This window comes from Dermacentor silvarum, chromosome 1 (assembly GCF_013339745.2).
Source record: "Dermacentor silvarum isolate Dsil-2018 chromosome 1, BIME_Dsil_1.4, whole genome shotgun sequence".
In the NCBI taxonomy this organism is placed as follows: Eukaryota; Metazoa; Arthropoda; class Arachnida; order Ixodida; family Ixodidae; genus Dermacentor; species Dermacentor silvarum.
Genome location: NC_051154.1, coordinates 180016440 through 180145135, shown reverse-complemented (window position 1 = coordinate 180145135; position 128696 = coordinate 180016440). Strand labels below are relative to the sequence as shown.

The following is a 128696-nucleotide window of genomic DNA, read 5'->3' as shown; positions in this document are numbered from 1 at the left end:
TATATATATATGAACGAGAAGAAAAGGAACACTGGGGCCCGATGCTTATTAGTCTATTAGTCGACTGGGGGTCCGAAGATTTGTGGTATCCATACCGCAGGAGGAGTAAGGGAACGTGGGGCTGGGCCCGACACCCAGACCGAGGACGTTTAAGCTCACAAGTTTATATTACATTATTTACAAGAGTTTTTCACGAAATACTGAACACATGAGGTTAAAGTTGGGGGGGGGGGGGGTCTTCCCCAACCCGTAGCCCGTATAATCGCAGCTACGTAGGGTTCGGGCGAATAAGACAACAAGCGAGTCAACTCAACAACGTTTATTGCTGTGGGCAATAAAACACACTTGCAGAGGGAAGTCCGCTCTGTATAATAAGTAATAAAATAGGCTTGCCTCGTCGCGTGTGGTAGTCACGCAAACGAGGTCACTCACGGGTTGCAGCGGGTAAATCCGAATGGGCAGGTAGGTGTAGCGAGGTCAGAGAGCCCCGGGGGTCTCTCGGTCGCGCTCTTTTATACCTTTTTACATTTTTACTCCCGGTTCTCGCTCGCAGAGGCGAGCGAGAACCGGGAGAGGGCAAAGTGCATCTCTCCCGTGTCCGCCCGGCTCCCGCTGCGCGCGCTGTGCGCGCACGAGATACAAAATATGTTAATACAAAGTACAAAATACGTCAATAGCCATGACTAGGTGGCGTATGCCACCGCCCTATTTAAAGGGTTCAGCCTCATCCATCCATCCATCCATCATTCATCCATCCATCCATCCATCCATCCATCCATCCATCCATCCATCCATCCATCCATCCATGTCCGCCCGGCTCCCGCCGAGTGCGCTCCGTGCGCAAGCGACGGCGAGCGCCCGCGGGAGAAGGTGGCAGCGTGTGCTCCCCACAAAGTTCAAGCTGTCGGTCTCTCTCTTCCAGCGTTGTCATTGTCCAGTTGTCTTCCTCCAATCGGGCATCAGAAGACGGATGTCCTCAGGCCCACCAATCCAGAGGTTGGTAGCCCTCCTCCCCGAGGGAAGCTTTATCCAAAACACACGCACATCGCTGTGCGCAAACAGGGGATGAGGAAATCACAGTGACCCCGCCTCCAGCGCGCACGTGGCAGTTTGGGGCGGATGACAGGTGACGAAGGAATGTCCCCTCCTGGCAGAGCCACTCCTGGTTGAACCCTTCCCGGCAGAGCCCAACTGCTGTCCATGAGTCATCATGGTCGGGGATGGCTCGGACGGGGTCGTCGGCTCGTTCACCATTATCGCGTTCTCCGTGGACGACTGTTTTCGCTGGGTAAACGGCCGATCACAATAGCCCACCGCCAAGAAGAGAGCTCGGAAGGAGGCAGCTCGTCGGTGCCCCTTGAAGAGGCCTTGGCAGCTCAGCAGGCTCAGCTCCGGCTCGAAGTCTCGCGCTCGCTGGGAGGATCACGTCCAGGAACAATGGCCATCTCGGACGGTGGGTTCGCCGCAGGTCGTAGGCTAGGAACTGGCATTAGCGATCAAATCCGCACAGCGCCCTAGCAGCGACAAGGCAAGCACAGAAACTCTCCCCGAGATATGCCAGGTAATCGTACCATCTCCCATCACCAATCCCAAGAGCGAGCGCCAGAACGGCAGCCATAGAGGAGCGCTGCCCAAACGGCCTTAAACAAAGTTTAAATGGTAGCGTGCCTAACGTTTTGATAAATTTTGTTTCTATCATGTCTCAAAGAAGGCGCAACTCACGCCGCTCTGAGGCAAACGACGAACAACTGGAGATCGTTAGAACATAAACAACAATAAATGAAAAACACTTTATGTTCCTTATCGAGGAATAAGGATCTTATGAAACTACACAGCGCATGAAAATGACAGAAGAACAAAAAATAAACCAAGGGTCTGAATTAGAGTCAGCCCTGCAAATAAACTGCCCTGCCCCGTTGTGCAGTGAAACTCAAAATTATGCTCGACTGAGCTACACTCGCATCTAGGAGTCATATTTTGCAGCTGTCACCACGGGCAGTTATTTGAAACGCGTGCCAGCCAAGCAGTGGTAAAGCTTATGAGTATAGCCTACTTTCAGCATTGCATACTTTGTCCCTCATATGCCCTTTTTGTTACTCCGAAGGACCCTTTACAGAAAGGAGTTGCTCCAATTACACACACCACCGCATGAACTTCTTGAGGTTGTTAATTAAAAGAAAGCGTTGCTGGTTAAAGCAGCAACAGAGAATACATTTACAAAAAGCTGTGCATGTAGATTACATTTAGTGATTGTAGAACCTAATAAAAACATTTGTTTCCCATTTTTGATGGCCTATAATGCGCATATTTGGAATTTCTCGGATAGTCACACGACGGTCCCGCATCACCACAGCGTTCACTTCGGCGATGACCTGGTCATTTCGGCATGTTGATGGCCGACCGGAGCGTGGCTCACTCTCCACCGATCTGCGGCCGTCTTTAAACCGGTTGTACAACAACTTAATCTGTGTGCTGCTCATAGCATTGCCACCGAAAGCCGTCTGAATCTTCCGAATGGTTTCCACTTGGCTGTCGCCCAGTTTCTGGCAAAATTTGATGCAGTAGCGCTGCTCCAGTCACTTCGTCATTTTCCTTGCGATAAAAATCCGACGAGAGCACTGCGCACAACCTCACTCAAACGCTGCGTCCCAGCGACTGACGCTACGGCAGGCGGGAAAAAAAATTCGCGCATGCTCACGAATTAAAGTTCAAGGTCGGCTGAAGAAAGCGCGCTTGTCTCGTACCCGTCAGGTGTTCGCAAAAAAAGAAAGAAAAAAAAAAAGGGTCGGATACTTTTCTAACAGACCTCGTACACTGCCTACGGCCTCTCGACGAAACGCACGTGCGTTCCATGGATGGATGGATGGATGGATGGATGAGGCTGAACCCTTTAAATCGGGCGGTGGCATACGCCACCTAGCCATGACTATTAACATATTTTGTACTTTGTGGTGGGTGAAATTTCACCCTTGCCTTGATTTTATCCACCAATCAGATAACCTCCGTTTGGTTATTTCTACCCGCTTAAAGTCTGTTTTGCCTTAACTGTCCCTAAACCCCAATGCTTTGAAAAAATCAGCCCCGTTGCTTTGCACTGTAGGGTTAAGCCCTTTACAGAAAAGTATGAGGTGTTCAGCCGTTTCCTCTTCTTCTCCACACGCACAGCACAACGTGTCTATACCTTGGTACTTGACTCGGTACATCTTAGTCCGCAATACTCCCGTCCTGGCTTCAAACAACAAAGAGCTTTCCCTAGAATTATCATAGATATTTTCTTTCGCAATTTCTTGCTTGAAAGTTCTGTATGTTCCCAGTGCTGATTTCGTCTGCATCCCTGTTTTCCACAGACCCCTCTCTGTTTCTTTAACATTTTTCTTAACCGTTGTTTCCTGGTTTGCACCCCTCCTGCAGTCCAAATATTTGATTGACAATTTTCTGGTCAGCTTCCTCCATTTTGTGTCAACATTCCTCATGTACAAATAACTGAAAACTCGCCTTGCCCACCGCTTTTCTGCCATTTCTCTCAATCGAGCGGCCGTGCACTGCCCTCTGCTGTCACATGCCCCTTCGTGTGCCCGCTGCTTGCTTTCTTGTCCCTGAAGGGGAGGCCGTAAACGTGGGAAGAATATCCATTCTCCCTTGTCCTCGCTCTCGCGGCGCATTCCACCTCAGTGACTGTTCGATTGACCCGGTGCCGACGCGCATGTCTCAACCAGGTCGAACATTTCGGCCGCACCCTTGCTAGCAGCGATGCGCCCTGTTTTGTTGCCATCCACCTTTGGTGACGCCTTCGTTTTCTGAAGCGCCACAGTGAACCCTTTTCCCTTCTGCGTGATGGCCTGTTCCTTTCTTTGTTTGTCTTACGGGCCGCGTTGAGGCGTCTTTCTGGAGTTTTGGATGCGCCGAATACTTCGCTCTTTTGGCCCTGCGCCGTCTGAAAAAATTTTGCCTTGCCAGATGGTCACTGAATGAATGAATGAATGAATGAATGAATGAACTTTTATTTCTCTTTTTAAGAAAGGGGAGGGGCCGGGGGGGAGAGAGGGAGGCCTGTATGCTCCAGTGTTAGCACCTTCTGCTGCCAGACGTCCGCCTACCAGTCGTGGTAGGCCTCCGCTACCTCCTCAGCCCACCTCAGGACTTGGTCTTGCAGGGTGGGATCGGAGCTGCGCAGGGCAGTCTCCCACAGCTCCTCGCTACTAATTAATGGTTTGAGGTTGCGGGGGGGGGGGATATTTGATGGGGCATTTCCACATTATATGGAAGTGCCGCTGAAAACCCCGAGCGTCGGGTTCCTGTTCTGCTAGGCCGCCATGGAATTCTCCTCACCTTTTCACGATTCCGGAAGATCGCTCAAGTGCTGAGGTACGAGAAAGGTTTTCAGCGCCTCCTTCACCTTGTTAGGGCTGCTGAAACAAGCCTCGTCCCCGCAAGGAACGTCCTCCGGAATGGCCACTGTTTCTACTTCCGCGACGTCATCGCTCTCTATTCTAGGCAATGCCAGAGAGTCACCCATTGCAAGTGCTGGGGCACGAGAAAGGTATCCAGACCTACACTGACCCTAATAGGGTTGCTGGAACAAGCCTCGTCCCCGCAAGGAGGGCTCCCCAGGATGGCCGCTGACTCGGTTTCGGTGTACGCATGCATGGCGCAGTGACCGAAGTTGAGTCGTGAGCGATCTCCGCTCCGTTTTGCTGCTTCGGGTCCTTCCTTGGCTCGGCCGCCACCGTAGGCTGGTCTATCCTAGATGATTCCAGAAAGTCACCCGTGTGCTCAGATACGAGGAAGGCCTCCTGCGCCTCCTTTACGTTCTCGTGGCTACTGGGACAAGACTCGTTCTCGCAAGGGACGCCTTCCGGGATGGCCCTCTTTGTAGACTGGCAACGGCCTCGCTCTCGACGCGCTCTGTCTCCGATGGTTTCGCTGCCTCTCACTTTTCATGCGCTTCCCTCACGCGCTCGACAGGAATACCGAACTTCCGGAGTAACGCACTGTTAGCTTCATCGTAATTCCTGAAATCGGAAAGGCGAGCTAAGCAACAGGACACGTTGCAGGGAAATACCCCCAACAAACTAAGAGGCCAAAAGTCACGGTCTATAGCTTTATCTCTGTACACACACCCTCGAAAATAGACAGAAAACATTCAATGTTTTCACGCTCCCTTAACCGTGCCCGTTGAACCCTGAGCTGCTGGGTTTCCTTTCGAATTTGTTCTATTTCCCTTTCTTACTTTATAGACAAATTTGAGGTAAAAATGGACAGTTGGCCAAGTCGATTTACATTCATGGTTGTGGGCAGTGAAAGAGCCTGAGGGAGATCTATAGGGTGAATGATAAGTACATACAAGTTCATTGTGAAATTTATTGCGTACGGAGAAGGGCCAATGGTATCGTTCAGGGAAAACGCGCTGAGTCGTGTAATTTTTGAAGAATTCGTTGATAAGTTACCGCGGACTGTGCATAGAACTTAGATTTAACCACTTAATGCAGCCTTATTTAGGTCTCCTGCCGACTCAAAGCGTTCGTACAAAACCGCTAAATGTTAAGATCCCTGTGTAAATGCCATTGTACCGTCTGCCGTTTATTTTGTGACGTTAAATCTTTAGATCAAATGTTTTCCTCTAGAATTGCCAGCTTACAAGTAAGTCCCGAGTTGGCGTTGGACACTGTCATATGAAAACCTGTGACGCAAGGCTGAGCCACCGCGCCACGTCAGAGGACAGGCGCAGGGTCGGCGCTAGTAAAAGTAATGTAAACAGCAATACGTACCACTTGCAGAGGTAACTTGCTAAAAATTGTTATAATCATACTTGCTATAATCATACAATTCCCAGCGATCACTGCCACAAACAACGGGTTGCTGAAAATTAACATGTTTATTTTCTTCTGCGCAATTAGGTAGTTTTCAGTTAGCATTGTATAATGATGTTCCACTGTACTATTTGTAACCTTTGTCTTTTACCTTTTTTTATTTCATGCTAACTTTTTTTTTCTGATCTGTAGAAACCCGCCTTTCAATGAGCCTGTAAGGTATTGTAAATAAATCAATAACTAAACTGTTCCATCAAACGCAACTATGCAGCAGCATGCAGCCGAGGACGCAATTATTGAATTTAAATCAATCGTTATCCTATATGCAAGATATGTTTTGATGTACTAGTGGCGCGCGTATCTATGTTCAATACGCATCGCACGTACTATCGACCAAAAAAGTTTACGGACCAAGGGATCTGACAAAAAGCTGAATATCTCCACAGCCTCAAAACGCAGCCTAGTATTCCGGAACATTTCCAGCCTCTACTGGTATATGCGAACAAAATCAATTGTGAATTACGGTTTTACTTTTTACTGGCTACTTTTAAAGGCTGCTTGGATATTTAGCGTTTTCTGATATCCCGTGGTTCGTAAACTTTTTTTGGTCGATATATAGTACGTGTTACCTCACGTTATTTAGGCGCAGAAGATGATCCCGTTACGAGCGTCGAAAAATCTTTCGCAAGCGGGGCAAAATTCGGTTTTTTTTTTTCACATGCTATATATGATTGCAAAAAAAAAAAATCTGCAGTTTTTTTTTTTTTTTTTTCGAGTAGGACTGCCGTAGGGCACAATAATCATACAAATAAAATTCAGAGCCCTTCCACTACTGTGAAGATGGAAGCCAGTGAATCTGCGAGTATGGTGGGTCTGCTGCAGTAGTGAATATTGCCCCCATGATTAGAATGGGCGTATCGTCGTTGGGCATCACCCTACCGAACATGCCCATCATGAACGTTTCGATGTCTTTCGTAGGCGTTGCAGGGGGAACGTACACAGTCGCGATCACCGTATAGTCAAAGCGTTTTATGAAAGACGGCTACGCCAATCGCGGGGCGCACACAAGCGCTTATGCGCTCACGTGGTCACCAAGGTACGTGACCTAAGGTCGACTAGCGCAAGAGAGAGAGCGGGGGCTCAGCCGGCCGGGAGGGAGGAGGGGCCGTGCGCTCAAAAAGACAACGACGCTCGACCCAATGCTGATGATGATAGTTTTTTCTTCTCGCGGACACCATCCTGGGGGACCCTTAACAGCTTTGCTGTAAAAAATCTAGAAAAAGAACTGATAAATATGACCCTTCGTGGTGCAGAAAGTCGCACTCGTCGCAATGCGATTTCTACCATCGGCGACGGCTCACACCTGAACAACGGCCAACAAGAGGGACGCAGTAAAAAGGAATTAGGATAGGGGAAGGTATACAGCGTGAAGAAAAGTCAAGATCGAGAGACTATTTGGTATATTTACAGTACTTGGAAATTGACTATTAGAGCAATTTACTCGGGACATTTGCATCGTATGCCATTAGTGCATGACATCTAGTGGGTAGGATAGGTCATTGTTCCATTCCATGGGTCATTATGGATAGATTGAGATTCCAGAAATTTGAAGGGTCCCCAGTTTTATTCACGGGCCAGTGTGGAGGCGTTTTTGATGTGGACGCACAACTTTCCCCGCCTCCGCCAGTCTCCCAGCTAAGCGCGTACGTAAACATATCTGGCATGTAGAGATCTGGGCACCACTCACGCGTCTGGTGTTTTGCGGGCTCTTGTGTATGGGTTTAGATTTATAGCAGAAAGATCCAAATTAACCTTTTCCACGCGTTGGCTGCGCTGCAAAGCTCCGCTGACCCTAAAAAATGTTCGTCCGCAGACCACAATCATAAGTAAAACGAAGAGCTATCATAGTGTCACGTAGTAGTGACGCTGAAGAAAACAGTCGTAAAACTGTGTACGACGAAACTGGTTGTTTATTGGGCGAACCTGTGCCCACAAAAGCAAGGTACACTCAAAGCACAACGATAGCGGCGAACACAGTCGGCGATCGTCGAAAATCTGATCAGCGGCGAAACGCGTCGGCTTTTATACCTGAGTCATCGAAGGTTCCAGATTAATCCCTGATGCCCGCGTGTCTTCCAGAAAGTTCTAGACAATTCGCGTCGCTCATACAATCAGATTACATGGGCGTCGGTGACCACAGACGACGGATAGAAGCATCGATAACGTCCTAGAAGCTTCCAATGCAGGCGCGTCCTGCGCCGAGCGATAACGTTTAACATTTGTCAGCCAATGTACCAGTGAAAGATAAACATGTGTACGTGTCAATACCCTCCCCTTAAAAAGCATCGTCCCGATGCTACAAACAAACACAAAAGCGAAAACAAAACCATGCGTAATAAACAAAATAACAAAAAACAATAACAAAATAACAAAGTACCTAAGTTTGTCAGCGGGCGTAGAAAGGCTTAAGACGCACCACGTGGATGACTTCAGGTCGTGCCCGGCGCCGCTGTGATTGCGAAATGCCGTCTGGCACGACCTCATAGTCCAGTGCGCCAATACGTCGGGTGATCTTATATGGTCCGAAATAGCGACGTAACAGCTTCTCGCTAAGTCCTCGTCGGCGTATCGGAGTCCAGACCCAAACACGGTCACCGGGCTGGTACTCGACGTAGCGTCGTCGAAGGTTGTAGTGTCGGCTGTCGGTCCTCTGCTGGTTCTTGATGCGCAGTCGGGCGAGCTGTCGACCTTCTTCGGCACGCTGCAAATAAGTGGCAACGTCGAGATTTTCTTCGTCAGCGACGTCTGGTAGCATGGCGTCAAGCGTCGTTGCCGGGTTCCTTCCGTAGACCAGGTTGAACGGCGCCATGTGCGTCGTTTCTTGCACGGCCGTGTTGTATGCGAAGGTCACGTACGGAAGGATGGCATCCCACGTCTTGTGTTCGACGTCGACGTACATTGCCAGCATGTCGGCGATGGTCTTATTTAGGCGCTCGGTGAGGCCATTCGTCTGCGGGTGGTAGGCGGTGGTGCGGCGATGGCTTGTCTGGCTGTACCGCAGGATGGCTTGAGTTAGTTCTGCCGTAAAGGCCGTGCCTCTGTCGGTGATGAGGACTTCTGGGGCACCGTGACGCAGGAGGATGTTCTCAACGAAGAATCGGGCTACCTCGGCGGCACTGCCTTTGGGCAAGGCTTTTGTTTCGGCGTAGCGGGTGAGGTAGTCCGTAGCGACGACGATCCATTTATTTCCGGACGTCGACGTCGGAAAAGGCCCCAGTAAGTCCATCCCGATCTGCTGGAACGGTCGGCGAGGTGGCTCGATTGGCTGTAGAAGTCCGGCTGGCCTTGTCGGCGGTGTTTTGCGTCGCTGACAGTCTCGGCATGTCCTTACGTAATGGGCGACGTCGGCAGAGAGGCGAGGCCAGTAGTATTTTTCTTGTATCCTCGCGAGAGTGCGTGAAAAACCGAGATGTCCAGCCGTTGGGTCGTCATGGAGAGCTTGCAGAACCTCTGGACGCAATGCTGAGGGTACCACGAGGAGGTAGTTGGCTCGGAGAGGCGAGAAGTTCTTCTTTATGAGAATGTCGTTTTGCAAGAAAAACGACGCCAATCCTCGCCTGAACACCTTCGGCACAATGACGGTCTTGCCTTCCAGGTAGTCTACAAGGCTCCTTAGTTCCGGGTCGGCTCGCTGTTGTTCGGCGAATTCGTCGGCACTGATTGGTCCCAAGAAAGTGTCGTCATCCTGGTCGTCCTGTGGCGGCGGTTCGACGGGGGCGCGAGACAAGCAGTCGGCGTCAGAGTGCTTTCGCCCGGACTTGTAAACGACGGTGATGTCGAATTCTTGAAGTCTCAGACTCCATCGTGCGAGGCGACCTGAAGGATCCTTCAAGTTAGCTAGCCAACACAAGGCGTGGTGGTCGCTCACAACTTTAAAAGGCCTGCCATAGAGGTAGGGACGAAACTTTGATGTAGCCCAGATGATGGCGAGGCACTCCTTTTCTGTTGTGGAATAATTTGCTTCCGCCTTCGATAGCGACCGGCTAGCGTAACTTACAACCCTTTCTAGTCCATCAGTCCTCTGCACAAGCACGGCGCCGAGTCCTACGCTGCTTGCGTCGGTGTGGACTTCGGTATCGGCGTTTTCGTCGAAATGCGCAAGTACTGGCGGCGATTGCAGGCGTCGCTTCAGTTCTTCAAATGCTTCGAGTTGCGGCGTCTCCCACTTGAACTCGACGTCGGCCTTCGTGAGATACGTCAGTGGCTCTGCGATCCGTGAAAAATCCTTGACGAAGCGCCTGTAATAGGCGCACAGTCCAAGAAATCTACGCACTGCCTTCTTGTCAGCGGGCAGAGGAAAGTTGGAGATGGCCGCAGTTTTCTGAGGGTCGGGGCGCACTCCAGACTTGTTGATGACGTGGCCTAAAAACAAGAGCTCCTCATACGCGAAGCGGCACTTTTCTGGCTTTAACGTGAGTCCGGAGGTTTTGATTGCTTGAAGAACTGTTTCAAGGCGCCGCAGGTGTTCTTCGAAGCTTGAGGCAAACACAACGACGTCGTCCAAATAGACGAGGCAAGTCTGCCACTTCAAGCCTGCCAGTACTGTATCCATGACGCGTTGGAAAGTCGCAGGTGCCGAGCAAAGACCAAACGGCATGACCTTGAACTCAAACAGTCCGTCTGGTGTTATAAAGGCCGTCTTCTCCCGATCCCTCTCGTCGACTTCGATTGCCAGTAGCCGGTTTTGAGGTCCATCGACGAAAAATACTTTGCATTGTACAGTCGATCCAAGGCGTCGTCAATCCGTGGGAGGGGGTATACGTCCTTCTTCGTGACCTTGTTGAGGCGACGATAATCGACGCAGAAACGTAGGGTTCCATCCTTCTTCTTCACTAACACCACGGGGGACGCCCACGGACTCTTGGACGGCTGGATGATGTCGTCGCGTAGCATTTCGTCAACTTGTCGCCTTATGGCCTCGCGTTCGCGCGCCGAAACTCGGTACGGGCTCTGACGCAATGGGCGGGCATTTTCGTCGGTTATGATGCGGTGCTTGGCGACAGGGGTTTGTCGAACTTTTGACGACGACGAGAAGCAATCCTTGTATTGCAGGAGCAGAGCTTTTAGTCGTTCTTTCTTATGCCTGGGAAGGTTCTGATTGACGTCGAAAGTTGGTTCAGGTATTATAGTCGTCGTTGCGGGTGCACTGGAATCCGTGAAGGCGAAAGCACTGCTGGCTTGTACTATTTCGTCGATGTAGGCGATCGTGGTGCCTTTGTTAATGTGCTTGTATTCGGGGCTGAAGTTCGTGAGCATCACCGTTGCTTTCCCTGCACGTAGCTCAGCTATGCCTCTAGCGACGCAAATTTCACGGTCGAGCAGTAAGTGATGATCGCCCTCAATGACGCCCTCCATGTCTGCAGGCACTTCGGTGCCGACGGAAATCATTACGCTGGAGCGAGGCGGAACGGTGACTTGTTCTTCAAGCACATTCAAGGCATGGTAACTTATGCTTGTATGCGGTGGTATCGCGTTGTGCGTTGAAAGCGTTATCGACTTGGACCTTAAGTCGATGACTGCACCGTGTTGATTTAGAAAGTCCATGCCTAGGATGACATCCCTGGAGCAGTGCTGCAGGATTACGAAGCTCGCCGGGTAAGTGCGGTTGTTTACCGTGACTCGCGCTGTGCAGATTCCAGTCGGCGTTATTAGGTGGCCTCCCGCTGTCCGGATATCGGGTCCTTGCCAGGCTGTTTTCACCTTCTTCAACTTGGCGGCGAACGGGCCACTGAAGACGGAATAGTCGGCTCCAGTGTCGACGAGAGCGGTGACGTTATGGCCATCGATGAGCACGTCTAGATCGGTAGACCGGCGTCTGGCGTTGCGGTTAATTCGTGGCGTCGGATCACGGCTGCGTCGGCTTGCTCTGCTGCTGCTACGTCGCGTCGGAAGGTCTTCTTTCGGCGGCGAAGTGTTGTCAAGGCTGTTGCTAGGCGGCGTGCTGATATCTCGTCGTGATGAATCGCGAATCGTCGTCGTCGACGGCGTCGGAGGATCTTCGGCATTGCGTCGTACAGCAACCGCACCTCCATCGGTTGCTGCCTTTAGTTTCCCGGATAGGGGCTCACGGACCGGCCCCGGGCTGGGCCAGTGTATGGTCGGCGCTGCGGCGACAGGTAACGTCCTGGTGACGGCGAGCGTGAGGGTCGTCGTGGTTGCCACTGGGCTCCGGCGAGGTAGTCGGCGATGTCACGTGGCCGCTCGCCAAGCTGTGGACGCGGCGCGTTGACGGCGAACCCTCGTAGGCCCATCTCGCGGTATGGGCATCGGCGGTAGACATGACCAGCTTCCCCGCTGTGATAGCAGAGTGGGCGGTGGTCGGGGGGCGCGCCAAATGTCCGTCTTTCTCGGGTAGCTGCGCTGGGTGACGGGCGGGCGTGCTGGCTGCGGCGGCGGCGGTGGGCGACGGAACTGCGGCGTTACTTGGCCCTGGTGCGAGCGTGAAGGAGGGCCTTGACGACGGGCAACGGCGGCGTAAGTCAGCGCTTCCGGCTGGGGTTGCGGCGATTGCGGCTGCACATCAGGAACTCCAAGTGAGCGCTGAACTTCTTCTTTGACGACGGCGGCGATAGATGCCACTTGAGGCTGCGACCTGGGTAAGAGCTTCTGCAGCTCCTCGCGAACGACTGCTCTGATGGTCTCGCGCAGGTCGTCGGCGCCTAGAGCTTGAGCATCGGCGTAGTTGGTCAGGGCACGGCGGTTGTATTGCCTGGCGCGCATTTCAAGCGTCTTCTCGATCGTTGTGGCCTCGGAAAGAAATTCGGCGACAGTCTTGGGCGGGTTGCGCATCAATCCGGTGAATAGTTGCTCTTTGACACCCCGCATCAAGAACCGAACTTTCTTTTCTTCAGACATGTCGGGGTCGGCGTGGCGGAAGAGACGAGACATCTCCTCCGTGAAGATCGCGATGTTCTCGTTCGGCAATTGCACCCTGGTTTCTAAGAGAACCTCTGCCCTCTCCTTTCGTACGACACTCGTGAAGGTCCTCACGAAGTTTTCACGAAAAAGGTCCCACGTAACCAGGGTGGTCTCTCTGTTCTCAAACCAGGTCCGAGCAGCGTCATCCAACGAAAAATAGACATGGCGTAGCTTGTCGTCGTCGCTCCATTTGTTGAACGTCGCGATCCGCTCGTATGTCTCCAGCCAGGTTTCAGGGTCTTCAGCCGATGATCCACGGAAGGTCGGGGGCTCCCGAGGTTGTTGCAGCAGGATGGGGGACGCTGGGGCTGCCATTGGGGTCGTTGACTTGGCCTTGATCGCTGTGGTCTTCTCGGGAAGAAGTCCGTACTCCGGCAGAAGTCCTTGCTGCCTACGGCTAGCTCGCTGGTCCTTGGTGACGTTGGCGTTGTCCTCCGGTTTCGGGCTTGGATCGCGGCTTTGCGGGGGCGTTCGCTGCATGAACGCACTAGCACCTCCACCAGATGTCACGTAGTAGTGACGCTGAAGAAAACAGTCGTAAAACTGTGTACGACGAAACTGGTTGTTTATTGGGCGAACCTGTGCCCACAAAAGCAAGGTACACTCAAAGCACAACGATAGCGGCGAACACAGTCGGCGATCGTCGAAAATCTGATCAGCGGCGAAACGCGTCGGCTTTTATACCTGAGTCATCGAAGGTTCCAGATTAATCCCTGATGCCCGCGTGTCTTCCAGAAAGTTCTAGACAATTCGCGTCGCTCATACAATCAGATTACATGGGCGTCGGTGACCACAGACGACGGATAGAAGCATCGATAACGTCCTAGAAGCTTCCAATGCAGGCGCGTCCTGCGCCGAGCGATAACGTTTAACATTTGTCAGCCAATGTACCAGTGAAAGATAAACATGTGTACGTGTCAATAGTAAAAACCTGCTACGGCTGTCATGCTACCATGCATTCCCAAAAATTTGGTTCTGCCGTGGCTTCGCGGAATTTTTTTACTTGGAGGTGAGCGGTTCTCCAGGACAAGGTTACAGCTGTGGCCCCCACCACAAACGGTGGGCAGCTATATAGCGATGTTTCATAGCTCACTACTGCCCTAGGTACGTGCAAGAGCGTCAAAGGTTAAATAATGACCTTACGCGTCTCGACAGCCCACCGTTGTCGGAGGACGTTATTTTAGGCCCTTGGCCAGACACTCAATCAAGTTTCAAGGCCATGCAGGCGCTACTGAACTTTTTAAAAAGTACGGGCCTGGACTGTAGGCTTTGAGCATGCCAAAGTGCTTGCCATATGTTTCATATCCTCCTTCTCTCATCATCGTCACCCATCATGCGCCTTTTCTTCCCTCTTTCTTTCCCTCTTCCCCTTCCCCCAACGCAGAGTAGCTGGCTAGAGGAATTTACCTCAGGCCGACCTCTCTGCATTTCGCATCATTAAACTTATCTCTCTCTCTCTCAAAGCGGCCGAGGCGCGATGGCATTCACTTTTTTATCATACTGGGATCCTATAGCGCTAAAAAGACGAGGGCGGGCATAAGAGCGACAGAACACGGCGGCCCTACAACTCTCTTTCACAGACAATTCGAAACGCAGAGCTCTCATGGTAAAAACCTGCTGAGGCTATCATGCTGCCTCCGGCCATTATATTTCGGTTTTCTTATCCGCGTACTGTTCCGAGGAATTTGGTACTGTCGCTGCTTCGCCACGGTTAGAGTCGTGGCGGTCACAGGAACCATGGCTGTCAGCGGCAAGCCGGAGGCGCATTTATCACTCTAAACATTTTTACACTTTTATGGGTGTATAAAGGGTGTTCGTTTGTCCCATGGCTAACACCCTCACGTTTAAGGGGTAAGATCAAATTGTTGGTGGGAACCACCGATGGCAACTTGTTTACCGACCTTTCTTTGCAAGTAAAAATGATGACAGATGTAACAGGAGAAATAAAAAGTGCATTAAATAAAGTTTCAAATCTATCGCAGTCAAATTCTCCCGTCGGATATTTCTGTGCGCCCAAGGCTGTCAGAATGATTACATAGTTTTCAACTACGTCTTTTGTCATCGCACGTCAAGTTAGAGCTCCGCTGTCGTCCTCTATAAATGTTTAAGGCCCTAACCGTAAGGGTGTTAACCATGTGACAAGAAAACACCTTTAAGGGTGTAAATGGTTTTAGAGTGTACAAGACACCAGCACCGTGTCCTCCAGCAACCTAAGGAGGTGCCTGAAGGCAGCGCTGTGGTGGCGGCCGAGGTAGGCCGGGGAACAGCAGTTGCAACACCGAGACCGCAGGAGTTAAGGCCCAGGCGTAGAAACGATGTGGAGTCAGAAGCCATCTCCTTGGAGTAAGCTGGGCTCTCCGCTGTCTCCGCAAAGGGTGTTCCGCTGTTTCAGAATAAACTTTATTTGTTGTGGAGGTAGCGTTCCCGATGGTGAAGTGGAGAGAGTGACACAGCTATTTCTTCATCCTCTTTCCTATCCTGCTTTTCGCATTTTACCGCTGGCTTCATTTAGGTTATTTCATGTGGGTGATGGTTTATAGGTATTAAGCTGCAGAGAAGCGGCAGCCCATCTTAGCAGCTAGCGGCGTGATTGCGCTCTCCAGGCGCAGCTAGCATTTTCCCCTTCTGTAGCATTGGAGGTAATACTCTCTGGTACCGGGGTTCGAAACTACTCAGGACACTGCAAATTTTTTTCTTCATTTTTTTTAATGAACTCGCAAAACACTTCGGGATTCCCGCGTAGGACGCTGGCGGACATCAAAACGACTATAGGGGGAATGAGCCAGGAACAGCTATCGTTGTAATTGGCTTGTCAGATTGTGGTTTTGGCACGTAACACACCAGAATTTAATAATTTCATGTAATTTGAAGGCCGGGCCCCGGTCGAAGCGACATGAAAAAAGCGCCAGGAAAAAAAAGTTTTCGTACGTGCGTCCTCTTCTCATTGCACTGATAATAGTGCAACGCCCGCGTAATGTGGAGGTTGTGGGCTCGGCTCCCACCGGCGACAAGTTATCTTTTCGTGCACTTTCATTTCTCTTTTCTTTATTATTTTCTACATTTCAATTTGAACTACGTACAGCTAATTTCCTCGATGATTTCCTTGGCTTCATTGTCTGTTTGGCTTTATATGGTCAGGATTAACAAAATCGAGTGCCTCGGTTTCCCTTCTTCTCTCGTTCATATGTATAATATATAGGCAACACGCGTACCTAGCGTCCCTACCACGCGACACACTTCACTTGATTCACGCGACCGCGCATATACACAGTCTCCAGGACCGGCCCACTTGACATATTGCCGTCTGCGGGATCCAGCCCAGTTTACTATAATTTCACTATCTCCAAGGCTCAATTTATGCAATAGAAGTATAATGATATAACTTAAATTGAACGTATAAAATGAATTATAGGTCCCAATAGATCCAGTAGAAGTACTCATCATGATATAAACTTAATTTATATTTGGAGTACTTATTGCTCCGGAAAAATTGCTGACCGAGTCACACCAAACACCGAGGATATTTATTAATTATGGGGTTTTACTGGCCAAAACCACGATCTGATTCCGGTCACGTGTCTTATCAGGTTTATGCTTTAGAACGCATGGTTGCTTCTTTGCCAGTTACACTCAGCAGCTACGTCAGTGGCCAAAACCGGAAGCCGTGCAGGGCCTATGTTTGTAATCAGTGAAACGGTCTATAGAACAGAGCGAAGTCACCAGCACATCTGTGGGGGTAGTACAGATGCCACTATATATAAGCTGCGATTCTTTATATGAGTGCCTTCCTGTGTGCGAATCATTTGGCAAGGCGGCAGCAACAGCAGCATGCAGCCGCTGTCAGCAAAGTCTGGGATTGTTCGTTTAGAAAGCTTCGCTTTAAAATTAGCGGTTGTAGATTTGCAGAACAAACCTGCTCGGTACACAGAAAACAGTGTGCATAACTACACCAATACATATGACACATCTCATAGAACAGGCCTGATACACTGTACTCGTATCAGGTCTGTTGTTGCATAATCCAATTAGATCAAACTAATAAAGTTTCTCTATTACCCCCCCCCCCCCCCCCCCCCCCCCACCGTTAAATATGAAAACTACCTGCCTATGGAAACAAAAACGGAAGTGCACAGTTTTGACGGAAAGAGATTCATGTAATGCCCTATATTGGCTGAAATGCAGAATTGTTTGTAACCGTCTGTGCACTCAATGATACAAAGAACTGCATCTTAAATTTCGCGCCTGTGGTGTGTTTAGTAATAACAATTGTCACATTTATTGTAAATTATAGCAAATAATGACTTTTTATTAAAAATAATGTAAATATTGTGAGCGTTAAAGGTTTTATTCAAAATATATTAAACAGATATTTCGTACCGTCATGGCTCACCCTTTGAGGTGACGTTCATGCGCTCATGGTGATCGTGATCGGTTTCTATAGCTGCTGTTTCCTTTTTTTTTTTTAAATTTCGCAGAGCATATGGCTTGAGTAAGAATTTTTAGCAAGTTACCTCTGCAAGTGGTATGTATTGCTGTTTACATTACTTTTACTAGCGCCGACCCTGCGCCTGTCCTCTGACGTGGCGCGGTGGCTCAGCCTTGCGTCACAGGTTTTCATATGACAGTGTCCAACGCCAACTCGGGACTTGTAAGCTGGTAATTCTACAGGAAAACACTTGATCTAAAGATTTAACGTCACAAAATAAACGGCAGATGGTACAATTTGGGTTTTACACAATGTGGTGTTCGATAATTGGAGCAGACAGCTGGAAACAGGCTTGATGTGCGCTGTGTCGGCTGCTTTCAGTGCTCGCTGATCTGCCAAAACCCTGTGTTCCTTAGGCTGCATGACACGTAGAAAGAAATGCTGCGGCCCGACAACTCGTGGACAGCCTACTAATTATGCTTCTGTATCGATCTATTTAATTTCAGCAGAACGAGCAGAATGTATGTTCCGGAAAACCACATCTACATCATCGCCGGGGAGGTAGCGGTTATAACAGCCGCCTTGAGACGGAGTAATACTGGACAGAGCAATCAGGTATTCCCTGAACATTGCTCACAATACGAAGCAGTTCATTGTGATGCAACAGTGGATAATGATTAATTCGCGCATTGGGCATCCGCGATATGTCCCCGTCTTCATTCATGTACACTTATTTTGCAGGCGGAAGAACATGAAGCCCTTAATCGCAGTTTTTCCAACTTGAAGGACGCTCTGGGCCGCTCCACTGATATTTCAGACATCGAGCCAAGCGTGTATTTTGGACCTTTCTTGGAAGCCATACGCTCAGATGACACTAGTGGCATTGTGACTGGCCAAGCTCTTGCGTCTGTAAACAAATTCCTCTCCTATGGTCTTTTAGGTAAGTTCTGCCATTGATTAGCATAATGTCAGCCGGCTGTTCTGCATTTATTTTCCCCTAATGACTTGCATTTATGTGCCTTTTACAATTGTTGATAAACGTTTTAATTAGTTTCACTGCAGCTTTGGCAACTTCTGCATGTCATGCACATGTGATGTTTTTTGGCACTGTTTTATAGACATTTCTTATAAATTCTGTGTCTCTTGTGTGATGTTTACTGTGGCTCTTAGGCAGGTGAGAGGTGGAGTATTTGTGCACTTCCACTTCAATTATTTTAGTATTCATGTCAGTTTAACTATTTGTGCAAGTTTTCAATTGTTGGAGCAGGTAATTGGGAAAACAAGATGCCCTCATGATTATGATGGGAGGCATCTTGTATTCTGCAGAGCATTGTTTTTTTCTGTTATATGGTTCATCTCTGGGTCTCGCCTGTTGTGCGATGGGTACATCTGCGGTGTTATGTTAAATGTTGCGACTTTCAGGTATGCTTATTTCTACTAGCCACAGTGGTCTATTGGCTAAGTTGTCATGCTGTTAAGCCCTTTGAGTGACTAGAGTGACTCTCGCTTGTTCAGAAAATTTTTTGTGAAATCTGTCAAGCATAATTTCACCTTGTTCACACATTTCGCTGATAGTTTTGAGTGCCAGCAGTGAGCCCATGCTCATCCATTCTAGTTTAACAGTGCAGCAAATGTTTGCCTTAAGCTGCTAATAGGGGCCGCAGGCCAAGACTACCAGCAAGTTATATTGTAGACTACTGGTTTCTTGCATGTGTTTAAAAATAGTATCATGTAACAGCGGATTGCTATTGTAATAGTGACTGTGTGGGCTATGTGTAATGGAATTATTGAGTATGGAGGAAAATTTGGTACTGTACAAGAGCATTGAAAGAAACGGTTTTGGTGTCTGGGTACCAAGGTATAAATGGTAAATTGTATGCAATGGATGATTATTATTATTTTTTTTTGTTATTTTCACTCATATGTCAGATATATATGGATTTCCAAAAATCTTTCATATTTCATGCAATAGAAGATAGAATTTTCTGATAATTTTTTTGTATTCCATTTTTCAAGTGGAACTTGTACAGTTTTAGAAGAGACATGCTCATACCTTCTTTTGTGGCACAATATTTGTGGACTTGAAAATGCATTTCACCTTAAAAATCAAGGCCGGAATTCAATCGAAACATTTCACTATGGGGGGGGCACTTCACCCGCATGTTTTCTTCCTAAGGGTAGATAATGTATACTGCATATAGTCCCATAAGGTGTCATGCAACCAGTCTGCAACTGTAATTTTTTCGTAACATTTTTGTCAAAAATTTATAAAGTACTGCCAAAAATTTTAGCATTTAAAAAAAAAAATGGTGCCAAGATTTGGTGCTGTGGCTTATGTCAGTGTGCTGTTGAAGTGTCTTTTTTTTAGGGCTGCACCTTGTATTTCAGTAGATGCAGTGTACATCGGGGCATCCCGTAATTATTTGCCCCCTTCTTTAAAGAGAGAAATTGTTTACATGTGCATTGAGCAAGAGGAATAAGGGTAACCTAGGGGCTGAAAGTCATCTGCCACCAAGGCTGTGAGTGGTGCTGGCTAACACTCCCAGGCCTTGATGTAGTGCACAAATACCCAAGAAAGTGTATCCCTTTCTGACGCCACTCTATCCTGTTGATTGAAAGGTTACTTTTACCGCATTTCTTGCATCTTCAGAATCATAGAAAGTTTACAGCTGCAGAAACGATTAAGAATTTTCAATTCTTTAGTGAGTTCAGTTAAGTTTACAGAATGTGGACTCCATGCGAAAACTCATCACAAGAACATCAAATATGAGAACATCAACTATTTCGTGTATTGAACAGCTTGAAAAACACTTATCCAGCCGCTTGAAAATAATGCCTGGTACATGACATTGTGAAAAACATTGAAAGAAGTGAACCCACTACATACAACAACATACTGACACCGAGCAAAAACACCGAACCGTCTACCTTCCCACTCATTTTACTAAAACATTTTGCACATGTTATCCGAAACTGCAGCACAATTCCAATCATAAGTGTTTCAAGATATATGCGACACATTTTAAATATCATTACTTTCATCAGTGCTTTTGCTGTTGATGCACTATCTTGGTGTATACAATCGTGTACAGAGCGTCTGAAAGGGGTATATGAGGACAGCCGCTGTCGTAGCTCAATGGTAGAGCCTTGCACGCGTAACGCAGAAGATGCGAGTTTGTCTCCCACCTGCAACAAGTTGTCTTTTCTTGTTATTTCTACGTTTTCCCCCTATGCCTTCATTGGCTTCGTTGTCTGTTGACTTCATGTAGCTAACAAAAAATCGAGCCCCTCAGTTTACCTTATCATTCTTTCTTGTTACTTTATGCAGGTACGTGTGTGAGTGTACTTTTTAGCTGCGCACGGTAAACTTTGGGTCCTGAACTTCTCTGTCTTTCCATGTTTTAATGCTTTAGTGAGTGACCCGCTATTGTCAACTATAAATGAACTGGTAAAGGTGTCAGCCGACTTGACAGCACAGTTTCACTCGTTAGCAGTTGTGAAAAAAGATGTGCAGTGCCTTTGCAAAGCTCACTGTTTCAGAGGACGAGAAATGTTGTGCTTGCTTTATGCCATTCTTTTTCATTCAAGAGTTGTTGTGACCTTGCATGAAATGCACGAACTGCATAGCGATAACGAGTGCATCCATCACTAGCGCATGTCATACAATCTCACCTTAATAGAACTAAAATGGTGATTAATACTGCTCTTTTATTTTGTGGATGATTGGCACTCTTGAAGGCATTAGGGCACCTGCTTGCTGGTTTAGGTTTTGTTAGTATGGCCAGTGCGTGATGGAAGACGAAAACACAGTTTAGTGGTGGTTGCAATAGTGCAGAAACAACTTGCCCAGAGCTACATCTTCCTAAGTTGTGCTGGTGATAACTTGCTTCTTGGCTATGCTTTTCTTTTGCATAGCTAAGTTATACCCTCTTATGTCTTTACAGAGAAGGCTATTGTTCTAAAATTTTTTTTTCTGTTTGCTGAAGAATAATTATTCCAGGTATTTGTCCTGTACAATAACGCCAGGACTAATTTTTATGAGATGTTCTGTAGTGTTTTGTTTACACATGCACATTTACTTAACTTTCCCGAAAAAACAAAACAAATCCTGACCACAAGCATCTAAATGAAAAAAAAAAAAAAAAAAACCCACTGTGGGGTCTATAGTTACACATGGGCATCTTATGTGAAGAAACCTTAAAATGTGACGATTCATGATCCAGAAACAGACAACAAGCCATTACAGTTAGCTGTTCACGAGTTAGTTGACTGAATTAAAACATAGCAAAATGAGAAGCCCCGGAAATAAGTTATAATGTTCTTTAGCTTGAAATGCTTTATAAGCAGCTTTATAACCAGTTCACTCTTTTAGAAATTTTAGGTTGGTAGTAACAGTCTTATTGTGTGAATTTGCATTTCAGATCACAGACTGGAGTCATCAGCATCTGCAGCTGAAAGCATAGCAGATGCCGTTACACATGCTCGTTTCATGGGCATTGACCCTGCATCAGATGAAGTGGTGCTCATGAAAATACTGCTTGTGCTGCGATCTCTTTTTCTATCACATGTTGGTGCATTGCTTTCAAATGAATCCGTCTGTGAAATGATGCAATCTTGTATTCGCATCTGCTTCGAGACAAGGCTCAGTGGTAAGTCATTGGTGCAGATTATGATTTATAGTTTAAATTCATTTAGTAACCTTTCACATTGTGCCCAGGCTAATCAGGATCAAAGTCCTGATTGGCATGGACTACTATATACATTCTGAAACTATGCGATTCTGCAAGCAAGAAAAATATTTGCCAGAACTACTGCAATTTCCAATAAAGAACTTTGTTTAGCTTCAGGGGTTACAATATTTTCAGTTAAAGGGGCCTTGCAACATTTTTAAAATATGGTAAATAAACTTTAGTCGTTGCTAGACAATGATTATGTATTGTGAGCCAAATATTTTTCTTGTGTATTCAGCTGGGAGCCCACAATTTCGCTGGTCACTCTGCCAGAGGCCTTTCCAACCACAAGGCTGCTTAAAGCGGTACACCCATGTTATCAAATATTACTACACCCATACTGCAGCACTGCGGGGCATCTATATATTAATAGCACTGAAGCATCTGCTTAGATTCTTCATTATGTAAGTGCCTTCTGTGGTTGCTCAGTGGCTGTTGTGCATACTGATGCTGAGCACAAGGGAATGGGTTCAACTTTCAGTGGCTGCATTCCTATGGGAGTGCAGAAGTGCCTATGCAATACATACTTACTCTCCAGGATTATCTGTACAATGTATGAATTTTGTACCATTTTGTACGGTTACACGGCTGAGGAAAGCACCTCCCAAAAATTTGACTTTCAAATTTTTGTATGCAAGAACTGCCATTGGTCTAGCCACCTAAAGAAGTGTGTAGCTGGAAGAAATTGACATCGTCATCATGGAGTCATAATAAGATTGTAACTAACCTCTATTTCTGCCAGGCAGCAAGGAGAACTTTAGTATATCATGATGCTGCTGCGGAATTGGCTGTGGCCTTCAGCACTGAACTGGACGCTGTAGATAGATGGCCTAATACATTGCCTCTGAGATTGTTGAAAACACTCAATGGCCTGCTTTGGCGTATGTAGCATTGATGATCTTTGGTGCCATGCCTAATACCGAATGTCTACCGAATGGAGAGACCATAAATGGTGGTGCTGTGCTGCCATCAAGACATCTTAGTTGGAGGTGGCTTAACATGTGCGCTAGAATGCTCACTGCCACACCAAGTCTGCAGCAGCACAGTTTATTGATGACTGTCATGTTTACATTGTCCTTTCTTACCTGATAACAATTATTTATAATTTTTTCTGATGGTAGTACACAAGAGGTTCACACTATATAGTCAACGTCAAGAAAAGTAATTGTGTCGCTCAAATTATGAATGGTGTCGTATTCATTGCTGTATATATATATATATATATATTGCTTGATTTTTATGATTGCTTGCTTTTTACTTCTGTTCACCCTTTCTGTGCTACTAAAATTTGTTTTATAGCTTCTTCCTGCCTATGCTATAGTTAAACATTTAGCTCTGCTATGTACACTGTTACTGCTCCTGCAAAGGAAATGGTGGAGGTCATCAGTAAACCTGGTGGTTGCATCTCCAGTGTAGTTTGGCTAAAGCAGAGCAATGAAAATGTATCACAGTGGGGTAGTGAATCTTCTATTTTGCATTGCTTTTTGGCACAGGTTTATTTTAGCCACAGCATGCACATTATTTAATTGAAAGTTGTGTAACTTCATATTGTGTTTGTTTGACTTGCTTGCTAAGGACTTTTTGTGGTGCGAATCTGTCAAGAGGATCACAAGGGGAGGTTGAGCTCATATTTCATGTCTGGTCTGTCGGGATGTGTCACTTCTGTCGGGATGTGTCACAAAGCGTCACTTTTTAACAACATGCAATGACAAATAAGCCAGTGGCTTGTTTGTGCCATCATTTTATATAAGAGAAGGACACTCCTGAAGAAATCAAAATGCTTATGCAACCTGTGTGTCTAGTTGCATGTGTACATCTGATGCAACATATGTTGGGTAGCTTGAATAGTCATTGCTGATTCAGTTTGGCTTATGAGGTAGCTTAATGTGAGGAAAGCAGTGGCTGCTATGATGCAATCACTGTTGGTATTTCAAATGGGTTGCAGCAGGTGTATACTGGAGGAGTGTCTGGTCTGCCTGTGATATATTTTGTTTTAATTTTGCCTTACAGAGTTGCTGCGTAAGTCAGCAGAACAGGCCCTCATGGACATGGTGCAGTTACTTTTTTCTCGCCTTCCACAGTTTTCTGAAGTTGCTAAAGGAGGTTGTTCGAAGAAGGTGAGTGACCTAATACATTAACATTTCCCTGAATTAGTAACATCTACTAACAAACTACTAACAATATGTTTCGCTGAAAGGAACACAAGCTTAAGCAGTTTATTTATTATATTTAGGTGTGCTTATTTTCAAACAAGGAGTTGTGCGAAATAGTCTTCTGGAGCTGTTTTTCATTCTCACAGCAATTTGTTTTTACTTTAATGGTACATTCAAGAAAGATTTCAAAATAGGCTTGTAGCACCTTGTAATCAGAATTAAGCTTACTGTGTAAATGCAAGGTGACCAGGAGCTACACAAGACTTTTTTAGCATTGCGCTGCTGAGCACGAGGGCGTGTGTTCGATTCCGGCTACGACGGGTGCATTTTCATGGAGGCCAAATGCAAAAACTCTCGTGTAGTTAGATTAAGGTACACGTTAAAGAACCGCAGGTGGTCAAAATTAATCTAGAGTCCCTCACTATGGCGTGCCTCATAATCAAATTGTAGTTTTGGCATGTAAAACCCCAGAAATAAATTCATTTTTTAAAGGACTTTATGGTTTGTTAAAGCAGAAGTCAAAAGCAATTTTATTACCTTACTCTGTTATGGCCCCAAATGATGTCATCTGGACCAGTACATATAATTTTTGCTGATCTAGGTTGCATAATGCTAGGTAAATTGTGCTGGCTACCTTAATGCATTTTGCTAGTTAAGAGTGATTAAATAATCGATGTGCTTTTGCATCCCAATGTTGCACAGTGGGCTATGAGGGATGCTGCTTGTGGATACCCTCGGATTAATTTTGGTCATTTGGTAATCTTCAATATGCACTTAAACGTGAGTTTACGAGCATTTTTGCATATTGGTACCATCAGTATTTGGCCACGGTGGCTAGAAATTGAGCCCGAGACTTCATGCTGAGCAGCAGAAGTTATAGCCTTTGAGCTGCCATGGCAGGTGCATAAGGGTGATACTGTGACAAATTTATAAATCATCTCTCGAGAACTTTAAATTATACTTAATTTCCTCTTCTGTGCCCTTCCCATATGTGTGTCTATTGCTTGCCCTAACTTTTTTAATATGATGCACTAGCATGCTTGTTAAAATGCACATTTATTTTGGTCTTGCATGTCAACATTCTGTATGTGTCATGAAGTGCCACATCTGTGCCCTGTTTGTGAGATTTGGGGTTGATGTTGGAAAATGACTAAGTATTCGTAACTTAATTTAAAATTAAATTCTGGGGTTTTACATTCCAAAACCATGATATGATGATGAGGCCCGTCATAGTGGAGGACTCCGTAATAATTTTGACCACCTGGGGTTCTTTAATGTGCCCCCAATGCACGGTACATGGGAGTTCTTGCATTTCACCCCCATCAAAATGCAGCCGCCGTGGCCGGGATTTGATCCCACACCATTGGGCTTAGCAGCGCAACACCAAAGCCACTACACCATCACAGTGGGTCTATTTGTAACTTCTTGTTGCCAGTTCATTTTGTGCAATTAGATTGGAATGAAAAAAGTTGAATTGGATTGTAATAAGAGGAACATCACATTTATTAATTCATAAATTATGCACCTGTGGTTGAGTGAGTGAGTGAACAACTCTCACTGTGAGTCATGTTGGGCACAAAGGTATAAAGTAAGTTTCAGAACTTTTATTGAATAACTTATTATGCTGTTTCTTCTGTTTTGCATTCTTGGTTTACTGCATGTTTGACTTTTTCTCTTTTTTATGCTTATCACAGTTGAAAATGAGGGCAAGTGGCATGGATAACTCAAGAAGTACCAGGAAACGTCGATCTCCTGTGCCCAAGCATAGAAAAATTCCTAGAGAGCCTGATTCTCAAGTACAGCAACAAGCCCCTTCCTTTTCTCAGCCAGTTGGAAATGTATCGTCACAGCCACATACTCCTACATCAGAGGAACAGCAGCCTGTAGGAGAAGCTGCAGGGCCAGGGGCAGGGAAAGCCTCTTTGCCTGGGACAATGCCTGAACCAGAAGTGCCAGCCGCTCCTGACTCGAGCCTTGAATCTGGCCCTCTAACTGGGGTCATTCACCTCTCGGATTCAGTGTCATCAATTGTAGACCTAGTTGCCAATCAAGCAGACTCTTCAAGTTGTGTGCAGGTAAGGCTCATGTACAACTATTCAGGCACCATAAGAGAGGGGAAGTTATGTACTGTCTTTTGTAAGCTACATGCCAAAAGATAAACTGACTGAGCAGTCAAATCAGTTTTGTACTTGACTTAAAGAACTGCTTCCTTGATATTTACTAGCAGCAGGCCATACGCCATTTATGCCGTGGTTATACTCTAAATTTTGCTTAAATGGGCACTGAAGCACTCTTATTGAAACATGAGAAACATGCTAGAATGAGTGCGATAGCTTTCAATGAATATATTCCTGAAGAAGTTTTTGAAAAAGACCTAATATGAACGGCAATTTAATGAACGCAGTGTTTACTTTCCCCATTTCCCCTCAACTATTGGGTGGCACCAATAGCAGCACCCTGCCTACTGCATTCCTTCTTTCTTTTCCTTCTTTCTGCTGTGTACTTCTGGTAACCTTTCAAGGTTGGTGTCTGACAAAGGTGCCCAAGAAGTGAAGAAACGTGGGCAGCTTGCATTAGTGGTGCAGGGCTGGAGTAAACAGCGGAGCTGGTGATCGACCTAGCTTTTCTTCTAGGTTTTACTAGGCTTGGCTAAGTTTTGCTAGGAAATGCCAAGTGCTACTAGGCACGGTATTCCGAATCGGCTCGCTGCCGCCGCACAGATTCTCGCTTGGCCGCACGACGCGCTTCAAGATGAGCGGCTTCTTCTTCAGGTGTTCGGATCTTCTTTGGTTGTCCCATGTCAAGGGTGCATGTACTCGCCACAGAGTCAACGAGAGTTCTGCCGCTATCGTGGCGACTCCGAGCTTTATCTCCCTTGTGACGTCACGGCCAAGCTGTGCCGCCTCCACACTTGCCGGGGCGTGGCTGGTCGAAACCCGCTGAGTCGTCGCCAGAAGCGCCTGCTGCAGTCGCGGACACCGTGCACGTTCGGCGCGAAGGGGGGGAAACGGGGAAACGCGAACGGCGTCAGCAGCAGCTCTGCGTGTTGCCTCGTTGGTGCTATTACAATTTCTTTCTCTCTCTCTGGCTGTCATTTTCTCTTTCTCTCTCCCTGCATGCTCTCCTTCCCTCTCCTTAACATCCCATGTTAAGGCAACATGTGCACGACACGGAGAGGAGGCGAAGCACAGGCCGATCTGCGAGGGCGTTGCTAGGCAACCCAGGTGACTCATCGCTCAGCGATGGTTTTTGTTAACACGTTACGAACTGGACGGTCGGCCTAAACCGCTCCGCTGTTATAAGGAGCGGTGACAGGACGGGTGGAACTTGTTAGAAACCTCCGCTTCTTCATTTCCTAGATCTGGAAGGATAAGCTTGTGTGTGTGAGCGTTTACTCGCGAGTAATTCATTGTCATGAACTCAATGGGTGGTATCTATGGGCTGTTGCAGTGGCTGTAACATCATCTCATTGATGTAACATACAGTGGAAAAATAGTCGGGAACTTAAAAGCCATGGGATTGAGCAAGCATTCTACTGTGTGCGATTGTAGTCTCCTTACTGTATGCAGTGGAATGATATTTGGTTTGAATTTTCACGGCAGCATTGTCCACAGACTGAGAACATTTTCTTATCATTTTCAAAAAATGTTTCAGTGTTTTTTTTTAATAAGAATGTGACCGATTGTTGCTGATCAGTTAACCTGCTAGTGTTAGAGGGAGTGAATCTTTACCTTAAATGTATAGGAAAAGTATAGGACAGCTCCTATTAAATTACAATGCTTAAAATTCAGTTAATTAAGTACAGTTATAGGTTGACAAAAACAAAAGGTTATGGAAATACAATAGAGTAACCAACTAGCCAAACAGCTCTTGACCAGTTTTATAGGTAGTATTCATTCATAAATTATGCACCAGTTTTTGATCACCAGTAATATGGTCATCAATTTCAACTTCGCTATAAAGGAAGGACAGGGTGCAAGAAATTCAATTGTTGAACCATTTGCTAGATTTTAGTGAAATTTGGAGGGCTAATTTATACAAAAATATAGGCCTCTGTGCCAAATTTATTTCCTGTAAATTTTCAGAGAAGTGGCTTGTGGAAAACAAAGGACTATGTTTGTTTAGGAAGACTGCCATTTTGAAACTGAAAGCTTGCCACATTTATACCTTAGATCTTCTCAGGAGAACCTATTTCTGTCATTGTGGGGTTATTTTTTATATTTCACAGTTTTTTTATTAAGAAAAGTAATTGTTCAAATTACAATGCCACTTTCTTGCTTGTGCCTTTGCCTCAAAACTTTCAGTTTGTCAGCATAAAAGAAGCTAAACAACAACAACAAAAACTGATCTTTATTATTTTCTTTTAGATTAACCACAGAAAGTGCTTCCTTGTCCTTTATATATGTAGTGCGTTAATGATAGTTTTCATAAGGTTGAACTTTGATGGATAGGTGTGAGATGAGAAATGCAAGTTCAAAGTTCCAGAAATATCCCACTTCATTTTTACTGAATGCATGTTTCTTGAAACCTGTCATGAGCATACATTTGGCCTTATTGAATCCAGTACCGTCTTTTAAGGCAGCAGCTGCGAGCTTCATGAAATTGGTAGGTTAGTTTTGGCTGACAATGCTGTGGGGCCACATGGAGATTTCTGTGAACTCTATTGAAACATACATGAGTGTGGTGCTCTCGTGGCATCACTGCTGCTGCTATTATTGAAAACAGACTGAAAACTGGTTTCTGAAAACGGAAAATCAACTTCTCCAAATTTCACTGGTGGTATATAGCAATAGGAAGTGTGCCTAAATGTATGAAGGTGTAACAGAGTTCTTTTACCACTGTTACGGGAATTAAAGAATAGCCATACACTGTACTTTTGTGCGTCTCAGTAGCTTTCTGGTGTTGCTGTTTCAAATGCATTTTAATCTACTCATGAGGCACTGTATTTTTATTGAAAAAGCTTGGAGTTGTCTCATTAATGCATTGTTATGGGGGGCCCGTGAGCTTTCAGATGTCACACAAGAAGCGTCGGAGGAGACACAATACGGCATTTGGCAATGACAGTTTTGAACAAGAACAACAACAAAACTCCAGTGTGCACATGGGCACTCATGTGTCTCGTGGACCAGTTTGGCTTTCTTATAAAGGCTTTTGTTTCACTCTGATAACTTTTACTGATTCCACCACACTTGCACATTGACTTTGATGAGACTGAGTGACATGACATTGACATGAGACTTAATGCTAGGTGTTGGCAGGAAAACTAGTGCATGTTTCTTTTTACCGTGGGAATCTCGGGAAAGTAGTTCAGAGTGTTTTAATCTATTACACCCAAAATATGATAGGGGTGTTTTCTCATATTGGGTGGAGGATAATGATGGAGGATAATTGCTGCATTCATCCTCATAGCGCAAATTCAGATGAACCTTGATATAACAAACCTCAGTTTTACCAAATCCTTGATTTTACAAACTTTTCTCGTTTACTTATCGTAGTTCCATTGAAAACCATGCATTTTTCTCCACGATTTAGCAAAGTATATTTGTTTTGCAGCTTACATTTTATAAAGTTCACATAAATCGTGTGCATGTACTAGCTGGAGCTAGCAAAAGATGAATATAAAAAGAAATCGCCCAACAGAACATTTATTATTTGTATGCATCCTTTTGTGCATACACTGCTAAAAAACACTGCTAATTGAGCAGATGACAGAACACACCACCGGCACCATATGCCATGCCTGTACAGAAACTGTATTAAAAATATGCTTCTAAATGTGTCAGCAGCCAATCATAACTGAAAAGTGCCAGCAAGAAGTGAAATTATGAGCACCTTGGCAACTATGAGAACATTTTCGCTTTGTATTGGTGTTGTCACGTCATGCTGTAATCCCAATTGTTATTGTGAATGATGTTATGGTAATAGCAGCCTTGCGAAACACTGTTGTAAACAAACATGATCGCCTAGCGTTGGCAGGCTGTGATGGTGATGATGACAGGTGATAATCTTTGGCCGCGTTAAAGGAAAACCAAGAAGCACTTACGCAAAAAGTCGCAGATCTTGCAGAAAGATTGGTAACGTTAGAATCTACTGTTGAATCTATTGAAAATGCGTCGGCGTCAGCTGAAATTAACTGCCTTGTTCATGAAACTGTTAGAACTGAAGGTGCCGCACTCAACTCAAGGCTTGACGAGTTGGAAGATCGGTCTCGAAGGGATAATTTATTATTTTATGGCATATCTGACAGTGCTAACGAGACGTGGGCACAGTCAGAAGACTGTATTAAAGATCTGCTGTCGCGTCATCTAAGCTTGAACGTTACCGACAATATGATCGAAAGAGTGCACAGACTGGGTTCCTTTGAGCCACTAAAGACACGCCCAGTTATCGTCAAGTTTTCGTCTTTTAAAACCAAAGAGTTAGTTCTTTCTCAGAAAGCTAAGCTGAAAACAGCTGGCCTCTCTGTGGGCGAGGACATATGTAGATCAACACACTTGTCACGAAAAAAACTAATTGAATACGGAAAATCTAGCGGCCAACCCTTTTCACTGCGCTTTAACAAACTTAACAACAAAAAGCACTACATCTATTGCGCATCCACTGATAACGTTTGTGAAGTTGACTCCCCTCGTGAGCCACACCTACCTGGTAATCGCAACGCGGCTTTAAGCAATACTGGCAATTCGTCAGCGTAGCTATCTTCCCGCCACGCAAATGATGTGTCTCTTCTTTTTAGCAATGCACGCAGTGTGCTCAACAAGCGAGTGGCACTCTCAGCTCATATTGATTCATGTTCTGCTGACATTGTTATTCTATCCGAAACTTGGCTTTCTGCAAAAGTTCAAAGCAGTGAAATTTTTGACTGTGAAAAGAAATGCGCTATTTATCGATATGAACGCGATGTTCGTGTCTGTGGGGTGTCTTGATCGCAGTTAATGAAGAGTTTCCTTCCTCAAGTGTTCCAGTCGTATCAGCTTTAGAAGTGGTGTGCGTGCGTATTACCATTGACAATAGGGACTGTATTTTTTGCACATGTTACAGACCCCCAACTGCACCCCGTTCTTTCTGTGATGAACTTCATGACGTCTTAAATAATATAGTTATGCGATACCCCACATTGCCTTTTTTTTTTTGTTGGGATATTTCAACTTTCCAAACATCACATGGCACAATGGTTCCGCCACTATCACAAAACATTCTTCGGAATGCGCACAGTTTCTTGGTGTTTGTTCCGATTTCAACCTCGCACAACTTGTTGATAAACCCACTCGTACTACTGCAGTTTCCGCTAATATCCTTGACCTCATTTTTACTACTACTCCTGACTTGGTTTTCAAACTTACTTATATCGCTGGTTTAAGTGACCACTTGCTTATTCATTTCACTTTGCGTGCCCATGTTTCTACTAAAAGAGCTTTAAGGTTGTTCGCGATTACAAGCACGCAGATACTGCTTCTATCACGGCAGAAATGGAATCATTCACAGCTGCTTACATCCCCGGCTTTCGACGAATGCTCAGTTGGGGATAACTGGCAACTTTTCAAAGATAAACTATTATCTTTAATTGACAGCTGTGTACCTCAAAGAAAGATACCCTCAAACACTCGATTGCCACGGTTCAACAACTCTCTTAAACGCCTGCGCAACAAAATGAAACGGCTATTCCGTCGGGCCAAGCAAACAAATCTCCCCGCTCATTGGTCAATGTACCGTCAAGTGGAAACTGAGCGTACATCCAAATGACTAGCAATGCTAAAACTACCTTTTTGAATGTTACACTGCCCTCGTTTCTTCAAACGAGTCCACGCAAGTTTTGGAGTGTTGTTAATGGCACTAAAACAAACATTGTACATTTAACTTACCCTGATGGCACCAGTATACCACTAATCAATGTTGCAGCGTTTTGAATGAGGCGTTTGTCTCTTTCCTCAGTACTAATATCATCGCCTGTTTACCGAGTGCACCAAGTTCGAACTTTCCTGTAATGGATCCCATAATAATTGACTGGGTTGGTATTAGCTGGCTAATCGATAATCTGCAGATTTCGTCTTCCAGTGGGCCTGATAGTATTAATTCAAAAATATTAAAATGCACTGAAGTGTTTTCATCTGTTATTCCTTCTAAAATCTTTGCTCAGTCGTTGCAGTATTCTTCACTCCCGCGTGACTGGAAGAAAGGTAAGGTGGTTCCAGTCCCAAAGTCAGGCAATGCGCATGCTCTCGAGAACTACCGTCCCATTTCATTGACAAGCATCCCATGCAAACTTGGAACACGTCATTTACTCTCACCTTGTTGACTTTTTGGAGACCAATTCATTCTTTCGTTCCTGTCAACATGGCTTCAGAAAAATGTATTCGTGCAAAACCCAACTAGCTTGCTTTACTAATGATCTTTTTGCTGCATCTGACAATTACTTTGACGTTGACTGCATTTTCTTGGACTATGCTAAGGCCTTTGATACTGTAACGCACGATCTACTAAACCTTAAACTCGACCAGCTTAACATTGATCCTTTAGTATTAGCTTGGATTAAAGACTTTCTTTCCAATCGAACCCAGTACGTAACTGCCAATAACGCTTCCTCTGCTTTTTTTATCGGTTACATCAGGGGTCCCGCAGGGATCTGTCCTCGGGCCTCTGCTCTTTCGAATTTATGTTAACGACCTCCCTGACTGCGTCAAATCGTCTTCAATTGACCTATTTGCTGATGACTGTGTAATATATAATAAGATTAGTGACCCCGCCAATTCCACTAAGCTGCAAGACCTTAACAATTTCGGGAACCCAGGGGTCGCAGCGGAGCGCCAGAACAAAAGGACCAGCTCAGCAGGCTTTCAGAACAGACTAGCGTGTGCCATGCATGCGCTGCTGGCACGCGCCGCCCAACTTTATTTTTCTCGCCAGTCGCAACTGGCCCCAAGGCGCCGGCCAAGGGCGCTGACCTTAGCGTCCCCGCTTAGCAGTGTCGGTGGGCGCTACAGTGCAATACATGGAACATGAAACTAAACGTAAATAAATGTAAATATATGTGCATATCACGCCGCACCAGCAATACTGACACACGCATGTATTTTCTCAATAGCACTCCTCTCTGTCAAGTTGATTTTTACAAGTATCTAGGCCTTGATATCACTCGCGATCTATGATGTCACAAGCATGTTGAATATATAACTTCTAACGCTAATCGCACGCTAGGCTATCTGCGCAGAAACTTCTACGCCGTTCCTGCATCTTTAAAACTGACGCTTTACAAAACACTTGTTCAATCAAAATTAGAATATGCCTCGGCCATCTGGGATCCCCCTCAAGTATCACTAACCCTCTCCCTCGAAGCCATTCAGAGCCGCGCGTCTTGCTTTATTCTATCTAATCACTCTCGTCATGCTAGCGTTACACACATGAAGCAAACCCTTAACATACCGGATCTTTCAGTACGTCGGGCATACAGTCGCCTCTGCCTTTTCTACAAGATTTGCCACAACCCGGTATTAAAAGAGAAACTTTTAACTCCTCCTTCTTTCGTTTCATCCCGCAGTGATCACCTTCATAAAGTTTTTGTGCCATCTTGTCGTACGAATGCGTACTATTACTCTTTTTTGACTGGAACCACCTTCCCGCATCGGTCGGCACTATTACAGACGCATCGAGGTTCAAGACTGCTGTTTTCCATGCCATCGAACAATTATTTTACTCATTGTTCTGCATTCTTTTTCTCTGTATGTACCACTCTTTTCTGTAGCGCCTATGGGCCTTGAAAGTATCTAAAATAAATAAATAAATAAATAAATAAATAAATAAATAAATAAATAAATAAATAAATAAATAATGATACATGTGTATGCATGGCACCATGTGGCAGCAGGATTGCTAGCACTAGGTGCTGTCTGCACTGAAGCTTTACTCATGACACGATCTCTCCCACGCACGCCTGTGCTTTTGATCCCATAGTTGCTGCTTGAGCATGTTGTAGAATTTTGACCGTAAATGCTTTCTGTGAAGCTGCTGTTTACAAGGACTGTTCTAGGAACCTGTCAAGTAATTTATACTACTGAGAAAGAATTCCTGACTTAACAGAATTTATGATTTAATGAATTTTTTCATTGCAAGTGGGTCTTTCATCATGTTGAGGTGTGACTGTACTTAAAATTGTTAATGATGCCAGTATCCCTAAATACTTTTTGTTGCTTCTGCTGATGAATTGAGTCAAGTTCGTTTTGTTGCTTTTATGAAGCCTTTATGTGCCAGAGCTTTTGTGTGCGTAAAGGTAGTTCAAATGAAGCCCAGCAGGTTGTGAAGGTGCACCATAGTCGCAAGTGAAGCTTCTATAGCTTCCTCATATATGAGCCTTCCCACATGTAAGGTTATAGACAAACAAAACAAAAATGGCACAATCCAAGAAAAAACACTAGAGATGAAAGAATCCTATTGATGTGTGTCACATAAAGGTGTTGTTGATTTTTTCCTTCAAAAGCAGCGTTCTGCTTATAGAAGTTTGAAAGAAACCTTACTCTTATGTAACCTATCTCAAGCATAACATTACAATTTTCCTGATACCTGTTTTTGTCCTATCTCAAGCATAACATTACAATTTTCCTGATACCTGTTTTTGTCCGTGGTAAAGTCTTATAATGAGCTGGAGAACCTTTTCAGCTGCTCTTGTAGTGCTCTCAATCTATTTTTCTACTTTCCAACAAAAACTGAGCTATGACTTTCAATGTGGCTTTCGTGCCTTGGGACAACATTTCTGGCTGTAGTGACTCTTTGCAAGAAGAAGGGAAGACAGTGCTGCATAATATTATTAACAGAGTTCAAGTTGTGTGCTGTGAAAGCTAGACACGTAGCAAAACTAGCAAACAATAGTTAATAAGAATTGGCATATGACTGCAGTTTCTTGTTTGTTACGCTGCTGTGCAGCTTTGTGATGCTACAGTCTTGTGCGCAGGAGGGCTTGGAAGGTGCCCTGTCCATGAGTCAAGAACTGACTGGGAGTGAGTACAACCTTGTTGCACAGGAGCCATCAAGTTTGGAAACCAGCATTGAGAAGGAAATCACAGGAACAGTTGTCACCATGGGTGGCACTGGAGACAATGACTATGTGAATCCACATGGTGTGCGGTTCACAGCATTGCATGGTAGTCGTGAAGGTAAATATAGTAACTAATGGCAAATTTTTTTACCCTCTGATTGATTAATGAAGTTTTGGTTAATTTACTTTAAGTGCCAAAGTGACACAGAGGCTATGAGGACTAGCATAATGTGGTAGGCTCCGGATTATTTTGACCACCTGGAATTTTTGAAACGTACACTAAAGGGGAAACACTAAATCAGTTTAGATTATTCCTTTAAGACCCTAGACCAGGGGTTCTCAGGTACATTCATCCCAGGGAACCCTGCTAAGCTCCATAAAGTGCCAAGGAACCCCCCCCCCCCCCCCGATTTAACCGAATTATCGAGGGTATCAAGAAAACAAACAAATGCTGCATTACGTAAACACGCTTTTATTTACTCAATGAATCGTCAAATCTTGTTTCTATTTAGCACAAGACCAGGGCGGAAGCCGAAATTCTCTTCATCTCTGACTGATTAGCGCTAGCAGCGGCGAAGGCCTCGCGACATCCTTCGCGGCGCGCGTTTTCATCTGAGACGCGCTTTGCACCAACGGGCGCACATCCCGATTATTTTTTCGCCACTCAGCTGATCGCCAACAAATTGGCCGTCCATCGCGATGTAGCCGGTGCTTTTTATCTTCGACAGCTTTGCACTGAGTAAAAGCGAAACTACTGCTTGCAGCAACCGCTGTCGACGAAACCGCGGCCGCTATCGACGCGATCATGGACGGCGACCTTGCGGTTCAGAAGGCAGGCGGCTGACGCACGCACCAAGTCAAAACGAAACTACCGTTCCCTGCAAGAAGTGCGGACGAAACTGCGGTCGCTATCGACGCTGCCATGGGAGGCGACTACGCAGTTGTGAAGGCACGCAGCCGACGCGCGCATCGAGTGAAAATGAAACTACTATTTGCCGCAACCGCTGCGGACGAAACTGCGGTGGTTATCGACGCGATCAGAGATAGCGACTACGCACTTACGGAGGCACGCGGCTAGCCGCCAACGCGGTGTTACGCGCGGCGATAAACGCAAGAATAAATGCTTTAAAGGCACAATTAGGCACGAAGCGCTTCGGCGTTGCTATCAGTCACGTGCCGCGTACGATTGCCGCTGAGGACCACGGTGCAAGCTGAGGACCACGGCGATGCGGACTGCGCCGCTTCGTTTCGGTTGGACGCTACGCCGTTCTTGCTCTTCTGCGGCGCGCATTTGCGGTGCTCCGCGTTTTTTTTTTTTTTTTTTCTTTTTTTCTTTTTTTTTCTACCCTAAAGACGCTAAAATTATTCCTTTAAGACCCTAGTTTTGTTAAATTTGTGGAAATAGTTTGATTACTAAAAGAGAAAATGAAGGCTGAATTTCTGTTTGTCAAATTTTATGCCGAAACCCCAGTGCCGGTACATCAGTGTGATGTCACAGATTTCAAAGTATTTTCTCGTATTTTGCTCGTTGTGGTACAGTGAAAGTTTTTGAAACTTGCAATGTTCAGTCTCTGGCTCCTTTGGAATGCAATGTGGTCCATCTTTACTGATTAAAAAGTTAACTAAGCCCAAGCAAGTGCCATTGAAATTCATGACATCACGGCGAGCTGGTGTGGGAACTGCAAGGCGGTGTTGCCACCTGTCTTCCGTTCTTATGTCTTTTCTGGCTTACCAAGCCTACTGTTATGATAAAAATGACATTTTTTGACATTGTGCAAGTGTAATTTACTTATAGCACACCTCAGCCTATTTTTATCTCTATTATCCCTTTAGCCTTTCAAGTGCCAGTTAAAAGTATGAAGAAATGCTCAGAGAAAAAAAAAAAGTTCTGAATAAAACATTTTTAAAAATTTCAAATACTATATACGACATGTAGCATCCATGTTCACAACTTGTGGGTGGAATCAACAAAAAACTAGAACAATGTATACGCGCTAGACATCATTTGAAAATTGGGACTCTGTTTGTTCAGTTCGACTCATGACATGTGGTTCAAAGAGCTTGTAAATGTGACATATACAGTCAATGTCCCGATCCCTAGAGACCGCGAAAACGTAATAAAAATCGGATTGTTAGAAAAGCAGGCTATGCGAATATTCGGACTTTCGAATATTTTTCTAATAGTATTTGCCATTCGATTCGATTCACACTGGACTTATACTATTTGAAGTATTCGAAGTTCCGGAAAATAAATATAACGGTTTCATTTGCTAAAAATTAAATTGCAGCGCTTCTAAATGACGCATGCAAACACAATTCTCCTCACGAACTTTGACCTGTAGGAAAGGTTAATGACGAGCGCCTGTTCGCAGTGTCCAGTGCAGTTGTTACTAGCAGGAGAGCATGTCTACTTCCGGTACATGTTTAGCAGCTTGCTTTCCTCCATGACAACACTCAAAGATTCAACTTGTAGCCATCCATTCTATTGAATAGCTGTATTGCACTGTTATTTTTTCTAGGATCAACTGTGTGGGAGTACACTATTTGTGCAATAAATTAAATTTTTTGGTCATATCTTGCAGTTCACTTTATTGATAATTTAACTCTGAAGTACTGTATTAGAAAAATATTCCATTCGATTCGCACTCAAATTTTAATATTTAAATTCGCTTCACACCCAAAATTCTGCTATTCGCACAGCACTACCGAAACGCAAATGCATGCCTTTTACTGTTTTCGATTGCTCAAATTGCCACACCCTCGCCCAAAATAGCTTTCAAGGCCTTCCAGTGCACAGATTAGGCATCTTGGTGCTTGTACTGTACAGGAGATGGTGGGTGCATGCATGTATAATTAAGGCGTGCATATATACTATGTCCCATAAGAGTTACCCCTTTCCACTCTTGATTGGTGAGCTTCAGCTGACTGTAACTGCTCCTTTGGCCTCACTTCTCACATGATCTCAGCGTTAGTAATCTTCATCCCGGCCTAATGTTAAAATTGAGGTCTACTTAGTGTTGCTTTAATACAGTCATGGTGCAAGGCACTGATCACAGCTGCATGGCAACATACACAACATGTTCTGGCATGTGTTGACAGAGGGAAATTACTGTCTAAATGCACGTGCGGCAAAGACGGGGCTCATGTAAAGCTCATGTGGTTTAGCAATAAAGCATGGAACAGTTTTTTTTTACGACTATGTTTTAATATCCGATGTTTGTAACAATGAGCAGAAAATAGATCATATTGGGGATATCATTTGTGCTATCCCTGTAGTTGTTTCCTGTAATTGATTAGATGTTATGATGTATTACTATTCACGAGGCTTGTAGTATGGATACAACTCAAGAGCAATTCACTTTTCTTGAGGAATTAATTCATGAGCAAATAAATGTTTGTGGGAGTAAATTTTTTGTTGTGCCCTAGACTCTAAACAGCTGATGCTGCTGGTGCTAGCTAGCTGCTTGTACAGTATAGACCACTTATAACGTAACCGCTTAGAGTGCAGGACCGGATATAGTGCGGTCTTTACAGACTCCCGTTAATTTCCCCATAGCACTCCATGTATATACATATCGCTTATAGTGCAGTTGCGGGAAACGAAATACCGGTTACAGTGCGGCTGCCTGGGAGTACGGAAGTCAGCGGAGACGGCGAACTGCTCCCCTCAAACGGGCGCCCCAAGGAGTGCTCGAGGAAGAAAGAGAGACGAAGTGGAGGAGAAGGGCACGTGGTGCGAACGAACAGCCAGTGAGGCTGAAACCAGAATCTTGAGTGCGAGTCGCGAAATATCACGGCGCGCATAGCGAGCGAGGGCGACGAAACTGACAACGCTCGCTTCACGATAACGGCAGTAAACGAAACTTCGGGGAGCGGGCGGTGCCGGCACGGCACGGCGAAGGGCGCACGCGGAGACCGTGGAATGTGAGGGAGGAGGGCGGCAGGAAAGCGGATTTCGCCTCGGCATCTCTGCAGCTTCGGTGGCTCCCCTCGCCCTCCCTCGTAGCTCCCTCACTTCCGACTGTCACCGTGCGCGCCCGCTGCCGTGCAGGCGCTGCCGCTCCAGCTGGCCCGGTGCCAGCTCCCCAAAGTTTCGTTTTTTGCCGTTATCGGGAAGTGGGCGTTTGCCGGCGTGGGCAGTTTCGTTGGCCGGCCTGGGACAGCGTCGCTGCTTCCCTCTGCGCCGTAGTTGCAGCGTGCAAGGTCAACAGGTGACTGGAAAGTAGAGGAAGCATAAAGGAGAAAGAAGGGTTCACTGCCATTTTCTACGCAGTGGCTACGGTAGCGTGGCTGAGACGTCGGCACGTACACGCATGTTCTGGCGCAACGCAGAATCGGCGACCTTGCCATTTGAGAGAGGGTGAAATTTCCGCCGCATTGTTTTTTCTTTTCTTTTTTTTGTTCGCGCGCGACATTGAGTCGTGGCCGAGCGTCTCCTAAGCTTTTACTCTATGGCGGTGCCGGAGCAATGCCGGTCGGAGGCGCTGCCGCGTGATTTGGTTCGAATTTACGAGATTCGACTGTAAATTGAATGCAAACGTTTTAGCCACATTCCTCGACTGTCGCATACATGTGGCGGCTCGGTGCATATGTTTTGCGTATGTACGGGCCTTGAAAACTGCTGCTTTGGTTATAGTGCGGTACCGCTTATAGTGCGGATATTCGCAACTCCGGCGACTTACGTTATAAGCGGTCTACATTGTAGTAATTGTGTGTTATTCCAATGTTACCTTTGTGGATATTTGTTCCTAAAATATGCGGTCATTGTCTACAGACATTACTGATGGGAGTGGTTGTATTCGTTTTAATACAAAACGGAAAAATGATTCAACAGTATAGTACTCATGTTTAGGAAAATAACAGTGCAAGATAGACAAGGACACAGGCAAAAAAGAACATGCCTGTGTGCTTGTCTATCTTGTGCTGTTATTTTCCTAAATATGAATTCCCACCAACTCACCCAAGTTTCTCTTCTAGTACAGTATAGTATTGCTGAAAAATGCATGTGGTGTGTGTAAAGCATATTTCGGGCAGTATGCAAAAATAAATATTTAATATATGGTAAACAATCATACTTTCTGTGTATGTATTTCTATTTTTATTTATATTCATACAAGCAGTGATTAGTAGCATGTGTCATAGTCAGTGCTCTCTCTGCGTTTTATCTTTGGCATGTGTGAAAGTAGTTGAGATGCTGGTTCCTTTTGGTGTAGGAGCAGGTCCTATAGTGCCCTATGGACTGCCATGTGTGTGGGAGCTGCTACGTTTCCTTGCCAGCCTGCTGTATGTGCCTGAGGCTGTGGGCCACAGCCAGCAGCAGCAGCAGAGCCTTGAGATGATGATCCACTCAGGCCTCAACCTGCTTGCTGTAGCTCTGGAAAGTGGTGCCGACCACATCAGCTCCTTTCCCTCCTTGCTCAGCCTGGTCAAGGATGATGTGTGTCGAAATCTGCTCATGGTAAGTATTGACACTTCTTTTCATTAGAGTCTGGGCTTGATCTCATGGCTGTGCCCTTAGATGACTAACATATTCTTAAACTTGGAAGATTATTTTTTGTGGGGTTAAAAGCCCTCTTGGAAATGGTTGAATATTCTTAACATCCCACTTGCACTTTTGAAATTTTACATAACAATTTTAATAGTAAAGCTTAGACCACTTAAAATGTAACCGTTTATAGTGCAGAACAGGCTACAATGCGGCCTTTTCTGACTCCCATTTACCCTCCCATAGAAGTCCATGTATACGCATTCCGCTTACAGTGCAGCCACGCAAGACGAAATACGGGTTATAATGCGGATTCCACAGGAAAATCCTGCCGACAAGTACGGCAGCCAGCATGCTTCTCAGTGAGGTGCGTTCGCCGATGGGAGAGGAGAGCACAAGGTGCGATGTGGAGGAGGAGCATGAGACGTGGAGCGACCAAAAAAAAAAAAAAAAGGCGGCGGCAGCGCAATGCGGGCGCGCAGTGGTTGTCTAGGCGATGGAGAAGCCTTGTGCTCGGCTGCTTATCAGTGGTGTGCTATGGTGGCGTGCTTTGCACTGAGCGCGACTTCAGTTTCTGTGCACCCATCGCGATGCGCGTCGTGAAGTGCACATATCGTGCGTGCGACGCTGTCAGTTTAAGCAGTGCTCTGCAAATTTAGTTAGGAGCTATTAGGCTTTATGTGCACTTGTGGGCTTCCACCGTTCGTACCAGTGTGCGCGCATACAAACTTGGTAGGCATTTGTAGTAGTTGCCTCGGCTGATCACCCGAGGTACCAAACTCTGCTTCATATGCATTGCTGTCAGTTCAGCCTGAAGTTGTGGCTTTGTGCCGAGTCAATGAAATGCATTGCAGTGGCTGTAGAGCACATGGAAAGCGGAGAAATCACCTTCTTAACGAAAGTGAGGGCACGGGCAACACTCGAATGGCGGCAACTTGGTCCGCGGTCACTGTGTTTTCGACACCGTGCATATGTCGATCAGTCCGGGAAATCGGATGAAACACTGTACTAGCTTGAAATTTCAGTCGCCGTCGTTTTTTCTCTTTAATTATCATTTTTAACTATTTTTCTTTATCATTACTCCGGCGACTTACGTTATAAGTGACTACACTGTATTTCTCTTCCTGAAAGGCTGGGTTGTGATATCAATTGTTGCGAAAGCAATTATATTTGTAATAGCAATGATTTATTGCGATAGCAATTATACGAACACTCCAGGCGATAGCAATCATATGAAAACTCCAGGCACATTTCTGCCGTCGCCGTGAGGTTCTGTATAAAGTCCATGGCGATAAAAATCGGCGCCGCGCGCTGCGCGCCAGATGCTCTATGTGCGAATGAAAGCGTGCGAGGGTGAGCCGGCGAACGCGGCTCAGCCTCCCACACGCAAGCGAACGAAGCGGGAAGGAAGCACGCCGTCTCCCAGTTGTGTGCAACGCTCCAGAGGGAGGGTAGGGAGGGGGCGAAGGGGGGGGGGCATGTTTTACTCCGCGCCGCCCAAGCAACCGTGTGCGCGCGCAAGGCTTCGGGGGGAGGGTGGAGGCCATGTACTACACCGCACGCTCCTGCCTGGGTGGCTGTATCTTGAAAACCATCTGCGACAAGGGCAGAGTCCTTCCTCCCTGCACTGTGTTCTCGCGATGAAGGTCCATTCGCTCGTTGCTGCTGCCGCGCTTACTCACCACAGCATTTTAATAGCCAGTTTCCGCGGTCATCGAGTGAGATGTCTTCATGTTTGCTTGTTTGCGCATGACTCCATGCTTGTTAATTTTGTTAATTTAGTTAGTATGCCTATGTTTACAAGTTTATGCGGCTGGTAAAACTACAGTCCTTACTTCGTATAGTTGTCCACTAGTTTGCTATCAGAATCGATGCTTCGCCTTTCGGGCGAAACTGCAACTTTTTGTATTTCTTTTTGAAGATACATTTTCGAACACCTGATGTTAAGTTTCATATGTCATTTTACAGTCGGAACCTCAATATAGCGAAGTTGTGTTGAACACGAAAATACCTTTGTTATATCTGATATTTGTTATAAGCAAATATTCACTGCATGTTGACATCAGCAAGAAACATTATAGATTTACTTAGTTATATCCGATAACCATTATATCCGTGTTCATTATATTGAGGTTTGATGGTATAATGGCATCAAAACTTCATTTACAATAGTGATCTGCTAGGACCTGTAAATTTGATGGCTACAACTTTTTTTTTCAAGCTGAAGCTGTGGAATCGTGAGCTATGTACTACGTGGCAGAAATGTGTGCTACAATCTCCTTTTGAGCTCGCTAATAAAAAAAATATGGGAAATTTTAATGGTTTGACTTGTTTTGTCTGTTGCAGCTCTTGAATTCGTCTCGTCTTTCCATTTTTGTGTCCTCTTTACGTGTAAGCTTCTTGCTTTTCGAGGCACTTCGTACTCACCTCAAGTTCCAACTGGAGGTAAGTGACTGTATGTAGTCTGTTTTACTCATTCCTTACTGTTGAAGGGGCTGTGGAATGCCTTCTTTATCGAAGTTAAGCTTTACAGTTGAAATAGTAGTGCGCTCGCTGTCTCATGAAATATTGTTCTGAAACATTTTGTTGCAAACCACCAAATATGAGTGGAGGTATTACGGATTTCTTACATTATGCACACCTCTAGCAGGTTGTAAACCAATATTTAACTTTAAAAAAATTTGTTCTGTTATTAGTAATAGCGATTCCAGTACTGTAGTAGAAAGGCTGCATTTTTTACTGTGCTTCGTTTTTAGGTTGTTGATCGATTGCAACCTACTCCTTTGTATATTGCATTGTTACTGAGATGATACGTGAACAAATAAGATTAAGTTAGATGTGCCGGCAGGTAATCCATCAAGGCCAAACCACGTTACTTCAGCGCATATACTATATTAGCTTTCATTATTTCTCTCAGGTCATCATTGTGATCTCAGTCAGAATTTAAGTTTTCCTCACATGCATTGCGTACTCACAATTTTCTAGACTGTACCAGGCATGCTTGCTTGTGATGTTATGATCGAACAATAGCTTTTATATGTAATGTGATGTTGCACATAGCACTTCAAAATGTGATAAAGGTATGATGCAGGTAAAGATTTAACTTGCAGCTCCCGAGGTTTAAGCATAGTGTAGAATTGTGATACACGGCTGGTACTTTTGTGGTGATGTGCTTAATGTGTTTGTGTAGTGTGCTCAAGAAATGGTTCAAGGCCTCTTTAAGAAAGCGTGGCAGGTAGTCGTGTGTAAGAGCACTCACTCACTCACTCAGAAATTTTTGGCATACAAAAGCCATTAAAAAAGTGAACTTTACTGAGAAGTATCTTGGAATTGGGAAGCACACTGCTTACATTGCACACGTTACTTGTATTGCACACACGCAGTGCTTAAAGTCAGGGGGGGCTCAGGGGGGCCCGGCCCCCCCTCGGCAGGTCAACTGTAGCACTGCGGCATCCATTCTACAAGTTCTGGAGGTGATCGTATTACCAGTAGTGCTATCTGCGGGGCAATTCTTACTCTTCAATTTTTCAATTACTGATTTAATCGAGATTAATTGGTTGATGGGGCATGAGCAAAGACAGGAAAACAGGTATCGTCGTACTGCTGCATGCATTTCCCCGAGGCACTGCACATGACGGCCACCACCCTTGTTCGACTAAGATTCTTGGCACAGTGTACTGTTCCATGAGTCACCTGAGCGTGAAGCTACCTGCTCGTGAATTAGTGAAAGTTCACCTTGGTATCTTTAGGTTACCAGTAAATTTCTATTTGTTTAGTTGTGCGTTATGAGTGCTGTGTTATACAAGAGACGCATGCATTTTGTCTATTAGGCAAGTAGGTGTGAAACCATAAAATATATTGTTGTAGTGCCTGAGGTTGTCAGTGAAGCAAGGCAACTAATGTTCTGTGTTGCAGCTAATAGACTTATTTGCTCCGAGATCACCTATGTTTATTCCTTTACTTCCCGAGTTATCATTGAAAAAAAAAAAGTTTCCAAAATGCCAATTTTTATGTGCTTCATTGAATCAGCACATTATATAAATGCCCCAAATACACTCGGAATATTGTATTTATTTGCAGAACACCCATAACAATTTATGTAATTCTAGATAAATTTGGCTTCACTACAGGTGCTTAGCTGCCTTTCTCAGCACAAATAAGTAAAGAAAAAGTGAACGTCCCAAACACAACTTCTGTGGCCATTGAGAGTTGTGAGGTAACCGACTGTCATGTAGAATTACATTTTGTCATGTAGGAAGGCCCTAGTATGGCACACATGAAAGATAACTTTACTAACGTTTAGGATAGTGGTCCTGCCTTCGTCAGAGTAATCACTCTGACGAAAGCAGGACCACTATATATATATAGTGGTACGTGCGTGTGTGTGTGTGTGCGTGCGTGCGTGCGCAAGCGAGCGCGCGCGCATTATACTGGTCACCGCCCTATGAGGCCCCCCCCCCTCCACTGAAGGCAGATTTTAAGCCCTGCACACACGTGTGCTAAGACATCAAATAATTGCAGACATTTTGTGGCTTCCATGTCTCCAAAACTTCCATGAGCAGTAATGTGCTCACTGTCATGTATATACTAGAAGCAGAAATGTGTTCGTTGTACTGCCATTTACAGCATGACTGCCCAAAAAACTACTGTTCTATTGCTTCGTCATGCCAGCATTGTTTGCCTCCTGTCGTTTTCTTTCTTCTGTGACTGCTCATTCAGTCGCCAGCCTGCCATTAAAAATCATTGTGTCACGTTGCAAAACTGTGTGTTGATTGGGCGAGAGGCTTGAAGTTTTGTGTAAAGGCTTGGAGGATGTGTTTTCATTGTCAATAATTTAATACTTAATTGAAGCTTTAGAAACATTAATTTTCAGCTTGCATTTGTAGGCACACATGTACCTTAATTCTTCATGTATGAATTAAAAATGATGAACATGTGTAGTTGCTGCTGCCTGTTTTATTTTGTTCATAAGGTATCACTGAGTATCGCTGCCCACAAGCATTAAAGGGCCTCTAAAGAGAAACGCTAAATCAATTTTGGCAGATGAAAGTATTCTTTCAAAACTCTATATTCATAGATTTCACGGTAATAACTTGTTTATTAGAAGAAAAAATAACGGTCAAGGTGTTATTTTTGAATTTCGTGCCAAAACCCCAGGGCTTGTACGTCAGTATCACATTACGGATCCTTTACTTTGCTTCAGTCTTGTTTTTTTTACGATACAATGTAGTCAATTTTTAACGATACAATTTTAACTAGGACTGAGCAGATGCTGTCAAAATCCATGACGTCACGGTGGGCTTGTGCGGGAATTTGAAGGCGGCAGTGCCACCCAATTTTGTTCTTGTATCTTTTCTGGCTTACCATGCATCTTCTCACGATAATAGTGGCTTTTTTGGTATTGTAGAAGGTTACTTTACTAACACAGCACAAATACTTTTTTTCTTTAGTGTTTCTTTAAACTTGTGGTATTGTGCAGTTTATCATCACTCTGTGTATGTGATTAACAAAAAATCCGAAGAATATACAGTGTAGACCGCTTATAACGTAAGTTGCCGGAGTCACGAATATCCGCACTATAAGTGGTGTACCGCACTATAACCAAAGCAACAATTTTCAAGGCACGCCCATATGCAAAACATGTGCACCGAGCTGCCACGCGTATGCGACAGTCGAGGAATGTGGCTAGAACGTTTGCATTCAATTTACAGTCGAATCTCGTTCATTCGAAATAATTCACGCGGCGGCGCCTCCGACCGGCATTGCTCCGGCACCGCCAAAAATCACATTGCGATGCGTGCGATCGCACCAATTTTTTTCGCTCCAGTCGCAGCATGTGAAATGGCCTATAGAGTAAAAGCTTAGGAGAGACCCCTCAATGTCTCACGCGAACAAAAAAAAAATAAATAAAAAAAGCGGCGGAAATTTCACCCTCTCTCAAATGGCAAGGTCGCTGATTCTGCGTTGCGCCTGAACATTTGTGTACGTGCCGACGTCTCAACCACGCGTAGAAAATGGCAGTGAACCCTTCTTTCTCCTTTATGCTTTCTCTACTTTCTAGTCACGTGTTGACCTTGCACGCTGTGGCTACGGCGCAGAGGGAAGCAGCGGCGCTGTCCTAGGCCGGCCAACGAAACTGCCCACGCCGGCAAACGCCCGCTTCCCGATAACGGCAGAAAACGAAACTTTGGGGAGCTGGCGCCAGGCTGGCTGGAGCCGCGGCGCCTGCATGGCGGCGAGCGCGCACGGTGACAGTCGAAAGTGAAGGAGTTACGAGGGAGGGCGAGGGGAGCCACTGAAGTGGCAGAGTTGCCGAGGCGAAATCCGCTTCCCTGCTGCCCTCCTCCCTCACATTCCACGGTCTCCACGTGTGCCCTTCGCCGTGCCGTGCCGACGCCGCCTGCTCCCCGAAGTTTCGTTTACTGCCTTTATCGTGAAGCGAGCGTTGGCAGTTTCGTTGCCCTCGCTCGCTATGCGCGCCGTGATATTTCGCGACTCGCACTCAATATTCAGGTTTCAGCCTCACTGGCTGTTCGTTCGCACCATGTGCACTTCTCCACTTCGTCACTCTTCCTTCCTCGAGCACTTCTTGGGGCGCCCGTTTGAGGGGAGCGTTCGCCGTCTCCGCTGACTTCTGTACTCCCAGGCGGCCGCACTGTAACCAGTATTTCGTTTCCCGCAACTGCACTATAAGCGATACATGTATACATGGAGTGCTATGGGAAAATTAACGGGAGTCTGAAAAGACCGCACTATATCCGTTACTGCACTATAAGCGGTTACGTTATAAGTGTCTATACTGTAGAGAGATTTTTGTTTTTTTTGTCTCCTACTTGCAGTAAACCCTCATTACAATGAAATCGTTTTACTCGAATTATTGCTTTATTTGAAATTTCTCGCAGTCCCGACCAAAACGCATGCATTTTAAACTGGACTACTCGAGGCATACTAATAAGCCGCTCCGCTTGAGCGAATTAGCAAGGGGTGTGTTCGCACTCACGGAGGCGATCAGAGCCTTTTGCATCTAGCGAAGCTTTGCGTGCCAGATGACCAAACAACCCTCTCCGTCGTCAGCTACACCATAGTGCTGCCTGCACCTGTTTTGTTATCAGCGACTAGTGGTGCCACCATGGCGCCGTGACAACTAGCACCCCCCGCTCATGCCCCCTCTCCTTAAAGGGCCCGTCATCAGGCCACATAGCGAATTTTGGTTATATGCTGGAAGTTGTTACGTGCCCTCTAGGGAGGGTTCTACTGCAGGAATTTTTCAAATTGGTTCATTAATAGCAAAGATAAGAGTATTTCAGTGCCATGAAGCCATCATTTCAGGAGCCGAGCTTCACCGCCATCATAGACACTCTCTCCACTTGCCCTCGTTTAGCCTTCGCAAGTGAAATTTCTTCCCTGTGTTCTCTCATACCAGAGCTGGAGGATCGCATGACGCATGCACCACAAGCACCGCCTTCTTTTTTTTTTTTTTTTCTAAATTTTTTTGCAGCACGGCACATCTCCACCGACGATCTCGTGCATGAGCTGTTGCGTTTGTCTCATTTCACGCAGCGCACAATTTTGCGGGCTGTGCACGAGAACACTCGACTAGCCGTATACGTCAGTGCTACACGAGCACTGAGGCAGACGCAAGCGGATCACAGAGCATGATCGCGTGCTGGAACATGGTAGAAAATGACATAGTTTCGCTCTCTGCTAAAGGTGGTCTCTGCACAGCTAAAGGTGGTTGTAGTAATACTTGTCTTAGGAATCTATCTTTGTGCGTGTTGTTCTTCCTTTTCAGATGTATCTTACCAAGCTTATGGAACTGATTGTGAGTGAGTCAACCCCTGTGACAAGGGATCAAAAGGAGCTGACCGTGGAAGCTGTGTTGCAATTTTGGAGGATACCAGGCCTCATCACTGAGCTGTATCTCAACTATGACTGTGACCTTTTTTGCTCCAATTTGTTTGAAGATCTCACTAAAGTACTGTCAAAGGTCAGTGAATGATTTTATGCAGCCAAGTGTCTTTTTATCAGTACGCTAATTTGACATGTGGTGTTTTTGTTTATCTTTTCCGCATACTTTTTTCAGAATGCTTTTCCTGTGGCAGGCCTGCAGCCTATCCACCTCCTTTCACTAGATGCTTTGCTTGCTGTAATTGACAGCATAGAAACCCGGTGTCACTTTCGCATGTTGAGTGAAAGCCAGGCTGCTCGTGGTGGAGCGATGTCAGGTGAACGGAATTTTTCACTGTCATGCATTTTATGATGTGCATCTTCATTGTGCTGCATGCCTCTATTTATTTGCAAAATGTCATGTGAGCTCCAGAGTGTTCCAAATTGTGAATTTCGCTGCACCAACAACTGCTCCAAGTCATAACTTTGAAGTAGTATCACTGTATTATTGCTTAGTGTTGCACTGTGTGAAAATGCAATTTGGTCCTCCGACAGGGTTGCTGCTTGATGGTGATGGTGAGGGCTACCACTGTGAACAAACCGTGCCATTGGATCAGTGTCACGTAGCCCCCTTTGGGTACCAGCTGGGTCAGCAGTTGGTTCATGGTCAGGATGGGGCTTCTCAGAGTCCCACTTCTGGAATGAAGCCTAACTTTAGAAGCTCTGTCTTCATGCGACCAAATCGCAAGTCCATTTCTGAAAACATCCCATCTCATGAAGAGCTTATGGCCATCAAGCACAAGAAAAAGGTGTGCTTGCCTAACTGACCCATTGATGTGATCATATTATAAATTATACATGCTAAATGCATGCTACATAATTCAGGAGGGTTGCAAACTTTTGAGAGATGTGGTTTAAAAGAGAGTTCAACCTTTTGTTGTGCTTTAGCATTGTTGTGGGGTTTTCTCTGACAGAAAACTACTTGAAGTTGGGTATGAATCAAAAATATGAATAGCAGTTCGACATTATCTGAAGTCTTAAGTACGGACGTAAAAAAAAATGGTTGTGTACCCGGCACCTCGACTCAGAAACGAGGAAAGAACTTGGAGAAGGGCGTTTATAGAAATATGACATAGATTAGAGAACTGGCAGGCCAGCATGTATCACTTCATTATCACTTCATTGATAAAGCCAGCATGTATCACTTTATTACTGCCACTTCCAGAAACACAATGTTGTTTGTGCCACGCTGAACAGTCCTGTGACAATATACCCAGCAACAACTGCTAGCATTGAAGAATTTGATTTCACTTTCTTACTCAAATATGCTGTAATCGGCACATACATTTATCCAGAGGGTATTGAGAACTGTGAATGGTGTACCTGAATCCTCATAATTGCACCATAAATTTGATAGCTCCATTGTGTTGCAAATTCTTTTTTCACAGCTGTTATGCAGGGAAACACTTGCAGTGTGTGCATGTGGTCATCACAGTTTCGAAAGTTTTGCCGTTACACCTGCCCAACATGATTACTTAGAGACTGCCATTTAGCGATTCCTGTGCTACAAGGCCTACAGTATACTTATCACATGAACGTTGCGAACCTAACTCAATTCAGACATGAAATAAAGATCCAGGAATTCTACCTTTGTGTTTTTACAGATGTTTTCAACAAGTGTGTAGGGGAGGCTTCGTTAATTCTCTCTAAACTTTAAATGTGTTATTTTTGCACACTACAAATAGGTCAAACTGTATGTGCTGCAACATGCAGTTCGCTGCTTTGCTAACTTGAAAGTGGCGTTAGAAACTTTGTCACAGAGAACAAAAATAGACGCATGCGGCAGGTTGAAGAAATTTGTGTGCGGAATACCTTGCGATGTGACCTGTGTTGCTACAGCATATCCGCTCAGTATGCAGTGAAAATGTCAAAAGATTAAGTGTGACATTGGTAGAGGAAGTCGGTGATCTGCAGTCGAGTCTCATAAACAAAAGCAGTAAAATGCTAGTGTCCTGTAACTTGTGGCCTGATATAAAATCTGCTTATTGAATGCTTCCTGTTGTGTTCCTACAAAGGGGAAATGATGGAAGTCAGTCTGACAAAATGAAAATAGCATGGTCATCAGGAACAAACCTATTCAAGTCAAACCAACCTTGGCTTCTGGTCATATTTTCGTTGTATTTTGATGCCATATTTACCTCATCTGAGAAATACAAGGGCCGGTATTTTGTAGCGATGCGTTATGCTTTATTCTATGCTAGTCTTATCATCCACCGCTTACAGCCAGCTGATCCCGTTGATAACGTGAGCGGATCCTCGCTCTGACCACTGACCAAGCGCGAAAAGCGCGAAAAGGCATTAGCATCAGAAAGGCATCGCTACAAAATACTGGCCAAGGACAGGTGATACTGGTCAAGGGCAAAAAGAAAAGAAGGAGGAGGCGGGAGGGGGGGGGGGGGTACAGTGATGGTGGCACTTCTTGCATACCAACAAGGAAGTTACTTCTGGCTTTAGGGTCAGTGTGAAGAAGCTTTTGAATAAGTGCTTTTATGATATGTTATGGGCAGTCACACTGCACATGGTGACCATGTGCTGCTCAACCTTTCACACTTTCTTCAATATTGTTTTGCTCAGACCAACATTTGTTCCTTCAGTTATCCTAAACTTCTTGCACTGTGAAATGGAAGTACTAAACTGTCTCAGGCCTGTTCCCACGCTTCACAATGCTGCAGTTGCCTGAGCTTCAGGGACTGGTCATTGCATTGCTGTTTTAGAATGAATCAGTTGTGCCACCACTGGAACCGAGTTATGCAAATAGTATTTCATTTTTGTGTCTTTTAACATTTCAAGCACTAAATACAGAACTCATACCATATAGCACTGTTGATTACAAAATGTGCATTTAAAGGAAGCTAATAATGAAACCAAGAAAAGATAAAGGGAATTTATATTTTTTATTTAACTGTAGAATTAATTATGGATGAGGGTTAAATTAGCTATATATTTTTGATAAAGAAAAAGGGTAATGAAAGTGGAAAAGACAGTGTGTGCCACTGAGAGTAGCCAAACCCACAACCTTTGTATAATGAGCAATCTACATTCTTAGGTATTTATGTACATTTACCTTATTTGTAACGTAGCCTTGGATGTATTGGCCAGTGCCACTCACGGCCAAAGCAGTAAATGTGAACAGTCATAAACCTTAGCCATCATGTAGTATGTAAATTTACTAAGCGTGTGAAATTGAGTGCCCTTGCTTTCCTCACTCTTCTCTTTCAAGATGTACTGTTGTGATTGACAACTTATAGCAAGATGATTTGAATACAGCATATGAAAAGGAGCTGTTGTGATATAAACATGTAGCAGGTCGCTTTGAAACCACATTCTCAAATTGAGCTGATCAGGTTTGGAAATGTTTCTCAAAGGTGGTTCGTGTTATGATATCAAACAAAAATATTTTTTTGTGGCACTGGTCAGCATGTTACTGGCAATGCGTAATTGTATGGTTTTCATGTTATATTGAAGATGGAGTAAAAATGGTTTGATGGGGACTTTCGGGGGGGGGGGGGGGGGAAAGGCAGTGTGTTCCTTTACGTGATTGTTGGTCCCTATATTCGTATCAGTAGGGGGAAATAAGCAGTGTACGGCCATTACAACCTAAACTTGATATGTTAAACCAGTGGTTCTCAGCCATGGATGTGTCGGGGACCCCTTGTGGACCAGTGGAAGTGATGGGTGGGGGACCCCTTGCAGTGACGTGGGGGGGGGGTTATAAATTATCACAACATGCGGCATGAAACAGGTGTCTTTTATTGCTACCTGGCAAAGAATGGTCAAACAAAAGTGCCACGTCAATTCAATCTGGACAGCTTGTCAATACAGTACGTGGTGCGGTCACGCTTAATAAAGTTACATAGCTGCAGCCACATTCAACCTATTTCTGTATTTGCATTACATGTATGCAAGCCTGTAAAAAGCAAAAGCATGCTCGCATGCATATGTCGTAGAAAATTACCACCAAAGCTTTGCAACCTTAATGGAGAAGGGGAAACATTTATGCAGCCCCCAACCAGAATGTGTCAAGGCTTGCAGTAGCCATGCCCACCCCTTAAATTCTTCCTTCCTTCTTTCTTTTTTTTACAGAAGCTATTTATGGCTAGGCTTCCGTGCATTTTTCGTGCGCGTGTGCAAAAATGCGGGCCGATCTTGGTGATGTGCAGAAAGAGTCTAAGCGCAATGGCACATACCCCTGTGGACTCCGGCTGGTGGGCTCTAGGACCTGTAACGCGCCCTTGAACTACCCTTGTCACGAACAAGAGTAAAAACAGATACTATGATTGAATCTTAGCCCAAAAGGCCGACCCGTGTCGGTCATGTCTACGCACCGCCCTCTCTTTGTCGGCGTTCCAACTGCTTGCGTGCCTAGTTTCCTGCTGCTCTCCCGGGGCGGCGGCACAGTCGCGCGTGTATATAAGTCAAGATGCCATTCTCTATTTTGAATTTCACTTCTCTTTTCTTATCGTAATGGAGAGGCCGCGTGTATAGTGCGCACTCCCAGTGATGATTGCATTCTCGTCTCTGTTCCTGCCGTCGCTCTTTGTAGGTGTGTTGCTCCTCGGGAGTGCGGACCATACGCGGCCTCCCCATTCTGTGTCACCTCTGTTTTGTGTGCTAAACAACTTCGCTGGTCATCCACCTTCACAGAGTGGAATGGTTCATGATTTTTTTTCATTTCTTTCTTCTTTTTTTTTTTTTTTCTGCGGGCATGGGTTTCGCAGTTCCCCAGAAATGGCTTTGCGGACCCCCACTTGAGAACCACTGTGTTAAACTGTGCAGCTTTGTCCTTTCTCACTTCATGTTGAAATCGCTGTTGCCAATTACAGATTTACCTTGTGTTTATTCCGGTAAATTACATTTCTATTTCTCATACAATTTTATTGTTAGCCTACACCATAGGAAATGATTCAAGAAAACTCTCCAGAAACCGCTAAAAGAAGGTGTTGAATTCTTTAGTGTATTACATAATGTGTGCTAGTGATGTCATTGTCAAATTTGAACCACATTCTCTGCATGCTCTTTGTTAGTGTGACAATTAAGGATTCGGCAACATCCTCGCAGAATGTTTACTGTATTATTTTTGTTCTTCTGCTTTTCTTAACTAATAGCTTCTCGCATCGGGCACAGAGCACTTCAATGGCCGTCCCAGTAAGGGTATCGAGTTCCTCCAAGAGCATGGATTGCTTAGTGATCCCCTGGATCCCAATGAAGTAGCCTTATTCCTAAGGGACAACTCACAATTGGATAAGAAGAAAATTGGTGAATACATAGCCAACCGGAAAAACCTCAAGGTGCTTGATGCCTTTGTCAAGTGAGTAAACAGTGAAATTTCTATTTGTATCTCTGGTGCCCATATGTGTAGCATTCATTCATAAGAATGATGCATCGATTCCCTATGACTTTACTGCTGAGTGCCTTAGTGATGACAAAAGGAACACATATTGTCTCAATGTCGTCATGCTGTGTCATTGTTCTCATGAACAAAAATACACACGATGTTGAAATGATCTTGGCCTCATGCATCACTACACCATTGTAAGCCACCCGCCGTGGTTGCTCAGTGGCTATGGTGTTGAGCTGCTGATCACGAGGTCGCGGGATCGAATCCCGGCCATGGTGGCCGCATTTCGATGGGGGCAAAATGTGAAAAAACTCGTGTACTTAGATTTAGGTGCACGTTAAAGAACCCCAGGTGGTCGAAATTTCCGGAGTCCCCCACTACGGTGTGCCTCATAATCAGATCGTGGTTTTGGCATATAAAATCCCATAATTTAATTTTAATTTAGCCATTGTAAGCCAACAAAATGGCAGCCTTATTATGTCAGTGGGCCGTGATGATGATGATGATGACTCGTATGTGTGCATGCTGCCATCTGATAATGGCTGCGACCACTAGATGCAGTCTGTGTCGAAGCTTTGTTCTTTTTGCACTATTTTACTGCATGCACCAGTGCTCTTGATGCTGTAATTATTACTCATGTTTCCTTTGAGATATGTGCTTCCTGTCATATAGGCTTACTGAAATATTGGTGTCGTCGAGGATTGTTCTTGGAACTTGCAATGTAGTTTTTATGGCTGAAGCACAGAAATTTTGCATTAGCAAACTTCGTGATTAAGGATGTATTCTACAGAAAATATGATGTCATTATATGGAGCTTTGACCATATGACGTAGTGCGCGATAAAGTGATCAAGCTTTTGCGTGCTACGGGGTTCAAGTGAGTGTTGCACCTCCTCCTCTAACCCGGTCAGCCTGGTCGTGGCTGCACTGGCTGAGTGCATACGCAGCCCACATGCTGTACCGTGGAGGTAATCTTCGGCGGCTACTAAGGTAGGGTGAGTGGAGATGATTGGGGGTTTCCTGTGCGCTGTCTTTCCATGCGCTGCCTTCCCACGTGCCTAGTGTTACAGGTCGTGTAATCTAAAGTTTCAGAGATGCATTGAAGAGAGAGGCCGCACAAAGCTTTTGCTCCCCTCTGCCTGCGCTCTTCATTAGTCCAGCATTGTGACAGCGAGTGTTCGTGTGGTCATCGAGTGAGATCTGTTCATGTTTGCCAGTGCGCACGTGGCACCATGCTCGCTAATTTATGATGCAAGATGTTGTAGCGCGGGAATAGGGCGAGGAAGGGCAACCGCTTGTCTTTCGTTCTCCTTATTTCCGTGCTACAACACCTCACATCATGGAATACCAACTGGCCCAAACCCTTGTTTTTACTTTGTAATTTAATTAGTAGGCAAATATTTGCTGCAAGTTGTATGACTCAAAACTACAAACCTTACTTCGTGTAGTTGTGTGATACCGTATTTACTCGCATAATGGACGCACCCCCACTTTTCCAATCAAGAAGCGTGTTTTTTCTTTTCCTCGCATAATGAATGCACCCTGAACTTGCTGCCGTGAAGTAGGAGAGACACGATACGATTCGGTGTCTGATATGGCGTCCGGCGGGTACGATTGTATTGGACGCTGTATCAGACGCCAAATCGAACGCCGAATCGTACCGTGTGTCTCCTGCTTTTATTGCGATAGCAATTATATGGACACTCCAGGTGCATTTTTGGCGTCTGTGCCAATGATTGCGCCTCAATCTCCCAGATTCGAGGGAGGAAAGCGGGGAGGAAACGCGCCGTATTCTGTTGCACTCATGGCGCCGGGGAGAGGAAGGGGGGGTGGCGCAGCAACTGCGCATTGCACTGCCGCGCGCGCCTTATCTTGAAAGCAATCTGTGTCGGGGGCTGAGTCTAGTAGTGCGACGGCGGCTTATACCTTTGTGCATGCTCCGTTCTCACCGCTCAAGCATTTGCTATCGCAATCAGTGGTTCGCCTTTTGGGCGAAACTGCAACTTTTTTAGAGGTGGCCGCTGAAAAAAAATCGCTCAAGATTTTATTCTGCATATTGAACGCACCCCCAAACTTTGTGCATATTTTTCGGGGAAAAAAGTGCGTTCATTATGCCAGTAAATACAGTACTTTGCTATCGCTATCAATGCTTCGCCTTTTGGGCAAAATTACGACTTTTCTGCTTACCTGGGTGATACCCATGTTATTGTTTCTTTGCTGGGCCTGCAGGTCCTTCAACTTTGCGAATACAAGAATCGATGAAGCACTCAGAATGTATCTTGAGACATTCAGGCTGCCTGGGGAAGCACCACTCATATCCTTGCTGTTGGAGCATTTTGCAGAGCACTGGCATGTGAGTAGTATTTCAGACCAGATGCTTTTCTGCATCTGTTTGGCGCACACTGAGCTCTTGCATGGTTTAGCACAGGGAATCCAATCAGCCAAATTGTTGAATAAAATATGAAAGAGAAATTTCACCTGAACTGGAATTCTGACTTGAACTTTACCTGAACCAGTGTTTTTTGAAACTTCCCTGAACTGAAACGAAACCTGAATAAAAAATAAAAAGTGGTTACTGGGCTTGTAGGTTGACTCTAAAGTCTAAGACTATATCTACTGTTTATTTTACATTATATCAAATAAGAAAAGCTCTTACTTTCCACAATTGGCATGCCCCACTTGTAGCCTGTTATGATTATTTAGGCACGTTGTGTGAATGAGTAGAGACAGATGCTGAGCATGTGCCAAAAACTATGGGTAAGAGCTACTACAGACACCTTCAGTTTTCAACTCGACCATGCCAGCTGGATTCACTACTTGGTTTGAGCTGCACGGCTCTGCTAGTAAGTTGCTGGAACATAGGCTGCTAAGGAAAAACTGTTGTAAACACGTGAAGTATGCAACTGAAAGGTATGTGTAACAGAAGAAAGTTGTGTTCATAAAGGAAAAGCAGTAAGCCAGCCATGAGAGTGGCATGTTTTCTTGAAACCTTACTCTGATGCTGTGACTGCCTGTTCCAAGCAACCAAGGTCAGGCCAAGACACTTAATGCAGTCATTACCTTTGCAATACATCTGCTCACGTCGAAGTTGTTTCATTAGTTGCTAACGGTATACAGTGTAGACCGCTTATAACGTAAGTCGCCGGAGTCGCGAATATCCGCACTATAAGCGGTACTGCACTATAACCAAAGCAACAATTTTCAAGGCCCGCACATATGCAAAACATGTGCACCGAGCCACCACGCGTATGCGACAGTCGTGGAATGTGGCTAGAACGTTTGCATTCAATTTGCAGTCGAATCTCGTTAATTCAAACCAAATCACGCAGCGGCGACTTCGACCGGCATTGCTCCGGCACCGTCATAGAGTAAAAGCTTAGGAGAAGCCCCTCAATGTCGCGCACGAACAAAAAAAAAAAAAGAAAAGAAAAAAAAATGCGGCGGAAATTTCACCCTCTCTCAAATGGCAAGGTTGCCGATTGTGCGTTGCGCTGAAAGATGCGTGTACGTGCCGACGTCTCAGCCACACTACCGTAGCCACGCATAGAAAATGGCACTGAACCCTTCTTTCTCCTTTATGCTTCCTCTACTTTCTAGTCACGTGTTGACCTTGCGCGCTGCGGCTACGGTGCAAAGGGAAGCAGTGGCACTGTCCCAGGCCGGCCAACGAAACTGCCCACGCTGGCAAACGCCCGCTTCCCGATAACGGCAGAAAACGAAACTTCGGGGAGCTGGCGCCGGGCCGGCTGGAGCGGCGGCGCTGGGCGCGCGCGGTGACAGTCGAAAATAAGGGAGCTATGAGGGAGGGTGAGGGGAGCCACCGAAGCGGCGGGGTTGCCGAGGCGAAATCTGCTTCCCTGCCGCCCTCCTCCCTCACATTCCATGGTCTCCACGTGTGCCCTTTGCCGTGCCGTGCCAGCGCCGCCCGCTCCCCGAAGTTTCGTTTACTGCTGTTATCTTGAAGCGAGCGTTGGCGGGTGTTGGCAGTTTCGTCGCCCTCGCCCGTGATATTTCACGACTCACACTCAAGATTCTGGTTTCAGCCTCACTGGCTGTTCGTTCGCACCACGTGCCCTTCTCCTCCACTTCGTCTCTCTTCCTTCCTCGAGCACTCCTTGGGGCGCCCGTTTGAGGGGAGCGTTCGCCGTCTCCGCTGAATTCCGTACTCCCAGGCAGCCGCACTGTAACCGGTATTTCGTTTCCCAGCAACTGCACTTTAAGCGATACGTGTATACATGGAGTGCTATGGGAAAATTAACGGGAGTCTGAAAAGACCGCACTATATCCGGTCCTGCACTATAAGCGGTTACGTTATAAGTGGTCTATACTGTAGTAGTATTTTCAATGTTTTCTGGGCCACCAAATGGCGACGGGCAATTATTTCTTGAATTTTCAAGTCGTACCTTTCATTTGTGTTGAAAAACAAATATGATGTAAAGTGGCGACTTCAGTATAGACATTTGTTTCTCAACGCACAAAATAGCATTAACTTTGATGAGTTGCTCAAATGTTTTGATTTCAGCATTCTTACATCCAACATGCATTGCATTGACATCAAAGTCTTTCATCAATTTGCTTATAACAAGTATTGACCCTATGCTGATACAGACTGCGAAGGGTCAATAGTGTGCTGCAATTAAAGCAACCATATGGGAGGAGGAGGAATAAACTTTATTTAGAGAAATGAGCAGACGGTAAAATCGTCCGAGGTGGGCGGCGTCCCTAGTCCAGGATGCCGTGGGCCTGAGCCGATAGCTTTGCCCTGCTCACCAGGCGATGCTGGTCTTCAGGGCTTTAAAAATCAATCTTTTTATTGCGATAGTAACTATACAGACACTTAAGACATATTCACGCCGGCGTGCTGTCATGGCATCGACAGTGCATCCAGAGTTCCAAAATGCAGTCATTACCTTTGCCAAGTACATTTACAGTGACCAAGTACATTTAGCTAGGGCAAATTGTCATTTGGGACCCTGGATCCTGAGAGAAAAACTTGGTTGGAGTGTATTTGGCAGACACTCTGTAGTGATTAATGGTAGCTCACTGATAACCTTGGAGAAAAATATTGCCAACACTAATGTGTGGGTTTGAAACTTTAAAAAAGAAACTTGAAATGATTATGTGAGGAGGGCTATGGTAGTGCAGAGGTGAGTATACGAAGCTTCAAAGAGCAATGAAAGACAGCAGGCAGGAAGTGCCTCCAGCAGCTACTTAAGTGCAGGCCTTTGTTGCATTAAGTGTGCTGTGAAGTTTGATCCATGCTAATGAAAACACTCATGCAGATAGAAGTTTAGGTGACTAAAAGAGGAACTCCTTGTGCATAAAATAGCCGGACCAAACACCAGCACAAGCTAGCCAGTTTTTTGTGTTTGTGAAGGTATCATAAATGCTCATGTATTTGTTCTTGGCTCGTTTTTATTTTACCTGATGACTTTGAAAGCTAACTAGTACAAGTGTGATGTGATCGCGAGCTTAACACCACTAATGTAATGAGAGCAAATGATTTGTAACGTGGCTGTGTCCATCAATTTAGTACACAGCCTTTTATCATAGTGCAATAGCTGACCTTTTACCTTGATGTGTGCCCACACAGGTGTGCATCATGGTAACATTTTGCTCATTGTACTGCTGCACTGAGAGGTCAGGTGTGCATGCAGCAGGGCACTTGCATTTGTGCAACAAGGTGGTGTGGATGCATATAACTGTAGTGGATTGGCCTATTGTGCCTAAGTCTTTGGGTGGGCTATCTTACTTTAGCTGGACTCCTTTGTGTCATCTTCATCCACCTTTTAAAAGTGTTGAGTTGCACTCTCACACTTTACAGACCCATGAATCCTGCCATTGAGTTCCTGGCAGTTTCACAAATCTTATTCACCTGGTGGCCACCTTGCTGCAATTTGAGTCACTTGTGAAGTTGTGCTCGAGAGGGTGGTGTCTCATTATTTTCAGTCTATGCTTCTGAATATGATGCAAGGTGCTTTTTTAGTTTCACATTTGCAGTGGAAAATACCTTGCAATATATCGTTATGCAAGTATGCAATGTTTTTCTGGACAATATGTTTTGCTCTTCATTTTTATTATCTTTTTGAAATGTATCGGGGAGGTTCTGCTCATGTGCCAGGATGTGCCGAATGGGCCAGGACGTTAGTTCACCTTAAGAGGTCTTAAATTGTCTATGCTGTTTTGAGCTGCTTTCACATTTTCATGCACTTAGCACGCTTTAGTATTAATTGTCTGAAAACTTGAATTTTTTTTTAGTATTTTGTTTGTTCCTGACTGCATTGGAGATTTACATGGTCATTTTGCTTTTTCTTTTTTTTTGGTGGTGCTGCTGCCATCTGCAGAAGAGTATGAACGAACCGTTTGCCAACAGTGATGCTGCCTTTACATTGGCCTATGCTGTAATTATGTTGAACATGGACCAGCACAATCACAATGTCAAGAAGCAAAACATTCCCATGACTGTGGAGGTAACTAATACTCATTTACAGGTTTTCTTCTAACTTTTCATATTGATTTTTTGCCATGGCCCCAATTCGTCTTTCTTTATCACTCAGGACTTCAAGAAAAATCTAAATGGTGTCAATGGTGGCAATGACTTTGATAAAGACATGCTTGAAGAAGTATACAATGCAATCAAGTGAGTTGGCCCTCTCAATTTAGTCAAAAGTGCTGTATGATTGTGGAAAAAATAAAAATTTATACTTACTTTATTGCAGAAATGAAGAGATAGTGATGCCTGCAGAACAGACGGGACTAGTCAGAGAAAACTACCTCTGGAAAGTGAGTGATTCTCCTGCTTTCTGGCTTTTCATAGCTATACTGGTTTAGTGAGTTAATAGCATAGGTTTATATACTTTCAATAGGATTTGCAGAAACTGGCACCAATGCAGTAAAACCTTCTTATATCAAAGGCACTGAGATGGCAGCATAACATTATATTAGGAGCATACAACTTCGTATAAGCTATGTATAAGGCACCCCTCTTGCTTGCCTTAAATACGCTTTATATGCATTTCCTCCTTCATGCTCCATGCTCCCTTGTTCTTCCTTTACCTGACTGAAGAGAAATTGTGTGTAATTTTATGAGCATGTGATGTAGCATTGCAATATGCTGGCATTCTCCTCGGCCTCCTGTTACAGTTGTCTCCCAATAATTGGATGCCAATGGGGTATCCAAAATTAGTTTAAGTTATTCAAGGTATTGATTAAAGTACTTTTTAAAAAGGCATTTCGGGAGCACTTTAGGGGGGCGGGGGCTGATGAACGCTATCAAACTAAAATGTACAATGAAATTAACCAATGTTCAAATTATGAACTACCCCTACAGCTGTTATGCTAGTACATGATGTTGTCCTGTATTTTGCACTGTTTTTGTCCTATATTACTGACTGGTAAGCAAACTTAAACAGGCTGGGGTTGCTGTTGCTGTATAACATTTAGAGCCATGCTGTGATCTCATGAGTGGAGCAAGAAAACACAAGAAACTGCCCGCAAGCCACTTAGCTCTGCACGATGAACAAACTATTTCATCATTGCGCTTAAAATAAACGAGTCTATAACTTATGGACTTTGATGTGATTGAAGCCAGATTAGAGCTCTAACATGAATCATTTTTTTTCAATGGTTACCATTGCAATAAACGTTTTAGTGCACTTAATTTACCGTTCGCATTTATTTGTACACCATTCATGCCTTTATGAAGTTCATCTTTTCGTTATAGTTGTCTACTGTTCTTTGTGTCTTTTGTTGTCATTCTTTCTCCTGTATGTAATGCACCTAATTAACCTGCCATACGTGAAGATTTTTGGCCTTTTCATTCATTACAGATTGCCTTTATACAGTCAACTTTTGTTTGTTTGACCGCAAGGCTTGAAGCGTTTGAATTATCCAGAAGTGGGAAATGAATGAAGTGTTTAAAGAGGTTCTGCAACACCTTTCAGTGAAATGTGTGGAGTGTATCTGGTATTCAAGGACATTTCCTCATGCATTTATTTCCAACAAAATTTTTTACTAATTGCACCTTGCATGAGCACAGCTGTTGACAACCAAATGCTGCCCCTGCCATGACCTCATGGCCTTCCTCCTCTTCGTAATTTTAGTTGTGCTAGAAACTTTGCAGCCATGCCCACACAGAATGATGGCACTGCTTATGTGTGGCACCTAAAGAAATTGGGCCAGGCAACCATAGGTATACACAAAAAAAAGTGACAGATTTCATTTTCATGGAAAGAGCAGGCAGTCTTTGAGCAAAACTATAAGATCACTTCTGCATGTAGAGGAATAATATTTGTCTGCAATATTCATGACAGCATCAATTATTGACTAAGCAGATTTATTTACCATGTTAAAAAGTGCTGCAGTTCCCCTTTAACAAGCATGAAACCTTTAGGACCTTTTGAATGTGGTCAAATTATTCGCTGTACATGTGCATAGTATTGGTGGCATTTCATCCTCACTAAAGCTCACCTGTGCTCTACACGCAGGTGTTGTTGCGGAGGGGTGCAGGCAAAGCAGGCCACTTTATGCATGCACCTAATGGACTACTGGACCACGACCTCTTCACACTGGTTTGGGGCCCTACAGTGGCTGCGCTTGCCTCTGTGCTTGATCGAGCCCCCTGCGAATCACTTGTGCTACAGCGAGCCTTGGGTGGATACCGCAAGTGTGCCATGGTGGCTGCGCACTATGCCATGAGTGACGTGTTTGACAACCTTGTCATCTCTCTCTGCAAGTTCACTGCGCTGAGCACTGCTGAGGCAAGGGCCACTCCTTCCTTTATTCTGCCAGATAAGACATCCTTAGAGTAGGAGTCTGCCAATAGTAATTTTTTAGATTAAATTGAATATGAATCGACTAGTATTGTAAGAATACTTTTCAAATAGTTTTTGAATGATTAACAGACCTTTCCACCATTAACCCTTTCAATGCCACTGACGTACGGGTAAATTCTCCACTCTCTCCAGTCAGATGTGCGCAGTAATACAAAGTTTGCGAGCTCTGAGGTAGTTCCACCATCTGTTGTACATTTCTACAAGCATATTTTCTCATCTCTCTGGGTTTTCTCAGTCTGGGCTTTTTTTAGTGCACTGTGGAACGTGCCCCTTCGTGGGCGTGGTTGCTCCATGCCTAGCACACATCCGCCGATCGAAGGGGTGGCTGCCAGTCTTTGTGCATTGCTACCGCGGCGGTTTTCCATTCAAATATTCGCTTCGTAGTGCAAGGACCACTCTTGTGTGCTTATGCCATCGGTCATACCTTTATACAGTAGAATCTCGATGATACGAATCTCACGGGGTCACGAAAAATATTCGTAGTAGCCGAAATTCGTATCATCGAAACACAATTAAAACTAGCTCAATTAAGGGGGGATGCGGGGATCAGATCGCGAAAACGATTTTTGAAAACCACGCGTATTCGTCAGTGCATAGGGCGAGAAAACAGCTTTAAATCGCGCAAAATCACCGCAGTTCACGAAGACATCTCGTATTTCCCGCCACCGAGCGCCGCCATCTTGGTATCATTCGAAAGCACAAAGTTTCGCCGTTCCACTTCTCAATTCGTCCGTCGTCGCCATCTTGTAACAAATGCACAAAACAAAATAAGCGCGGTGTCCGCGATAGGTAGTCACAAGGGCCCTCCGATGAAAGCGGGCCTCCGATTGGCTGCCGTGCTGAAAGGCGTCTCTCCATTGGTTGCTGCTGTGGCAGGGGCAAGATGGCAACCGCAGTTGTCTGCTTCGTAAACCACGCCGGCGTCTTCACTTGACGCACAGAATTCAGATTACCGAGAGCTCCCAGGTTAGTGATGGATCATCGCTCGTTGAAGAAATTTTGGACGAAGCACGCCTTCAGAATATGGAAGCGCAAGCCTCCTACGGCAAGAAAAATACGACGATTAGAAGCGGAGGAGCACCGGATTGAACGTGCCGCGCTACCTTGCACCGTGGATTACATGCCGCGCTATCTTGCACTGTGCGACTCCAGCAGCGAAACCGACAATCGCCTTGTGCCATCGGGACCGATGACGCAGTCGACAGAAGATGCTCGAACAGAGGCTCCCGCGCCTCGGCGTACGGCCGCGTGAATCAGCCGAGATCGTATCTCGGTAGACATAGCTCGCTGCGACTAGGCAAAATGGTGCAAACACAAAGAATGCGGCCCGAAGCACAGCAGCCACTCCGTCCGATGACATGCGGAAAAGGAGAAAAAGCACAAAAGCAACAAAAGCGCCACCGCTTCTAACTCTTCGCGCCCAGTTGCGGCCTCCGCGCTGTCTGGACCCGCGTCTGCACCAAAAAAGAAAGGAAGAAAGCGCGTGACTGCGCGCTGTTCTCTTTCGCGGCCGTCAGTGGGGCGGCGTTTATTCGTATCAACCGACACGGGTCAAAAATCGATTCGTAACAACCGTTTTCTAGCACGTAGCAAAGTAATGGGACTCGGCCGGGACCACATAAAAATTCATATCATCCGGAAATTCGTATTAGCCATGATCGTGACCGTGACCCTGACATGGCGGCACTATCATGGAAACGTGCACATCAGAATGAAACTAGATCGGAGGTAGAAAATGAAAATAGGGATCTGAGGACCACACTAAGAGTGCATTTGCCATTATCCCTGCCATTTTTTCTGTTCTCAATAACCAAAAATAAACTTTTGTGTTCATTTTATAATAACCATGAAAAAACCAGGCACTGAAAGGGTTAATATAAGAAATGCTTAGATTTTGTATGCACAATGTTAGGGAATTTGTTATTACACTGCCATTATGAAGGATATTTTTTTTAAAGCATATATGGAGCATTACAAGCAAGACAAGATGGAGATGTGAAGGGATCAACAGTAAGTGAACTAGGGAAGCTTCAGCTGGGAGCCAACGTTTTGACAAGGAGACATGTCTTTGTCAGGGCAACAAGGGCTTTTCTTGGCAGCATTTACATAAATAAAGCAGAACAAATATGCTGTTTGTTCACATACTGGGGCCTCTCCATAGCATATGTAGTTATGAATTATCAGACTGAAGTTCAGAAAAATCAGTCTTGTGAGTCCATTAGCATCTCTGTATACCGTTTAGATTGGTAATGCGAGTCGCCGGCAGTAACAGCGGAGCAAGAAATGAACTTTTTCTGTGATTGGAATGATGGCAGAAAATACCGTATAGGACTTCTGTAAGTGCTGCGTGTAAGGGCTTACACGGGTTAGACCCATGCAAAGGTCGCACCCCCAACTTTTTAGCCAAAAATTTGGAAAAAAAAATTTCCAATAGAGAAGCAATCGCGTTCAGTGCCCCGATGCCTCGTGCGGGCATCAGCGAATTTTTGCGCGCTGCGTACTTCAACTTGCCGCTGCTAGACGGGGAGAGCTGCACGTTGACCTCTGATGCAATGGTACATCCGGGGATCAGGGGTGTGCACAAGTCGCTGGCTGCGCTGGCCCCATTTTGACCGAAAGGTTCGATTTCGTTTAAGGGCCGCACCTTATCAAAACTGAAAAAAAGTGCAGCTCTTCACTAGTCTATACGGTAGTGCTGCTACTATTATATATCACATAATTTTGCAGTGAAGTGTGCTCAGACTTAATCTGAAGAGAAGACAGAGATGTAGCATCCATAAAGAGTACCAAATAATACCTACTGTCAAATGTCATGACTGAGAGTCAAATTCTGGTGCAGATAATCGCGGTAAACTGCAATGGGCTGGCTCCCTGAGCGACACTGAATATTTTATGTAACTTGTTACTTCTAATGATTTATGTCCACTATGGTAGGGATGAAAGTTGTAGCATTTCTGATTCAGTTTTATGTTTAATCATGCAAAATTGATGATGTGAAGTATTCAAAAACTGTTGGAAAGGTATTCGAACTTGCGAATAATGAATATTCAGTTCAAAGAGTGAGTTAAATAAGGCAAAATTCGATTATTATTAGAAGGTTTAGAATATTCGCATACCCCTACCTTAGAGGCATTTGGCGAATGGAGTTAATAGTAGTTAGTATTTTAATCTCACTGTCTTTCTACAAGTCTTTACTTGAGAAGGAAGTTTTTTAAGGAAGCATGCCGGAATGTCTCACTCATTATAGAAGAGTTATCATTGCTGGTCAGTTTGAAACTGGATGAGGCTGGGGTTGCTGTTGCTGTATAACTTTTACTGCCATGCTATGATCTCATGAGTTTAGCATGTCCGGTATTTGGGTAAACGCAAGCGCAAGCAAACTGGGCCTTGGCGTTTATGGGATGAGCGGAGGTGTAAACGCCAATGGCCTGCAACGTGCAGCCACCTGGTGGCACAGAGTATCTACGCTAAAGCTCCTTCATCACAGCGATAGTAGTATGGAGGGGCTTTAGTTTATGCCTCCGCCCATCCGTCAAAACACCCAGCTCACCTGTGGTAGAGTGTACTAGATAGGGGGAGTGGGTCCAGCGGGGGGCTCCCCGCTGAGGCTTTTTTATTGAAAAGTTGGTGGCGCCACCGTTGCCTTCATCTGAATGTGTGACCCCACGTGCCGGATGGACACTTGTCGCGTCATAGACCCTACCGCTGCTGCATGGAGCTTTGACAGGCGTCTCACTCTGCTGCATCTAGTTTTGATACTCGGTGGCGGAAACAATGATTTTATTCCCCACTGAGCTGTAGTCAATAAAATGGAGGAAGAGCGATGGAAAGAATGCAAACAATGCAAACAACGCAACAACAATGGTGCGTCGAGCAGATGACAGCTGCTCAGCCCATGAGCTCGCCTCAGCCAATGGGCGTGCCGAAACAGCCAGAGCTCCAGGATAAGGCGACGGCAGCGCTGTCGCAATTTCAGTGTTTTTTGCATCACCCTTGGTGCTTGCCAAGGCGGACCCACTTCCCCATTCTAGTACACTCTACCTGTGGTTATTGGAATACCGGACATGCTCGGCGCTGTGACAGAATGCTCGCAATGCATGCTGCTTGGATAGCTCTCGCTTAAGATCGACGGCCAGGCGGCTTGTGGAGAGGTTGGAGAGGCTTTGCGCGCTGGCTCCAAGACAACCGGAAGTAGACGACGCGACATCTCATCATGACGCAGAGTCAGTGAAGGCGGAACATAGCCCCGATCACTCGAGGAGAAAAAGCATGGCTATGGAGGAGGGTAACTTGTAATCGTCTGTAGCTCTCTTAATATGAGACGCTTCACTTAAATGGTGGCACGAATGTTTTACTGTAGCTGTACCCTACGCGTCTACAAGATTTGTCCAAAATTGTTTTTTGCATCACCCTTGGCGCTTGCCAAGGCGGACCCACTTCCCCATTCTAGTACACTCTACCTGTGGTTATTGGAATACCGGACATGCTCGGCGCTGTGACAGAATGCTCGCAATGCACGCTGCTTGGATAGCTCTCGCTTAAGATCGACGGCCAGGCGGCTTGTGGAGAGGTTGGAGAGGCTTTGCGCTGGCTCCAAGACAACTGGAAGTAGACGACGCGACATCTCATCATGACGCAGAGCCAGTGAAGGCGGAACATAGCCCCGATCACTCGAGGAGAAAAAGCATGGCTATGGAGGAGGGTAACTTGTAATCGTCTGTAGCTCTCTTAATATGAGACGCTTCACTTAAATGGTGGCACGAATGTTTTACTGTAGCTGTACCCTACGCGTCTACAAGATTTGTCCAAACCGTTTCAGGGACCCTTTAACAAAATTCAGGCAGTTTAATTTAGAGGGAAGCCTTATAGCCTTATATAGCCTTATAGCCTTATAGTCTTTATAGCCTTATAGCCTTATTTTGTATTCAAAGTTATCCTTCATGGCACATATATAGCTTTGGAATATAATACCCAAACAATGATTTATGTTATGTGGGCCAGCTTCTTTAGTTACCAAAGTTTTGTATGGGAAGCAGCTGTTACTAATCTTCAATGTGCAAGCATTTTCAGTGATTTAGCATATGCTGTTTGTCCTAGTCAAGCCTTCAGCACCAGTGCAAAAAGCTTGCTCTAGGCACCTTTGGTGCAAGAGATAGCAATGCTTGGGGAATAGCTTGCTTTGGCTGATGAACAGTTCACTGTGGTAATGAACCAAATCCTTCAATTCAGGAAGTGCAGCCTGCATTATTTTACTGTCAAGCCATGTAAAGAGTAATCATTAAGAGTCATTGTACAAGTAGAGTGGGTAGTGAGAGAGACCTGAGGTTGTATTTGTAAGGATTGTTTTAGTCCTATTCCTTTAATTCTCTAACATCCGGCTTGCTAAGTGGCTGATCCTGCCGATAGTGGGGGTGTGGCTTTGGGCAAGCTAGCGATGAAGGTAAAGAATGTAAAATGATAAGAATCATTGCAAAATACGGGCCCTTTAGGTAAATGGGCTGGCATAGTGGATATATATATATATATAATGCTGACTTAGCAGGCATGAATGCAGTGGAGGTCAGACAGCTGTAGAGTTGAGGTATGGCAAAAAAAAAAAAAAAAAAAAACTTTGAAGCATTAATTTTGTTGCTGTCATGACTGAGCAGTACTGGCAAGACTGAGCAGTACTGCCAAGACTGAGCAGTACTGGCAAGTGTGATGTTCTGGTCTAGCTGATATAGACTGTGCTGACCCAGTTATGGATTTTTTTCCCCCCATCTTGAGCGTGTGCTTTTTGGGATGCAGAGCCCTGAGACAGTGCCTGGGGTGCTGGGAAACAGTCAGAAAGCACAGCTGGTTGCTAAGATGGTATTTGGGCTGGCCCAGAGACATGGCCACATTCTCCGTGATGGCTGGAAGAACCTTGTTGACTGTCTGCTGCAACTGTACAAAGCCAAGCTGCTGCCTCAAGCACTAGTCACTGTAAGTGTCATCTGCCAGGATTTCTACTGGTGCTGTTCCATTTACATTAGACAAACAGTTGTCATGTTGGTACATTGGGGCTGTTATATTTTCAGTCTTAATGCTTCTTTAGTTGAAATGTATGTATTTTATTGTTGTGCACACATTACTTGGAAACGGTTCAAATTATATAAAGCTTTGTATAAACACCTTGTCATGGTATTTGCATTTTATAGGTTCTTTTTTTTTTGTCTGGCTACATATGTCAAATTTTACACTCTAGACAACAGTGAAAAACTTCAAACAATGAGGAAACTTCCCAGTCAAGGGTGTACACTGCCGTGCTTACTTTTGTATTCAAAGTTATCTTTGTTTTTATTTGTAGTGGATAGGTTTTAGCAAATATATATATACACATATATATAGACAATAGTTTATGTTATAGTGCTTACTACAGCAGTAGGGCATGTTTAGGAGAGTATTGTGATACTGGTAGTGAGGATCCTGAAGTTGTCTCCTATTAGGCAGAGGACTTTGTGGACCCCTCCGGAGAAGTTTCTTTGGTTCGTGCTGAAGAAGGCCAAAATACTGGGCTAAGTCAACAGCAGCAGAACATCTTCAGCTCGTTTTACTTGTACCTGACTGAAAGGTGAGCCTATTTTCATTTGGTGACTGTATCCCAAGAGCGTGCATGCAAATGGAAGGTTACTAGCCCTATATACAGTCGAATCTCGTTCATTCGAACATGCTTAATTCGAACTTCCGGTTTATTTGAACTGACGCTGTAGTCCCGTCAAAGTTATGTGTATTCCAATGGGCGAAAACGCCCGGTATTGCGACAGTTAATTCGAACATACCGCGCACCGACCATGCTCTCTGCAGCGCGCCAAATCACGTGGCGGGGCCTCCGACCGGCATTGCTCCGACACCGCCATAGAGCAAAAGCTTAGGTGAGACCCCTCAACGTCGCGTGGAGAAAAAAAAAGGGGGGACTCGTCGTTGGCGATATTGGTACAAACTGGTGTGATGAGTACAGCTCGGGGTTGGCAGCTAAAGGGTTCAGTCGGTGTGATCTGCATGCTGTAACCTATAATGTATCTTTGGTTGATGAAAGTGACTTTTTAGCTTCATTGCTGGGGGTTTTCATAAAAAAATATTATTAGAACTGTACATGAAGTGGCCTGCAGAACTTGAGTGTTAGAATTTCAGAAAAAATTTCTCGCTACGTTTGGCGAGTTGCAAGCAATGCCTCCCCCACCCCCTTCTTTTCTTTTCTTTTTTGAGGAAAAATGAATTCTGGGAAATTTGGTTCAGATAAAAGTTGTGTGCCCTATAATTTAGCAAAGGGAAAGCAGTTTGTAGTGTGCAGTTTCCCCAGTGTGTAGTACTTAGCTAGAAATGCAGGAAAGTATCAATTTTGCTGCACTACTCACTCTACAGAATGCTGGGCCGGTATAATATAAAACTATTCCAATTTGTTTTTATTCCAAATCGGTCATTAGCCCTCTGTGATGGGTCAAAACGACTCCAGCTCTGCCCATATTGGCGGCCGTCATGCCCATATGGGCAGACCTGAAGCCGTTTTGACCTATCACGGAGGGCTAATGGCTGATTTGGAATAAAAACAGATTTGAGTAGTTTCATGTTATACTGGCCCTGCACTGTAGACCCAGCTGCATTCATTGAATAAGGATGTTGCCATGCAGGAATGCTGCACTCTGGACCGAGCTACATTCATTGTATACATACTTAAAGAATGTTGCAATGCAGTGCAGTTGACCAAATGCATTGTAGGTCCATGAGCCTGAAGCAGATTTGTGGTGCCCTTTTTTCTAACTGAAATGGCTACATTGTGGCATATATTTAGGGTTGTTCGTTTTGGAGTAAAACCTGATTTTGCCCGATTTTTACACCGCGAACATGTTTCAGGAGAATCGGGTTAAGCCTGATTTCTCCCCGAACTCCAAAACCACATATGACCCCCCCCCCCCCCCTCTTTTTTTTTAATGCTGTATGGAGTTTGCGTTGCACACGCGCTAACTCCAATAACACTAACACTAACTAAGCAAGCCCCAATAACACAGCTGTCGAACTCATTGAGTATTGGCATGACTACCGTTCGCTACCCCAGGCTGCCAAATGCTGCACTGACATTGTTGCACCTAGCTAATGGAAGCTGTGATGTCGAGAGAACTTTCTCTCAGCTGAAATACTTTCAAAGATCAGACAGGTCTCGGATGGAGACTGACATGTTGCGCATGCAGATGATAGTGTATGTTAACAAGAATGTGTAAAAAATTGATGATCAGCTTTTCGTGAATAAAATGTTTCATTTCCTAAAAGTTATCGATCTTTACTGTCATTAATACTTATTAATTTCCAAACGCCAAACTTAGGAGTATTTGCTAGAAAACCCTGATGTCCCCCCGATTCCCAAATTTACATTTGTAAATTTAACCCGCAAAACCCCGAATTTCGGAATTGTTCCTCAAAAAACCCAATTTCTTCCCGATTATCTCCTTGAAAAATAGCACCCGATCTTTACCCCTTGAATTTAAAAAAAATATAAAACCCGAAAACAAACAACCCTACATATATGTGGGCTTGCAATTACAAAACTGCTCTTACATGTGCATTGTCTGCGATTGGCGATCGTTGTGGTGCTCAGCTCACTATCACTTCAATCAATAACATGTGTGGCGGGCACCTGAACTTCAAGCCAAGGCAGAAACAAGCTTGCCTAAGAGAACTTTTGTGAATGTGGACCTTTTTTCTTTCCTTACTCATTTTATTTTAGCAGCTCAGACTCTGTTTTTCACAGGAACTCTAACAAATTTTACTTCACTTCATTCTCATTATTTGTTAGTTTAATATATTGATAACGAACAGCATCATAATAAAGGATTTGTAATTGGGATGGTAGTACACTAACCTCGATGTAGGTATGTAGGAATGACCATTTTTAGTAGGATTGAGCACATGGGACTGTGTGCTAATTGCTTTCATTGTCATTGCAGCTGAAAGGCAGCAAACTTTTAGTAAAATAATTGCCGTGGTTCATGCTTTTTGTACCAGGTTTAGTGCTCTATGCAGTTGTTAAATAGGCATCAGTATGCTGATGGTTCTTTGTTGTCACTTGTAAAGCTGTCAATGAATGGGGATACAGTCATATTGTCCCTGTTTTGCAGCAGCCAGCGTGGACCAAACCCAGAGGATGTGCGTGCACGAGAGGCTGCCCTTACATGTGTGGCCAACTGCCAGCCAGAACTCTTGGTGTCTGAATCCAAGTTTCTTCGAGAGGATGCTTTACAAGAACTGGTCAAGGTAGGCATTTTATTTAATAACTTTAGAAAGCAGTAGGATGAGAAAGGTTCTTTGAAGTGATACCCTGAGCGACTCATCAGTAATGTGAATTTTAATCAATCTCACAAAAAAAAAAAATTTTTTCCCGAACACCCATTTAAGGGCTTCATTGTCACTGCTGAGCATTAACCCTTTAAAGACAAGACATAAAAATACCCAAAGGAAATGTTTATTTTTCGTTGAAATGTGCAAAATACACCGGGAATAGGGATATTCAACAAAAAGAACAAAATGTTTTGCCGAAATTTCTTCAGCCATAGTTGGGCAACACCATGCAGAACACTGGAACCGAGCTTCTTTCTAAGCGTCCTATGGCTTCCTGTGGAACTTGCAAAGGCAGTTCTGGTCAAGTGTCAAACACAAAAGGTGTGGAAGCCAAACTAACTGTGCATTGAGGGAGGCACACATGATAAACTGCAGTGATCAAAATTTTTAATGTTATTTACGTGTGGTTCATTCCATTGTACAAAAAGACTCTCCTTGTAACATTAAATAACAGCACATAACCACCAAAGAAAAGAGCTAACAGATACAGATAAAGATTGTAAGAGGGCTCTGAAGTTTTTTAGTCGCACGAGCATCGAGTGACACTCTTGTTTCTTGCGCAGCACTTCCGGTTTCCCTCCTGAGACGACAGGGGACGAAATTCAAAATAAATTAGAAAAAATAGAAAAAAAAATGGTACAGTACAAGATTCATAGGTTTCATTGTAGATATGATATCAAAGCATAAGTTTAGTTACAAGTTGAGATTCTGAAGTGTCTGGCATAATTATAATGAATTAACTTTCGGTTCACCTCCTGAGATGACAGGGGACGAAATTCAAAATAAATTAGAAAAAATAGAAAAAAAAATACTACAGTACAAAGTTCATGGGTTTCATTATAGATATGATATCAGATCATACATTTAGTTGCAAGTTGAGATACTGAATTGTGTGGAATAATTAGAATTAACTAGAAATCACTGATTACCAGGGCCGAAATTCAAAATACTAAATCAGAAAAAATAGAAAAAAAATTGTACAGTACAAAATTCATGGGTTTCATTATAGATATGATATTAGAGCATAAGTTTAGTTACAAGTTGAGTTACTGAAGTGTCCGGAATAATTAGAATTAATTAGAAATCACTGATTACCGCACACCAAAGCAGAGAATCGTAGACTTTAGAGACCTGCCACGTGAGCATGACTTCGGCGAAATTCCTGGAAACCCGGAAGTAAAAAGCAGAAGTAATGACATCACTAATTCCGTCACACACAAGAAGGTGTCATGATATTTAACCGGCTAATTAACGGAAAACAGTTGCCTGTCATAGACCGAACATCTGCCTAGCAGAGCGGATGTGACATCATTCCCTCCTCTCTCGCCATCGGTAGTGGTAACTAACTGCTGCATAACCTAAAGAAAGTAAGAAGGGTAAGAAGGAGCGTCCCCTGTTTTTCTCGTTCTCCCACATATGTTAACCTCTTGCTACATCCTGCAGGGATCACGTGACATGCATTGTTTTTCGACATCGTAAGTGCATCTGCATAACTTGCGTAGTCGGTTGTAAGGTCGTCTTGCCTTTTTGAGAAAGGTTGACAGATTATAAGTTTTCTACTCTGGTGCAGCTGGTTGTGTGATGTGCCATGTGTACTGTAACAAAAAAATTGTTATATATAGCATTTTACTGCAGAATTTGGTTACATTTATCATTTGCAACAGGGATACTATTTCCTTAACACTTCAGTATTGTTGTAAGTGGATTTGACTACCTCCCTTCAATTTAAGCACTTACAATGGTTCCACATTTTTGCTCCCTCTTCTATTTTCACTTAGGCACTGATATATACCTGCCATGGTCCAGAGAGCCATTCGTCCATGTCCGGTGGCTATGATGAGCATTCAACAGTGTTTCTGTTGGAGCTACTAATCAAGGTTGTGCTGCAAAACAAGTGTGTACTCTCCAAAACTATTGTATATTCGTGCACTGAGTTTAGGAAGGCCTTGCATGTCTGAAAACTAGCACTTTGTTTCAGTAGTACCTTTGGTATTTACTGGTCCCCCCAAGCATATTAGTTGTGATCATTATGAAATAAAAATCGATGATCTGAAAGCTGGTTTCTTGAACATCTGATTCATTGTAAAAGAAACTTGCGTGTTACTTCAGTGATATGCTGCAAAGTTGCCTCTGTTAAGTTATTAGTTCTATACCTAATGCATACTGCTGCTTTCAAGGATATGTCAACTTCAGCCATTTTTCTTACTGAACCAGTAGTTCGCTATTGCATGTGGGTTATGGTTTTTTTAGTTTGTGTATGCACAATATTTGCTGTGTTTGTTTTTGTGGCATTGATGACAAGATATAAATGTTTTTCTTCAGTTTGCATTCTGCACATCTAACTGTGCATGTTGGCTGTCAATTAAGGACAATACAATACATATGTGCCAGATAATTTTTTTTATAGATTTTCATTCACATAAATATTTTGGGGTAAAAGTAGCATAACTTATCTTATAGTCTGACCTGCCATGGTGGCGTAGTGGCTTTGATGTTGCGCTGCTAAGCCTAAGGGCGCGGGATCGAATCCCGGCCGCGGTGGCCGCATTTCAATAGAGGTGAAATGCAAAAACGGCCTTGTACTGTGCATTGGGTGCATGTTAAAGAACCCCATGCGTTCACTATTAACCCGGAGTGCTATTAACTCTATGGCGTGCCTAATAATCATATTGGGGTTTTAACATGTAAAACCCCAGAATTTAATTTTAATGTTATAGTCTGTACATAACATGTAACACAAGACCTGAGAAAATTCACACCGTAGCTGGTAGTGCATTTGAACTGAATCGATGCTTGAGAAAGTTGGTGTACATGCCATACAACAATTGACTTTTTGCAACTAGAAGCTGAACTACAGTAAAACCTCGTTAATACGTACCTGCTTAATAAGTAATTCCAGTTTAAATATAGTCGCGATGAATCCCCCACCCTGTCGCCATTGAACGTAATGTATTGGCCGACCGCTTAAGCTGTTGTCAATTAACGCAGGCAAAACGGTTAGCGTGTAGTATTTACGTAATCTTTCGGCACGTACAAGTGTGAAATCTGCATAATGTCGTGCGCACAGACCATAGATAGCGAAATTGTGGTGCACGGACCTTTCCTGGACTGCTGGCGCCACCGATAGTGACGTCAAAACATGGTAGCCATGACGTGTTCTGGATGAGTGGAAGCTTACTGCAAACCCCAATTTCTTTTAGCTCTAGAATGAGGCACTCACTAGATATACTAGCAGGTGCTGTGGCCACATTGCCTTCTACAAATTGAGTAAGCAGTGAGGAGTTCTAGTCATTGCACTCACACCACCAGTAAGCGGTTATGCTTTTAGTCCAAGATTTTCATGTCAGTACCTTTCGAATGCTGATTTTGCCTGTGGCAAATCTCGAGAAGCTTGAGATCAAAGACACTGTCGAGATTTCGTGTCAGCGCTAATGTGGACGGAACCATGTGCAAGAAGTGAATAATGAGTTCACTACTCTGTGCGTCTCTAAAATGTCTTTGGCAGCCCGAAACTAGCCTATCCTCCTTGTGTCATTGTACAGTTTTGAGACCAACATACGAGGCTCTGCTATATTAACATAACTGATAGTTCAGGACTACCCCAAATTTGTGAAAGGACGATCTTATGTCCATTGCATATGACTGCAGATCACGGTCAATAATTTGTAAACTTTTGTATCACAGCTTTGATTTTTATGTTTAGCACATCATGACATTTGGTTTACTTGCTAGGGCATTTCTGTAACACTGGTCTGTGTTTTTTTTTTTTTTTGTGGTTGGCATTCTTTTTTTTTTTTTTCCCTTATTGGCATGCCATATCAAGATTTCCAGAATTTTTATCATTCACTCTTTTTTAATTTCAGGAGTTGAAAGTTGCTTTCATTACTTCCACCAAGGCAAATTTCTCTGATGCAGTTGTCTTTACCACACCTAAAGATTGTGTTTAGCCTTGTTGCGAGCACCATTGTGTGTGGGTGTTATGGAAAGCCACTGAATGTGCTTACTAGATTGTGCGTGAAGGTGGGAGGTATGGAGGCATTGTGTGCAGCATTCTTCTATGTGCCTATCTGCAGGGATCGTGTGGGGCCCATCTGGACTGCCGTGCGGGACCACCTGTACACGCTGGTCATGGGTGCAAGTGCCAGCGACTACCGGTTCCTGCTTGAGCGTGCAGTCGTCGGCATCTTGCGCTTGGCCATCAGGCTCATTCGTCGTGAGGAAATGACCTCTCAGGCAAGCAGGAGTCCCCCTTTCACTGTAGTGCATGGCGATTACCAGGATGCTACAGACAAGCTCCATGCTTGCAAACAAAGGGTGTCCTACAACACAGGGTATAGCTTAGTTATGTAGGTAAAAAAGTCGCAGTTTTGCCCGAAAGGCGAAGCATCGATTGCGATAGCAAATTAGTAGATAGCTATACAAATAAGGATATTAGTTTTATCGGCCGTATAAACTTAAGCATTCGCTTACTAACTAAATTAATGAGCACGGTGTCATGCATGCACAGGTAAACATGAACACATCTCGCTCGATAACCGCGGAAACTTGCTGCCAAAACGCTACGAAGTGCAACAGCAGCAGCAAGTGAATTGATCTTCGTGCTGTCTCGCACTTCAATGCAACTAAATGTCGAAAGCACAGCGCATACGAAGCTTTGCATTGCACATCCCAGATCGATTTAAAGATGAGGCCCGTGTGGGCGCGCACTTTGTGCATGTCGCAGATCGCTGTCAAGATACAGCCCCCGCGCTGGCGCGCTGTCAGCAGCAGCTGCCGCCAGAGTACAACCCCCCCCCCCCCCTCCCTCACCTCCCCCCTGTGCCTCGTGCGCGACAGAAGTTGGCGTGCTTCCACCCGGCTTCCTTCCTCACGCGCGCGAAATTGAGCCGCGATCGTCGGCTGGCAAGCTTTCACTCGCACACGCAGTGTACGACACACGGCGACGATGTTATCGTGTTTGAACTTTATACGGAATACCACGGTGATGGCTACGATGACGGTGATGGCAGAAATGCGCTTGCAATGGGTATATAATTGCTATCGCAATAGAAGTGTAGATGTGTGCACTGACTGCTGTTTATCTACTATGCACCTCTTTGAATGATTATATTTGTCAGAAAACATGAAAGCCTCTCAGAAGGTGTTCATCTTGTGCCTCACAATTAAATCTCATATCTGTGGAATTCGTCAGAATTGCATTCACAAGCTGATCCAGAAGCATATAGTGATGGGTATGACCACCTCATTTGTCTTTGCCAAAACTGACTGCAGTGGCAACCGTATTTTTGCTTTTTAAGGGCGTAGAAGTGCTTTCTGACTGTGATATCTCCCTTAAAGTAGTCCTGAACCACCCCTCGAGCTTGGTGAAAAAAACACAGTCTGCAGATAGCATATGCTGCTGTGAACATCTCAGCCAAATTTTGCAACCGTGCACGTAGGAATGAGGCTTTGGGCCGCACTGCTTATTGGTGCTGTAGCCGTTGGTTCTTGCTAACTCCGATTAGTTTTGAACACTGAACTAGCCTCGAACCATGCTACAGTAAAATCTCGGTGATACGAATCTTGCGGGGTTGCGTGAAATATTCGTATCACCCGAAATTCGTATCGTCAAAACATACACAATGTAAAGAAAAATGAATTTATTTTTACCAGAAAATATTTCTAATAGTGTAACCTCATTGATACCTTCCTCGCTGCTGCGTTTTCCCGGCTGCTACGTCGCGTTTTCATGGTCCTGACCTAAATCTCATTGACTTCCATGTATAGTCGAATCTCGATAATTCGAACTCGAAGGGGCCCAAAAATTTGTTCGAATTAAAAGAAAGACATATTTTTGAAATATTTGTGCACCATAGCACGAGGTATGAATGGTGCGATTCGTGAAATATCGCAGCTCGCAAGCACATATCGAGTGAGGGCCACGAAACAGCCCGCGTCGGCCAACGTTCGCTTCGCGATAACGGCAGAAAACGAAACTTCAGGGAGCGGGCGGCGCAGGCATGGCGAGAGAGAGAGATTGTGGTTGTGAAGAGGAAGAGGCAACACGGCGACGGGCGCGCGGGGACCGTCGCAGGTGAGGGTGGCAGGGAAGCGGATTTGGCCTCGGCAACTCTGTCGCTTCGGTGGCTCCCCTCGCCTTTCCTCTCAACACCCTCGTAGCCCCCTCACCTTCGACTGTCTCCGTGTGCGTCTGTCTCCGTGCCGGTTTGTCTGTGCCGGTCGCCTCGCTGGCTCGGCCGCCGCCGCTGTTGCTCACGCGTTCATATGATCTGCAGCGGCGCGGCAACACGTTCGGAACAGCCTATTTTTTCCGTATTGTTAGCAATGTATTTCGGCCGGGGAATGTTACGAATTCGTATCGCACTGAAATTCGTACCAGCCAGGTTCGTATCACCGGGGTTTTACTGTAATCTTAAGTTCAGACCATACGTACGCTTGCGAGCACACGCTCACACCTGGCTGCTCCTGGCTAGATGCCTTGGCAGACATTGCTTCGTATGGAGCTATTGACACACCTCGAAATGTGCATTTTGGATGTAGCTACTATCCGTCGGTCAAGCTGGTGCAGGACAAAGCCGTTCCCCACCATGTAGCCCGACCAGACTGGAGCACATGAGCGTGAGTACGCTCTCCAGCCCTGTTGTGCACATGCAGCTGTATCACAGAATACCTGTAAACATAGCTGCTGCCTAGCATAGAAACCACGCCTGCCACAGGGTGCTATGACAAGCCTCCTCGCTGTCAACTCGCTATGCTTGTTGTGGCTCGCTGAGGACAACCACGAACTCTGATTGGTCTCTGTGAGTGACGTGGCTCTAGGCACGTGGCAAGCCGACTCGAGTGCCAACATCTAACGGAAACAGGTCGCCTGCTTCCCAAGTTGCATACCTTCGAGGTCTGTCGCCATCATAATCGAAGCTTGTTACATTAGGAATGCTTTCAATGCAAGTCTGCAGTGCAGCATCCATCGCTTATCCAATGTGCACGCTGACGATGTGGTCACACGAGTGAACATAAAGATGATGTTTCGTTCGATCCTCGGAAATTATGTGATTTCTGTAGAGATAAGGGCAAAAGGAAATGTGCTTCTCATACCACTCGGTGCGAGAAAACACAGCCACACTTAGCTATGTACAGTAGAACCCTACTGATACATTTTTCATGGGACCGTAAAAAAAAACAAAAAAAAACATAAGAGCCGGGAAACGCAAGAGCCGAGAAACAGGAAAAATTGAGAAATGGGAGTAGTGTTGAACTGCACACAATATTATTTTAATTATTACATGCGAAAAAAAGTCGTAGTTCGCCCAAAAGCCGAAGCATCGATTGCGATAGCAAATTAGTAGAGAGCTATACAAAGCACGGATAGTAGGTTTATTGTCCGTGTTGAACGCGGACATGCGCTGTCAAACGCTGGCATGTGGAAGTGCTGCTGCAGAAGCGAGTGAAGTGAGCGTGCTGTTGTCTATCGCTTCAACGCAAACTGAGCGCCGAGAATACACAGCACAAACAAAGCTATGAGCCGCCGACACACCTACACTTCCTGGACTCTGCCCCAACGCAGATCGCTTTCAAGATACTGGCCCGCACGACCGCGTGCCGCCGCGCAGTACGCAGTTGATGCCAGAGTACAGTACAACGCCGCCCGCTCTCCCTCCCCCCTCGCTCCCTCGCCGGTGCCTCGAGCGCAACTGAAGAAGGCGCGCTTCCTCCCTGCTTTTCTTTCTTGCTCGCGCGTGGTCGTCGGCTGCCCTCGCACGCTTTCACTCGCACATACAGCATACGGCGCGTAGCAACGGCGTTATCGCTCTTGGACTTTATATGGGACATCTATGAGGTTCTCAGTTAAGGTTCTCAGTTTAATAGTGCACGTTTGTTTTGCGGCAATCTTTTATTTATTGCACAGAATCTTTTGCTTTCTAGTTTTTCTCCGAAAATACAGAAGGGCTATCCCAACTTTACAGCAGGGGGGTTATCGTAAGGCCAGTATGCGCGACAGATTAAAGGACCGCGCATCGCATGACTCGATCACTGCTCCGTGTGTAGCCGGTGCCGATGGTAAATAGCAGGCGCCGTCCTTTTCAATTCATTGTCAGGTTCAGCGTGATTTGCCACCAGTCAGATTCTGAAATCTGCAGAGTTGCGGCTGATTCGTGTGATGCTCGCTCCCCCCCTCCCCTTCCCTCTGCTCGCCCTCATTAATTTACTGTCTACGCAAATGCATGCAAATAGGTCATGACATTCTCGCACCCGCCCTGTAAATCCAAAACTAGTCTTGTGACTGGTTGCTCGAAGCTACAAAAAGAGATCAATGTGCGTCTACGAACAGCGTTGGGAACGAGCGGCCGCCATATGGTGTGTCACAAAGATGGCGGCTGTGAACAACTTCGTTGCCATCTCGTGCACTCGCTTTTGTTTGCGAAATGGTTTGACAGCTTTCGGAGTGTCGCGCAGCTGCTGCGACTAGATCTGCATCGATTTGGCGCCCGAGGAAGCTGCGCCAATTAGGCCAAAGTCCTAGGCATTGTGGCCGTGATGGAAATTTGTCGCTGGCTGATGTGGTGACGAGTTGCGAGCCATTTCGGAATGTCCGTACGGGTGGCTCATCAGTGATAAGTCCCAAGCTCACACATGTGGGTTAGATTGACGGCTGTTGGATTGGTATGAAGTTTGTCGCCACGTATCCAACGTATCTGCATGCCAATCGGCGGCTAACCGGCCCGATCTTCGCACATGCTTTTCGCACTTTTAGAAATACATGCTGCTTTTGTTGCCGTTCTCTCTGTCCCTGTCGCGTTATCATTTGGATCGGTCCTGTCGACCAAGATGAACCTTGTACCGACAGAGGCGATCCTGGCCGATGCGTCGTCGTTCTGTGAATTGCGGCGTTCGGGCACTTTGTGTACGATCACCGCATCGGGCCGACGTCTGGGAGCGTTTACAGTGGCAAAGTCCGTGCTACCATGTCATCCGGGGCAGTGGCCTGCCTGTGGCGCACTCGTCGCTTTTTTTGCAGGGAAAACGAAGTGAAACGCTCTCTTGGACAGCATTGAGCGTGAGGGACTTCACGGCGCATGTGACATGTGGCACTGCGTGGGTCTCTGCACCGAGTATATAGAAAAATCCACTTGTAGATATTCGATTCGTGAATCGAAGTATTCGAAGTATTCGCAATTCGATTCGATTTGGAATATTAAAGTATTCGCACACTCCTGAAAGTAACACCATCCCCTCCCCAATAAATAAACCAAGCGGACGTACAGGCAAATATATGTACTATAAGAGTCAAAAATGCTCATTGCAGTGGCTGACTAATGTAGTCTGGGCACACTGCCCATAATGCTTACTTAGGCAATGTTCATTTCTCACATTTATGTTAGCTTTCCAGCCAGGGCTGCATATATAGCATTATTTAATGATGGTTGTTCTCTTCCATTCAGGTAAAGTTTCCCTGATAAAGGCACCTGAGCTTCAAAGAAAAGCTCGCAAGTATAAAGGCATAGCTTGTACCATGTGTTTTTCGTGCATCTGCATTATGGCCATCTACAGTGTTACGTGGAAAAGCTGTATGACATCCTGGGAAATTGTAACAGTATAATGTATGTTTTCTTTACGCTGAACACAGGTTTGGTAGAAAACTAGAATAGGGACTGTGATGACTAGAGCTGCTACTTCTGTTCTGAGCAGAAACTGTCAATACCAGTGCTTGTCTTACTATAAATGTTAAAATGGTGTCCATGCAGGTTCTGGGCTCACTGCGCCTACTGCTACTACTTCGGCCAGCAACACTGCAGCAGGTGTGCAACCAAGTGGCATGTGCCCTGCAGGAGTTGCTGCGCACGAGTGCAACGTGTGTGCAGGCCCCCTCGGACTGGGCTACCCTGTTTGTGCTGATGGCCTGTGTGGGTGCAGGCCTCAAGACCCAGACAGCACAGGCCCTTCAGCGGCCACCAGCGTTCCACAGATCCATGACTTCAGTGGCTGACAGCACTGCTGTTTCTGGTGGGCAATGCATCCTGCCTAATATATTGCGCACTTCCATTCTATTATGAGTAGTTCATGCACTATGTGTTATTATGTTAGCTTTGCAGCTATGCAGGCACATTGAAAACTGCTGTAATGCCTACATTTTGAAGCAGTTATAGGTTTACTACAGTCGAATCACGATAATTCGAACTCGAAGGGGCCTGAAAATTTGTTCGAATTAAAACAAGTTCGAATTAAAAGAAGGACTTGTTTTTGAAGAATTCGTGCACCATAGCACGACGCACGAACGGTGCAAGTCATGAAATATCACGGCGCACAAGCACACAGCGAGCGAGGACCATGGAACTGCCCTTGCCGTCCAACGCTCGCTTCCCGACAACGGCAGAAAAGGAAAGTTCAGGAGAGGGCTAAGCTGGTGCCGGGACGGCGCCGTCAGCGCGGAGGCACGCGCACGCGGGGACCTTTGAAGGTGAGGGAGTTACGAGGGAGAGCGAGGGGAGCGGAGTTACGAGGAGGGGCGGGTCGGCGATGACGATCGAAGTCATTGCCCATGATCATAATCATGTTGGTGTGCTCCCTTCTGTTGTGGCGTCGCTGCGTTCAAAATGCACCTTAAGGGGGTAACAGCGCACACAGGCGGGGACAGAGTGAAGAAACAACAAGACACAGTGCTAGTGTGCTGTGTCCTAGCGCTGTGTTCTGTTGTTTCTTCACTCTGCCCCCATCTGTGTGCGCTGTTATCCCCCTTAAGATGCTTTACCAACTAACCCACCAAGCCATCCTTGTGAACTTCAAAAGACATCGAGAATGAGGTACTGGGTGTCGCCTTCGCGTCATTGTATTCAGGGTCTGTCTTGTACAGAATCGGATATGGCGCACTGTCTCCAAAAACCTTTGCATCGGGACATCTCGGTTTAGACTCGTCATTGTGAAAAAACAGTCGCAAACCATGAAAATCAAAACAAGCACGAACGAGATCAAACCAAGCCAACCAAAACTAGTGCAAGCAAGAGCTGACGCGAGCAGACGATAGTGCGAAACAAGCGGTCCGGCTTAACCAGACGTGAGTACGAATAGAGCGGTCAGGCAGGTCTGCAAAATACCAATTTCCCGGGCGTACGGCACGGAAGGGGCCGTTCTCATTAGTCTCCTCCGCTCGCGGCTCGCTTGCTGCAGCGAGCCGTGAAAAATTGGCCCAGAACCGATTCCTCCTGCGGTGCGCTTTTTTCCGCTAGTGTGGCGGGGGCATATGGCGTGACACAAAAATGGTGACCTTGCCATTTGAGAGAGGGTGAAATTTCCGCCGCATTCTTTTTTTTTTCTTCATGCACGGCATTGAGGGGTCTCTCCTAAGCTTTTCCTCTATGGCAGAGTCTGAGCAATGCTGGTTGGAGGTGCCACCACGTGATTTGGCGCGCTGCTGAGAGCATTGTCGGGAATGCGGTATGTTTGAATTAATCATCGCAAATGCTTGCGCATTCGAATTACTGGGTGTTTTCGCCCATTGGAATACATATAACTTTGACAGGACCACAGCATCAGTTCGAATAAACCGGAAGTTTGAATTAAGTGTGTTTGAATTAACGAGATTCGACTGTACTACTGTGAGCAAGCCTAAAAGAGCTCTTATTGTAATTTTATTTTGAATGCAAAGTGTTCATAACTAAGCACTTTGTATTCGAGGTGAAATTACAATGCATCTTGAATGGTAACACTTTCCAAATTTATATGACATATATTGCATGCCTTTGTGGCGGCCTCAGGGTCACACAGCAGCAGCCAGACGCCCTTTCCCATCTTTGACTCAGTAAAATCTTCCGCGTTGTGTGTGGAAAAGGGAAGTGGTGCGAGGGTGTGCAACCGAGCCGTAGAGGCTGTACGATTAGAAAATAAAGTTCAGTTGTTGCTTGTTCTTCAGGGATGCACTACTCGATTCTGTCTGCTGATTTCCAGCCACGCTCGCGTCCTACACAACACCTTGTTGCAACCTGGATGTCTCCTGTGGGGCTAGTGCTAATAATGATGAGGGGCTCCGTAACCGGGGTAGTGGGGGTGCAAGTTGGGGTCGGGGTTGTCGGGGTGAGCACCCCCACGAGGTCCACTGCAGTGGGGCACTGCCCCCCCCCCCCCCCAGCCCTGAGGGTGACCCTCCTCTAAATAGTAAATTAAGCCTTGGTTTCATCATACCAAAAAGAAAAAAACTTTGTCTAGGTGAAATAAGCCCCCGGCATATGCCCCCACACACAGAATACGCTTCCGGAGCCTCTGTTAATGATTATGCTTTAAAGACCCTGCCATCAGAAAAAATAGTTGATGCCATTGGCTGGCTGATGGAGTGTGACATATAAAACATTGTTCTGTTATTTTTGTTGTGATTAAATTATTTGGCTTATTGCAAGGTGTTTCAGGGTAATGTGCTTAAAGACACTGAAATGGTGAGTAATATGAAAGAAGAAACTCAACAAATTTGTGCATGATGTGTCTCTTTGGAGGTCAATTGCCACGTGCCACCAGGATTTGAACACAACTCGATGATAGCTAACAGCAACGCAATTAAGGTCGTTTGCTGCCTTTGATACATGCTATGAGCGAGAGGTTTAAGTCAGGATGTAATAAGGTTGCACTGAGACTATTGATCACCTCTTCTGTGACCGTCTTCAATTTGATGCACAGATACGGTCACTCCCCATTGCATTAGCACAATTGGATGACCAGCCTTTGTCTACAGACAAATATTGGAATCATGGCATATTGATCATGAAATTGATCATCCTCGGTGTAGGGTAGCCAACGGTAAACTTAGGTTAACTTCCCTACCTTCCACTCTTCATGTTCTCTCTGTCTTTCCATCTCACCATCATGATGCTAGTGTATTATAGCCACTGAAATAGGTGGGAAAAAGCATTTTGTGTTTTGAATGTCTACAGTGGGTGCCCAATCAGACAGTGAGCTATCACGGGCTGTTCATGGACGTCAGGAGGGTCCTGTTGATCGGGGTTATACATCAGACAGTGAGCTATACCAACACCAGTCAGCTAATGGAGATGCTGCCCGTGCACCTGTCTCCCTGGATGATTCACCCAGAGGTGCATTGGACTCAGCGGCCGGTGGTTGGATATTGGTGAGTATATATGCAGCTGTGGTTCAGCCTCTTGAATGTGGATGTGTTCTTGTCTGAACTGTGCACAATCGCTCATGCAAAAATTGATAATTTGGATCCCTGTTGCACTGTCTAGTTAGATTGTAAAAGTGCTGTCCACAGTTTAGGTTTAGTCTGGCAGATATGATGCAATGTTGTGGATCCTCAGGCTGTTCACACTTAATTGAATACCAAGTGTTTTGGTTCTGCAATTAAATACAAAGTAACCAAGCTTAACATTAATTAGCAGACACAAATACTTTATGGTACTTATAATTTGACAGTAATAGCAGCATTATCTGAGTTTCAAATAATGGCTTTACAATTTTAGAGTCCATTTTTGAATCCTTTAAATAGTCCAGGATATTCTCTGGCTTTATCTCTACGTGCTGGCAGTCATTAGATCAAGCATTATTAGGACACTGGCTGGTGCTCACTCATACTTCCTTACTGTTTCCAACAGTTTTTTTTTTATATTGTGACTGTGAATATTGTGATAAGGTTATGCACAGAGGCTAAATCAATTTGCAAGACCTCAAGACACTGCAAAGCTTTCCTCAGTGGCTATACACAATGGGCCTTACCTTAGAAAACCAAAAATGCTGTGTGTATTCTAAAGCTACACAGTGTCTGTAGTCTTGCTTATGTACCAGCACCTGAATTTTTTTGATGATGTTAAGTTGTCTGCATAAAGGAGGCTGTGGCATAAAGAAAGTACAATTTTAATGTTGCAGTTCTTAAGGGCCGCTGCAATGCCAGTCAAAAAAAAGTGTAGAATATGTCTGGTACTGATCTCCTAACTGCGGCGATATTTCCATAGTAACTACACCATCCTTGGGCACTTTTTTAATGGAAGATAAATACTAACACAGTTCATCACCTCAGACCAGTGCAACAATGTTTTATGCATGCATATTGCTAAGAACGGTTCTGGATGGAGGCCTATGTTGGGGTCACCCGCCTGACGACTCTGCTTGTGGCAGCTGCCAAATGGGGGAAACAATACGTCATGGGCACATTTGTCTGCAGAGTGACAGGCCTTTGCAACAAGGCTGGAAATGACTCCACAGTCTCTACAACTTCATGGAGCCTCCACCAGTAATATGGTGCCCTAATAGGGCCACTGATTTCTTAAGTGCTTGAGGCACATGTGAGCAATATGAGCTAACCACTACTCATACAAGGGAGAGCCAACTATTCTGGTTGTTCTTGGAAGAGTGATCTCCTGTCTTCTGTTCTTCTTAATCCAGGAGCGACCAGAGGGAGAGGTATCTCCCCCTTCGGTAAACCTCCTTTCCCCTCTCCACCTTGAAAGCTGGTTTGGCATGATTATGCCGGAGTAGGGGCAAGGTTCCTTGGCAACTATGGCCTCATTGATTGGCCTTATTAGACTCCCTGGCCTAACTACCAAGGATAGGCCAATACTATAAAAGAAGTCATCATGGCAGTCATCAGAGTGCACCACAGCTCTTGTAATTACGTTAATGAAACCTTTGCTCCCCACCCCTCGTCACTTCTGCTCACCAGCAGTCTTTTCATGGCACAAAGTGATAGGCAACAGCTTGGACATGCAAGCCGTTTGACAAATGTCGGATTTCAACTCTAACACTGATCTCATTTGGTGCCATAAGATATTCGTTCTGACAAGTTGAGGGCACATGATGTTAGTGTTTCGACAGTTGTTGTCGTGTGGTATTCCCTGAAACAAGTAGCTGCTCACAGGGCTATGTGCTTACAAAAGTGAATGATTGTCTTCCTGATGTTGTGTGCTGCATACATGACACACCTCTTGTGCCCATGCTTTGTGGTAGATGGCTCGTTGATGTTTGCAAAATGCCTACCAGGAAGCCGTGTTGTAGGTGACTGAGAGAATGGGTGACTTTTCTATCCTAGCAGTGGTTTTGAGCTGTTGTAGCTTTCTAGTAGGAGATTCGCAAGCTCAAGGTAAAATGTTGGCTGGTCGGACTTGGATCCTAGTTTCTTGTGGAGAATGCAACTATTGAACATGGCAGTGTCTACAAGATGTCTGAACATTTTTATAGTAATACTTCTTGAGGCAGTGGTGGTTGATGCTATGTGTCATCACTGACTTATCTGCTAAGTCCATTCCTTTTCTCTGTGAATGTCTTGGAGAAAATAGGCATGCCCAAAAGAGTGTTTTGGGAAAACTAGAACGCTGGTGTTGGCTCCTGGACAATTTCTTTAAATAAAACACCCCAACAGTAATTTTACCTTTTCCTTGGTTTTTTGCATGCAGTCTCTCTATCGGCTTTGCCTTTTCAGCACTTCAGATAGGCTTCTCTTGGCAGTTTCTTGCTAGGCAGACCTATTTGTCTCATTGGTTATTGGTTGCGTGAGGCAAAGTGATAAAACATTCCAATTGGACTTATGTCACCAAACAGAATGCCTACCAGAAAGCCGGGTTGTAGGTGACTGAGAGAATGGGTGACTGTTCTCTCCTAGCAGTGGTTTTGAGCTGTTGTAGCTTTCTAGTAGGAGATTCGCAAGCTCAAGGTAAAATGTTGGCTGGTCGGACTTGTATCCTAGTTTCTTGTGGAGAAACTAGGATCCAACTTGTTAATGCCTGGTCTTCCACTGAAAGGGAACCATGGTCTCCGCACCCCACATCATTGCCACAGTATCTGAAAGAATGCAGAGACCTGTTTCTTATGGTTGTACTTGTTTTTCCTCTTCGTCATTTGACAAAACTATTTTCTCACAGTAACATCACTATCTACGGCATCATCACTTTGCTCGAGCGAGGCTTATTTACTGTGTTGTTTTGCATGGCCCTTTAATGTAAGCTTGGTAAGATAACTCTATGTGATAAATTCATGCTTTGTCAAAACTTACTTTTCACTTACTGTATGTGTTCGTTATACACAGTTGCAGTTGTTGGTAATATACGTAGTTTCTTTCCCTCTCCTCAACTCTAGCTTGCACATGTTGACGGCCATTTGTCAGGCTCGCTCTCTACGAACTGCTGCCTTGGCAGGAGCACATCGGTGCTACTTTCCCATGTAAACTGTACTTCTCCCTCCCGGGAATGAGTCACATATGTGAGCACATGCCACCAGGATATGTCTTACTGGCTTCCCCATGATCACTGGTTGGGCAACCCCTTATCCCTGACCTTTGAACTAATGACCACTTTCTTGCAATATCAGATGCTCCATAGGCCTGCTATGAGTTGGATGTAGGACTACGTGGGACTTTTGCTCCCACAAAATCTCGAGCTTGGTGAACTACCTGGTCAGCCTGGCATGGCGGCTGTGTTTACTTGATTGCTCTCGCCTATAAGCTGTGAATATCATGCTATGATGTATCTTGAATTAATAAACCTGCCTTTCTTGGTGTCTCTGGAGTTCTGTCTGCTCTGTGTTGGAAAACCAAAGAAATCTGCTGCAGTATTCCTTGTGTACTGAGGAGTAGAAGAGTGTTGCACCCTTTCCTGGCTGTCACTCACTGGGCAAGCCCTGCACAAGCCTACCTTCACACAATACGGGGTCACTAATCAAGAAAGCCTTTAATAAAGTGAGAATAACAGTTAATAATAATTGCATAGCAAATTAATTTTTAAAAATTCTATGAGTAGGTAGCATTGGTTGTGTTTTTGCAAAAACAATGGGATGTCATATGAGAAACCATGGTTTTTCTCTTTTCACTATTTGTGATACTAAATCATTTGAATGTGTTTGCTCATATTATAAAGTTTATCTTGAACTAATCCAAAACATGTAGATTTATAAAATTTATCACCTTAGCAACAGTTGCTTTTGATCTGATTCCCATGTCTGTGGCTGCTTTGTGTAGACTTTCTGTGAGCATATTGGTCTCTCATATGTGTTGCTGTCCTATGACAGGTCAGCGGTGGGGGTGCCGAAGAAGAGCGTAGTCGCAGCACTGCCCCCGTAAACCAGTTCTCCATCAGCCTGGCCTGTGAGCTGCTCCCCCATGACCCCTTTGCATTAGCCAAGTGCTGCGAGTGCTTGGCTTTTCTTGTCCGTGATTTGGCCCACATCACTCCAAACAACCTGCACGGCTGCATCCAGTGCATACGTGTCTTTGTCGAGGCCAGCCTTCATGGAGGTATGTCTCTTTTCTTGCTTGATGTGCAGTCAAACCTTTCCCTAACAAAATGGGTTGCAATTAACTAATAGATATAATGAAGTAATCATAATTTCGCTTCAAAATTCTCACAGAAACCCGTGCATTTAAAGTCTTATTTTAATGAAGGAGAAATTTTTAAAGTTCAGAATCAAGATTTACCTATAATTTTGCGCTGATTAGACTGAAATTTGGCAGCACATGTGCTGCCAGTAACTCATCTGATGCGGCACATCAAAACTTCCGTGAGCTGTTGGCCTCCTGGCAGTGCACCAAACCAGCTGCGCTGATCAGTGGACAGCTGCTCTAATTACACACTACTCCCACTGTTCCCACACACTTTACTGCTGCAGCCTCACCACTGCACAATACCACTTGCCAACTCCTGCAATTGGTTATCCTGGACACACTGCGCCTTGGTTGAGTGTTACTGTCACACTGGAATGAAATGCAAAAAGTGGTGCACTTAGCTTCTGTTACATGCTACGCTGTCTGAACACTAACTGTGGTCTCCATAAACTGCTGCACATGTACAGTCAAATGAATGGGTTCACGATTTCACGTCCTGCTTTTACGATTGTGGTGATCCCTCAGCTAATCAGTATTTCATGAGTGTGCTAGGAGTGTGCTACAAGGAAGTGGCAATCAACATAAGTGTATGTGCATTTAAACATGCTCTCTCGCAGTGTTATTCTTTTGTATGCATGTCTTATTTCAGGAACGGCAATGCTGATCATTAAAAGCTGAGAGGGGAAGTACATTGATCTTGAGTGCCTTTTCAGATGCCGGTTATGAAGCATTAAAATGGCATATTAAAAAATGTTGATTACATGAAACTTGCACTTTGCATAGCATATGTAATAAACATTATTTATTTATTTATTTATTTTTTATTTATTCACTTGTTCTTTATTACAGGAACAACTGTTCATCCGCGGCAGTTGTCCTGCTGGTGTTGCCTTTGTGTCTGTAGTTTTGTCCCATTGAAGTGGGAAGTGTGAGGGGGTGGGATGGTAGCGCCTAGTTCTATTTAGTCCTCTTTAAATTTTATTCTGAGCAAAATGTTTTTTTGTTTATGGCTATGTATGTGAGCACTTAATTAAGCATTTGGTATTGGATGAAGAGTACTCAAAACCCTAGTTGTGATGTTCTGTTCTAACACAGCTTTTTGCACATTAAGGAGGGACGTGGCAATTGAAGTGGTCAAATTGGGCAGAATTTTCTATTATCCAATTTATTATTTTTTTTCTCGATCCTCGGATCTTCATTTACCTCGTGGTGAAATATTATAACAAAATACGTTATAGATATGCTCGCATCATCATCATAGTTATCATCACAACTGCATAATGCGCTTGCAGCAACGTTCAAAGTGTGCGTAACAAAGTGAAGGCTGACATTCAAGCTGGAGCAGTACACGCCGCTGATGATGGTCTCTCAAAATGTGCATCCTAATTTGACATTTTACCACTCAGACGAAGAAACGGTAGATCATGTAGCAGCAGATAATGTTCAGTATAAAATATGCCGGCTATCATTAGCAGCAACCAACTTTTCGAAGAAGCTTCCAGATAATATGCTCCGAAACGGGTGGGGGAGATCTTGGCGATCGCCCGCATTTGGCAACAGATTCATCTTTGTCATTCTCATTAAAGGGCGTTAAAGAACTATCGGAAAATTTATGCAATTTTGGAAAAATATTCACTCACAGTGTAGGAAATGTGCAAATGTTCCACAAAACTAACCATTAAATGTTACATAAATGGACACGTTGACAGCAGCCGGCAAACAGTACAGTGGATATTGGTGTGATGAAGAGGAGCCAGCCATGGAACTATACCGAACACCAAAGAATGAAATTAAAAGAGAGAAGTTTTTTGATACATCAAAGCGTTGGCATCACTGCTGTTCGAATCCATATGATTCGAACAGCAGTGATGCTGTTCGAATCATATGGCATTAGGGGATAAATTGCCCATGACGACCACTCATCTGTAATGTCTGGAAATAGCGCAGACACTATTGAGGATGTTCTGTTATAATGTCAAAGTACCCGCATAGAGGCGAATAATTGTGTAGTTACTCTGTCGAATGCCTTGAGCTTTAAGGGTTAGTATACTAACGTAAAAATTCTAAATTAGTTTAGACCAATAAAGAATATTCTTTCAAAATTGTCTTGTTGCTAATTTAGCTGTTATAGGTTGATTATTAGAATAGAAAATGAAGGTCAAAGTCCTATTTTTTAATATCACGCGGAAGTACATCTCTCTTGCTATGGTACGAAGTAATACAAAAACATGTAGACATTTGGTTTGTATGTTTTATTATTTCTCTAAACTTTCATTTGTCTTTTGGATTAAATTTAATTCGTCTATTGAACAGATTAAACAAATAACTGATGTTGCCTTGAATAATTCTCGAAGTCATATGTCACTATGAGCGACGTCACAGCACTAAAAAAAAAAATTTAATTATGGGGTTTTACGTGCCAAAACCAGTTCTGATTATGAGGCACGCCATAGTGGGGGACTCCGGAAATTTGGACCACCTGGGGTTCTTTAACGTGCACCTAAATCTAAGTACACGGGTGTTTTCGCATTTCGCCCCCATCGAAATGCGGCCGCCGTGGCTGATCCCGCGACCTCGTGCTCAGCAGCCCAACACCATAGCCACTGAGCAACCACGGCGGGTCGTCACAGCACTGCCTTATACATAGGTGCACTTGCACGATATACGTTGGGGCAAACAGCATTTAGTTTGAAATTTAACCTCTTTCTGCAGTGCGCAGGGATGTAATACTTAGCAGACACGATCGTTAGTGTGCATTGTATGCACAGCGCCTGTCAGCTCAAAATGGCCAGACCTGGTGAGGGACCCATTAAGATAGTATCTAATGTACATATATCTTCAATACTGCCCAGTCCTGTTTGGGAAAGGCCAATTTTAGGGTTGAAATAATGAAAGTTTGGGATCATTGAAATGCATGGGCGCCGGGCGGGACCTGTGGTCAGGATCAAATTAACCGAAAAATAAATATAACCAGACCGGAATTAAGGAAAGTTGACTGTATAGGGGAACTGCGAAAATAGCCTGTTTGTTCGTGCTCTTTTTGTGCATTTCGTGACGGCCTGTCGGCATATCTTCTTGAAGAAAACAACTCATTAGTGATTTATGGAGGTGCTGTCTATTTTGGCACAGAGTCTGGGTAAATATGTAAGGTTTTCTTTTGCTTGAATTTTATTTGAAGAAGTTGTCCTAAGTGTATCATATATGCACCATGCAGTAAGGGATTAACATCACTTCCTTTGTACATTACAGAAAAATAGTCAACGCTGATGTAATGCTGTGTTTTATTTAAAAACTTCTGTTTGCCATTTTTCTCGCAGGACACAACTGGGTTAAGAAAAATGCGAAGCCGCGAGAAACCAAACGAATCACTAAGGTTCAGGCGAGGCGCAGAGAGGAGGCACTGCATCGCAGGAACCAGCAGCATAGTCTTGGCTACTGAAGCTGATGATGAGGACCGCTTGGATGGAGCTCCTTCCGAGTACCAACATGTGTCTCTTCAGGTTGGTTTTTGAACGCTGTGTTTTGCCTTCAGAAACCAACACTTGGTCTCACAGCTTCTGCATCTGTTCTTTTTGGATACAGTAAACCCTTACTAAATTGAATGCATATATCCTGAAATATTAACTGAAGGTTGTTCACACAGCAGAGTCAACTCCCATAGCTGCTACTGCTGTGCAGTTTCACGTGTGAAACAATTTTTAAGTGGACTTAGAATGCCTTGAAATATGGTGGGCCTGGTAACGCCATAACTTATGGTAACTTCAGCTCTGAATGAACTTCAACTCCCAACACATAGTGAACAGGCACATGAACAAAATTCTTTGGTTGCAACAATTTTTCACCAACACCAATTCCCGTACTCTTTCGTGCTCTTTTCAAGCAAGACACAAACCTACAAGGAAGTGCAGAGGGTTCACTTGAGGGGAAGGTGGCTTGAGGGTAGAAAAAAATACAAAAGGAAAGCAAAGGGTGGCATAGACACAATGAGTTCATTGCAGACGAATACTACTCTGTGCACAGCGGAACATTGACTTCTTGCCATGTCAGTGTTCCCCCACAAGGCCTGTGCCAAAGAGGCATTAAAACATCCTGGCATACAGCATGGCAGGATACCTAAAATGTTTCCTGAGCACTGACAACAGCTGACAGCCATGAACTATTTAAAAAAGATTATGGCAAGTTCATGTTTCTTCTGCCTTTCATTTAAATACAGTTTTCTCGATAATTAAATGAATTTCTGTATTCCCATCAGTGTTGTATTTGTATGCCTGCTTGTGGAGTATCTGTTGAGTTAGATACATTGTGTTATAATGGTTCCAAAATCACTTGCATGGCGCTCTTTGGCCAGACCTGGCCCTTGCGCCACGAAACATCACATATCATCATCATCAATGGTTCCAAAATGTTGATCTGTTTAGTTACATCATGTTATAATGATTCCAAAATGCTGATGGTTTTCTCACCTTTACTACATACTTTGAGGGTGTAAATAAATATGTACTCCCTATGGTAACTAGAATTTGACTTTTCTGTTTAAGTGCAACAAATTTCGCCCAAGGGTACTCAGAATTTGTCTAGTCAGAGTGAGCATTTTTGCATTTTATATCTATTTGATAGTTTTAAATGAAATTTCTGAAGCACGATAATACAAAATGCCATTTTTCCTTTTCCAAAGTGAAGATTTAGTTATTGTGTTGCACGTTACTTATTTAGAAAATTCTGAATTGCTGCAGTTCTGTGTTGTGTTGGCCTCTTGCAGCTTTTGGACCTGATGCATACTTTGCACACAAGGGCAGCCTCAATATTGCAACCAGGGGACCTGGTTCCTGAACTTGTTTTATCATCCACTGGTCTTCCAGTTTCAGGAGATCTAAGCAGGCTGGCAAGGGGCAGTCAGCAACCAACTCTTTGGAACTTGTGCTGGTGTCCACTTTTGCAAGGTGCGTCATCATTTGGTTAGGTTGTGTGTATTTCTGTGCACATCTTCCAAAATTTGGTGCCCAAGTTATGAACGAAAACATGCTTATGTAATTCAGAACACTAAAAAATGTGTGGTACCTTTAGTGTCTAAAATGTTGATTTGTTTTTACTTACTTGTAGGTTTTCTATAGGTCTGCTTAATCTGTGAAATCCCCTGCAGCTGGTGCACTTGAGCTTGCACTAGTTGATCATCATCATAACTATAGACAATCTGCTCTTCTGTTCAGGCATTGCACGTCTGTGTTGCGATACCCGAAGAAACATTCGCACGTCAGCACTGACCTACCTGCAGCGTGCTCTGCTGGTTCACGACCTTCAGGCGTTATCAGCTGCAGAGTGGGAAGCTTGTTTCAACAAGGTCTGTCTTTACTCACACTGGAATTGAAGTCGTGAAGTCCATGTGATATGATTTGCATGCGTAACATGTTCTGAAGATAGCTGTTCAGCACATGTTGCATTACATCATAGAAGTGTGTTGCCGATATCATAGAAATGTGTTTCCGCAATTTAAATTGACAACATGTTTTTCTATGTGTGCTATGGTAAAAAGATAAACTCATCTCACTTCATTCTTCACTTAGCAAGGCGGAGGGCTGACCATTAGTGTTAATTAAAAATGTCAGTCATAATAGATATTGTGACGTTTCAAAGTGCAACTTAAGAATTAGTTCTTTTGAATTACAAAAGGGAAATGGTAGTTACCAGTTATGGCAATTTTGACTTTGTCTATGCAATTTTGAACAAGCATTCACAGAAGCATGAACAAAGCATTAGTGTGCAGTAAGATGTGCTGTAGCTTTAACCCCTTAAGTGTTTTGGATGAGCTCAACTTGTCAATGCGATATCAGTTAATTTTGCTTTGGACGAGCACAAGCGCAGCTCGTCAATGGCAATAGTCCCATTTTCAAAGCGATTCGGCTGAGCTCATGTCCACTTCATTTTTCTTCTACTCCATAAACGGCTGCAGATCCAGTGTTTGAAATCCGCGGTTATTTAACTCTTTTTTGTTTTGCTATATAGATGTCAGCACTTTTTCAGCGCCTCGAAGGCCACGCTGACTCAGTCTTTGTGTTCTACAACTTAGATGGCAGCTGTTTCGTTTACGCTTAAGGGGTGCATTTATTGCTGTCTTTGTTTTATACTACACAGATGGACAACCTTTGTCAGCGCACAAAGAACATGTTTTTTGAATCGCGTGCTTTTTGTGCCTTTTGCAAAATCAAACGATAGCATCTACCACTGGCAGCTCGCACATGAGTCGTGCGTGCAAAAGAAAGTCACTGCTTGACTATGACCTGCCTTAGAAGGGCTAGAATGCATGAAAAACTTTCTTTGGTGAAGACTTTGCTTGAAACAGGGTAAAATAAAGCATTTTCTCTCGTTTCTAACTTTACCGTTTGTGGCAATGACAAGTACATATATGTTTCATAGTGAAGAGGTAAAATGAGGTTCTCACGCTTAAAACATAAAGAAAATTGGTTGAAAAAGCTTTAGAATGGTTATCGATAGAGTGAAGATTGAAAATAAGCTATATTAAAAAAAAGCAAAATATGGTCACTTTTGGTCAAAATAATGAAACACTTAAGGGGTTAAAAGCATGTCATGTCCATTGCTTATATATTTGTATAAGCGTGACTGCACAATATTAATACGTGTTTTTTATGAAGCACTAGTCAGTTTATTTATCTATTTATTTATTTATTTATTTATTTATTTATTTATTTATTTATTTACACTCAAGGTATAGTTATACATTGCAGAGGGGAGGGGCAAAGGTAGATACAGAGGCAAATAACACATACTTGATTATAGATGCAAAATACAAGTAAGCAAAAAACTTCGAAAGAAAAGGTCAAAGCAAAAACACATGGAAGTCAGTAATTAAAAAAAAAAATTGTCATCCTAGAAGTGTTAGATAAGTAGCTCATACAATACATGGCAAACATGGCATGCAAAATGGTAAGATTGGTGAACAAAAACATGGCAAGCATAACATATAAAAAAACTTGCTCCGTAAAAGTGAAGCATCACTTACTTTGCACATTGTGCAGAAAATGTTCCATACCTACTCTGTTTGTATCTCGTTGTAGCAAAGTTCTGCATTAGTTATGTGATGCAAAAAAAAAAAATGACACTGCAGAAAATTAGCGTATCCTTCTTCAACATTAAGGACCTTCTGAATGTTGCTGCTGTTTAAAAGAAAGATCAGGTCTAATCAGGCATACTGATTGAACTGAGGATTGGATGCTGCAATGAGGAGTACCTGCAATTTTGATGGCAGTCTTTTGAAATTACTGGTCAAGTAAAGTGCCAGTTAGCCCCTGGGTTTCCATGTAGCATTTTCTCTCCTGGTCTCTTTGGGTGGGTGCTCTAAAGAGTTTGTCCCTTCACTACTACAGCACTTATGAGCTACGAGATAGGCTGATCTGCTTGTTCTGTCAGACTCATTTTGGGTACCATATCACAGCATCGGTCGAGATGTAGTGCTTGCAACGTTGCTGCATGTACAATACGGCACTTTCTTTCTTCATTCTGTCAGCGTTTGCTTTGTGCTGCACATGCTGTCTGCGAGATTTGTGGGTTCGTGAAGAAAATGTGCAAAAAAGAAAAAAGTAGACCTGGGAGTAAAGGTAAACTAAAGGTGAAGTTAAAAGTAACGACAAGAAAGTACACGTAAAGGCCACATTGTGGTCACTGACTGGGTGTATCTTGCATTTCCTGCTTGCAAATGGATAGCGCTGGAGACAGTATGCATTTACTGCTGCATGCAAGCTGTTTCACAATATTGCTGGGGAGCTTGTTAACATTGTTCAGGAGTTTTCAGGAGTTTTTTATGTTGCACTGGGTCTTTTCTATTGGAGTACCAGGGGTTCTTTTCAAGCTCATGTGGGAGTCTCTAAACATATCGAGGAGTAGGGTGCTCATGACAGCTATAACACAGTAATTGATAACAGGTAATCGAAGAGTCACTCGAGTCTGGGGAATCCTTTTTATTTATTAGCTCCTTGAAACATTCTGCAATTGCTCACAGAAAAAAATGCATTTTATCTGGATATTCTTCATATTGGAATGCATTCTTTTAGTATTTTCTTCTGTTCTGCACACTTTACCACTAACTCCATAGACTGCAAAAGCAGTGACCATTTTGTTGGTTATTGAACCTTTATATTATTTTGTCATGTTTCAAAATAGTGGAGTCGTCCTGAGCACCCAGTGTCCTTGTTTACATTTCTTTATATATAACTAACAATGGTACTAGACATATTAGGCAACCAAGTCTGCCAGTGTAACAAGAGTTGGGGGAAAAAAAATAATGCAGGCTTCAGGATCCCTATAGCTCTAAACTCATTTACTTTGACAGCAGCACACTCTTGTAGAGGATGCTGCCATCTTCAGAAGAACCACGTCGTTGTGATGCATACACCATTGTCTTTGTCACAATTATTTCCTGCTGTGGCCTTAGAAATAAATACACAGATGCCATCACTCTCAGAGCCTGCATAGTGCATAAAGCCCTGCACAGATTACCAAGTGGTGAAGTTATGTGACAGCTTGGTGGTTAGCGCATGTGGCTCCCAGCTGCACAATGCTGCAGGGTTCAGAGTTTGATCTCCAGTAGTGTCAATGGGCAAGCTTTCTTTTTTTATTTCCTATATGGTGAGGGTGAAACTGAGGCCGAGGAGGTGATGACAGCACACGATGACAGTGCTGGCATGACAACAATGGTGTAGCAAAAACGACGGATGTATGGATACGGCAAGCCTAGTTTTGAGCTGTTGTTATAGTAAAAAACACCCTATTGCTACCTCTCAAAGATGTTTAAATAATCAACTTATTTCCCAGAGGCATTGGAGGCAAAGGAATTGTGGTTCTGTAAGATGGCAAGTTAAAGCGTATTGTAGTTTTTGCAATACGAAAATTTTCTTGTACTAATAACTATTTTTGGTTGCCCGTTTGACATTTACATCTTACTACAATTCTGTGCTGCCTGATAGAGTTCACATATATTTTTTTAGGGAGTATCACCATCTTCAGGTGATGTGAATAACAAATCCTTATTCTTATTCAATCCAAATGGCTCCATCCTTGCACCTGCCCACAGATAAGCAGAAAATGGTTGTGTACGTGATTTGCTGCTTTTATCTGGATATGTGTAAAATGGGGCAAAATATGTATGCATATTACTAGTATGTACAGTCTTCTGTACATTTTCTGCTTATGAGTTTCCATAATGTGTGTTATTTCTTTCTAGGTTCTCTTTCCCCTCTTGTCCAAGCTGATGGAGAATGTAAGCCCTAATGACCCAGTTGGAATGGAAGAGACTAGGATGAGAGGTGCTACTCTTCTATGCAAAGTAAGTCTTAGTGCATGCATTCTGTCTTTTAAGTTTGTGCACAGACTACAGCCTTCATAATGACCTAATTTGTAAGCTATAATTTATCATAACTAGCCTCTTTTTAATTAGAAAGCTTGCCCTGCATCATGAAACAGGTACAGCGCTCAGGGGGTGCAGCTGGTCAGTGAAAGGGGTGGGTGGGTTGAAATGGCAAAGAATTATTTGTCAAAGCAGCACCTTACACTGAGTGAAACAGTGGCACTATGCGCCAACTACGTAAAAGAAAAACAATGGACATTTGTAGGAGAGTGCCCTTAGCAAAGCTTAATGACTTGGGGTGCTTTAGAACGTGGAGTTAAAATGAAATATACATTAGAGACGTCGCCTCTGAGAGGTACATAAAATGTTTACAGATACACCCGCGCAGTGCTTGTTGTAACTGCTGTAGGAATACTTCTCAATCGGGGCAGACTGCACTAGCATCAGATAGTGCGAGATTAGCATAAATTTCTGCTTTAATTTTCTTACGAAAGCTCCTTTAAAATGTCACACATTCTACTGAGTCAGTATTCTTCTTTGCCTAGTCGCCTACTGTTTCAGGCTCGTCTTCATTTTCCTCTCCTTTCAAGTTTCCTCCTTCTGAGGTGCTTCTTTCAGCTTCACTTACAAAATGCAGATAATCTATTCTTGCATATACCTACATGCCTACATATGCAATGTGTGCCGCATGTGGCTTTGCATACACTGTGCATACACATATTGGTGCAGTTCTTTCTACATGCTCAAAGTTTGCGTGTCTGAGATGAATCTGAAGTGTCTTCTGCAAACACAGCATGTCAAGAGGCAGGCATCCAGCTTCTGCTACTGCTCCTACGAGGGTGGTCCGATAAGTACTTAGCCTCACCGCGAGAGCGCGACGCTATCGCATGAGACATATGCTGACGTTGAGTACACTCTCTTAGAGGGACACATGCAAAGGTCCAGTTGAATTGGGCTTGCAGTTTTGTTTTTGGCCGCTTGAGGAAGAGGAAGCAGGTGATTTTTCATGTGTCCGTTAAAAAAATGGAAAAAGAGCAATATCGGTCGGTGATTCGATTCTTGTTTTTGGAAGGGAAATCGCGCTGCGAAATCAAAGAGCGACTGGATGCCGTCTACGGTGAGTCTTCTCTTTTGATGGCAACCGTCAAAAATTGGTTCAACGAGTTTAAACGTGGTCGCACGTCGGTTTTTGATGAGCCTCGCCCAGGGGCCCCGCAAACAGCTACCACAGCCGATAACGTGGCAAAAATCCACGACCTCGTATTGGCAGACCGCCGACTGAAGGTGCGCAAGATAGCTGAGACAGTAGGCATCTCAAAAGACCGCGTGGGTCATATCCTGCATGAAATTTTGGGCATGAGAAAGCTGTCGGCGCGATGGGTGCCGCATTTGCTCACTCCAGACAACAAGCGCGTCCGTGAGACCACCTCAGAGCAGTGTTTGAAGCTGTTTAAGCGTAATCCGAAGGAGTTCCTGCGTTGTTTTGTGACCGTCGACGACCGTCCACTGGTACACACCAGAGACCAAAGAACAGTTGAAACAGTGGACTGCACCCGGAGAACCTGCTCCGAAGAAAGTGAAGACTGTCGCATCGGCCGGAAAGGTGATGACCACCATTTTCTGGGATTCTCAAGGTGTGATCTTCAGCGACTACCTTGAGAAGGGCAAAATGGTGACAGGACCCTACTACGCCAAATTACTGGGCCGATTCGACGCCGCATTGCGAAAAAAACGGCCACATTCGGTAAAGAAAAAGGTGCTCTTCCACCATGACAACGCACCAGCTCACACCTGCGCCGTCGCCACGGCCAAGTTGGTCGAACTGGGCTATGAAGGGGTGCCCCATCCAGCGTATTCGCCAGATTTGGCCCCGAGTGATTTCTTCTTGTTTCCCAACTTGAAAAAGTCACTCGCCGGACAAAAATTTGAGTCGAATGATGAAGTTATCGCCGCCACAGAAGCCTACTTTGCAGCTCAGGAGAAAACATATTTTTCTGACGCGATCAAAAAGTTGAAGGATCGCTCGGTCAAGTGTATAGAGTTGAAAGGGGACTATGTTGAGAAATAAATCGACACCATTCCAAAATTTTCGTTTTTCTTTTGAAGGCTAAGTACTTATCGGACCACCCTCGTAAGTGGGATGACTCCTTCAGAAGGCCAAGACATACTCGAAGACAGTTGTTTCGGGCTGTTTCAAGTTTTCTCTAGCTTGTGTGCCAATATTCTTGCACAATTTGTGCAAGAATATTGGCAGGCCGTTGGAAGCTTATCTATCTCGATTCCTGCTCGGGTGTCGCTGATTATGCCATGAAACATACCACACTGGACACAGTCACCACTGGAAAGCGTGCCATATATCCCTAGAATCAGTGCAAAAAAACACCGCATATCCACGGGGTGAATGATGATGAGTGGGGGAAGCTCCGGAGGGAATCATCGGTAAACCGTGAATCTTCCGTGTAATTCGCCCAGTCTCGCCGCACTAAATCGAACGATTGATTTCCACCAATGACACGCGCCATATGTGACGTCATTCCTATTTTATAACAGCGCCCTTCATTATAATTGCACCATCTCCCGCTTAAGGGGACGCTAGCACAAACGCGTTAGAAACGTGCAGTACTCTCTAGTAAGGGGGAGAGGCCACAGCGTCTTACGCAGCCGTTTACATATGCCGGAACGTGCACCGCGTTTGCCGACGCCATCACATGACTGCTGAGAGAGTATAACCCCCGTATTCATAAACGCTCCTCGACTTGAACTTGACTTGCCACCGCCTTCAACGTGTTTCGAACGCGCTGCCCAAGGCAAGTCAAGTTCAAGTTGAGGAGCATTTATGAATACGGGGGTAAGGCGGAGAGGCCACAGCGTCTTACACCAGCTTCTTACACGGGCCGTAACGCGCTAGCACAAACGCGTTAGAAACGCGCAGTCTTTCGTTAATGTTGGGTATTTATTGTCATCGTGGTGCGTGTGTCCATGTGTGCTTCGTGGCGTAGTGGTTAGCGCCGCGCGTTCGGAAGCGAGGGGTCCCTAGTTCGGTTCCGTGCTACGGACACAACTTTCGGAATTTTTTTTTTCATGAAAGTAGACGTGGCTACCTACTACGACGACGACTACTACTACTACTACTACTACTACTACTACTACTACTACTACTACTACTACTACTACTACTACTACTACTACTACTACATACTACAGAGGAGGGACAGACCCACACCCTAAGGAGCTTCGCCCCTAAAAAGAAAATGCCTCAAACAGCAACCCATCAGACTGCTCTGGAACATATGCACAAAAAATGCGCAGCCGCAACACACATTTTCATGTATAGCTCTAAAACTCAACGTCGCTCATCGAGTGGATTTTTGTGCCCTGTACAAGAAGCGATTCTCGTTTTGTCCTGAGCGAGCAACATCATCTACGTTAGCTGAGCTATATGGCATTAAGAGGCCCTTATGCATGTACTTCGACAGCAGCCACAAAGGAGCTGGGTGATATACACAGATTCGAAAGCAGCTCTACAAAGTACAGTGTAGATCGCTTATAATGTAAGTCGCGGGAGTTGTAAAAATCCGTGTTATAAGCGGTACCGCATTATAACCAAAGCATGCTTTTTTCGGCTTTTGCTTATGCCAAACGGGCAACCCACCTTTCAAACACAATTTATTACATATTTCACCCACACGCACATGCAACACAATCGCCACACAGCACAGAAACCAAGTTCTCCTGACAAGTGCGGCATCAGCGAAAGAATGCTGTTATTTTCGTCTGGAGACTGGTCTCCACGCGCATGCCCATGCTCCCACTCCCGAGAAAAAAAAAAACAAAAAAAAACGAAGAAGAAAAAAAGGAGTGCGCTACTGTTCTACCCCACACTCCACGCACCCTGATTGGACACTGCTATAGTGATGAAAACACGTGCCCTCCTTTCTCCAAAGTCTCCCGCCCTTCTCCTCCTTTTTGTTTCGGTTTTCACCGCTGGTCCCCACGCGCGTGCCCACGCTCCCCACTCCTGAAAAAAAAAAAAAAAAAGATGTATGCCGTATGCTGCATGTGCGAGTGAAAGCGCACGAGGGATGCGTGCTTTCATGGAGAGCAAACGCGATGACTCTCGTCGTGCAGAAGGCCGTGGGGGGATAGGAGGGAGGGAGGGTAGGCGACGTTTAGCTGCGGCACTCAATGCGTATCTTGCGACCGGGCGCAAGGGGAACTAGCGACTCAATCTCTCACACGAAAGGAGGAAAGCGCGAAGGCAGCGCGGGAGGAGGGAGGGGGCGCGGCTTTTACTCTGCAAGCCACTGCGTACTCGTACTTTGCGCAGCTGAGGGCTGTCGCGCGCACCGTATCTTGAAAGCGATCTCAACACGGCTCTGACCTTTGTATGCACTGTGCTTTCGCCGCTCAGCTTCTGTTGAAGCGATAAACCACACGAACCGAAGACCTTCGGTCGCTGCTCCTGCCACGTTTGCTCACCCCAACGTTGTTACAGTGCTTGTCTGCGGTCATCGAGTGCAATCTATTCATGTTTGCTTGTGCGCACTGACACCATGCTTGTTAATTAAGTTAGGCGGATGTGTCCAAGTTTATGCAGGCGATAAAACTACTATCCTTACTCCGTATGCTTTACTAGTAAATTTGCTATGGCAATTGATGCTTCTTTTGGGGGAAACTGCGACTTTTTGCTTCGCTTTTCGCCGCTGGTCTCCACGTGCGCTCCCGCGCTCCCACTCCTCCGCGCTTGCGCGCCCGGCAACTGTGCAAGCTGTGCTCAACGCCTCCTAGAAAATGCCACGCTTAAAAGAACCGCGCTATATCCGGTATTCTGCTTCACGCGCCTACGTAATAAACGGTCCGCCTATACATTGAGTTCTATGGGAGATATATCCGCGGTAAAGAAAACCCGCACTATAACCGGTCCCCCGCTAAAAGTGGTTACGTTATAAGTGGTCTGCACTGTACGTAGAACAGGCCAGGCACAAGTGATGTAGCAACCAACCTGCAGCCTGTGACATTGCCTATCTTCACCACAAGGCCAACATTGATGGGCATTGCATCACCTTCCAGTGGATACCTGGCCATGCCGGTATTTCGGGAAACGAAAAAGCAGATGAAGGTGCCCGAAATGGTTTTGAATACCGAAATTTTTTAAGAATATTTTTTACAAAGGCTGATGCGTCAAATTTGGCAAAAAATATGCCCATGAAGAAACAGATTGCCTCTGACAATCTGTCACTTCACCAAGATAACTTTCTGCAATCGATTGACCCTGGAGTGAGATCAAGAATTCCACAACCACTTTCTCGCCACTTAGAGACATTGTACCATCGGCTTTGGCTGAACGTAGCATTCAGGAACAGTTATCTGTATCGCATAGGGTGTACCACTGATCCCTACTGTGATAACTGTGGCAGCTTCGAGACAGTGGAGAACATTTTACGTGAATGCCCCGCATATTGTGACGAGAGACATCCTTTTGAGTGCCAAATGGACATGATTTGTTGCAATCTGCTAACGTTACCTAGCATCTTAGGTCCAATGCCCGTCCCTTCAAAACAGCAGTGGGTCTTGGACTTATTGTTCTACTACTTATCAGAAATTGGTCTTCTTGGAAAGCTTTAAAGATTCACTATATTATATACCCACCATCTCATGTGTAAGTATTATTATCTGGATTCACTTATGTACAGTAAAACCTCGGTGATACGAATCTCGCGGGGTCGCGTGAAATGCATTAAAACGGATAGGCGGGCTAGTTGGTTTCGCATCATAATGAAACTTTTGCGCACACAACACGAAACCACAACGAAGAAGTACACAAGGACTAGCGCAGTCCTTGTGTACTAGTCCTTGTGTACTTGCGCTAGTCCTTGCACTGCGCTGGTCCTTGCGCTAGTCCTTGTGTACTTCTTCGTTGTGGTTTCGTGTTGTGTGCGCAAAAGTTTCATTATGATCGCGTGAAATATTCGTATCACCCGAAATTCGTATCATCAAAACACACAATATCAATAAAAATGAATTTATTTTTACCAGAAAAGTTTTCTAATAGTGGAATCCCATTGATACCTTCCTCGCTGCTGCGTTTTCCCGGCTGCTACGTCGCGTTTTCGCGGTCCGTACCTAAATCCCATTGACTTCCATGTATAGTCAAATCTCGATAATTTGAACTCGAAGGGGCCCAAAATTTGTTCGAATTAAAAGAAGGACTTATTTTTGAAATATTCGTTCACCATAGCACGACGTACGAACGGTGCGATTCGTGAAATATCGTGGCGCACAAGCACATATCGAGCGAGGGCCCGAAACTGCCCGCGCTCACTTTGCGATAACGGCAGAAAATGAAACTTCAGGGAGCGGGTGGCGCAGGCACGGCGAGAGAGAGAGAGAGAGAGAGAGATTGTGGTTGTGAAGAGGAAGAAGCCGTGCTCCCTGAAGGGCTGCAGAAGATAGCGCCAACCTTTCCTTTTCCATACAAACCACTTACTACACGGCGACGGGTGCGAGCGGGGACCGTCGCATGTGAGGGAGTAGGGCGGCAGGGAAGCGGATTTGGCCTTGGCAACTCTGTCACTTCGGTGGCTCCCCTCGCAGCACCCTTGTAGCCCCCTCGCCTTTGACTGTCTCCGTGCACGTCTGCCGCTCCCGCCTGGCCCGGCGCCGTTTAGCCCGCTCCCTGAAGTTTCGTTTTCTGCCGTTGAAGCGAGCATTGGCCGAACTGGGCCTCCACCGTTGCTGCCCTCTGCGCTGGAGCCGCAGCGTTGGCTGAGACGTCGGCACGTACACACGTGTTCCAGTGCCACGCAGAAACGGCGACCTTGGCGTGACGCCGCGTTTTTTTTTTTTTTTTCGTCTCCTTAAGCTTTTGGGTCTCGCTTAAGCTTTTGCTCTATGGTGGTGTCGGAGCAATGCCGGTTGGAGGCGCCGCCACGTGACTTGGCGCGCTGCTGAGAGCATTGTTGGTGCGCGGTATGTTTGAATTAACTAACCATCGGAAATGCTTTCGCGTTCAAATAAACGGGCGTTCCCCGTGATACTTCGCCAATCTATAATGTACCAGCACGTTACGTTGCGTTTGAATGTGGCAGTCACGTAAATTTAGCAGTGTAGCCAGCTTGTACATTGCAACAAGCGACCGATGCGTTTCAACAAGCGACCGGCATGTTGCAGATACGACACACCCGCGCGAACCTTATGGTCAAAATGATCTGCGATGTTGACAAAGTGCGCCTAGTGCCAGTAGCTTCGTATGCGCTGTGCCTTCGACGTTTAGTTCGCGTTGAAGCGAGAGACAGCGCAAAGGTAAATTCGCTCGCTGCTGCTGCTGCGTTTCCGTTGCTTCACCTTAAGGGTGAAGCAACGGCTTTTTTTTTTCTCTCTATTTGCGGTCCCTTGAAAAACGTATCAACGGGACGTTTTCGTCTTGTCCAAATCGTCAACGATCGCCTTCTGAAAGGCGTATAAGTGCGCGCACATGATCTTGGGAATGTTTTTGCACGCCACTGAACTCCTGAGCACGTCGAGTGCAGGGAGTGTTTTGACCATCGGGGCTGCGCCTCAGTTGTTGTTGCAGCAGCGGTCCTCGTCTACTTTCTTGCTAAGCATCGGCTAGGCTGTGATGTGGTCGATGGTAGGCTCGACGTGGGGACCAATGAGAGATTGCGCAGCCGTGTGACGTAGTCAGTTGCTTGGCGACTATGGATCCCGCCCAGATCCCGCTGTGCCGGCTTGTCTGTGCCGGTGGCCCCGCTGGCTCGGCTGCCGCCGCTGTTGCTCACGCATTCGTATGATCCGTAGCGACACGGCAACACGTTCGGAACAGCCGATTTTTTTCATATTGTGAGCAATGTATTTTGGCCGGGGAATGATACGAATTCATATCACACCGAAATTCGTACCAGCCGGGTTTGTATCACCGGGGTTTTACTGTATTTCATACTTAGTTTTATTTTCGTTCCTTTTTTTTCCACTCACCTCTGAAATCTTTTAATCCCCTTCCCCCTCGCTATAAGAGTAACATGTCAGCAGTTGTGTACACACCGGCAAATATCTGTTTTTCTAATACAGAGCCTCTCTCGCTCTCTTGGAAAGTTTGCATTTCTTTTGTTTCATGTGCACATTTAATTTTATAATGTTCATCTGGACATTCATCTGACGAAAACTATTTGCTCTATTTATTTTTTGAGAAATGTTCTTTTTTGAAATAAAAAAATTTCACACCTGTTTTTCTGCCTGTTAATACAATAGACACGTAAATATGTGCTTTTAATGTGATGTCATGCTGAAATTGGGAGTTATGTGGTGCACTCATTACTTTGTACATTTCAAAAAGAAATTAAAATAATTAGTCATTAGGTGCAGAACTAACTCTACACTGAATCAAGTCACAAGGATAAAATTGGTGCTTTGTTGCTTGAAACGAAAGGGTGGAGGGTGGAAAGGGTGTTGCAGCGGACCACCGCCCTGGGTGCTGCTGACCCTAGTGATGCCACTGACTGCACATGCAATTTTCTGCCAAATTTTCTAGGTGAAAAAAAAAAAGGCATGCATCATAATTGGGTATATATCGTAGTCAACTTTGTGAGCTATGGTTTCTGCTTGAGTATCTTCCTAGGGCAGGCCGAAAATAGGTGTCTTTGATGGGATATTTTTTAGACATGTGTTCAATGCACTCGCTGCCCCTTAGCTTTGCTGAGACAAACGCTGCCACTAAGGGGTCGCAATTGGGGTTACCATAGGGGTCAGGTGCCTGCTTGCTGACTGGTCAAGTTCGAATTATCTGGCAAAGGCCAAATTTAGGATTGAAATAACAAAAGTTTGGGCTCATAGAAATTCATGGGTGCTGGCCAGAACCTTTCGTCGAGATTGAGTTCACCGAAAAATCGAGATAACCAAGTCAAAATTACGGAAATCTACTGTGTCCTGAGAGGTCCTGAGCGACAAGAGATGAGAAAAAGGGTTTTATATAGAAATTTACATGATTTACAAGAACGGCTCCATCTTTCTCGGAGCACACAACATGTTAAAGTCTTTGCATGTCCGAGCCTCCTCACAGCACTCAAGCTCCGCTTCTTATGCAGTTCATTTCCCCCTTTCACTCGTCAAGAGAATTTGTGGTTGTACTCGGCCAATCAAAATCGCCGAACTGTTCGAAAAATCCTGCCCAGTTCATGACCGTTCCACTGGACTTCACCTCCAATGTTGCGAGATCGCCCCTGCATACGAGGCAACTGGGTGGAAATTTGGGAACCAAACATCGACGCCGTTCCCACGGAAATTCTCGATGTTGCTCCCTTGCAAGAATTAGTGGCCTCTCCGTGACGGTCAGCTTGTCAGGGTCAGGAGACTGGCCGTCGCGGTAGTTAGCGCTTCTACGGAGGGCAGCAGCTGTTGTCTAGAAGTGAGCTGCTGTTTAGAGATGCACGACCCATTACAGCCTGGGGTCCCAAAACTCGTCTCGCCCATCAGCTCTGGGCGGTCGAATAGCCGAAGAACGAAACATAATTGCTTGTCCATTAGTCTCAGGTCACACTAATTTAGTTGCCAGCTCTCTGACTTCGAGAAAGTGACGAAACGTAAACAGCACTCCACAGCTGCATGTCTGCCGGTGAAGCATCCTTTGTCCCGAGGGACTGCCAGGCAGAACAGAGGGCAGCTGGGTGACAAGTTGCAGGGGAAAAGGGACAAGTTGCATCGAATCATAATTGATGAGCTGTACTTATCCAATACAGTGAAATCACACTTCAGAACAAAAAAAAGGTTAAAATAAAAATGCCTGCAGTTTTGCTTCTTAAGATGCACTGAATTGCAACATAGAAGTGTCCTTGTGCACAAAATAAGTAGAATCGTTTTACTTTTATATTGGGGCTGAAGGATTTAATTGAAGTGGTAAAGATGTAACAAAGAAGAAGCGTTAGTGGAATAAGAGTTCAATAGAACAGTTTGTTTTTGTAACATTGTAAGAAATTTATTTTTCTGTTCATTAAGATTTTCAAGCTAAGCTTACTTGAGTGTGGATCTTATAAAGTGAGCTTTTCTGTTCTTTAGGTTCAAATTAGCAAGCCTATGATTTGATTTATTACATAGGCCCTCTCGTTACAGTTCTGTTGCACATTCTTGTTAATGACCTGTAAAAACAAGTGTACTGTTGAATGGGTAAAGTTAATATTGTGTAACATGGTTGTAACCGGAGAAGTAAAATAATTGTTTGGCAACCTACTGTTTTCTGCATCAAATGACTTGCGTGTACAAGAGTGCCCTAATTGCCTAAATCAGTAACAGCAAACATTTGCTGCAATAATTCCCGTAAGAGATCCACACATGCGGGAGTAACTTGTAATCTCAACAGCTACATACGTGCGACTTGCAAAAGAACTCACGGTCCTTTGTGCATTTAAAAGAAAAGTAAGACTTCTATATAAGTGCACTGCTTGAACCCCATAGAAAACAGTCGTTTTGTATGTTGTATTCCTGATGAGAATTGCTTTTCTCAGTTCCTAGGTTTTGGTTTCCCCAGATAATTGTACTTTTTATTTACCTTGTTAAAAATTTGGTTTTAGTAGAATGTGCTTTTTCCACTTTTAAAATCTCTTTTGGCAGGTATTTTTACAACATTTGAACCCACTGCTGTGCTTACCCACCTTTACTGCCTTGTGGTTGACAATCTTGGATTTTATGGACAAGTACATGCATGCTGAGGACAGCGACCTTCTGGTGAGTATCTGTGTTAGTGGTCTTGTAAAAAGAGAAGGCTTATGGCTAAAGGAATATCTGTCTGACGCAGTCGTAAATGTATTATGCAACTTGCAGTTTCTATAGTTTACTAAGTACAGCTCAGTTCAAAACAAGGAAGCTATTTAGTGATAGGTTTTTAAGAGAAAAGAAATACCAACGATGCACGATTGTCAGGCAAGTGACTATTGAGCTTGCTGAAATGCTTATGTGACATCTGCTATTATAGCTATTGTTGCAATTGTATGAGAGAATTCACACATTTTTCGTGAGATCTCTTATCATTTTCATTTTGCCTCTGTTACATTTTTTTTTTTCTGTTTGACAGAGTGAAGCTATTCCAGAGTCTCTAAAGAACATGCTGCTGGTCATGGACACGGCAGGAGTTTTCCAAGCAGCTGCTGGAGAGGAACTTGAGAACTCGTCCACAGGTTACACTCAGCTCTGGACAGTCACATGGGACCGCATTGACAGCTTTCTACCTCGTCTGAAAGAGGAAGTGTTCAAGCCACCACCTCGTCCATCGACTCCTCCTGCTTTGCCCCCAGCCATTCCATCAGAGGATGCTGTGCTGGAAAGCAACTGTTCTGCTGACCAGGCTATCCGAACAACTGGGGAGGAGGACTCTTATGAGCTTGTCTCTGTTATGGGTGTGTTGGTTGTTTTCCTTTACTGAAAGTTGAAAAATAATAGTTCTTTGTCATGTAAACTGTATAGTCAAGTTCAGTTTGCAATAGTTTTCAGACCCTTCAGAGTGGCCCAACTTTACCTAGTGTACCTTGTTCTTAATAGCCTGGCATTAGTAAGAGGCAAATACCAATTTTGGATTTGGCTTAAGTTTTCAATGGCACCAATTCTATAACAGTGGCTGATTGTAGTTCATTGGCTTCTATAGTTTCTTTCTTGATTCTTTCCTGATTTTGTCGCTTCCCCTGTCTGATCATGTAAAGTAGCAAGTCAGACAAATTCTTCAGACATTGTGCGTAACTTCATTTTTTTTTTTTTTTGTCAGTGTCTTACTCTTATTCTTGAAGTTATGCACACTGCCGCCACCTGCTGCATTGAAGTAGATCCAAAGAACTGTTTTTATGCAGCACATACCAAAGCATAATTTGTGTTTGTGTTTTGCTGGCCTAGCTGTGCCACGAAAAGGTGTTGAGCGCCTCCTTTTATTGCAGTAGAAGAGCCAAGCATTGTAGAGCGAAGACCCTCCTGTGCCAGCGTAGGAAGCGAGAGCAGCAGCATGACTTTGGGGTCAAGCCAAGCAAGCTTAGCCAGCAGCATGGCATTTCCAGACATCCCAGCTGGTCCTGTCGCAGCCCCTGTGGCTCCGGTGCCCCCACCCCACTCAGTGATTTTGCATCCGCCATCACTGTCACCGCCGCCTGTACTCCCCACAGCCGTACCTCAGACGGCAACACCTGTGCCACTGGTCATTGACCCAATCGTCTTTTGTGAGCAGCATCACTCGGTCTTTGCACCTAGCCAGGTAAGCACATTTTGTTTGCTAAAAAAGCAATCTATTGGAACTTTTCGCAAAACTATCATTCAGACTTTTGTGCATTTTGCATAGCTGTTGTTTTCAACATAATGAAGACATTAATAGCCAGTGGAAAGGTCTGAGTCATATGGCTGACTGGACTAAATTTATTTACAAGAATTTCACCTGACAACGAAGGTAGACAAAATATGCATAAGTGTAAAGATAAGCAAGTTGGCTCATACTTGCAATACTATTGAACAAAGAGCATACCATAGAAATAACTCTTATTTGCTTTGTCTGTTTCCTTTCTAGTGTGGAAAAATAACTTCTAGAAATTCCATCTGTGGAAATGGGAACTGACTAATAAACCAGTTCAATCAGTATGCCCCTTTTAAAGGCTCCCAAAGCACCCTTTCTCGAAACTTGAAATGCTTTCTCTTGAAACCTGAGCAACACACTGGAATGGTCTGATGCCTTTCAAGAAATACCATACTATATTTACTCAATCCTAACACGCCCTCAATTGTAACATGCAGCCAGATCTTCATACTTCAAAAAATTATAAATTTCAATGCCCTTATCTTTTTCACTGTACAGTTTTTCATAGTAAGAGAGAAATTAGTGGTGATTTGTTCTCACTTGGAAAAAAAAAACTTAGTGCATCTAAGCTACAGTGGACTGGGCACCACTCATCGTCACTGTAGGAAGCTTCCTTATGACTATCAACAGCTCCAGAGCATCTCATATTCGTTGCTGTCTATGGCATTTGAGATATACCGTGTTTCTTAAAAACCTTGCAGGCCATGGTAGCGTGTAGCAAACTACTACAGCTCCCACAGCTGCACTCGACATGTGAATTAGATTACAGAAATCTTTGATGCCAATGATGATAGCTTGTCACTATTGTAGTTTTAGTTTTGTACTTGAATCAACGTGCACATAATTTCTTTAAAATCTTTCCGGAAAATAAGTGCATGTTAGAATAGAGTAAATATGGCATATATTCCCGAAAACATCTTTCAGAGGGACATAATAATAATGGAGATAGAGTAAAATGTTTTCTTTCCCTCTCAACTTATCAGTTTCTCCCAGAGGGGGGGGGGGGTGCTGATAGTAGTAGTGCCCTGTCTATTGCTTCTTTCGTTCTTTTTCTTCTTTCATCTGAGGTTGGTGTCTGACAAAGGTGCCTGAGAGTGACAAAGGTGTATTGATAGGAAGTGCATGGCTTGTTGACAATCACTCAACCACCGTTTCCCTGTTTCCTGGAATACCGTGAAGGATGTGCATGCGTGCGCAAGCTTGTGCGTGCGAGTGATTCATGATCACAAATGATCGCCCATTGGCTGGCATCTATGGGTCATCATGCCTGCTGTAGTGTTATCACTGATGTGGCATAGCACAAAAAAAAAAAAAAAAAAGTGGGGGCTTTGAAAACTACACGACACAGCAAGCAATCTAGTATTATACGAGATTGTAGGTTCTCTCGTTCTCTTACTGTCCTAGTTCACAAAATGGTTTTAACAGGTCATATTGAATGTAGCATCACCAAAGCAATATCCTTTGTTTCACTATTGACATTAAACCTGAAAAGTTCTGTTAAATGAACAAAATGTGCCATGCTTCTGATTTACAAGCACCGTCAAGTTGGTGCATGCAGAAGAGTATGGTCTCTGAGATTTATGACTCATAGTGTGCCTAAATAGTTCCATTAACGACTTGGGATTACAAAGCACCATCAAGGGGAGCTTGCAGAAGAGTATGAGCTAGTTTTCATTGCCTCCAAGATTGGCGATGCAGTATGCTATGGTTCCTCAATGGACACGCCATAACCTCCAGCATACCTAAAGCATATACAGTCGACGTCCGATTTCCCGGACCCTCAAGGGACCGCGAAAACGTCCGGAAAATCGGGCAGTCCGGAAAAACGAATGCACGTGAAAACGCACCTTTTTGGTAGGTATTTTTCGCTGACGGAGAGGGTCACGGCCGGAGTACAAGATTCTCATTGCTATTCAGCCAATGCATCGTTTAGGTGGCTCTGAAAAGAGCCGTTAAAAAAAAAAAAAATACGACGTGGCCGGCGCTACCTCATAGGTCAGCACTTGGGCGCAAAGAAGTCGCTTATTTTCTTTTGCACGGTCCGCTTGCCCGCGATCATGTCTGCCTCAATTTCAGTCAACGTCATGTTGCCGCTGTACACCGATGACAGTGTCATCAGTAGCTCGCGTCAACTCCGAGCTCGTTGGCTGTGTAGGAGCTGGCTCTTCGTTCTCGGTGTCGGAGTCGTCGGAATCCTCCGTAACTTGACGAATGATTTCGTCATCGGTCAACTCCGCACATAGCTCGAGGTCTTTGTCAGCGTCGGCGAAGCCCTCAAAGGTTATCCCGGCTGGAATCGACACGCCGGCAGCGCGCAGATCGTCGAAGGCAACGTCCGCGGATGGCAGTTCGTCCACGGAGGGCAGTTCGCGGTTGGCAGTTCGTTCGAAGGCGCGGACGAAGACGAAGGAGCAGTCGGTGCCATCGCTGTAAACGGCGAATCCGCTCGACGAAAAGCGCAGCACGAAACAGCTAGGAACTCGGTGGATGCTGAAGGTCGGGAAACGTGATCACTGAAGATAGCGCGCAGCAGCAAACGATCAACCGCAGACACGACCGCAGAGCTGGCAGAGCTGCCAAAACAACACGCGAACACAGAGGTTTGGCTTGGCTAAGCTACGGCTGGCAACGGATTGACACGTGCGGTTTCGAGGTTACGGCAGCCGCGGCGCGGTGCATGGTGGGTTCGAGGATATGAAAACAGCCAAATTGGCGGCGTCGGTGGTGACTTTCGGTCGGCGGTTAACAGTAAAAAGTCCGGGAAATCGGATGGCGAAGGCTATAAGCGTCCGGAATTTCGGACTTTTTAATACATTGACTCTATGGGGAACTTGACGGTGCCACAGATGAGTCCGGGAAATCAGGCACGTCCGGAATTTCGGGCGTCCGGGAAATTGGACGTCGACTGTGTCGGGGATTTTCAAATTTTACCATGTCATAATCAAGAATGCCACTTGGTGGATACCACTTGCAGAGGCACCAAATGACAAGTTTCTTTTTTGCTTTTTTATTTGGGAGGATTTGCTGCAAGGCATAAATAGTTACTGAGCAGTGCACAGGAGCAGTCAAGTAAAGACGGCTCTTGAGCAGTGCTTCTGTAAACATTCGGCCAATCATATAACTGTGATTGGTAGGTCATGCACCCTTGAAGGGGGATACTATCTGCATTTCAACATTTCTTTAGGGTGCTGTTGAATTTCTGTTGTCATGTATATCGGCATCGCCTGCATTTCTTTTTGTTCTAGAACCCTGTCAAGTCAGCGGATCGGTGAGGATCAATCTCCAGCTGAGTGAAGTTTTTACATTTGCGTTGCTGCTCTGCTTCCAAATGAGTTTCACAAGGAGAATCAAAAGGTTGTATATAGTTATACTAATAAAATCTACTAGGCTGAATACGGCTTCTTCTGGACTTATGTGTTGGCATGTTCTTTAGTGAAAGGTTTCACAGCACCAGCTGGTCATGAAACTTGATGGTTTTATGCGGCATTTACTAAATAGTATGAGGTTAGAAAATTTTTCATTAAATTGTGGAGTTTTGTTGCCAGAACAAACCATAATATGATTGACTCGCCCCTTAGTGGGGGATTATATATTGACTACCTGAGGTTCTTAACGTACACCTAAATCAAAGTACACGAGTATTTTTTGCATCTCGGCCCATCAAAATGTGGCTGCCGCGGATTCTTAAGCAGATTGTTAAGCGCAATGTATGCAAAGCCGTAGCACATCGGAAGTGGTGCATGATCAGCCCATGATCTAGTGGCGCCATCTTGTGGCTTTTGAGATCAAGTACGGCAGCTGTGAGTCCTCCCTGAACACACTACCCCATATTTTAGTACACTACAGTTAAACCTGGATATAACGAAATTGATAAATTCCCGAAAAACTTTATTATAAAGAGCATTTCGTTATATGCAGGTTTGGCACGAAAATTTGAAAAAGAAACGTTTACCGTATTTACTCGATTCTAACGCACCCTCGATTGTAACGCGCACCCGTTTTCCTTGCGCTTCTTCGTCGAAGCACTCATCCTTGGAATGTTACACCAGGTACTGGATGCGTGGACGCGTGTCATTTCGCACAAGCGCGAGGCGTCCGTAACGAAGAGCAAGCGACACGATGGCGTCGTAGCATCATATAGTGTCACCTAGTGTCAGGTTAGTGAAGTGAAACGCAGAGACTTGCGCAGTAACCAAAGGTGTCGCTGCCAGCGCGTTAAAAAAAAAAACATTTTTTTTTCTTTGGCAACATCAACTGGAAAAGGAGAGTGCCGGCTTGGCGGGCTAGGCCAGCTGCAGCAAGCGGCGGGATGAGGTTTGAATGAAGGGAGGGGGAAAGGTCACGCCCGCGGCGGCAAGATCGCCAGGTCGAGCGATGCAGGCCCGCCTCGTGCATGCTCGCACGCACGCACACGTGCGCTCGCTCTCGCCTCGTAGTTGCCGTGAATTCGAGCGCGCCAAAAGCGACGCCGCCGCTTCGCATTGCGTTGCGGCAGAGAAGGTGCTTCCGGTTGCTGCTCGCGCAAAAATTACAAAATTTGAGGCGGAATCTTTAGGTTGTCGGTGGGGAAAATTCGTTATTTCGAGGGGGTCTCTGGCTGCCACTTCGTTATGTAGAGGTCTCAAATACATGTGCTTCTATGGAGTAATGGCGGGGAATAGAAAAACTTTGTTATATCCAGGAATTCGTTATTCCAAGGTTATATCCAGGAATTCCAAGGTTCGTTATAAGCAGGCTTAACTGTATAACTTTAGTACATGGTGTAGTTAAGACTAAAAGTTTGCTATAGTGCAACATGCTGAGATTGTCTTGAAGTGACTTCAACGTTGCCTTCCCAGTTGCAGAGGCGGTCTTCTACTTGTAATAACAATGATTGAGCGTATTTGCTTCATCTTGATTAACCTTTTTCTTGTCTTGCTTAACAGTATACTATTAGTAGGCAGTGTGCCCGGAGTGTCTGTACTCTGCATGTGATCGCTGCACCAATGGCGCCAATGCCGAAAAACCGCCAGGATGGCTAAACCTGCTACACTCTGATGTATTCAGACAATGTTTGAGTAAATTAAGTCCGGAGGTAGCTTTTACGACCTTTTAAAAATGAAACCTATTACACATCTTGTAAGTTAACAAATAAATAATTTATTCCGCTTAAGTGGGCAAATACGGCCGTAAACGTTTTTCAACTATCATTTGTAGCTTCAGTATACTTCCAGTGTGCCTTGTTCATCACATTTGTCGAGGTTTTGGCGAGTTGGAAGGTCACTTGAATGATTATGGAGCTTTTTTCTCCGTTGACAAAGTACCTCGAACATAGTCTGGTGTTGTCATTCGCGCTCCAGTGTGAGAGGTCATCACTGCTGAAACATAACAGAGAGCAATCAGCTGACACTCAACACCAAGACTGAATAAATGTGTGCTAGCGTGCGCGAGAGAAGTGCTAATTTGCGAATACTCGATGTGTGCTGCGGTGCACTCCAGCCTTAGTTCTGTTCTAAACGCGAGAGAACATCGGCATGAATGAGCCCGTTTTCAGCAGTCGCGTCTTGATCCAGGCGCAGAAAGGAGCTGCACGTTAACTTATTAATGCACAACAAGAACTACAGTGCATACAAAGGCCCAACGCGGAGTGCTTACGAAGCTAGATTTGACACATAACAACGACTGCGCATTTGTTTCGGAGCGAGAATAGCTCAACAATTATCCAAACCAATTTACAAGAGCGGGAATCAGATCACGCGTGTTTATGCAGTTGTCGCTTTATTGTGCGTTTTCACGGATGCTGCCTTGTGTTTTTTTTTTCTTTTTGTCCTTCTTTAAAGTTTGCGTTTGCGTCTTAGTTCATCAGAAATTCGCAAGAGCGACTCTTGACGGGCCGAACCGCGACGATCCACCTTCAGCCGCCGGGTTTCTCCCCACAGTCTTGAAGGGAAGCGGCACAATTTGATGCCGACATCCCCTTCACGGTTGTCAAAATACCTAAAACAGCAGTATATGCGCATGTTCTTTTTGTTCACACTTCTTACGGAGGAGCTGCCGAGTGGTCTCGGTGAATCCATTGAAAAATTGGAAAAGGAAGCTTTTAGGCGCGCCTGAGCGCAGTACGGACCAAGGTGAAATGGCAGTATCGTAGAGCGCCAGGCGGCAAGTGATCGCCGTGTGCTCGAGCTAATGAAGCGATGAATGCCACCACTGCACAACGGGTGACGTGGAGCAATACAGTGTAGACCACTTACAGTTAAACCTGGATATAACGAAATTGACAAATTCTCGAAAAACTTCGTTATAAAGAGGATTTCGTATATGCAGGTTCGGCACGAAAATTCGAAAAAGAAACGCTTACTGTATTTACTTCGAGTGCGAGGCATTGGAAACGAAGAGCGAGCGTCACGATGGCGTTGTAGCGTCGTATAGTGTTATAGTAGAACCACGCTGTTACGTTCCCGGGTGCTGCGTTTTCCTGGCTGTTACGTTGTTTTCGGCCGGTCCCGGCACAGCTCCCAGAGAACCCAATGCATTGGTTACCCCGCTGTTGCATCGCAACTGTGGGACCGTTCCCGCATCACACGTTGCGAACTGCCGCCCCGCACCGGCCCGAGCGGCCATTTTGACTCTTCATGTCGCTTGGCTTGGGGGCTTGACGGTGGCATTGGCCGCCCAAAGTACCGGGGGCGACAACTATGACGTATTTTCGGTTTCCGCCAGCAAAAGAATAGCCCTTGAGATCCGTATTTGCTATCTAAAGATGGTGTCTATGACGCGTTGTGGCCCTAAAATTGGTTTTGGCTGATAGATGTTCCGTATAAAGTATAAGGGCAATAACGCAGTCTCCGCGCGCCGTATGCTGTATGTGCGAGTGAAAACGTGCGAGGGGAGCCGACGACCGCGTCTAAATCTCGCGCAGGGAGAAAGCACCGCCTTCTTCTGTTGCGCTCGAGGCACCGGCGAGGGGGGAGGGATAGCGGGCGGCGCTCTTGCATCAACTGCATACTGCGTGGCGGCGCGCGGTCGCGCGTGCCGTATCTTGAAAGCGATCTGATTGGGGCAGAGTCTAGGCAGTGTAGGTGCGTCGGCGGCTCGTACCTTAGTGCGTGCTGTGTGTTCTCGGCGTTCAGTTTGCGTTGAAGCGATAGACAGCAGCACGAAGGTCACTTCGCTCGCTTCTGCAGCGGCGCTTCCATACGCCGCCAGCGTTTGACAGCGCGTGTCCGTGCTCATCGAGTGTGATTTGTCACAGCGTCTGCCAGCGCATCGGCAACATCAACTGGAAAAGGGGAGCGCCGGCTTGGTGGGCTAGGCCGGACTGCAGCAAGCGGCAGGATCAGGTTTTAATGAAGGGAGGGGTAAAGGTCACGCCCGCGGCGGCAAAATCGCCGGGTCGAGGGATGCAGGCCCGCCTCGCACACGCTTGCACGCACGCACACGTGTGCTCGCTTCGCATTCCATCGCGACGGAGAAGGTCTAGGTTGTCGGCGGGGAAAATTTGTTATTTCAAGGGGGTCTCCTGCTGCCACTTTGTTACGTAGAGGTCTCAAATACATGCGCTTTTATGGAGTAACGGCGGGGAATAGAAAAACTTTGTTATATCCAGGAATTTGTTATATGGAGGTTCGTTATAAGCAGGTTTAACTGTATAACGTAAGTCGGCGGAGTCGCGAATATCCGCACTATAAGCGCTACCACACTATAACCAAAACAACTATTTTATTGCGATAATGGACACTCCAGGCGCATTTCTGCCGTCGCTGTCACTGTGCTCTAGGTTCCGTATTCGCTTACTAAATAAATTAACAAGCACGGTGTCACGCGCACACAAGCAAACATGAACACATCTCGCTCGTTGACCGCGGAAATGAACTGTCAAAACGCTCGAGTGACGAAGCGCGGCGAGTGAATTGACCTTCGTGCTTTCATGCCTCTCGCTTCAATGCGACCTATAAGCAGCGAAAACACGGCGTGCGGCGGACTTTCCCCGTCGCAGATTGCTTTCTAGATAGGGCCAAGGCAATCGTATCATAGTGGATCGTCGCAGATTACATCCTGCTTCGGTCCACTGAAACTGTTCCGCATTGCTTTGCTGGCGAAAATCCTCTCCTGTTTGCGCCAGTCCCAAATGCAAGTTTCGGATTCTCCGAATGCCCGTGATGCGGCCCGATTTCCGTGCGTCTCCGCACACATGATCACTTTCCTTTTAAATTCGGCATCATGATGAACTCGGCACTTCATGCTGATAGAGCAGACGCAGAAAACGTGAAGACAGACGGTAGACTATTGCCTGAGCACGTGTAGTGCAGCACATGGAGGACGCTACAGTAGCTAGGCTTGACGCGCGTGCGAGGCGGCCATTTTGAAATGCCGACGGCTATATGGTAACGTAGATTTAGGGTCGTACTCGATTCTAATGCGCATGCAATTTTTGGACCTGTTTTATCGGAAAAAAAGTGCGCGTTAGGTTCGAGTAAATAAGGTATTTGTGGCTTGATGGGAGCATTTGCCGTTTAGGTTGACTGCCGAACTTCCAGGCAGCCGCACTGTAACCGGTATTGCGTGTCCCGCAACTGCACTAAAAGCGATACGCGTATACATAGAGTGCTATGGGAAAATTAACGGGAGCCTGAAAAGACCGTATTATATAACCGGTCCTGCACTATAACTGGTTACGTTATAAGTGGTCTATACTGTATTTCTATGACAGCCGCGTTCTCTGCCATAAGCGATGCTTCTGCATTAGCAGCCAAATCTTGCAGCTCCCTGCATGTGGATACGCCACTCACCAGCAGTCAGAAAGGACTCGCTGACTCGAGCGTAGCATCACTGGCATGAAAATTGCTTGCGCTTCTGGTTTTCGTTCGCACCACAATTGAACGATGTCTTTGATGGCTTTCACAAGATTCAGAATGCTCGGGTAAGGCCGGCGCACCGCGTGTCGCTCGTTGTCTAAATGAGAAGGGGCGACAGTGTCAAAAACGTGTGAAATATGTACGAAGTTTATTGGTGTAGACATCCGACGTTGTTGTCGCTTCCTACATGGTCGCTGTGCATCGTTTCTCGTGCTACCAGCAAGACGCTGTCCATACCAGCGTATAGGTATTTTATGGTGGCGCCATAGAATTGTTGAGCCTGGTTGAGCGTCGGCCTCTACAGAGGGGGCCGAGATTCGGTTTCGGCTAAAGTACAGTGACTTTAGTTCTGGCTGATGCGGCATTTTCGAAATTATACCGGAAGATTGTTCTTAACGGAAACATATTTTTTTAAAGAAATGAGCTGACGTGTGATGATGCTTTCTTTGGTCTTCGCCCTAATTCAGGGCAGCGGACACTAGATGGGCGAGTAGCCGTCGCAGATTGTTTACTAATGTAGTAAATTTTGGTAACCTTTTAATTACTGTTAATGGCTAAGGCCATGTTGCAAGGCCAGTGTTGCAGGAGGGCGCCGCGGGGAGACAAAAACAATTTACGTGATTTTAAAAGCGCCGTACTTAGGATCTCCGTCGACAAACATTCATCCCACTCCGATTCGGAAACGGTGCACAAAGAGGGCTGGCAGTACTATTGTCCACGTGGTGCTTTCCGCTTTGTGTAGCTTTGTGTGAACGAGTATCGCCTGTGCGTGCCTCTTTTCGCAGGAAGCTCATCTGTCGGTGACTGTGACGTGCGACAACAGATTGGGTTCATCAGTAGACCATCGCAGTGAGGTGCTCTGTGTAACGACAGCGTCGAGAATACTGTGGGCAGCACTTTCGGCGCTCTTTCGGAATTGAAATGATAAAGGGCGAATTTTTGTTAACGAATATCGCAACAACGAACGGATGGTGCTTTTAAAATAACTAAATTGCATCAGCCTCTCGCGGTGCCCTGGGGCAATACTACCCTTACAACATGGGCCTTAAAGGGGTACTGACAAGATATTTTCGACTATTAATTTCTTGCGTTAAATGAAGGTCATAGGCATCTAAACTCTAGAAGAAATAGTAACAATTAAGCCTCAACGTGCCGTTAGTAATTTAATATACTGTAAGCACTATTAACGTACTTCGTTGTTTTCATTTGTACATAGGCATCATCATCTTCCCTGTTCTTCTACTTCATCGCGCATGAGCTGGGGCGTTTCCTTTTTGGAATAAAAAGCGCTTGACAGCTTGGTTGGTCTCGGTCTTATAAAGGGGTGAGGTACGTCAAGATCCCGACGTCTTCTCGCGTTCCCGTCCTCCCTAGAGCTATATTCTGGTCGCCGCCTGCGCCTGGCTACCCCTACAACTATGGACACTTCCAACCCTGGCTCTTCCGGCGCCTCTAACCCTACCACACAGACGACTCCACCTGCGGTGCCCTCTTAGACTGTGATGAGCACTCAACGCGATCCCCCTGTCTTTGCGGGACTCCGCGATGACGTCGACGATTCGATCGACAACTACGACCGCATGAGTTCTTGCAATAAGTGGAACGACACCCAGAAATTGAGGCACGTCGCATTATACTTGACCGGTGTTGCAAAGACGTGGTATTTCTACCATGAATCCGACATCGTGGATTGGTCCACGTTTACCACCAAGCAGCTTCAAATCTTCGCTTCCTCGTCTGGCCGTGCAGAAGTCGCCAAATAGAAGCTGGGCATGCGCCTTCAACTTCCACAAGAGTCTTACACCTCATACATAGAGGATGTCTTGGCTCTGTGTCGCCGTGCGAACCCTAGCATGACGGAAGCCGAACGCGTTCGACACATATTAAAAGGCATTGGGTCTGTAGCATTCAACGCCTTAATCGTGCAAAATCCAGCTTCTGTCTAAGACATCACTTCCACGTGTCAGCGCCTAGACGAGCTGCAATCTCTTCGTCTTCAACATGACAGCAGCGATCCTCAGGTTCCCCATTATTCAGATCTACATGCTCTCATCCGCACCATTATCCGCGAAGAGCTTCAAATACAAGACCTGAGGCGTTCACCTGCTGCCTGTGCCCCAACCCCCACCTTCGACTTGCGCGAGGTCGTAAAGCAAGAGTTTACAGCCATGACTACACCCACGACGCATCTTGCTTCGGTAATGCGCCCCACACCTACCTACGTGTATGTTGCTTCGCTACCCACCTCTACCGTGACCTCCGTGCCTACTGACATTACCTATGACTATTTGGCTTCGATGGGAACCAGAGCATTTGCTGCGCCATCCTACCCTCAGTGACGTCCACCTCGTCCGGTTTGTTTTTACTGTGGTATACGCGGCCATATATCTCGCTTCTGCCGCTGTCGCCAGCAGGATGAAAGACGAGGCTATGCTGAGCACGAGAGAGACTGCACTCGCCGACCAGACGCCTACTATCCCGCATCGTATTCGTTCCCTCAGCAGCGTTTTCCATCTCCTCCAGCTGCTCCCAATCTGCCTCATAGCTCCCGTTCGGCCAGACGTCGTTCTCCTTCGCCTTACCGGCGCTCTACATTGCCGTTTCGCCCCACTTCCCATTTTGCCGACCAGCACTTGGAAAACTAACTGTTGCAGTTTTTGCAAGGGAAACTGCTTCCTATCGGTCTTAAAAAATTCCTCCTGTTCGCCCGGCCAACATGCTTTATGCAACTGTTGAAGGTGTTCTCGCGTCAGCTCTCATCGATACCGGTGCCACCGTTTCTGTTCTTCGTAGTGATCTAGGTTCACGGCTCCGGAAAGTAAAAACGCCTTATCTTGGACCTATTTTGTGTGGTGCTAATAATGCATTCATTCACCCCGACGGACAGTGTACTGCTCGTGTTCTCACCGACGGCATTCGCCACCACATTGAGTTTATCGTCCTTCCAACGTGTATCCATGAACTTATACTGGGTTTGCACTTCCTACATTCTGCTTCAGCCGTCATTTCATGTATAGAGGAAGTTGTCCATATCGCGGATACAGCGCTTGCACCTGTTATGAACTCTTCACCTTCATGCGTGAACTTGGCCATCGCTGTAGACTGTCCTGCGTCCTGATCACGAAGACGTTGTAGCCGTAACATCCAGCCAGATCGCCGAAGGAGACACTCTACTCGCCCCTTCTTCCCGCTGTATTTCTCGCGGAATCCGCATTGCCGCCTGTCTCGTCCGGTTTTCACGTGGCTGCGCCCTTCTGTCTGCTTGCAACACAACCCCAGATCCTGTGATGCTGCCCAAAGGGATGACTGTGGCAACCCTCGCCGACACTCAACCTATCTCTATAGTCACGCTTTGCCCTTCTTCATAGCCAGCACCAACCTCAGGTTTAGATGATTCTTTCCTGCCCCCAGCCGTTCTTGGTACTGACCTAACCGCCGCGCAGTCCGAAGCCTTACTGGCGGTCTTGGCGAAGCACAAAGCCTGTTTCGATAGCTGTTCCCCTGTGTTGAGCCAAACTTCTGTGGCTACACACCGCATCGAAACGGATGGTTCCACGCCCCTATCGTGTATCGCCGTCCGAACGGAAGATCATTGAACAACAGGTTGCTGACATGCTGGCGCGGAAGATAATACGACCTTCATCTAGCTCCTGGGCTTCTCCCATGGTTCTGGTAAAGAAAAAAGATGGCTCCATTCGCTTTTGCGTCGATTATCGAGCGCTCAATAAGATCACACGCAAGGACGTATATCCAATACCTCGAATTGACGACGCTTTGGACACACTACAAGGGGCGGAGTATTTCTCCAGCCTTGATCTTCAATCAGGATATTGGCAAATTCCGATGAACGAGACTGACAAAGAAAAGGCCGCATTTGCTACACCAGATGGACTTTATGAATTTAACATGATGCCTTTTGGCCTTTGTAACGCTCCCACCACATTTGAGCGCATGATAGATAACGTACTTCGTGGACTAAAATGGAAGACCTGCCTCTGTTATCTGGACGATATTGTCATCTTTTCGTCTAACTTCAGCCAACATCTTCATCGATTAGACGAAGTTCTCAAGTGCCTTGCAAAATAAAAAAATGCAAATTTGTAAGCAAAACAATAAAAGTATTGGGCCACGTCGTCTCAAAAGATGGCGTCCAGCCAGACCCCGAAAAGATTAATGCTGTTCTCCACTTTCCTTGCCCCCAGCAGCAGAAAGGTCTACGTAGTTTCCTGGGCTTGGCGTCATATTTTCGTCAATTTATACGCAACTTTGCTGCAATAGCAGCTCCTCTACACAAGCTACTGGTTACCGGTGCCTCTTTCACATGGACTAACGAATGCGAGTCGGATTTTCAAGCTCTTAAGCAACATCTTATTTCCGGACCAGTGCTTCGCCACTTTGATGATCGAGCCCCCACCATGCTCCATACTGACGCAAGCGCACAAGGTATTGGCGCAGTACTTCTGCAACGTAATGCAGCCTTTAAAGAGCAAGTCGTAGCTTATGCCAGCCGAACACTTTCCCCAGCTGAGCGGAACTACACCATTACAGAGCAGGAGTGCCTGGCTATCGTTTGGTCGATTCAGAAATTTCGCCCATACCTTTACGGCCGCCACTTCACCATCGTCACCGACCATCATGCTCTGTGTTGGCTGTCATCAATGAAAAGTATGTCAGGACGCTTAGGACGCTGGATACTCCGCTTGCAGGAATATGACTTTACAATAACATACAAGTCTGGAAAAAGTCATCATGATGCAGACGCATTGTCTCACTGCCCACTCTCGCTCTCTCCCGGTAACGCGCCGTTGTCTTCCCCACCACGTCGTTCCGATGCTACGCCTGCCTCACACCAGCTCTTGATAATACCCCTGGACCAAGTTAGGCTTTCATTACGCTCTGATTTCGTCTTGCTTCAGCGGGCCGACTCCTACTGTCGAACTCTCATGGATCGCCTTAGTGGGTTCGCCGAACCACCCAACAGCCGCTTGCAACGCCAACTTCGACAATTCTGCCTTCAAGGTGGCGTGCTACACTGCTAAGTTTACCACCCAACAGGTCACCGGTGGGTCCCAGTTCTACCTCGCTGCCTTCGCCTGCGAGTATTAGAGGCAGTTCACGACGACGCATCGGCTGGCCACTTAGGCTTCCACAAGATTTACGACCACATCAAGACCCGCTGCTTCTGGTCTGGCCTATCCACAACGGTGGCCAAATACATTGTCTCCTGTGCGTCATGTCAGCACCGAAAACGCTCGACATCCCCTCCTGGCCATTGTACTACAACCTCTCCCTTTCCCGGACGCACTTTTTGAATTTGTTGGCATTGATTTATATGGTCCCTTGCCTTTGACACCCTCCGGTCACTGTTGGATTTTCACTTCGGTTGACCATTTAACAAGATATGCCGAGACTGCCCCTCTGCGATCCCGTACCGCAGCTGAGATTGCTGACTTTTTCTTCCGCTCCATCGTCTTGTGCCACGGGGCTCCTCGCATTCTTCTGAGTGACCGTGGCAAGGCGTTTATTTCCCAAGTTCTCGAGGAAGTTCTTCAGGCCACTGATACCGTGCACAAATCTACTTCTACCTATCATCCGCAAACCAATGGCCTTACTAAGCGCTTCCACCGTACGCTGCCTGACACGATTTCCATGTACATCTGTCCTGACCACACTGACTGGGATAAAATTCTTCATTTTGTGACATTCGCATATAATACTGCTATTCAATGGACTACCGGTTACAGCTCTTTCTTCCTTGTATATGCACGATCTCCTTCCACCATATTCGACCTTCTTCGCCTAACGCGTCCCTTCCAGAAGATTTTGCTGCCCGAGTTGCAGATGCCGTCAAATCGCCCGGCAAAGCATGGAAGCTACCCAAGGTGAGCGCAAACGTCGCTGCGACAACAAACGCCGTGACCTCCATTTTCACCCTGGAGACCAAGTCCTGCTTTGGACTCCAGTCCGAACTCCAGGCCTCTGTGAGAAGTTCCTTCAATGCTACATTGGCCCATACACCGTTGTGCAGCAAACATCTGCAGTGAACTATCTCATGCGCCCAGTACACTCCATCACTGACCGGCGCCGCCGGAATGCCGAAATTGTTCACGTCTCGCGAATGAAGCCCTTCACTCCCCGTTTAGATAATCTCTAATCTTTGGCCAGGCTGGCCACTTCCATGACGGGGGGAAGTTAGTGCAAGCACTATTAACGTACTTCGTCGTTTTCATTTGTACATAGCCATCATCTTCCCTGTTCTTCTATTTCGCGCATGAGCTGGAGCGTTTCCTTTTTGGAATAAAAAGCGCTCGACAGCTTGGTCGGTCTCAGTCTTATAATACGGACTTTTCAACACCCACTTTCGGGTGTGGACACTCACTGGAAAACAGTGAGTTAGGTTTTAATTTATCTTGCATTCGTAATGGGGGGCAGAGGGTGCAACAGGGGATCCCTGGTAAGATGGGGACGACATAGTGCTACTAGGGGACAATGCAAGGAATTTACAGAGACTTGCGAATACGTGTGGCAGTGAATCGATCTAAGCCTTAATTTTAGCACAGAGCCATCGGAAATTATTATCTTTACTGAAAAGGCGAGTAATGACGTGGTATCAATTGAACAGCATGTCATATACCCATAGTCAAGCAATATAAATACCTGGTGGTATACATAAACGAAGGAAACACCTACTCAAACGTCCGCAAAGATAATCTAAGATAATCTAATCTGGAAGCGGATTACAGCAATATTGAAGCATAGATCACTTTAGGGCTACAATAAATACGAGGTGGTGCGAGGAATTTGGAAAGGAGTAATGGTGCCGTGGCTAACGCTTGCAAATGCAATTCTGTGCTTAAAATCTGATATCTTGTTGGGGTTGGAAGTTAACCAAAGGTCGGTGCGTGGGCCGATTGGCATTGGGATCCCACGGTAAAGGCACAAAGTGCAGGGTGACATCGGTTGGGCCTCTTTTGAAGTCATAGAAGCGCAGGGCAAAATTAAAAATTAGTTTTGAAGAAAGACTCAGGAACAAGGATGAAAGAAATGGGCACCCAAAGTACATAAATATTTGTACCGTAAGAGCGTGGACACGGAATGGAGGAACAGGTCAAGAAAATTGGCAACGAAGTACAGGATAATGGAAAGTTTAAAGAAGTTGATACACCAAATTCTGAGCCTATAAAAAGCCTGCTGTAGGCTTCGTCGGTGTGTAAGGACACTCAACATGAGGTATTGGACACAGCAAACGTTTCAAATATATTTTAATTCGCTTCAAAAGAGTGCCTAAATGCTCGTTTTCGCGATCGAGACCCATTGCTAGCGCGATTGACACCAACGTCACTCTAAGCCGCCAGAGGGTGTGTGTGAGAGCAGACGATGCCGCAGTGCGTGCGTCACAGCTTTGTGGGCCCAAGTCGCCAAGCGTCCTAGATAGTGACGTCACTGTCCAACTCGGCGCCCAGAAAACGAAGATCGTTCACATAAGTAATGCGATATTATATGATTTACCGAGAATATATGAATCTTCGAGCATGTATCATGCTTCCTGGAGCAATAAGAAACGTTTGACACAAAGAACGCGAATACGAATGGAATACAAAAAAATTGGAGGACGCTTAAGTTTCGCCTTTAAGAGTGGAACGCGATAGCGTTACCGGGCCCCGTTCGCATCGCATTTTTCTTTGAGTGGGCTTCACTGCAGCACAGAACGCGGGAAAGCCAGCTTACAAAGACCAAGCTTACACCGATCCCTTTGAAGTCGGTTTCACTTTTAAACAGAAATACATTACTGGGAAGACGTTTTTTCGGGGGCTATTAAGTCGTCTTATATTTAAATGTGAAGGCCCTAGCAACTTTTTTATTATTTTATTAATTGTTTGCTATTGCCCCGACGCGCGCGCGTGTCCTAAACGCATTAGGCAGGCGAAGTACCAATTTGATCTGCCGAGGATGCGAGCGCCATCTGGATAGCATTTTCGCAAGTAAACTACCCGAGCGCGCCGGTGTTGGTATGGTAGAAATGCTGGAAAAGGGGTTTCTGTTTGAGTTTCCTCGTAACAGAATTACGTTTTCTCATACATTCAAATTACAGTCCGACGCCACCATGTCTGTATATAGATTGTGGTTAAGCCGCACTTATCATTTTTCTGACGGATGTCACTGTGAGAAATTCAATTTTTTTTCACCAAAACCTTGCACCACGTAAAGGGGCTGCGCGGTCGGGGTGGTTCGGGATGATTTTCTTTTTCGCTAACACCTTGCGCCACGCGGAGGGCCTGCGCGGTCGGGGTGGTTGCGGATGATTTTCTCCGCCACGGACGCCGACATCCACGCCGATGCTGGATTTTCTGCGACACGGGGCCCTTAACGCTATCACGTTAATAGTATCGAATCGAATATCTAATAGTCAAACGCAGAAGCATGTAGTTACTGCAGGAATATTTATTTCGGTATAATTAGGTACCACGTACGCCTGTACTGACTAGTGCAAAAACTTAGTAGCCCCTCCCCTGTCGAGGAAGTGTGGGTAAGCGAAGCTTGTCGTGTGTTTCTTTGGTGTTCCTCTGAGTGAATTGCACTGACGAGTACCGCGTTGCGCTTGAACCACAACTACAGGTATTCTAGTACACTGTACCACAACCGGTCACACGCACTGCAACTGGCTCCGAAGTTTCAGTTGAGAAACTCGCATTGAAACCTGGCCGTCGCACCGGGTGTTACGGGCCGGGGTTTGGGGAACCTTCAACAGCGTCTGCTTAGAGCTCGAACCAGGTTAACCATCGGAGAGGGTCCGGCAGGGAAGACGAGGTGA

The 128696-nt window shown here is 45.2% G+C and overlaps 1 protein-coding gene across 1 annotated transcript; it reads left to right on the top strand.

The window, feature by feature from the left end:
- The first annotated feature begins 17414 nt into the window (after nucleotides 1-17414).
- Nucleotides 17415-114456, top strand: LOC119436473 (Golgi-specific brefeldin A-resistance guanine nucleotide exchange factor 1-like). The gene is given in 35 exon segments (XM_037703324.2): nucleotides 17415-17436; nucleotides 17724-17829; nucleotides 17956-18154; nucleotides 21636-21863; nucleotides 23955-24061; nucleotides 25792-26172; nucleotides 35040-35241; nucleotides 40337-40581; nucleotides 42955-43053; nucleotides 48401-48595; nucleotides 48692-48833; nucleotides 49051-49304; nucleotides 53661-53863; nucleotides 56122-56245; nucleotides 60237-60362; nucleotides 60450-60532; nucleotides 60612-60675; nucleotides 62379-62651; nucleotides 68514-68690; nucleotides 69194-69318; nucleotides 71858-71993; nucleotides 73856-73971; nucleotides 76151-76310; nucleotides 81821-82079; nucleotides 84992-85185; nucleotides 89067-89292; nucleotides 92697-92815; nucleotides 92817-92879; nucleotides 94139-94319; nucleotides 94587-94717; nucleotides 98612-98713; nucleotides 109334-109447; nucleotides 109794-110115; nucleotides 110644-110954; nucleotides 114293-114456. Coding segments are annotated over 34 exon segments (5784 nt in total). The 5' UTR covers nucleotides 17415-17436; nucleotides 17724-17733; the 3' UTR covers nucleotides 114320-114456.
- The last annotated feature ends 14240 nt before the right edge of the window (nucleotides 114457-128696 follow it).